Consider the following 144179-nt stretch of genomic DNA (forward strand, 5'->3'; position numbering starts at 1 on the left):
ACTGGAGTCAATCCAGCAAAACGGGACCCAAAACATAGAAGGTCTCACATAGGTAAGTTCAACTATCAAAACTTTTTTCCAAATTTTTGACTTGCGCAGTAAAATAAAAAAAATCTCAAATTATTTATTATTTTATTCCCAGATGACTCAATTTTATGTTCGACCAATATGCAAGAGACTTACAAAAGTCGAATCCTGCATTCATCTAACGAAAAAATTCGACTTGTTGGGACTTGATCTATTCATTGAGCCCGTTTTCGATGCTTTCGTAAGCAGTGAATCGCACGCCAATAAGAGCTTACTGCATTGATCGGAACAGATAGTAATCCGAAGGTGCAATGTCTGAGGAAGACGGTGAGTGGGACAAAATTTCCCAATTCAGTCCTTCTAAATATTTCTGGACTCATTTAGCAACGAGTGGCTTAGCGTTGCCATGCAGCAAAATCAGTTTGTCATGTCTGCTGCCCCTTTCCGGCCGCTTTTCTTTGAGAGCTCGATTCAAACGCATTAGCTGCAGTCGGTAACGATCGCCAGTGATGGTTTCAGATGGTTTAAGGAGTTCGTATTATGTAGATGACACCCTTCTGATCCCACCAGCTGCACAACATAGTCTTTGAAGCATGCATATTTCTTTCAATCATCTCACGCTCTCTGCGGTATGTTCAACAAGGCGTATAAACATTAAATTGCTGCAATTACAAGGTGCTGCAAATAGCTAAACTTAAAAGCGTAGAAGCAGGTGGCACTCGTACACTGAAATATGGCTGCTAAATTATCGGTGAAGCCTTTCTAAGTTTAACCTTTCACAGACGTATAGTTGGCAATCTTTTCTCTTGACAAACGCCTCGGTTCAAAAGGCGTCAGAGTCTGCTGCAGCCAAGGTGCTTTAAATGAACACATCCACATATACATAAATACAAATTCAGACACATACATAAGCGCGTCGAGCTTTTGTTTCTTTTGTTGATGACACATACAGTCGCACGTGCATGCCCAACATGTGAAGGGCGTGACTCAAGTGTCCTTAGGCGCATTTATTCTCTATTCTGCATCACTTTTCGTTGCCATTGCCATGGTTCACTGCACAGAGACGTTAAAAAAAGAGAAGAAAACAAAGATTTCTGCCATTTAGTCGCATGCAGCAACGTACTTTCAGCAGCTTAAGAGTATTTATACGGCCGTGTAGGGAAATATATCAGCTAGCCTCTTCATACTTGCATGTAAACTCATATATAAACACACACTCACATATTTCTATGTACTTAGTCACAGATACTAGGCAGCAGATCTTTTACATATCCACCTTCACATTCACTTTTAAGCGTTTAACCTTGCCTTCAGCTCACATTACCAAGTGACTACATCCGCCCGGTGACAAATGCAACAATGCCCAAAATATGTACAGCACAAAAGGGAGTGTATGTATGTATGTACTTATATACCGATACAAACATACACAACATAGAATTAAATTGACGTTGAAACAACGTTGTATTGTTCCAGAACTATAATTTTGTGTACAAGTATAGATAAACTTTCAGCTATAAATACTTTCCACCCGCACTTGCAGCGACAGCAACCTGACGGCTGCGCTCGATACTCAAAGGCAGTCTATGGTACGTACATATAAATCCCGTGCGCTCGTAGTCTTTGCTCTAGTATTTTTGTATGTGTTTGTTACTTCCAGTAATCTCACAATACCTGCTTACTACCTTGTCCTTTTCCTTGCCTAAGTTTGACTCATCGCTCACAATAGCATTTAATTGAATAATTTGTGCAAATTACTGGGTAATTGGCTAATGGTACAGCAAAATGTCTTAAAGGACAACTTCATGCAACTACGAGTACAACCGTATGCACATACACATACACACTCGTACAATTCATTTGTATGAAATATTCAATCGACAATAATCAAGCATAATAAATAATCAAATTTCAGTGATGATTATTGCATTGATTAGAAAATAAAGATCGATATATTTGAGTGCTGAAAATGTAATGAGCTTAAGTCTGAAATTGTAAATTGGCAAGAGAGCACTTCAAAAATTAAAACTGTGCTACTAATGTTCTAAATGTGGAAGTTTGTGTATTTGGTGGATTGACAATTGGCCAAGCAAGAACAAACCAGATGAATTTCTATTAAGGGGTTACATGTGTTTCGTCGTGTAAAAAAGGCCTATTTTCAATATTTTTTTCTATGTAAAATTTTATTTATTTAATTTAAACTTTTTTTCTGAATAATTTCTGAAATTTAAAAAAAAATAAAGAAAATAAATCTCCTCCATTCTGACGTCATTTCCGTCATAAACTCGAGCTTGAACGAAGTAAAGAAAAAAATAGTAAAAATTGGAATTTTGGCAGATATTTTTCCAAGAAAATGAAAATTTCGGTCAAATTTGCTTGGCATTTTTTTTTAAATAGTTGTAAATGAGAAAACAATCCTTTGTCCAAGGTGATTGGTAGGTTCGACATAGAAATCTACACTGATATTTTTTGAATTCTCTTCAAAATTTGTCTTTCATTTGAAAAAGTCTTGAAGGATATCGAAGGGCGAAAAAATATTGCAAAAAATTTTATAAAAATATATATTTTTTGAATTCCCTTGGCATTCGTTCTTCATTTAATCTTCAAGGATATTGAAGGAGGAAAACTAAAAAAAAAAAACATTTGCCACATTGTTTGCTGATTCTTATGAAAAAATATAGGTTTTGAACTCTCTTAACGTTCTTTTTTCATTTTAAACCCATCAATTCTTCAAAGATATTGACACTTTAAAGTTTGCTATGGAAAGCTATTTTTTTCTTGACGTTATTCTATCATTTATTTTGTGTGGCAACTCTACTCAAAAATGTAATATATCTAATCAATACTATAATAGTTTTTGCTGCCTTGTCAGAGAGTGAACTCTTTTAAATCTAACGGCGCCCCAGAATTATATTCTACATCACTCGGGCCGATGAAGATATCAGAAGTAAGGACTCATTGGGTATCTCAATATATAGGGTTTTCCAATAAGAGGTGTTATTTTGCTAAAAGATCAATGGTTTCGTTGCTTGTATGGCACGAAGCGCCGTCTTCTTGAAAATCAAAGTTGTCCAGATCAATACGATCCAACTCCGGCCATAAAAAATCGTTAATCATCTCACGATAGCGCAATCCATTCACCGTACCCTTTGCTCCAGCTTCATTTCCGAAAAAGTAAGGTACAATGACTCCGCCGGACCATAAACTGCACCAATCAGTCACACGTTGAGGATAGAGAGGCTTTTCAACAATAACTCTTGGATTTTCTGAGCCCCAGATCCGACAATTTTGCTTGTTGGCGAAGCCACCGAGGTGGAAATGGGCCTCATCACTCAAGATGATTTTTTGATGGAATTCCGGATCATTTTCATGCATTTCAACGACCCAATGAGCAAAGACTCGACGTTGTTGATGATCGGTCGGCTTGAGTTCTTTTGTTAACTGGGCTTTATAAGCCTTAAGACCCAAATCTTTATGCAAAAAACGGTGTAATGACGTTTGTGGAATGCCTAATTCCAAAGAACGACGAGGAATGGACAAACCTGGGTTTACTTCAACGCTTTCGGCTACAACGGCAAAATTTTCGGCTGTTCTTGAGCGATGTGCACGTTTTGTTTTCTTGTTCACTCCTTTCGGGAACACAGGGCCTCGACAAGACTATTCCATCATATACGAGTCTGTGCTGTTGTTTTTGCACCGTCGCATGTGATGTATGCATCTGCTAGTTCGCGCAACATCGACCTCTGCTCCCTTGGGGGTTCCAGTCCAGTGCCAGTCTCGTGATGCTATCTGGTTGTTTTTATCATTGTGTGACCCATCCATCGCTACTTTCTGCATTTGATTTTCCTAAGGATGGGTTCCTCATTCGTTAATCTCCAAAGTGTGTTATTACGGATGGTGTTTGGTCAGAATATTCTGCAGAGGAATACAAATTTAAATACGTATAACTTATTTTCAAAGCTTGAGCTTCAAATCTGAGCTCAAGCTGATGTGTTTAATATTGAGTTTATTTGATTTTATTGTACGATTTCTATATTTTCTTCTGAGAATTATCAGTAAAATTAATACTAAAATTCAAGTATAATAAACTGCTGTCAATGCCATTTAGTTAATATTTGAAAAAAAAGCTTAACGCACATAATTGATTCACATCTACAGAATGTTGCACGTACTTCAGCTCCCAACTCAGCCATAATTTACAAAATTTAATTCAATTTCATATATGTCAATAAATGTTGTGAGCAGGTGTGCAGCAATTAATCTTCACAAAATTAGGTTATATGTGTGTGTGTAAAACACATCGTGTGCCATCCCCTGCTTTAAATCCGATTATCTCCCCAAATAAGCTCGTACAGGGGTGGGCTTCTACTATGTAGTTGCCGGTGGTGGTTTAGTTAGTTCATTTTGAACTACTTTTCATTTGCAGAAATTAAATTGTTGGATATAGAAATTATTCTAGATTAATAATTTATTTTTTTTTGCAAAGAATTACTTTTACCTCAAGTTTTATTCATTTTGAAAGTTATATGTATATCTGAAAGTGTCATAAAGAATATAATGCTTGATATTTTATACGAGTGTCGGCAATCACATCAATAAGAATAGATCTATGTAAACTGAGTTTATCTCCGAGTTGAAGCAGCAAAACTCAGCTCAAGCAGCTGAGCTCAAGACAAGTTTCAACAACGTCGCAATTTCGGTTCGGGTTCGTCAAAGTATGTATACTACCTTGATCAAAAAGTTCCCCGAACAACGACCAGGTGTCACTGTAAGTCAACTGACTTAAGTTATTTTTTTTGTTTGGTTACGTTGCCACATCTCTGATGAACATTCCTACCAAAATTTGTTCGCCATTGCATGACCTTCGTAGAAATTACGTTCTTGCGTAAATTTACCTCTGCACGTGCTTTCGATTTTTTACCGTTTTAAAAATGGATTTGAATTTGTAGCAATGAGTTTGTATTAAATTTTTCGTTGAAAACGGATTCAATGGTGGCAAAATCTTAGAAATGTTGGGAGTTGTTATGCTATTAGGCGACTTTCTTAAGGGGTCCCGGTGGTCTAGAGCCCGAAAATTTAGGGTATTTTCAGGAATATTTTTTTAAATAAAAAAAATAAAAACGATATTTACATTTTTTAGGCGTTCTTACATACAAAAATAAAAAAAAAAATAAATAAAAATGGCGCTGAAGTTGACACTCCCCAAAATTGGACCTGGTCGATGATGTCCATGTTGGCTCTTTTATTTATCTGAAATACAAAAACCAAAAAAATTATTAATCAGTATGACAGAAGCTATGTTCCGCTACTAGAATAACAAAAACAAAAAAAAAAAATTGACAATATGGCGCGGTTTTGAATTTGACCCTCTAAAAATCGCGGTTTTTTCAGTTTTTTTATCAAAAAAATGCGAAATAGTTGAAAAAATAATATAATTCTAGTACGGGCGATAGCCATTGATAGTATGAACAACATATTAAAGTTTCAGACTATTCGATCGTATAGTTTTTTTTTTCGACAACACCAGGCCGAAGAAAGTCGTTTCGTAATAAATGAGTTTGAAGTTTGAGGTACCCGGACCAGCCTCTACCTAGTTAATGGGCTGTAGAAACTATAATATTGGGAATTTCCGCATGAAAATTTGACAGTATATTCTTAAGACACAATACTTTCGAAATATCGAAAAAACAATCAATTTTTTGAAATTTCTAGGACATCCGTTCCAATTTTCGCCTCTTCATTTACATAATTACGGACTCCTCGGTGGTTATGTTCCAGAGTTTATTTGTTTGGTTGGAATATTGGCATTTGATTTTTAGGCATTTGTCGGTGAATAATTTTAGTATGTTATTGAACTTATTCTAAATTAGCAAAGTTTCGCAGTAATACATTAAAATGGACTTTACACATGCGATGCATATACGTGGGCTAGTTTTTCTGTAGATTTGTGAGCTTGATTAAGTCGTCCGAGTTAATTAAAAATAATATTGTGTCTTCGAGGTAGCAGAAACGGTCAGCGCACCATAATTCATATGCATGGCCTTCGTTTATTATCTGGTTACGGTTGGGGATGACTGATTATCTTAACCTTGGGTTTTGCTATACTAATTTCTTTAAGGCTTTGTATAATTTAAGTTCAAGAAATGCTGTGCCAATAAACTGTAGAGGCTTGAAGGCATAAAATAAATCGAAGGCTAGTTTTCACGTAGACGGTTTTGAGGTCACGATCAGGAAAACTTCAATAACTACTAAGAGTTTGGGCTCAAAGAATTTTCTGAAGCCAAATTGAATATGTTTCAATCTTTTGCTAGGGAAAAATGCAATGAAGTTCCAATGAATACATTTAATTTAAATTGCATTTAGACATTTAATTTAAATTGCAATGGATTCATTGCACCTGCTTCTGTGTGGTACATCAAGCTGCCACATTTGAATCAAAATTAGTGTGTACCAACGTCTAGAAAATTGGAGGAAAAAATGTGGGACAGTAAAAGTTATCTAGGAAAAATTCTACTTGCTTGTAAAACTAAAAAGTCTCTTTAGTAATACTGCGTATTATGCTTTTAATTCTCTCATCCATTTAATGTTTTTAAAGGCTTGGAGTTGAAGTTTTTCGGAAAAAACAAAAAAGCTGATTTTCGTGGTACCATCTCATTTTGAAAGACATCCGATGATCTCATTAGCATAAATATATGTATGTTATACCCTATGATCAGAAAGTGCCGGAAATGTTTAATTTAAACGAATCGCACACGTGGGAACCGGTCCATATTTTTTTCTTATGGTGGAAGGACTGTAAGACACACATCTGTCACTTTTCAATGCCTTTTGGGCAAACAATTCTTGGATTTTGTATGATGATAACGCGCCATCGCACCGAGCCCAAATTGTGCTTGATTATTTGACCAAACACCAAGTAATTATCATCGTGCAAGCACCGTATTCACCTGATATGGCCCCGTGCGACTTCTTTTTGTTTCCCTTGTTGAAGTTATCACTTTGTGGAAGGAGATTTCAGTCGATAGTGGAGATCAAAGAGAATGCGGCGAAGGAGCTGAAGGTCATCCCTTCGTCGGCCTACCAGGGGTGCATGTAGGACTGCGTTAAACGGTGGCGCATGTGTGTTGCTGCAGACGGGTCACATTTTGATGGAGATAAAAATTTGCCGGAAATTTTGTTTTATTTAAACATTCCCAGTACTTTCACTTCATAGGGTAAGTATATAAATATATAAGTCATGCCCTAAGATTTTGAGGGCTTGAAACGCGAGCTGTTGGCACAATCTATAAAAACTTTGTTTCAATTCGGTAACTAATGAAGGCTTAAATAAATAGATGCCAATACAAAAATCGTATCGAATAGTTTAGAAAGGCGCGCCAGATAAACATCATTTCTTTCAAGCAAGAAATTTCTTAAACTCCTGACGGTTCTGCTCAATGCCTAATATGCTTGTATTTTTCCCTCAGTGCAACGACCCAAGATAATCTGCCAAACTTTTCTAAAACGAAAAATGCTAACAAAAAAGTATGAGAATTATTATGTAGCAGTTCAAACATAAGACACCCTCATTGGCAAACATTTACTTTTTTATTCTTTAGCATTCTTCCAACATCATTTTTTACCAGCGCACCGCCCATACTTTTCTGCATATAGAAATTTCGCGTGCTATTAAAATTTGAATTTCATACAAACTCAGCTCTCCTATGCACAAGTATTTTAAGTATTTAAAACTATTATGGGTGGATTATCTAAATACTTTGCTGTGGTATACGAGCTGCATTTCCTGAATTTAAGTATCTTTGCAGGCTCTCGTTTACATAATACGCTTGTGATATGCATACTACATACATACATACATATGTGTATATGCAATATAGTACAATATAGAACATAAAATGCATACAAAAGGTATTAAAATTTCATACATTTTTTGCTGTTCAACTTTTTTAATAGTTTTTCCCTTTGGTTATTTTAGTGGGATGCTAATGTTAACTAAAAAATTTAGTTAAATTGTCGGATAAATCAGAAGCCACTAAGTTAAAGATTAAGCGCAGAGTTAAGGAATTTTTAATCTTTTTAGTATCTATTAATTGCATTTGTATAAATTCCGGCATAAACTGTATTTTATTAATAGTATAATATTATCTAATAATTTATTTAACAAAAAGGTGACATAAGCTTGAGGTAATTTATTGGCTTTATGAAGCAATCAGAAAATCGAAAATATAATATTACACTTGTATGCGGCTCTAGTCTGCTGAGTAGAGTAAAGAGAGAGAGTGCATTAAGCATCTGGAAACAGACCAAAGAGTTACCCTCAATGAAACTAGTAGGCCATTATGAACCATTATGAACTACCATAAAACTCTATGCTATGCTAATTATTGTAGTTGTAGACATTGGAGCCAGACTACGGCTGACCGCGATGCAATTAGGTTGAGAAGAGAGCTATAGGTTTCAGACATCCCAAAATCATCAGAAACCTCGAGCTTATTGCCGCTGAGACCGAGCAATGTGCATTGGCATTCAATCCAAGCGGATGCTTCTTCATTCACATTAACCGCAAAAGAAAATGAAACAGCGTGAAAATAAGATTCAGTTATTCAATAGGTCTCGGCAGTCTAACGTAAGTGCACTAGCCTGCCATCCCACAGGTTGCGGGTTCTAATCAAACGTAAAGGACGGTCCTCGCACTTTTCCAAATTTACCTACTTTCCCCATTTCTATAAAAAAAAAAAATCCGCCAATTTCATTCCTCAACCCCATTCCTTTCCATCCTTACTCCCGCACAATAGTCTGCGCATTAATTGCATTGTGGCTCCTAAAACAAGTAAAACCAAAGAAGAGCACACAGTTACACATTGCAATGCATCAGGTACACCAGCAAGAGGAAGCGGGTAGTCGCGATAATAGCGCAGACACACCAAATTTAGTGAAGTCCTCAACCATCTGTGCGATCCTTCAGCCAGAAAAATGGGAGACACAGATGGCGCTCCAAGCAGTAAGAAGGCGTTGTTCCTAAGCAACGGCAGGTGGGCATTCCCACTACTTAGGACTAATAGCGCCAGGCTAATCACCTACTCTGTCAGAAATCAAACAAACAAAAAACAAAAAAGATTAACGAAACCAACGCAAGACTGAGTCTTGTCGCGGTCCTTGCCCCCGAGAGGAGTGAACAAGGAAGAACAAAAAAAAAAATGTGCAGCTTGCTTGTATATTTCCGGATCAGAGCAATATTTTCCAAGTGAATATATGAGTACATAGAAAAATAAATCCATGGCTGTGAACAATGGAAGAAAACAAAGAGACATTTTATAGTTTGTCTTTGATAAATCGGAAATGCGAAAATGTAAACCCGGTCGCTGAAATTATGAATGGTTTATGGTGCCGATACTGACACAGGTAATTACGTACAATTTCGGTTTCATCAGTTGCGTTCAGGCTTTTTTGATGTTGAAGAAAATGTCGATAAAATCAAAGAAATAATCAAAGTTGACCGGCATGCTAGTAGTCGTAGCATCGCCCCGGGTGCGAAAGGTCGACCATAGGATGGAATAGGTTGAAGTGGTTGTCCACTATGGGATACACCCAGCCTCAAGGTCGACTATAAAACAGTTTGGTTCAGCCCAAAAATGTTAAGCAAAAGAATGTATTTATTTTTCGCCGTCCCTTCGTCTCAATCGAAAAGATTTATTTGATTCCAAAAATTATCGGCCATCCCAAATTAAGTTCTACTAAAATGTGCGCGGACATATAAATCTAGTACTGACCGAATTTGTTTTTTTTTATTTAATGTGAATTATAATAAGAGTCTTATCTAAATTCATTGTCAAAAAAATTTCCTCTCACAAATGATTTTAAAAGTAGAGTTTTCAGCTGGCCCGTAGAAGTCACGGTAGAATTCAAGACACATAGCAGATATATAAAAAGTTTCAGAATACGCCTGTGATCATCATGTGGGCTTTAAGAGGTTTGGACGAGTAAAGTAAGTCAAATTCAGAAGCTCTTACCTGTCAAGAACAGGACGAAAAGCTTAGAGAATTTACTTTTCGGTATGGTTTTTTAACCTTCGCTGTCAATTGAGCAAGCAAATACAAGAATTGATCTCCAGAGAAATATTAATGTTTTTATGTCCCCTTACTTGGACCACGAATTTCATGCTTACTTATTTCAATTCCACAATGTACTAATTTTTCTACATTTATTCATAAATTTTCATTTGGAATTGCGTTTATTTTTTATTATTATTTATTTACGAATAAATTCTTTCTATGTAACTCAACTCTCACTTAGAAACAATAGCATCCTTTGCCAGCTCCTGCTGACTGTTGCCTGTTGCCATCGGTTCAGCTGTCAGTGATGCGGTTGCCACTACAATCAGGAAAATTTATTTTATTCATTTGCTTCGGTAAATATTTTCAGTTCCTGTTGCAAGGGCGCAAGGCAAAGCATGTTGTGATCGATTTGTGGCACGTACACCATCTAAATAGCGCAACAAACTTTCCACAACCCAACCCTCGCATTGCCAAGGCAATCATCATACCCTCCTCTCCCCTTATTTCAGTAACCAAACTGACCATTTTCCATTTACCCGTCAATCATAGACATGAAATCATGTCAAAACAAGTATCTTTTTGTATCAGGACGCAGCTGTGACGGTTAATGAAAATATGGAGCGTGAGAAAAAAACAAACAAAAACCAATGTAGAACAAAAAGTGAAAAGTGTGCAATGGCAACCAAAATCAATGAAAGCGGCCAAACAAAAAGCAAACAAAAAACAACAGTATTCAATTTCTATGTGGTGAAGGCATTGATTTGCCCCACTGCGTCGATGGCTCACTTTCTGTGGAATTATTCTGATTAGACGAAGGTTGCAGTGAAATTGACTGGTTGTTGCATGTTGTAAGTAATAGATGGAAATTTAGTTGTGTATGTGTTGTGTGTATGTAGCAAGAGAAAGCTTGATTAAAAACTGAAAGTGAATTCGGACACATGCTCACATAGCCATGCAAATACGGTGGTATAAACAATTGCAGAAGGGATTGGAAATGAAAATACATATGGACGGTGTTTATTATAAAAATGTTTTCAAAATTTCTAATCATTTTCAGATATTCTGCAATACATTCCGTCTGCATTAGACATGAAGAAATTTAATTCCAATTTCACTGTTTGCTTCTGGCATTTTCTCATACATTTACTCGTACAATTTTTTAATTATCTGCTTTTTCTCTTATTTTATTTTCAGATGTTATAAATTGCGATATGGCTTAGAGCGATGAAAGGTGCAACATAAACTCAAAGCTGTAAGTATTTTTTTCAATTAAATGTAGGTAGTATTACTCTGTTTATAATTTCACTCAAAGTGGTTGCTGGCTATTTTCAATACTTTTCAAGCTTAATTACCGTTTTTTTTGTGGCGTCGCTGATACAACGAAATTATTATTTCTTATTCATTTAGGTATTTATTTATTCACATGAAATTCAGAGAACTACCAACGCCCTCTTTTGCAATACATTTAAGTTTTTAGGATAGATACGCACAGTTGAATTGTTTTACTTGGTTTTTTTGAACACAGTGCGTTCTCGTTTCTTTTGAGATATATAAAGGGTGGTTAAGTTTTAAGGGCCGGTGTTGATTTTGAATAAAATAAAATTTTTTTAAGAAATTATTGTCATTTCTCTTTATTATATTAATCCTGGTATGGCTCAAATACGCATGGAACAAAATATCGGCCAAATGGTCGCCGCTGACGCTGAGCCATAATTGAGGTTCTATGCCGTTAATGTGCCGAATTATCTCATCCTTTAGCTCTTGAATTGTTGCTGGATTATCGACGTACACCTTTTCTTTCAAATAACCCCAAAGAAAGAAGTCCAACGGTGTTGTCGACGTTTAGATGTGGTTCACCTTCAACATCGGCCCTTGAAATTTAACCACCCTTTACAACCGTCGTTTGAAAAGTACGTGCAATGTCAGAGAGATGGTACTACTGGCGCGTTCTGAGGTTATGTTTCTTTTGTAGCAACTCTTAGAAAAACATACACCAAGTCACAGCCGATATATTTCTTTGATTTCAGCGTTCGTTTGAATCGAGTAAGCCGAGTGATTTTCACAAAATGGACGAAAAAGAATTTCGTGTGTGAAATTTCACGCCCTACCAGTTGCGGTCGCGAAGTTAATGGTAAAAGGGTTCCAATTCGTTTCACATGACCCCTATTCACCGGACTTGGCTTCTGCAGATTCCCTGAACTATTCTTCCAATTTGAAGAAATGGCTGGCGCGAAAAAGATTTTATTCAAACGAGGAGTTGATTGTTTCTGCAATCATTTCAATTAATTCCTTGTTAACAAGCCATTTAGTATCGACATGTCACAATATTTTCTACAATGGAAAAAATCATGTATTGCGCAGTGATGGAATTTTTAATTTTGGAAGGCTTAACAGCAAAGGAGATTTCTCCACCCATATTCCATCAAGGGAGCAGTGGACCGGGGGCTACACTTGGTGACAAGGCCTGGTTTACCTGTTCACGGATGACTCGAAGTTAGATATTAGGGTTGGAGGAGGAGTATTCTGCAAAGAGCTCCTCATCAAACTTAAATTCAGGCTACCGGATCACTGCAGTATGTTCCAAGCAGAGGTGGCCGCAATCAAAGAGCAGCTACTTACTTGCGTAATAACTGTTAAGAAGATAAATATTTACTACAATAGCCAAGCGGCAATTAGGGCTCTAGGCTCTATTATGATGCATTCGAAACTGGTCAGGGAATACCTGGTCTCTCTCTTGATTGCATCAGAATTCTTCGATATAAAGATAATTTGGGTACCTAGTCACAGTGTCATTGCTCGAAACTGCGAAGCCGACGAGTTGGCCAGACAAAGGACCTATGAGGTGGTGTGCCCGCGAAAGGAGAGGATCGGGATCCCCTTGATAACCTGCGTTCTACTTCTGGAAGGATGGGCTTTGCACCAACTCAGCGAGCGCTGGGCAAGTACACGAACGTGTCCTTTTTGCGTCAGCTGTATGGAGGATGAGGTGGAATCATCTCAGCACCTGCTCCTGAGCTGCCCAGCTTTCGCGAGGCTAAGATTCCAGCATCTTGGTTCTCACTTCTTTTCTGCACCTGCTGATATAGCAGGCCTTGATATCAAAAATCTGATGAAATTCATCAGCAGCATAAAGAGGCTAACAGAACCACAAATTTGTTACCGTATATACTCAACCCTCCCTACCCTTTTCGTCCTATCGTTTTTTCCTTCACCGGTTTCCCCCTCTTGCAATGGTATCACAAAGGATGAACCAAACTTCTTTCGTCCAAGTGGGTTCTCTCTCTGGGCAACCATTACTACCTAACCTAACCTAGAGGAGATTTTTGAACGAACGTTGAACGTATATGAGGTGTTTCGCCATCAATTAACACAGTAGAAAGGTGGGTTGCTGAATTGAAACCTAGTCGTACAAGTTTTTTAGACAATCCACGTCAAAAACGCCCAACGTCCAGCAACAGCACCACAAATCGTAGAAAAATACTGGAAATCGCATTGGAAAATCGTCGAGTGACTGAAAGAGATTTAGTAGAAACCCTAGTCATCCCATTGGGCCGTGTATGCAATATTTTGATTAAAGTATTGAATTTCAGTAAATTGTAGGCACAAACGGTGCCGCATTCGCTAACAGTGGAACAGAAGCATATTCGAATGGGACTTTCTCAGCAAAGTTTTCGAAAGAATAAAATGAATCTTGTGCTTCGATTCATAACTTTTAAGACTTGGTCGAAATCAAGGCAAGAGGCTTAAGAGTGGTGCAAACCTGGCTCTTCGGCTTCGAAACAAGTTCGTGTCCAGAAATCGGCCAGGAAGTTGTTATCATCAGTTTATTGTAATGCGAAAGGAATTTTGTTTTGTTGATTACTTGCAAACTGGTAAAACAATGAATTCTAAATATTATACTAGCTGAAAGTAAAAGTTCGTGAAAAAAGACCCGGTTTGGAAAATAAAAATATTATTTTTCATCGGGGTAATGCACCGCGTCACCCGAGCAGTTTGACAATGGCTAAAATCCAAGAAAGCTCAAATTGTTGGAAAATCTACAAATATAATAGATTTACGAAGTTTGCTCTTTAACTATTGCCATGCCACTTAGAAGATTGCGCAGCCAAATTTTACACTATTTCACATGTATTCACACATTCGTTCAATCAGTCGTTGCTCAGATAGCAACGAAGCAATATAAGCGAAGGCTGTGTTAATTTTTTTCTCAGGCTGTGTTAATGAGTCTCAGATTTTTTTTGTAAATAAATAATAATTGACGTCAGCCTATCAGCTGATTCTAAAAAATTCGCTCAGGTCCCTATGATGGTCTGTTAAAGAGAATACCTTTAAACATCTTTTCACCATGGAACATCCGCCGTATCCACCAGAATTGGCCCCTAGTGACCTCCATCTATTTCCAGACCTATAAGAATTCATTTGTGGAAAGCCTTTTTCCTCAAATGGTGAGGTCAAAATAGCTGTGAAAACATATTTGGCAGCCCTTCTTGATTCTCAATTCAGGGATGGAACTCACGAATTCGAGTCCCGTTGGAACAAGTGAATTAACGCTCAGAGAGACTCTAGACTTAAAGTATATTTCAAAGCATGAAATTGTGTTTTTTTTATCGAACCGCAAAACTTATTTAGCAATCTAGTATTTGTACAAAATTTCTTACTCTGAATTCTGTCAAGCTCGAACATTTGTCATTTATATGTTTCATGCTGAGATCACAGCTTTCATAACAATTTTCATAAATTTAATACCAACATTTCATTTTATTTTCCTTAAGAACTTAGAATACTTGCTTCTAATTATTTTTTTGACGTATTTCCTTTTCCATACACTTTTATTTTTTACTAATATTTACCTACGTTAATGCCAGCAATGATATGCTGAGGTCGCATAAATTACCGCACGGCAAGCACAGCTTTAGTTATAAAAGCACGCACACATATGCAATTATACCGAAATAGTTGCGAAGAACTCAGTACCTGACGTTATGTTTATACATTTATATTCTTTGAAAACGTTTGTATATGTATCTACATATGCCTCTAAGCAAACTATAAAGCCAAACAGCAGCAACATTAATGCTGGAAAACAACACAAACATGTTAACGACACTCATACGCCCCGTGAGACAGACTTAAGTAGCTACTTTTAGTGCGAGTAGTGGCTGCTTTCATATATACATATACGCATGCATGTATATTGCTTCGAAGCGTGTTGGGGCTTCGTTTGAAAGCAATTGAAACTTTGCAGCGTCTTTGCGTTTAAATAGCACTCTGGGTAAGGATTTTTAAAGCGCTGCATTTATGGCCATTTGAGCACCAAAGTCAAGGTGGGTAGAGCGATAAAAACATACTTATATATAAATGAGAATGTTCCACATTGCAGACTCTTGGGTAGGTATGTATGTATGAGTTTACAAACACACATATATCTACTAGTAACGTTGCATTCCCACAATTGTACTCGCATTTTTTGTCTGTGTGCGTTTAATCCTTTTTATAGCGAACTTGTTAACATACGGATTAATGTTAACAAGAGCTAAGCATACTTCATCTTCTCTTTGCCGGCTTTCGCCAACTATGAGTGCAAGCACGCTCGGCACATATACGTCGGCTACGCTAAGCCTTTGTTAACATGAGTGAGTATTCATTTTTACATAAAATATGCCGCAGATTCGTGTGGATATAAATTATACTCACTCTCTCTCTCTCTCTCTCTCTCCCTGGCGCGTTAGCTGCATGCGTAGACACAGAAGTGTGTGTATCTATATGTAAAAATCCACGCGTGAAATGCTAAAATACTGTAACTACACCTTTGTGTATTTGCTTAGTTCAAATAACAAACTAAAATGTGTCCTCGCGTATGTGGCCTGCTACCGACTACTGACTGCCGTCTGCCTTAGAACGATGGTCAAGGTGACGTGTCGGCACACACACTAAGCCAGCAGTAAGTAAATTGCCTTCATATTTCCAACTCGCAAATAGCACTTATACAAACGCATTTGTACATATACATACACACAAAGGTATGCATATATATTTTGCTCATAGTCCTAGTCTAGCGTCAATATGGCTGCCCTGCTTAAGAGAATACCTTAAACGGCCTTTCAATGTCACAGCGATGTCGAAAATCACGTTTTTCCCATAAACAACATTTAAATAAATAAACAAGCAAAACACATTTTGCTCACGCTAAGCTGTTGTAAATATGTATGTATGTGCATGTGAATCCAATTTGCTAGTGTGTAGTTATGCGCTGTTGAAGGAAAACGAAAAGTGAATTTAAAAATAGGCAAATTGCCGCATATAAAAAATTACTTACTCGTGTATGCGCAGCCTTACGTTGGAAAAATAATTTGTATATATTTGCCTGTGGATGTGAAAATTTGTCATACTGGTAGTGAAGTGGAATTCCTTGAAATGCAAATAATAATGAGTTTGTCCTCAGGTTGTGTTCATGAGCTACTTGTTGCCACAAAACAGCCCCCACCAAACAGTTCTGAGAAGGCGTGTGCTCGGCTTTATTTATTTTCTTCTTGAGCAGGTGTTTTTCATTACAAACACTCAAATTTTGAAATTAAATGAAACGATGCCTCCCCACCGCTGCTCTGCTGTAAGTGGCGCATCTTGGTGGACCACTTTTGAATGATGTATGTACTCACCCGCACAAATTGTGCTCCATTTCATGAAGTACGCGAGTTATGTTGGCTTTCAGGCCGCATTCAAATGATTTGTCTGCATAGACCATAAATTTCACGTAGACCTACAGAAAATAGTCAGGCCACGTTAAGTCAAAGGCGCTAAGTGATGTAGAGTGGTAGCCAGTAAATGTCGATGCCTTGCGAGGTTAGGAAGCTCTCAAGCTTCTCATTCAATAAATTATAATTTTACGTGTGAAATGGCTTGCGCTCAGAAAGTTTGCCGAGTTTTGTTAATAAATTTGAACAAACTGCTAAATTGGGTGACGCTTCAAGGTTGTAAACCAAGAACAAAAAAGGATAATACTCAAAAAAAGTCAAATTTAGCAACTGCAATTTTACCGAGGTAGCCGCTATAGTCTTTGTATTTTGAGCGCACCTATTTATTGTTGTTAAGCGATTTTTCTGTTTTTGGGAAAAACCTTACGGGCACTTTTTGGGGCTGACAAAAAAATTCGATGCATGTCTTAAGAATTTAGAACTCAACAATTTTTCCGCTATTTTCAAAGTCGATTCAGAAGGCAAATCTATTTAAGGTATCTATCTATAAAAGTAGCAAAACAAAGTGGCGCAAAATTAATCACACTATCCGAAGATTTTTTACTTTTGCAAATTGCGTCTTACGTCAATCATTTTTGAAACTTCTAACTTAGACAGCTGCAATATGCAAACAAACAAATAATGGAGGGCGTAGAGATCAAAATAATGATTTCCATCTCCTAAGCAATTTTATTTAATAAAAAAGTTATTCGAAAACCAAAGTGAGTGATTAGTTTTGTGCCCCCCTGTACTAAAAAAACATTCACACACAGGATTATTTTGGTTTCGGCTGCTGATCATTTCTATGACGGATGAGTTCGTTTTGGAAGAAATGATTTATTGCCACAGCATTGTGGGTGTTTAGATTAAGAAATTCAAACAAAATCTATACAATTTTCAAATTGATATATAAATTAATATTTCATTATGACAATTCTGAAGTTAAAATAAATGAAAAAATTCAAATTAGCTGTTTTACTATTATCCCTTTAAATGGGTTCGCCTTGAATTCGCAGTTAAACAGCAATCTTAATTACTGTCAAAGATCTGTATTCCCAATTAGTTTTTGTTCGCAATAACCAGAAATTGCGTAGTGTTAGGCCCGTATAATAAAGAGCTGAACGAATTTCTTCGATTTCTTCAATTCTTAGAGGGGTATGAAGTGGTGATATTCTCAGCAGTTTGAGCTAAATTTTTTTTCTTGTGACTTCCCCACTAACTTTAAAAAAACTTTGACAGGCAGATTTCATTATCTCTTATAGCATTTTTTTAAGTGCTTTGTTTCTCGTTAGAGCCTTAAAAAGCATATATTACTTTTGCTGCTGACTTTTTGCTGTTTTTGATTTTTGAGCCGTGTCTGAAAATTCCAATATGCTTATATATGTATTTCGGCAGGAGGAGTAGGCGTAGGGATTCAATTTTTCGCAAGCAACCTTTAAGGTCATAAATTAAGAAAAAAACTAAAAATGGATGTGAACGATTTTTTTATGTTTTCCATACCTCACAATATTAAAAAATGTCATAAAAGGGCGACTGATGCCATCAGCTGAATATATCCAACTTAACCAGTCTCTGTTCCTGGCTAGAAAGTATTGGGTATGGGAATAAGTTTCCGGCCTCGTAAAAGAGGTGTCGCTGCGGATACTATTTTTGTGTTCGCTCTAGTAATATACTGATGATTTGAAGGTGTATATGTGAGGTCTCGATCGCTTTTATTGACATTCGTTTGAAGTGTAAATATCCTTTTTTATCTGACGCCAAAAATGCCTACGTTCGACCCGAAAAAACAGCATTTGCGGGAAGTCAGGCTTCATTATTACCTTTTAAAGAAAAGTGCAGCTGAAACTTTTCGTACGTTGATCAATATTTACGATCCACGCTCTATCAAATACAACTTGTGAAGAGTGGTTTCGAGGCTTCCAAAGTGGCAATTTACAAGATACTCAACTACAACAATTATTAGATGAAGATGCATGTCAAACCCTTGATTAAATGTCCAAAGAGTTGGATGTTGACAGAATAACCGTCGGTAAACTTTTGCGCGCGCTGGGAATGGTCCAGAAAGCAGGTAACTGGGTGCCACATCAATCGAAGGAGAGGGATATCGAGAGACGTTTGGTGATGGGTGAGATGCTTCTTGAACGGCAGAAAGAAAATGTTTTCTGCATCACAACGTCACTGGCGATGAAAAATAGATCTATTATGATAAGCATCGTAAATGTTGGAGCCTGCCAGGTAAACCAGGTCCACCGACAGCGAAAAAAATTATTCATGCTTCAAAGGTTATGTGGTGCATCTGGTTTCATAAGAAAGGTTTTATCTATTATGAACTCCTTAAATGATCTGGAACCATCACTGGCGATCGTTACCGATTGCAGCTAATGCGATTGAATCGAGTTCTCAAAGAAAAGCGGCCGGAATGAAACGATAGAATGACAAACTGATTTTGCTGCATGAGAACGTCAGGTCACATGTTGCTAAATGGGTCCATAAGTTTTTAGAGGGATTAAATTGGGAAATCCTACCTCACTCGCCGTATTCTCCAGACATTGCATCTTCAGATTAGCATCTGTTCCGATCAATGCAGTCAACCCTCATTGGACAGCGATTTACTTCTTATGAGAGCATCGCAAACTGGCTCAATGAATGGATCAAGTCAAAATAACTCGAATTTTTCGTCAGAGGAATCCGTATGCTGCCTAAAAGATGGAGTGAAGTTGTAACTTCCCATGGCACATACTACACATAATACCATTAATTATTTAATTTTTTAAATAAGAAAGGGCGGAAACTTATTCCATACTCCATATTTTGTATTGATATTTTTTCTTACTTAGTTTTTTACTTGCAATTGCGATTTCAGTTAACTCTGAACTACGAATATTGGAACTTGCCCTAGTTATAAAATTCAGTATATTTTCCCTGAAAATTTGACCTCCTTGTTGAATTGAGTACTTACTTTTGCACAAGCAAAAATAGTCAAAAACAGTGGAGTCTACTAATTTTAACTTTGAAAAATTGCCACATTTCACAACTTGAGAAGCAAAGTTTATGGCCTAAAGCCAATAAACTAGCAGTTAACGTGGCTGTATGCAATGAACTCAAGTGCTTCCGCTCTAACCCAAAATAAAGCAAACATGCAGGTGGACAAAAAACTGCAAACAGCTGCCTACGACCCAAAATAGAAGAAAGGCATCCCTTTAAAATCGGCAGCCAACCAATGAGGATGACAAAGCAGTTAATAGGCAGTAAATAGGGATGCAAGCGATTTCAACTGAAAATTGATACAAAGGATAGCATTAAATTGGCTTTTGCTGTAAATTGCTCCATTGTTGTAATATAATGACTATGAGTGTGTGTGCGCGCGTGTTTGTAGTATTGTTACACTTCCGCCATTGCTGGCTAAGAGTATCAAATCCCACAACAGCTGCAAAATCCAATCGGGCGGCAGCAGCAAAGTCAGTCGAAAGGTTAAAGAAAATAAGAATACAAAAAAGGCATGAAATGGAAAAGTGTATGCAGGATATCCCAAATAATAATAGTATCGGATTAGGACAATATTCTGAAACACTCCAGCATTAAGAGGTTAAATTTCCCAGCTTACTGCGGCATAGCGGAATAATGAGTTCACTATACGACGTGGCAGACCTTATTAGCCTATGAACTGCCAGTGAATTCTTGCTGCTAGAGCCTTGCCACAAAATCAACTGGTTAGCTTTTTTTCTTTCATTTCCCTTTTCCTATTTTGAATTTTATTTCCCTTATTTTCAGCTACTTCCCTATTTACTACCGCTGTTAACCGCCTTGTGGTTGCTGCTTTCGCCATAGCGGGCATTTGAAAATTGTGTGCTCTTATAATATAACATATATAATATATACTTGTATGTATATGTATGCGTGCGCATATTAGACTTCGCGATAGTTGAGACCAGCGAAAATTTTTGATGCTACCGAATTAATTATTTTGACTGTTCATGCATGTGCAAGGGGGGCGTAAAGTTAGTCAGCCTATAGAAATATTTTTAATTTTTGCAAATTGCGTCGTCCGCCAATACTATTTGACACTTTTGAATTACACAGCTACAATGTACAAACGAACATGCGATGGAGCGCATTAAGCTCAAAATGAAGATTTTCATCACCCAACACTTTTTTTGATATAATAAAAAAGTTATTCAAAAACAACATTGGATGATTAATTTTGCGCCACATCTTATATCGGGTGTTTCTTAAGAGCTTGAGAACTTAAAATGATAATACAAAACAGAAATAAGGTAATCTGGTAGATAATTTCATGGCATTTATTTTTTGAATATTACATCCGGCATATGTTCGCTGCGGCATATCAAGAAGAAGAACAAGAACAAGAAGAAGTGTCCGCCGCGGCTACGAGTTAAATGAGCCATGATACCATTTGATCAGTCCAACAAATCGGGACAACTTGGCATACAGTGAGGTTAAGTCTGTATGCCAAGTTGTCCCGTTTTTTAGAACCAAGTCTCATTGATGTTAAGCTGATTAATTTTAGGCCACAAAAATTCAGTCAGCATTGCTCGTTAGTACGCGCCATTCACCGTAATGGCAGCTTCTTCCTCATTTCGAAAGAAATAAAGGTCGTTGATGCCGCCAGTGCTCTATGAACTTCGCGAACAGATTTATTTTTCAAAGTAAATTTCAACAATTTTTAAGTGTTGTTCTGATGTTAAACGATTCATGATGACTTGCCAACGTTACTGAACAGAAATGTGAACACAGTTTTCCACTCTCAGCTGCCAAATCATAGTTATCGATATCGACAGGTCTCATATAGCTAAAAGAACACCCGATATTAATGCTATGTATTTACGGTCAATTTAATCTTATTTTAGCAAAAACAGTTCTAGACTTCAGGATTAACTGAAGATTATTTATAATTAAACCAGCTTTATTGAAAATTCATTCGGACTCAACTCAAGAGGAGGATATTAAAAAACGGTTCTTCCCAAAATCGGCAGCGGTTGTACTTGACTGCTTACCTTGAATAAGAAATGTAAAAAAATTAGAAATGATGGTGCTTTCATAAAATGTTACCCTTCCATGGCTTACAAATTGTTCAATGATGCACTGATCCATATAAAAGGTCATGTTTTTTGCCTACTCAGAAAAGAGCACAAAACACTATGATTATATAATATCTATTTTCGTCTGGCACAAACATTTCTTGATATTAACCTTTAAAGCAGTCCGCTTATCCTCAATTCAACCAGCTCCCCAACATAGCTTTTTAAGGCAGACAATTTGCCTCCTTGCCTTCGTGAGTGTGGCATTTCTAGAATAAAACATAGAATTTGCTCACCGGACTAGACTTATTTTAGAAGCGAACTCGAAAAAGTTGAGGACAATGGAAAAGCAACATTTCTTTGGGCAAATGAAAATGTCATTAGATATTTTACAACTATAACACATTTACATTAAAATTTTAATGCATAATTAGTGCAAGGTGCTACAAAATTAATCATTTATAATTTATGATAGTAATCATTTATGAGTTACTGCTTTATTAAATAAAGTAAAATGATTTTGAGTTTTGAAAATCTATTTTTTTACTTTTACGCTTGTCTGTTTGCATACTGCAGCAGTCTACTTCACGAGTGTCAAATATGATACGACGTTATCGGCAAAAATTATAAATCTTCCGACAGGCTGATAAATTTTTAATATATCGATAATAAAGATAATCCCAAACTATCGATATATTCAATTGCAAAATAACACCCACTATCGCTACTATCGCTGATAACACTGGATCACAAATTTCAAATTTTTTTCTGCACCAGAGACACCGTTATGAAATTCCTATGTGAAATCACCGTCTGATTCCGAAAATCAAGGTTATTTTTTATTCTATGGTAACGTTTTTGAGATATTTACGAATTACCGTTATTTCAAAAAAACAAAAAATTGGGCCCACTTAATCATATATATCTCGAAAACGAATTGAGCGATTCCAAAACCGTTTAAAGCTTTTAAAAGGTAATAAAATTTCCTATAAACTGTGTGTAAAACACTTTTTGCTAGGCCCTGCAGATTCAAAGATAACGAACTATCATAACGGATTTTTTAAATTTTTTTAGTAAAAATATAAAAAAATTTGTACTTTGAGAGAAAGGATCTCGAAAACTTTTTACTTTTTCGTGTATTTTTTGTTTTCACTCTAAGCTCTGTTTTATTACAAAAAAAATAAACTTTGATTAAACAAAATCGATGAACTAATACAAAAGTTAAAAGCATTCAAGTAAATATACCCATATAGTAAAACTTAAGTACCCTACAAATAGTAGCATATGTACATATGATTCTGTCATATGTACATATGATTCTTAAACTATCTATTTAGGCGACACATGAAATTTATTACACCAATGAAGAGGAGGGAACCAACTTGCCATTCAACGGACTGCTATATTTGTACTAGAAAAGTATTTGGGGTTGGAAAGTCAAGAAAAGTAACCTATGCGAGCGTATCTACAGTGTCATTACCAGAACTAAATTCAACGGAAGCTACATTGCCAGAATCAAATTTAACTTTAGTTTCGGCTCCAGTTTCATTGTCAACAGCAGTATCTGATTACGCGGCATCATGTTGTACTGAATTGCAAACGGAAAACGAAAGAAACCCTTTGTCACAAGCACAACTCAATGATTGGATAAGGGATTTGGAATTGTCAAAAGAAAAGGCCGAACTACACGCCTCTCGTATGCAACAATTTAAATTTGTTTCATCCGATGTTAAGGTAACATATTATATGACTCGTCACGAACAATTCTCCCAGTACTATACGAAGAAGGACAGTGTTTGTTATTGCAAAAACATTGCTGGTCTATTTAAACAGTTTGGTGAACCATATGATTCAAAAGAGTGGCGATTGTTCATAGACGGCAATTAATTAAGTTTAAAGGCCGTATTATTGCATATTGGCAACCAAAAGCCATCTATCCCGATCGCGCATGCAGTAAATACGAAGGAAACATATGAGACAATGCAAAAATTGCTTGAATTAATTAAATACGAAGAACATGATTGGAAAATATGTGCCGATCTAAAAGTCGTTGGAAAGCTATGTGGTCTACAACCTGGATACACAAAATACTGTTGCTTTCTATGCAAATGGGATAGCCGAGCACGTCAAGACCACTACATCATAAAGGATTGGCCAGAACGAATCGCGTTTCAAGTTGGGGTGGATAACATAAAATACTCATACTCCGCTCCACATCAAGCTCGGCCTTATCAAAAACTTTGTCAAGGCTTTGGACAAAGAAGGCGAAGCTTTTCATTATTTGAAAACAATCTTTCCACAGATTTCAGAAGCAAAAATAAACGAAGGGATTTTTGTGGGGCCGCAAATAAGGAAAATAACGGCCAATACCCATTTCAAAGAACTATTGTCACCAGTGGAGGCAGCGGCGTGGGACTCTTTTGAAAAGGTCGTTACTTCTTTTTTAGGCAAACACAAAAGTCCTTCGAGCTGATAGAGAACGATTTAATCAAAAACAATGCGGAAATGGGTAAATAAAAAACACATATAAGACCGTTATATATATATATATATATGTATATAAGACCGTTTTCTCAGTTAACTTTAAAACTAAACAAAAAATTTGAAAGCAAATTTTTAAATTTACATGAGAATATATAGCCCTTAATCTGAATTTATTGCCCTGCTCCGAACAAACAAGAACGACCAAAATTTGTTCTGAATTGGAAGATTAACCCAGCCTAAGAAAATTATATGCTAATGTGTCACTTATGTATTTATCTAATTCCTTTTTTAATTTTCTTTCAGGAGTAAATATGTCTTTAAAAATTCATTTTATGCACTCCCATTTAAATTTTTTCCCGCAAAATCTTGGCGACGAAAGTGACGAGCATGGCGAAAGGTTTCACCAGCAAATGAAAATGATTGAAAGTCGGTATCAAGGATTCTGGGATGTCGCTTTGATGGGTGACTACTGTTGGTTTCTCATAAGAGAAACCGATCCTTATATAAATAAGCGTCAAAACAAGACACATAACTTTTTCAATTATAAAATAAGATCATAGAGTTAAGACAGAATACATACAGTACATATGCTATTATTTGTAGGATACTTAAGTTTTACTATATGGATATATTTACTTGAATGCTTGTAACTTTTGTATTAGTTCATCGATTTTGTTTAATCAAAGTTTATTTTTTTTGTAATAAAACAGAGCTTAGAGTGAAAACAAAAAATACACGAAAAAGTAAAAAGTTTTTGAGATCCTTTCTCTCAAAGTACAAATTTTTTTATATTTTTACTAAAAAAATTTAAAAAATCCGTTATGATAGTTCGTTATCTTTGAATCTGCAGGGCCTAGCAAAAAGTGTTTTACACACAGTTTATAGGAAATTTTATTACCTTTTAAAAGCTTTAAACGGTTTTGGAATCGCTCAATTCGTTTTCGAGATATATATGATTAAGTGGGCCCAATTTTTTGTTTTTTTGAAATAACGGTAATTCGTAAATATCTCAAAAACGTTACCATAGAATAAAAAATAACCTTGATTTTCGGAATCAGACGGTGATTTTACATAGGAATTTCATAACGGCGTCTCTGGTGCATTTTGGCTGTAAACCAGTGTAATTAGTGCTTGTCAATAACGGCAACTACTGGGAATTGTCTTGCTGCTAGATTTCGACTGTTGGTTTTTCGACTGTTATACAGTTTCTCACTATTTCTCTTACTCTGTTGTCTTGCATGTTGTTCACTTCTTCCCACAGGATTTACTTTGCGTTTAGCACAACTCGAAAATGAGCAACAAGGAGGCTGCTTGTATTATTTGACAAATCGCTTTCTTAAAAAGACTTCATATATTGGTGCATAATTAATGTGCGAGTATAGAGTAGCGCTTAAAATAATAGCAGCGCGACCGGTTATAAATTTTAACAACTTATTTATAATTTATTTGATATTTTTATTTATTATAGAAATAAAGTTTATATGACGTTAAAAATCATCTAGCTCAAAGTTTCAAAATTACAAATTATTAAAGAATTCACCAATTGTTACAAAAATTTTACGCTTTTTAATGAGAATTTTCAGCAAAATGCTGTATGTAATAAATAAATAACAAATAAAAAAAAAAAAAAAATTGTGACTTTGTAATTTTTAGTACTGAATGATCTTCAATTATGTAAAGACTCTCATTGCTTGTTTTTTCCAAATCAATTAAATTCCCAGAATTTAAAAAATAAATCGTAAATCAAAATTTTTTTTTATTTTTTTTATTTTTTCCATAAAATATTACACCTGTCGTTAGACAATAAGTAATTTGATTTACAAAAAGTTGGAATGAGAGTGATATTGAAGGGCCAATGCCCCCAAGCTCATTTAGAAGAAATATATACATATTATTTAAAAACAAGTGGTTAACAAACAATGACATATACGATTAGTTGACAATTGATTACATGGATTTTGCAAGATCTGTTGGTGTTTGACGGTTAAGCCGACTTTGGGTAGTTTTTTCTTTATTTGGTAGTCTTCTCATCATATGATTTGTGTGCGTTAATAATCTATTTATGTGTCTTCTGCTAGCGCTTTGTATTGTTTCGTCAATAGTATCGATATCAAGGTCGCGATGAATATCTGCGTTAGGTATGTACCAAGGTGCATTAGTTAAGGTCCTAAGTATTTTAGACTGGACTCGTTGAAGTATACTTAGATTACTTTTTGCAGCAGTGCCCCAAATCTCAATTCCATATTTCCAGATCGCAGCAATTATCGTTCGATAAATAAATACTTTATTTTGCAATGATAGATTGAACTGAGGTCCAAGACGCCAGTACAATTTCTTAAAACGATTTTTAACTTCATTTCGCTTTTTCTTTATATGCTCCTGCCAGTTTAATTTCGAGTCGATCGTAATACCCAGGTATTTCGCTTTGGAGTCAATATGCAGAATTACCAACGCTAACTGGTTCAATGGTTGTCCTTCGGCTTGTGTAGTTTACTTGTATTGTTCTGTCAGCGTTAATTTCGATGTTCCATTTTTTGAACCAGTTTAATGTCACATTTAATTCGTTTTGTAAATTTTGTTTTGAAATCATAATTCATCGTAATAGAATTTATTAAAAATTTGTATACCAAAATTAAGTGAATTAAAAAATTACATACCCAAAATTTTTTTAAAAATTGTATATCAACATTAAATGAATTAAAAAATTATATACCCAGAATTTAAAGAAAATTTTTTATTAAAGAGCTTGCGATTTTCATTAGAATTTGTTGATTTGTTTTTTTTTTTTTGGAATTTTGTACAAAGTTTTTTTGCTGTTGTATAGAATACAACTATGGTAGTCACCGTAGTCGAACGGTTTGTGCATGACTATCAATCGACAGGCTCGTTATATAAAAGGTTTTTTCTAATAGCGGTTGCCATTTGACAGACAATAGCAAACTTGCGAGTGTATTTATGCCAAGAAAAAGCTGCTCATAAAAACCGCCTAGCGTTCAGAGGTGGCATTAACTGGAACAACAGCCAAGCGCGCCACATAAATTGGAGGAGGAGCTCGTCAAACACCCAACAAAGGACGTACGCATCATTTATATGTAATATAAATACCAACATATATTAAATATATTTTAATAAAAAGTTAAAAAAATGAATAAATACTTCAAGCTTTTTAATATGTCGCGCAGCTATTATTTCGGCCGCCACTGTATGTGCGTTTGCTTATATATATATTTACTTCAGCACGCTTCTGTCTGTCCTCACTCAAGGCAAGTATTTTCTTCTTTTTACTTTTCTTACATGCGTATAGTTGTTGTTTTACGCACTTATTTTTGTTTGCCAAGCAAATTCGATTTTCTGTGCGTGGTAAATATTTAATGATGTTATTATAGATACATTTCGATACGCACTACATATATAAAAAAAAGAAATAAAAAGCAAGTAAATACATTTATGATATATACATACCTTGCACAAATATTTCTATATTTTTTCCTTTTTAGGAAAATTAGGAAAATTTCGTATCACGCATGTAAAAGTACATAAATTTGATTGTTCGCGTTTGAGTTTGCGCTTATCATGCGAAATTATTACGCATACAGCGACATAAAGTTGAATGTCATGCTTACTGCAGGCAATCGAGTTAACAGTGAAGCGGAACATTCCAAACAGATATTAACACTTGGCTGCTCCTTAGCTTGAGTGGGCTTGGAAGAGTCTATCAGATTATCCCGAATTGTTTTCGTATTTGCGTTTGAAGCATAAAGGAAGAGAGTAGCGCTTTAAATGCGAAACACTTAGGAATATGTGACAATTTGTTGGCATGAGGTTGACGACTTATTTTACTTGAATTGAGTTTGGCAACTTTAAGTCGCAGTGTAGAATTTAAGACGCCACATTTTATTTAATTTTTGGAATAACTTCCATATTTGTATGAGGGAAAAGTATAACTCCAGATGATTTGAAGTATTTGGAATAACTTGCGCTGAGTCGGAAATATATTTTGCGATTTATGTTTTACCTATTTGTGTTGTTCTAACACAATTTAGAATAGTTTTTTTATTAAAAGGTAGCAACCCTACTCAAATATTTTTCTGGATTAGACTTTTCCTCAACACCTGTCGTTTGATATTCGAGTTTCAGGATATTTTTATATGGTGGCAACCCTGTTCAAAAATACCGTTGAACTTCTCTTATTTTATACAAATATATTGGCATACTTAATTTAAGTTAACTTAAAGTAATGGCAACCCTAGTAAAATGTTACATATTTCTGGGATTCAAGGCACAAGTAGATATTTCCCATAATGTAATACTTTAATCAACATTATACTTTTTAAATTATAACTTTTGTCTAAAGCTTTCTCATATTCATCTCCTTTCATTTTGTACCAACATCTTTATATTCTATTTTATAAATTTTTCTCTCTACAAATGTGGCGATCCTATTTACAAATATTTCCCGTTTAGGGATGAAAGTATTTCTACATTTCGCAGTATTTTCATTGAATTACATGTTGAGCCCATAATAATTTTTCAGATAGGTGGCAACTCTGTTCGTAAATACTTCTACATAAAACTTTCTCAAACTTTGATAGATTAATTTGCTTAAATAGTTTTTCCACATAGGTGGCAACCCTGCCCAAAAATATGTCGGTAATCTCTTTGACCTTCCCAAGGTATCACCATTGGATTTGGTATTATTGCATAATATTTTTTTTTTGCTTGGACGGTGTATAGTACCTAGAGACTTTAGGTCTTCATAAGTTCGATAATCGAGTTTGTATTTTGTCTTAATTATGCTCTGCCGAAATTTTATTTCGAGATTTCCCAGCAAAAACCTAACTTGACAGAAAGACACAGCCGGACACTGAGAGAAAATCCTCTAAGTCAAACACTCGAAGGACTTACTTACTTAGATGGCACTACAACCCTATGCCGGTTTGGCCGAATCTGAAACATTGCGCCATCTAGCACGGTTGGCGCCAGTGGGTGACACCGAGTGCTGCCAGGTTGTGCCTCACTTGATCTACCCAACGCTTGACTATGTTCCCACCTCGGTATAGCTCATACGAGTACAGCTTCCTGCTTCATAAGATATGGAACTCATTCTCGTCTACGCGAAGAGGACCAATGATTTTTTGGAAAATTTTTTCTCTTGAAAGCTCCCAGTGCTCTCTCATCAGTTGTCGGCAAGCTTCTGCACCATATACAAGGACGGGATGATTATGCTTTTGTACAACGTTGCTTTCGTTTTTCAAGAGAGGGCTCTACTTCTCAATCGCCTACTTATCCCAAAAGAGGATGCTTCCATGTGCAGAAGTTCAAGCAAATGGGGAGATTCATTTACTGGGGAGTGGCCAAGACGATTCTTCTGCATATGATTCAAACAGTTCACAACGTGTGAGACTCGCCCAAGTATTCTCTGGACAACTTTCGAACATCGGTTCGGAGCGAGCTACTGGGAGAAGGCGAAGCAACCTAGAATACTTGTTTGTGGGTAGGGTTTAGGACCCTCCACAGAAAAACTCTCCCAATGAAAAATCGAACGCATTCGAAGGACATTATCGAAATAGAGGGCATTTTAAATATATATTAAAAAAATAATTTCCTCGTACACTCGACATTTAAAAATCTTCAAAGTCCATAATAAAAAAGGTTTTGTCATAATAAATGACGAAGAAATAGTATCAAGTAGTATATACTAGCATTGAAGAAAAAAATTTAAATAGGTAATAATAAATAAATCCCCAAATTCATAACTAGATTTTGAATTCTTTCCACACATTTCACCCTTTAAGTAATTGATAAGATTTCTCCTTTGTCTGAAATTATTTTTCACTATTTTATTCCTGCAAAACTTTGCTTATGCTTTCTGTGCGTGCAAATTGTTATAACCAGCTGAAACTTGTTTATAATATTTTAACAGATTTTATCTTCAGATTAACTCACAACGAAAGCTTTCAAAACTACTACCTAACAGTGCAAACTTTCTCCGCATTTTAATTAAAAGTCTGTCATAAAAGTTAAATAAGCTTACCCCATCTATCATACACTAACAGGCAGAAGCAACGGGCGACTTTTGCATACAAATTTGAAGAACTATTTGAAATTACAATTCCGCTGGCCGTTGAGTTCAAATTTACAAAACAAAAAAAAACAACAAAAAAAGTAGGTAAGTGCATATTTAGAAGCAAATTTTGTTTGCGTAGAAGTTAACATAACTGAAAGTGCTAGAAAAGGGCTGGATAACAATTATGAGATGAAGAGGATTTGGTGAAGTTGAGTTGATGCAGCAGATTTGATGAAGCAAAATAAAAATGAAGTATTTCCTTAGGAATATTTGTTACACAACTTAACAATTACTGTTATGGGGGAGGCGTAGTTGTAGGAAATAAAATCTACTTTTAGAATTTGTGAACATTTCAAGATTAGCTATCGACCACGCCGAAGTTATTTGAAGTATTTATTAGCAATCTTAGAAAAAAAGTAAAAGTTACAAAATAAAAATTAAATTTAAATAAAAAATTAATAATTTAAAAAAAGTTTCAAGCATTCGTTATATTGAGAAAATACACACACAGTTACTGAAAAAATTATCCAAAATCAACCAGAATTTTGAGTCACTTCCAACTTACATTTTATTGCACTAGAATCAAATTGTCTATACAACTGCGTACCCAAAATGTTTCTAAAATTCTGAATAAAAAATATGAAATTTGAATGGAAATTAATGTTTAAAAATGTACACACAGTTTTAAAGAGGAATTTATGTGGTTTTTGGTAAAGTTCGAAATATATTTCTACAAAAAAAGTAATTAAAATTGATTTGAAAAACATAAATTGTAATTATTTGTAATCCGAAAGCATTTTGCAAAATCAAAAATTTAAAAATTCAAAATTTTCAACTTTTAGGGACCTTATACAGGGTGGGCCAAATAAGACCTACTAATGTTAAACACAAATAACTTTTGCAATAATCATTTATTTTGGTTAATTGTTTTTATACTTTGAATATATTTTATGGAAATCATGTATGAAATATTACATCAGACAAATGTCTACCATTTTTCCCGATACAAAGATTGGCTCTTTTTAACGCGTTTTCCACTACACCACATTATGTTTCTGGTTGAAGGCTCAGTATTTCGTCTCGAATATTTTGCTTCAGCTGTCTACTATTCCCTGGTTTATTAAGATACACTTTGTCTTTTAAATATCCCCATAAGTCGGGCGCAGTCAAATCTGGCGAACGAGGTGGCCGAGGGAAATCTCAATTTTTGGAAATCAGACGTTCGCCAAAAGTCCAGTTCACGCAGCAGGTCCACAGTTTGCCTAGCAGTATGCGCAGTTGCTCCATCTTGTTGAAACCACAAATTAGGATACTGCTCCGCCATTGGCCGCACAAAGTTTTCAATCAATGTTGTGTAAGAAGCTCCTGAAATCGATTCCGGCGTTTCATCCGCATTTTCGAAGAAATATGGACCGAAAAGTCTAGTGGCCATAACACTGCACCAAACAGTACATTACATTTAGATGGGTGCAACTGATGTGGGTGTGTTGCCCTTGGATTTTCAGAGCACCACAATCTACAGTTTTGTTTGTTGACATAACCATTTAAATGGAAATGCGCTTCATCCGACATCAAAACATTATTTAAAAAATCCATTTGTGTGGCTAATTGTGTAAGAATAGAAACACTCGGTAATTTTAACGCGTTGTGTTGTACTGTAGGGTTCCATAATAAATTTCCAACAATTCAATTATAAGAGAGAGAGAAATAAATATCTCAAAAAATAAAAAAGTTACTTGTGCTTAACATTAGTAGGTCTTATTTGGCCCACCCTGTAGATATGCACCCTGGAAAAATTCGATTAGCGTCTTTTAATCTGTCTCTTTTGATCTATTTACGAGAATAAAGAATTAATTATTGACTTATTTTCGAGCCTGTCCTATGTGTTGCCGATTTGATGGGCAACACCTAAAAATGCGCGAAATGGTGGTAGAGCTTGGTTGTGCGTCGAGTTTCACTTAACGTTTTAACTATTTCACTTAATATTATTCTTTCATTTCAATTCTTCTGTGCACACAGCTTAGTCTTAGAAATGTAAGTCTAACTTCAAATATAAGAATTGTCAATGCGAATATGTAAACATGTACAAGAATAAAATGAAATACTTAGCAGCTTTTTAATGATGATGGCTTAGAAAAGTTAGACTTATTCTTCAACGTTCGCAACATTTCTTTAAAAAACCTTATTCGGATACTTCTCGTTAAAATACTAGCCAATGAACAGTGCTCCAGCAACCCTAAATAGAATAGCTGAAGAAGTCGTAGTGTAAAATGTCACTAATCCGGCACCGTCTGCAGATACAAATTTGAATAGACTATGAACAGACTAATGGCATCCTTTCACACCTGAACGTTTTCGATAAAAGAGTAAGACCACTTTTACACTAGAATGTAAAAAGCTCATCGGTAGTAGTCGAGCACGCTAGAAGACTAGTAACTTCTTGTATTAATTGCGTATAGTGGTTTTTTATAATTTTTAATTTTTTCTCACAATATTTAAAAACGTATATTTTCGGTGGTTCGTACAAAATTTGTTATAAGCCCCAAAGGGTACTGTATGAGACTAGTTGCTATTTAAACCAAACGGGATATTTGCTTTTTATACATTTTTAAAATATTTTCCCACTATATTCAAAAGCACACATTCTGTGTTTTGTATAGAATTCGTTACAAAAGCAGCTTTTTAATTTTTTTTATATTTTCACCATTTCAATTCAGTTTTCTTGCGTTAACATTCTTATTAAAAGAATAAAAAACTTCAAACTAAACAATAATATTTTAATTTTTAATTCATTAATATTACACCATTCAAAAACAATTATATCCAAATCAAACACACCATTCTCGTAATAATACGGATAAAAGAGGCTTTTAGAGACTAGACACACAAATTTTTCTAGGAATTAGCCCTTCTACTAAGCATCCTACTAAGCAAGAGGGAAATTGTCTGTTTCTTGTTGCAGATAAGATGGGGCTCCATTTATTTATGTGCTAGTTTGAAAAACCTTTGGCGTCAATGCAATAGACGGAGGACGCAGAAAGTTCTGGCGAGTCCCGCTACAATGTAGTTCATTTTGAAAACTCATAACTGTGTTTACCGTTGATTGGATAATCGGTACACATGCAGAACAGCTAGATTAACCATTTAGTCTTCATTCCAGAAGATGTAGGGGCATTTCAGAGAAGGAGACTCTGTAAATATCCGAAATTAGCAGCCAAACTATTAAGGTCACTGGGTGATCCTTTCTTCAACAGCCTCGGCCAGTGCTCTAACCTAAATACCATCAACCTTCTCCGTTACTTCTGCCCTTTGCAGATCTCATAATTGTATCAAAACGGCACTTCAGTGCTACTTGGTACATCAATGATTTCACCTACCTACCTAAGCATCAAAAAGTGCTACTGACTTAGGCTGTTCACAGATGTTCGAGATATTCACTGTAAGGTATTAAAGCACTTGAGGACTTTTTTTAACCATATAAAACGAATTGCGAACTAGATGAACCATTTCTCTCTCTTTCCACCATCTTCAACATATCGAAGTCACTTTTCATCGCGCAATAAATCATTAAGAATACCACTAACTGTTCATTCAGCTGCTGATTTCTTTTGTAATTAAATTCTTTTAGATCTCTACCCTAAGCAAACTTCTCCATTGTGTGAGCAGGCGCCAAAAAACAGAGCCGAACGCCATGCCATTGCCCGAAATGAGGGCAATCCTAGGATTAAAAAAACTACAAAATCAAAAAAGGAGAAATTAAAGAAGAACAAGAAGTCTGCGCCATAATTACTCATATTTAAAATACGTATTGTACATTCAGAAGCATATTTATATTTAAAATATTGCTCTCCTACCTGTTTTACACAGCCCCACTCTTGTTCAGTGAAGTATTTCCTACATTGTAAACCAAGCAAATTAGACTTCTTCAGGTTGGTTGTTATTTCCCATTTGCATGCGCTTAAAGAAAAATTAATTTCATCATCTACCCAGCAACAGCATCATTAAAGCTTCTAAAAGCGCAAAATGCGCAGCCACAATTTGCTAATGGGCCAAAAATACGCGCAAAGCAAAGTGGCAACTCATTAAGCTACAAATGAGTGTAGCGCAAAAGCTAAAATTACAGGCTGCCACAAGTCGAGAGTCATACAAATGTGCTGCTACATACTCGTATATGTATACGAAAAATATGCTATACTACGTGGAATCATTTCTGCAGGTTACCTTTTGCTATGTACATAAATATATCTACGAGTACGCGAGTGCATGTGTGTGTATTGGTCACTCCTGCTATGACCATAATTATCATACAAAAGTGTTAATAAAATAATAATAGTGCCATAAAAAAGAGTCATCACTGCTGCTGCTCCTGTATTTAGCAACACAACTATTGTTGCATTTGCGGCGAGTGCGCCTTTGCTTGCCACCAAGAATCATCACTCAGCCATCACTGGTATAAGTACATCCAGTTGGCCGCCTAGACTGGGCATTAGCGCGGCTGTGAGCCACATTTGCGCCACCAGTTACTGGCTAACGCATCTCCACTTATTTTTTGATATTCTTTATTTGTGTTTTTATTGCGTTTTTTTATTTTTATTTTTGTCATCGCTTCTTCCTGCTCTACTCGTAATGCGCTCAGGAACACTTAGCTGAAGTGTGATTGCGATTGCCGTATTTGAGTCCTGCCCTATAATTTATTCGTAATATATTTTTCGCGCTGTGGGTTTTTCATGAAGATTCTATGGGATGCTAAGGAGAAGAAAACTACAACAAAGTATTGCAAATGTAGATAATTGTAGTGCAAAACCACATAAATAAAAATTAGTGCGCATTTGGAATTATTTTAAGGAAATGCTAATGGAAACTTAATGAAGACTTGAATAGATGTAACTTCTTTTGCAATTAAAAAAGTATAGAAAAGTGAATTGGAATTCATTTGCAGCGCAAGGTAGTTTTTGTGGTGGATGTCTACTAAGAGGCAATTTTCTGGTTATTTCTCTTTTATTTTATCATGCGCACGCTCGTATGAATATTTGAGTATTGAAAATTTATTATTTTGGAGCTCCATGGCTTTATAAACAATGTAACAACGGACCATTCGTCATCCGAAAGGTACTGCTTGTTGTAGTATTTATTATGAAGAAATTACTAAATTTTTGGCAATACTGCTTCTGTAGCAGACGAACGCTAAGATCGGTGTTCAAAAACTCTGCACTGCCAATATTACATTGAACTTGGAGAATACGAATTCCAGCATGCACAGCACCAGCAATAGCACGAATAGTAGTTAACACTAAACCTACCATGGACGGGTCAAATGACCCATTTTAAACTTTTTGTCAAAAGTTCTTAGAAATAACATTATTAAATCGTCGTTTGCCTTCACGACTTTTATTAAAAAAATGCATCGAATGTATTTTTCAAGATTTACTCTTCTCTTGCTAATTGTTTTACCGAGAAATATATGTGATCTTAATAATGTATATAATATTTTTAAGACGAGTCATTTGACCCACTTTGGTAGGAATAGGAATACATAAAATATCGGTAGGTTTAGTGTTAATATTCTGATCACTATATCTTTCAATTCTTTGGATTAGCTCATTAGCGATTTGCTTTGCCTGCAAAATCAGCCATTTTAAATGCATTATACTTCTTTCTATGCCAGTCTGGGTTTATGTCGACAGAACTTGGCCGACCTAATTGAAAATATTGAGGAAGTAATGGCAAATCCATCAGCTTAAACATTGAGCTGATTGATGAAATACTTTTTAAATTTGCACAATTTCTCGTATCGTGGGTGATCGTTTTTTTCTCCTTTTTGAAAATTATTTATAAGTTCAGTAAGCGTCCATTTTTTACTTATTTTATATATTTTTTAATATCTTAATTTTCACAAATTTTTGATAATTTTTTCCTTTGAAGGTTTGGGTATTCTCTCTATATAACACGAATTTACAACATTACTTTTCATACGGAGAAAATGCGAAGCATCATCAGGGAAAAAGTTATTAAAAATTAAATAGAATTTAGAGCTAAATTAAGCTTGCGCTTTGTTATATCTAAATTTAATGGCCTATAAAATTTGCCGCCACCGTAGAAGAATGGGTTGGTGTGTGACTACCATTCGGAAGTGCACAGGATACAAAAAATTTTTTCTAATGGCAGTGGTCTCGATTTTTTATAAATTTTGCACAAAGTGCGAAACCTGGGTTTTTATGGCTCTTGTTATAGAATGAACTATATTTTTTTTTAAATAATTGAAATTAAACAGTAAATAAACAAATAGTCAAAGCTTGCCCATATGCGGTGGTGCCTTTATAATAATTCCGGCGCGTTTATTATTAATTGAATTATATTCAGATCAAGATAACTTCAATGGCTGCATACATATGTGGGCGACTCCATGTCAACTAGCCTATGTATTTTGGGCATGGCCTTCAATTTCTCTGAAGGTTAGTTTATTCATAGGTTTGAATATTATAAGAAGTAAAATGAAAAGAATTTGAAAAAATTTATATTATTTTGAGATTTACAATGTTGAAAATTTTGGAGTGCAGCTCTTTAAAGTCAGATTTTTTTTTATTACAAACATTTAACTATATATAGGTATACAATGTTTGTTGACACTACAACTAGTTTAAGGGAAACTAACAAGCAGTATGATTTTAACAATTTTGTGGGGATTTTATGAAGAGAATTTTAAAATCTCTTCTTTACATTAACTACCGATAAGATCATATTGTTTTTTTTCGCTGGAGTCGTCGGGTTAGGCCTGCGGTGTTGAGAAGTTTGCTGGCTTCCTCGCTAATGTGCCTCTGGAGCCTCATAGAATGGGCTTCTGCTTGTATTTTAATAACTTCAGCGACCGTAGGAATGCAGAGGTCACGATGAATGTCTGCATTGCGAACGTACCAAGGTGCGTTGACAATATTTTTGATAATTTTATTTTGAAATCGTTGAATTATGTTAATATTATTTTGACTGGCACAGCCCCAAATTTGAGCGCCATAATTAGTTTAAAGTCAGATATCTTGAATTTGTTTTTACCAATTTTATAATATTTTCTTTTCTTGGTTTTATAACAAAATAATTGTTTTATAAAAAAAAAATTGTTTCAAAAATTAATTTTTAAATTTCTTGCTCGAAAATTTTGCAAAAAAAATGTATTTTACAATAGCATTTGTGCGGAGCACACAGGTTTACTACTTTCACAAACGGCAAAAAATATAAGTATTTTTAAGTATATTTTATCCTGAAAAATCAGAACAAAACACAGCTTAGGAAATCGTGGAAAAGAACCCAATATATTTCACTTTGAAGAAGAGAAAAAAAAAATTTCTCTAAAATTTCTTGGCTTATTTGTAGAAAATGGAACGCCATTTTGGCCTTGAAGTCATTTTTCCCAGTAGTATCGAGCACAAAAGTAAATAAATATGGGACCAAATAAGGCTATTTAATATACTCTATATTTTCTGGCACCTGGATTCTGTAAAAAAAATTTACTAAATGGCGATAAATTAAAAATATTTGTGAGTCTTCTTCCACAATTGATGCCCTGTGCTCAAAAAAGAATTTTAACCAAGTGAGTGAAGATGTCCTTCGCCACTTATTCTGCTTAAAGTGAAATAACACTCGCCTCGTTTTCTCGACCGCATCAACAGAAATTGTGCTAATATTGGTATGTATGTATGTGTTTTTCCATTTACCACGCAGTAACATTTTTGAGATTTCATTTCATTTATTTTTTTTTTTTGCAATTTAATTACCCACCTACTATCTGCTTGCACAAGCACACACTCATGCACAAGTGCCTAACAAAGTTTCTCTTCAAAACATCTTCGTCGTGGTGACAACAGCTTGAGCCATAAAAACACGGTTTTGCGTTTTACATTTACATGCTTTTACACACACATGCCTCCTTTTTTTTTTGTTTTTTTGATTTCACATGTGCGTTAAAAAAAAGAAAAAATCATCCTTTTCTGTTCCTGCTTTAGGCGCTTGCCTTCGTGGTTAATTTTTGTATATGTCTTCGTGTTCTGTTGCCTTCTTGCAATCAATTTTCTCGCTGCTTAGCAGCCTCCTTAAAATCTCTTTCTTTTTTTTCTAAATATAAACCACCAGACTTGTTTTTGTTTTTCTACCGCAAATCACACTTGTTTGCTGGTGCTTTGTAACGCAATTATTTCAAATAACACAATTGTGTTTTTCTACATCTTAATGCTAACCAATCTTGTGCAAAAAAAAGCTTCCACAAGAAAAACTGCCAGATGAAAATCTTGTTTATTAATTTTATTATTATGCCTAAGGTGACGCTAAGTTCAGGCAGATAGAAATATAATGTGCATATTTTTAGAGGAGTCCTTGAGAATCCCATGGGCAACCTGAATGTGACACATCTGTTTTGAGTATTTCTCTTACATGGAAGATGTGCGTCACATATTGCACGATTTTTTTTCGCTATTTCAATTTTCGTTCGAGTTATCCACTACAAACCCCTTTGAACTGATGAACAGGCAATCAGACATAGCTAAATGAGTTGCTGCGGATTTGAGAAATTAAATATGAAAATAGTTTAAGTTTACGAAATACTATTCTACATTAGGATTAATACACACCTCAGATCCTTCGTAAGGTTATTTATATACAATATATTTTATCATTTATAAAAATATTTAAAAATACCTAGGAGATATGATCGAATTGAGTTAAAGCTTTAAGCAACATCCAGCACTAGTTAATAACTAAGCAGACGCTATCGTTCGCGCTCTCACAAAAATACTACCCAATATAGGTGGTCCACACGGAAAAAGAAGGTGATTATTAGCAACAATCGTAGGTTCAATCGTGCTCTACGCGGCGCCGGTGAGTACATACTGGCGGGACGAATTACGGATTTCATGCGCATATAGAACGGCATCAGACGATGCAATATGAGTTGTAGTCGGAAAATGACCAGTTGTGATATTCACGTAAGAGAGCTTCGCCGCCTATATAGAGAGCAAAGAGCAAAATCAACGGCTACTGAAAAAGCTTCCAAGAGAGAGAGTGATCTTTATACGAGTGGCAAAGAAGATAGGAAGAGTCACCTAAAGGGCGATGAACGTACAAGCCAATATCACATCTGGCTGGTAGACAGCCCATTTTGCTCAAGCTGCCCTAAAGCAATCGAAAATGCAGAACACGAGGCATTAAATGTGGCTTGTTTATGTAAATAATTGCCCTTATACCCTTTATTGGGTGTTTGGTTGAACTCGTCCTTCAATTTGTAGTGCGTGTCTTGATGTTTTTCTACTAAATGGAGGAAACACAAGTTGTATCCCACCTCCGAATGGCAAATGGTTTTTTATGAGGACCTTTTTTCAGGGCAAAAATACGCTCGGAGGCTTACCATAACATGCCGAGGGGCGACCGCTATTATAAAAAACTATTTCTATCATTTGGTGTTTCATCCCCAAACTTCGAACCTATGCACTTCTGGACGGTAGTCACGCACCTTCCATATAGAACCTTCAGTATGGGCCTTCAAAATAAGCAGGCTTAGCTGACTCCACTGCATTATTAGTAATTTTTTATGCCCAAAGATCTTCTTCAATGCTTAGAAATAAATATTGATATTTTTTAATGACATCTCGTAACAGTGTAGTGGAATTTTGTCTCGTAATTTGACTCCTTTTTCTTTATAATAGACCACTAAGACGGTTTTCAAATTCCAAAACTAGTGCCCATTATCTTTGCAGTCGCTAATGATACCCTTGCGTTCTTATTCGATCCTGCTCCGTTTTGTGGCACTCGTTCTCTGACTCAAGTCACAGCGATAGATTCAAGTTTTGTCTATAGTAACGAACTAGTCTATAAATTAACTAATTAATCTGAACAAAAAAACACAGAGAGTAGTTAAGTGTTCTGAAACGCATTCTCGTGTAAAATAAGCACAGCAAGATGACACATTCGCTCAGGCACATTTTTTTATAAGAGCGTACAATTGCTGGCGTATGCCGATGATATTGACATCATCGGCCTTAACAACCGCGCTGTTAGTTCTGCCTTCTCCAAACTAGATAAAGAGGCAAAGCGAATGGGTTTGGTGGTGAACGAGGACAAAACGAAGTACCTCCTGTCTTCAAACAAACAGTCGGCGCACTCGCGCATCGGCACCCACGTCACTGTTGACAGTTATAATTTTGAGGTTGTAAAAGACTTCGTGTATTTAGGAACCAGCATTAACACCGATAACAATGTCAGCCTTGAAATCCAACGTAGAATCTCTCTTGCCAACAGCTGGTGGTAGCAGAGGAAGAGGAAGGCCTCCTCTGCGTTGGAAAGATCAGGTGGAGAAGGACTTGGCTTCACTTGGTGTTTCCAATTGGCGCCGGTTAGCACGAGAAAGAAACGACTGGCGCGTTTTGTTAATCTCGGACAAAATCGCGTAAGCGGTTATCGCGCCAATTAAGAAGAAGAAGAAGAAGATGACATTTTCTCTAGCTATTTCAGTTTCATCCCTTAGTTTTCTCTCCTTAACCTTATTGACTAATAACTTGATTTCCGAATTCGAAAGATGAATAGCAATTTTAACTTCCGTCGAAGTTCTTAATGTTCTAATTATAAGGCATTGCCTCGGAAACCTCCTTCTTCTAACGTGCGGCACCTATCTTGTGAGGACTTTAGACATACCAGTATTATCATGGACTATTTTATAAATAGTCACAGCTGTTACTCCAAGCATTTCTGTGATGTACTTCTTTTTCAAATTTGTATTACACTGAATAAGTTTTTGGGCTTTTTCATAGGATATGAGGGCGTGGCCTCGATAAACCTGGTTGAGTGCTGTTCGTCTTCAATTTACTTTTTACTTTGCTTGAATGGACTATACGCCTTAGAGATGATTATTTTGCCTGACATAGAGTTTCCGTAATTAGATGGTATCTATTGAGTAACGAAACTCAATTTTCCTTATAGGACATATTTTCTCCTCTATTTGGCGATCTCTGAATGGTTAATGAATCGATTTGACTAAAACTTAGTATTTGTAGTTGTACTGAGTCACAACGTAGTGCTAATTACGGTGTCTAATGGTTAATTTAACTTTAACTTAAATTTAAACTTTAGAACAGCTAAGTTTTTTATTCAATTATTAGGGAATCAGACAGCTCACCCAAATAAAAGTGAATGTCCCATACAACTAATTATTTATATCTACTTATAATTATATACAAGTACGAGTACAATATGTAATCTACTTCTTTCAGATTCGCGCCCCTTTCAATATCCAATTATCGCAAATGCTGCGCTGTTTTAGCGCGCATATTTAATGCAGCATTTTTTAATAAATTTACCGCAGAAATTCGAATTCAAGTTTCCTTTGATTAACACGTGTTTTTAGCCAATTACACTAGGGACTAATTAACCGAGTCCAATTATGCAAGACAATTTATATGTATTTTGAATTTTTTGTATTCTTAGCCAAGTTTCTGCTTAATATAAGAGGGAAACTATTGAAGTGGGAGGCAGTTAAAAGGGAGATACCGAAAAATAAAGTCTCACCTCCTCTCTAAAATACTCACATTCCGCCTCCATTTTTGCTTAACCTAATACGTTTATGATTACCCCAATAGAAAAAGGTAATATACGATTTCTAAACATTTTTTTTCCTTTTTTGCACAAACCAGTTTATTTTTGAGGCGGAGCGTCTTCCAAGTATAAAGTTTTGTAGTGAAAACTTTTATCCAGCAACATTTTCCCGCCAATAAACGGACGTAGAAATGGAAAATTTAAAGGATGCATGTGACAAGTGAAATTTTTTTTTTCAAATTTTAGAAGTCTTTGCAAGGCAATTTTCTCAAAATTTTAAACAATTTAGTCAGGAATTAGTCGATTTCGTTTTCAAATTAGAGCTGAAAAAGTCTTCCCCCTCAGTGTTAAAGGAAAAGACCGCATAGAAGAATCATATCTGATTCCTTCATATGGCTAAAAGGCATTCCTGCTACTGCTATATAAAAACATACGTATGTACATAATTATAAGCTAATTTGTAACACAAAAAATAATATTTCAGAAATAAAACACAATGAGATCAAACCGAACGCTTCAGTGGTGTTGCAATTATTAGTCAGAAATAGGGGACGACTGGTAAGATTTATTTATTGCTCCATACAAGACCTTGGTTCCCGTACTATAAACGTTGAATCCAGTTCCGAGCATTTACAGGTTAGGTTAGGTTCAACTAATTGGCTTACAGTCACGCATAGACCGGTTCGGCTCATAGCGATACCAGATGGAGTTCATTGGTTATGTGTTTTGAAATAGTCCAGCCGCAGGATGCCTGTTTCTAATGCGAATTTATTTCCTAACTACAGCTGGTATCTTCCAATTCATCGAATCGTAGTGCCCTCCGATATTTTAGGCTACAGTTTTCCTTGAGTTTGGCTCCCTACATATCCTGCATTCTTCGCTTTCCGAGATTCCTACCTTATAAGCATACGTCGCAACTGGGCTACTACATATATTTATGTACCGTCAGCATGCCTATCTTACTCGTAGTTCTTCAAGTACAATCTCTTCGTGTTAGTGATAGCATAAATCGAGTACGAGTGTGATGTTATGTCGACAAGCTCCCTCATCTCGTCCTGAATTTTCTAATTATATTTTCGTCTAGCTTACTCGTATTATATAATATTTGTATCGACTTTCGTAACTCATTGACGAAATCCGAGGATAGAGAGACTCCGTCTTTCGCTACATCGTCTCCCATCTCGTTCTCTTCAATGCACTTATGGCGTGGAAGCCAATGGAAATGTAGCTTACGATTCGCTGTCGACCTTTCTACTGTCTTCCTGCTATAAAGAACGATTTTGGATGTTATACTAAACGATGTAATTGCTTTAATGGCTGTCTGACTATCTGTGTAAAAGCATTCAACAAACTTAAAGGAATTGATATCTGTGCATATATAATTTGCTCCTCAAAGGAGTACCCGAAAACTTTGAAGGTACCTTGCCTTCATCCAGCCACATTCAAATGGGCTTAATTTAATGTCTGCAGAAGAAAACTTCTAAGTTAAATTCATTTTACATTGATAAAGTGGTCTATAATAAATAACCATAGTATTTTGCCTACGTTCGACATACAATTCGAAATACAAGTGTTTATTTGGTTTCATGCGCATATTTTTTTTTTTCATACATATGAATACATAAATGACTATCGCGTTCGTATTCAAATGAAGACAGGTGTTAATATTTGCTTGGCTATTAGGGATGGTAATACCAAATTCGGGATGCCGGGGTATCAAGATCACGAAATTTTTGGAGTTTATATTCAAATGACGAGAGGGATTAATATTTGTGTGGTCATTAGGGATGTCGAGATCACGAAATGTCGGGATTATTTGATAAAACTCATGGTGTTTTCGTGCCTAGTAATTTCACACTAAACGTATGAAATGGAGACGAAAAAATCCATTTTTAAACCATAAAGAGCAACATTGACTGCTTTCTGTTTAATATAAAAAGCAATACATATGTAAATATGTATGCCTCCGTTCAACAAAGTATTTTCAACTGTTTGATTTTTTTAGTTTAACATATGTAGACAAGACTGTGCCAAAGTAGAAACGACAGGAGATTTGTTCTGATAACTTCGAGTTTATTTATTCAAAATACCTAGTTCCCTCTGACCTCGATACACTGTTTTGCGCGATCTAAAAGCTTTTCGAAAGAGTGTTTCGGATTATTGACCGACCGGAATGTCCTTTAGGATGTCGGTACAAGCCTTTTGGATGACCTCCACAGACGCAAAACGTTCTTTCATGGTCAAATGCAAATTTCCGAATAGGTAGACGTTACAGGCACTAATATCAGGCGAATACAGTGAGTGAATGGCTAAAATGCGATTTCTAGTCAAAAAATCAGTCACATGAGTGGATCGATGATAAGCGTTAGCTTCTTCCTTCTTCGCGGTATTCAGGCGAATTCGACGAATGCGATGCAGCAAAAGCTTCAACACGCCAAGATAGAAAATTGTACTGACGGTTTGTCCCGTTAACATGAACTCCTACTGGACAATTCCCTTATAATCGTTAAACCAAATGAACATCGACTTGATTTTTGACTTCTCCATGCGCGATTTTTTGGGTGGTGACTCGCCTGGGGCCTTCCATTCGGCACTTTGACGCTTAGTTTCAGGTTCATGTTGCAAACACCACGCTTCATCACCAGTCACAATGATGTAAAAGAAGTTCTCGTCTTTTTTCGCCTCTTTAATGAGGTCTTTCGTATGTTGAATTCCCAGCAATTTTTGGAACTCAGTTAACTTGTGCGGAAAGAAACGTGCACAGACCTTTCATAAGCCCAAATGATCAGTTTAAATGCAATAATTCAATGTTTTGGAGATATTCAGCTCCGATTCCATAAATTTCAACGATGATTTCGGTTCATTTTTGATAAATTTACCAACGATTTCGATGGAGTTTTCGGTGATTACTGATTTGGGGCGGCCGTATGTTCATTGTCATTTATGCCCTCACGACCATCTCTGAAGCGTGTAGCTCATGAACTCTGGCACGAGATAGACAATCATCGCCATAAACTTTTTCAACAATTCAAATGTTTCGGTAAACGGTTTACTAATTTTAAAACAAAATTTAATATTAGCTCTTTGTTTGAAACTCATTTTTGTACCGATGACACAAACATACTGACACATTAGACTCTATAACTTCGCTTCCACTGAATCCAATGTCTCCAAGGTTTCACTGGATGTCAGCTAGGGATGTATCAAACATTTTTATGACGCCAGTCTTGTCTATTTTAGACTTCACCTTGTAATTTGATATTTACTTACTTTTCGCTTATTCCGCCTAATTATGCGAAATCAAAAAAATTTATGAACTTATTTTAACCACAAAAAATATTTGTTTGCTTTTTAAAGTTTTTCTTGCTTGAACTTTTTCGACATGCTGTTGTGCTATATAAGATATATTTATGAAACTATTTCTAAATGCATGGAAATTTAACTATTGTCCTTTTTTTTGTGACTTATGAAATAAATTTCTCTTTAAATGAAAAATTATATTAAAAATCATTTATTTGATATTTATTATATGGTGGAAGAGCTTCTAAAATAATACTGAAGCAATTTTTTTCATTTTTTTCGCTTTCTTGATGCGAAATTTCGGGGTTGTAATAACAAGCTCCAGAAAATACTGGAATCTATAATCGAAAAATTTGCCATCCCTATTAGCTATGTATGCCCAAACATGCATAGTAAATACACCTGAAACACGCACTGATTACACAGAGAGACATACACATATACGAGTACATGTTTGTATGTAGGCATATATAAATATTTATCACAGCAATATTTGCACAAATTGTTTGGGGCTTACACTGAAACATTTGTAATAAAATAAATTCGGTTTACATGTAGACGGTGTTTATTAATTTTGCACAATGCGAAACTGCGTGAGAAGTCGCTTACGATATATGGTAAATATTGATGCATATTTTCTTCAATAAATATCATATTATTGTGCGTGCATGAAAAAATGTTTTTACATTCCTGTTGTGCGATAAGATTTCCAATTTGTTGGGGTTCACACAAATGTGATAGCAAAACCAATTTCGACTTGTTTTACTTCATAACATTTTTTTTGTGTGTGTTATTTTCCCCGTTATATTATTATTATTGCTGTTGTTGTTGTTGTTTGTATTGTACATATTGTATTTTAATGCCACAAATAGTGAAGTATTTCAGTTATTTGAGTTTTACAAACCAATTTAGTGTTTAAATCCTCTGTCATATAAAAAGCTATAAAAGATTATTTCATATACAAGGCGAGAATGTATTGAATACGACGCAGGAGAGCTGAGTAAAAACTTATAGCCATTCAATAGTTTTTAGCTTTTAATAGAAAGTCCGTTACTGTAGAAATTTTAAATAATTAAATTAATAACTGAATGCTATTTATTTGTTTAATTATTCAAGAGTTCATGAATTTGAGATAAGATTCAGTTTACAAAATCCAAATAAATCTGGTGCTAAAGCTGGAGTGCTATGCTGGCAAAAATTTATGAAAATTTGCCTCTTAAGATGTCTGCTAAAATCATTTGAGGAGGAATCCATCCCTCTCAGATAAGTACACCTGCTCCCGCCATGTCGCTGTCCATACCATGAAAAGAGATTGAAAGACTGACAACGTCAGTTAACCTGCATTTTCGCATTTGCTGCCTTATACACTCTGTTGTTGTTGTTGTTGTTGTTGTAGCACCATAAACATTCCCATACATATATGGGGAATGCTGCTGAAGTGACAGTTATTGGCGTTCGCTGTACCGGATTTCCTGCATCACTTGGGCAGCCACATGCTGTACCTCGGTTCGTGCGTCGTTGCTCTTCAGCATCAGTGGCACTAGATTCTCCAGCGTGACACTACAGCTGAGGTTATCTTCAATTATTTCCTTGAGTCTTCTTGAACGGGGATATACGAAAAGAGCATGCATCCGCATCTTTGTCGATTGCTGGTTTGCACAGCTCGCAGTATGGAGGCTCTTTACACCCAAAATGATGAAGGTGTGCTCTGAGACGTATGTCACCCCTTCGGATTTTGTTAAGATGGCAATCCACTTCCCCGTCCTTTCGCTCGAGCCATTCTTCCACACTGGGTATTAGGCGGTGGGCCACCTTGCTTTTGTTAAACTACCCATCGAGTCTGTCACTGGGCTACCTACTGCGCTGATTTCCCATTTCAGTGATGGCTTTGGTTTTAATTGAGCTTTATGACTTCAGCTGCACACCTCTCCTGCGCTACCAGACAGAGGCAAGTTATGGTGAGCAACGCGCCTTAACCAGTTAACTGTGATTGACGAGTATACTCGTCATGGATAAGTGGCAAAATTTTGTGTATTGACGAGTATACTCGTCATGCGTATAAATTAGTGACCATTGGCTATTTAAATTACAATTTTTGAGAAAAAAAACACATATTCTCAAATTTCAAGATGTTTAGAATATTTTGAGGCTATGCCGGAATAAAACAAACAAATAGAAAATATAAACAGTTTGAGATGATGTCATGCTTCCCCGTATGCACTGGTTGAAAAAGTTCACCAGTTCGCATAATGAATTTATTTATGTGCGATGATAACGTTTTTTAGATGTTAACCTAAAAGGGGCAAAGGCAAAAGTCAAAAATCAGGAAGGTATCCCGATTTGAAAAGTCCCATTATGTATAATACCCTGTTTCGCTGAGTATCACTCCACAGCAAGAATTTGAATTCTTACTTTTATATGTATAATATTTAATTGAATTTATTGCGTTTTTAGTTTAATATGTATGTAATATATGCTTTTGTTAACCAAAGAAGCAAAGAAAATAAAATTTTTAATTTTATAAAATTAACCCATCTTTTTTATCCAATATCTTACCAGCGGAACTTACTCTGTGATTGACGAATATACTCGTCATAGCTCAATTCTGGCGACACAAAACTGTGCGCACTTTTAAATGGGAGCGCCACAGTTAACTGGTTAAGAGACCCTTTTGAAGACAGAATGTGGTGAATTGATCAAATATGTGACTTGCACCTTGGCTCACTACTCTACAGATTGAATAAGTTCTCTCTAATTCTTTCACATTTCTCACTGCTTCTCAGTTCGGTCATATGATAAGTGAGCGATTCCATGTCAAGTGATCGAATTATTTTGAATATTGTCGTAAATTTTTTTGGTTTATTTGTAAGCCTGAGTATAATGTGAAGTAAATTGAAAAAAAAAAAAATTAATAGTTTTGAAATTTATTCAGTTTTGAAAATGTTGGTATAAAGTTTTGTTTTTTTAATTGAAATATTTTCGGTTCTTTTAAATATTTGAAAATATTTGTTTTTAATTCTTTGGTATTATATATTTCAATTTTTTTTTTTGGTACTAAAAATTTTTTTTAATTTTTTTTTGCCACTAAAAAAACCAAATGCCAAGTCTATGTCAGTTCTATGGTATTGAATATTTAAAGAAAATTTTTTTTGGTACTAAACCTTATTTATTATTATTATTCACCCTTTTTTGTTACCAAAAATTTTTTAAAATTATTTTCGAAAACAAAAAATGTTGTCATTTTAAAAAATCAAATGTTATTTTTCAATTCTTTGGTGTTATATATTTGAACATTTTTTTGGTACTAAAAATTTGTTTTGAGAAACATTTTTTTGGAACGAGTATTAAACATTTTTAAAAAAAATTTTGGAAAACAAAAATTTGCCAGTTTTTTTCGGTTCTTTGGTATTAAATATTAAAAAAAAATTTGTTTTGGTATTAACCATTGAAAAAAGTGTGTTATTTTGAAACAAAAAAAAGTCTTGTCATTTTAAAAAATCAAATGCTAAGTTTCAATTCTTTGGTGTTATATATGTAAAATTTTTTTTTGGTACTAAAATTTTTTTTTGGTACTAAAATTTTTTTTTGAAAACACATTTTTTTTGTTATTAAACATTTTTAAAAAAATTTTGGAAAACAAAAATTTGTCCTTTTTGAAAAAATGTTTTTTTTTCAGTTCTTTGGTATTAAATATTAAAGAAAAAATTTGTTTTTCGGTATTAAACATTGAAAAAAAGAGTGTTATTTTGAAACAAAAAAAATTGTTGCCATTTTTGAAAACCTTTCCCCCGTAAGATTTTTGTAAATTTTGCAATGGTGTTTTTTTTAACTAGTAAAACTGACATTATACATGGAACACAATTTCAAAAATGCTTTTCATTTTTTGAGCACAATTTCACGAGTTTCGGCAGTTATCTCATTCATGGACCCTTTGATTTCAGGCTTCATGCTGCAACTCTTGAATCATCTCTGGATGACTTGCATAACATTTTTAATAACGTCGTTCCACAAAAAATGTCCAATGGGGATAAATCACTGGTTTAATTAGGCCAATTAATATCACCCTTTGCCTCAATTTTTAAATTTTTGAATGTTTTTAATGCTTCCCAAATTTGTTCAAGCAAAAAGCGAGCCTCTTTAAGTACATAACTAACCTGAATTATTGACTCATCACCGATGTTCTTTTAACTGTCAAAATAAAAAAATGTATAGTCCAAATTCCTAAAGTTAGTTGAACCACCCTGTATACATGAACATTATTAAAAAAATGCATGTCGGTGATCGATAATTTAATACATAAAATGTGCAGTGATCAATATGAGATGAGTTTGCTTTCCATGAGTTTAATAAATTACTAACAAACCGAAATGCAATACAAGTAGATCAGATAACTAATAATGAATTTATTTAATAAGTAAAGCAATTAATTTTCGACGAAACAATAACTAATCCCAGCCTTGATTACATTTTGTATTTGCCTACAACCCCAACACTCATGCGCCTATAAGAACATACACACACACACACACACACATGGGTATGTAAAATATTTATGATAAGCCATGCAATAAGCGACTGGATTTGGAACTATACTTTTTCAAACATAAATGTTCTGAAACACACATTTACATTCCCATAAAGTATGCACTCACTCATACTTGTGCGCACTCAGGGCTAAGGTCACTTCCATGTTCGCATAGATAGTCGGTTGCACAGGTGAGCGGAAAAAAGTTTCATAAATACGAGGACAAAAACACAAAATACTTACATAGCCACACAAGCATGTATCTATATGTTCCTAGGGATATGCAGCCATTGAAACACACTAACACACTAAACAGTGTGCGAGCCACATGCTTATTCCTGTTATGAAGTTTCCAGCCATGGCAGGCTACATCAGCGCTGCAGGCAGCCTGCTCGCTGACCACCAATGTCATTTGCATCTTCTTTTCTCCAACTAAATTATGAATTGCTACAACGCTTTCTCTATTATGTTTGCCCCTCTCTCTCCCTCTTTCTCGCTATCTCTCTCTCTCTCTCTCTATGCCATATACTTACTACCTTTTGTTGCTTGTCATGTCCTTAGGCGCAGCATTGAATTATTCAGTTTCATTTTAACGGGCATGAATTATTACAAGCTGATTGCAATCTCACAGGCAGCTAACAACTTTACGACTAAAAAGTGGCACATTTTAACTTTGAAATACTGTGGAAACTGTAAATGCGGCTTGTTGCTGGTGTTAACTTGTGATGGTGTAAATTGTTTGTCGACAAACTAAAGTGAGATTATAAATCTTTAAGCACTTTTACTCACCTTTTCAGGTGGATGCTTTTAACCAAAATGGTTTGGTGTGGACTTTTTGTGAAAAAAATATTATTCTTACTTTTAGCGAACAATGCGAAAGTTATGTTGAAATACGTCGGAATAGTTAGTTTGGGATGTCAACATTTATATTTAAAAACACTAGAAACTCTTATTCTCGAAAAATATTGGTTACCTTAAAAAACACATTCTTTATTGTGACTAATAACGCTTGCGAAACGTCTATCAACAATAGGCAATGTGGTTTGGCACAAAAGATCCTACGATCCAAGAGCAATCCTGATTTTCATTTCACATGTCGGAGATACCAACACGAAGACTTTGAAAATATGGAGTTAATTTTTACCTACAGAGAATTCTGATGAAGACTAGTCAACGAAGTTGGAAACAGCTTAACCTACAAATCGCATGATATGGCATCCATTAGTAAAAAAGTGGAAGGCCTGCAAAAAAATCGGCAACGCAGTTATGCACCAACCCCCTCTAAGGACAAGGACAAATTCTTGGGCGAAAATACAAAAAGAAAAAGCAAAAATACTCGCTGATCATTTAAAAAAAACATTTACAATTCAACATAATGACCAAGGTAATGACAACTCTGAATTTCATGCTTACCTCACAAATAACATAAAAATACCAATCAAGAAAATAGCTTCGAAAGAAATACGAATAGCAATTGAGACAAAAATTGAAGTAAATAAATCCCCAGGATATGACGGAATCACAGGAAGGATTCTAAAGGAGTTACCTGATAAAGCCACTCTCTACTTAAGAAATATATTTAACTCAGCATTACGAATGAAGTATTTTCCACTGCCTTGAAATCATCGCAATACCCAAACCTAATAAAGACGCCTCTGAAGCTTCTTCATACAGATCAGTTAGTTTATTACCATCATTATCCAAACTTTTTGAGAAGCTTAAACTCGACCGCCTTGACCCCATACTACAGGCGCGAAACTTATTTCCTTCACACCAATTCGGATTTCATAGAAAGCATTCAACAATAGAACAGGTGCATAGAGTAACAAATAAAATATTGTCAGAAATTGATAAAAGAAATACATGCGTTGCTGTGTATCTTGATGTAGCGAAAGCTTGCGACAGCGAGTGGTACAAGGCATTAATATTTAAATTTAAACGGTATCTACACTCGACTACTATTTGTTAATGAAAAGCTATTTACCAAACAGATACTTTTATGTGAAATATAGAGACAAATACTCTAACATGCAACTCATGGAAGCCGGTATACCTCAGGGCAGTTTACAAGGGCCTGTACTACATATATGTGCTGTACACAGCTGATATTCCCTTGCCTGCAAGTAACAACATGATAGCAACTTTTGGCAGCTCATAAAACCTTAGAACCAGCAACAAACAAGTTACAACAGATTTTTAACAAAACAATTTATGTAGTTTATTCTTACAAGAAGAAAGTAAGACACAAGAATCTGACTATAAACAATTCACAAATTCCGATAGACACCAAAGCAAGATACCTTGGAATGACTATTGACTCCAAACTTCTCTGGAAGGAACATATCACGTTGAACAGAAATGAGGTAAAAAACAGATTCCGACAATAATACTGGCTACTTGGCAGGCGCTCGAAACTGTCATTGCTGAATAAAACCCTTATACACAAAACTGTGATTGTGCCAATCTGGGCATATGGCATAGAAATCTGGGGAACTGCAAGTAAAAGTAACATTAACATTATTCAACGACGACAATCTAAAGTACTCAGAACTATAACCAATGCTCCTTAGTACGTCCCAAACGAAGATGTTCATCGCGACCTCAACATCTATACAGTAGCAGAAAGCATCCGCAAACGCAGCGCAAATCGTATTGTCTGTTTAATGAACCATACAAATACTGACATGCGACAACTCCCATCAGCAGAAAGGGCAAACTCCAGGCGGTTCAAATGACCAACCCCAACTCAGCTGATAACTTGAATAATTTAAAGCTATGTACATACACTTGTAAACTCACACAAAAACTGAACCAAAATGTAATACTGATAATGATTAATGTTATGCAGTCCAAGCTGTGGAAAGAATTACTTAGTGTCATAGGACAGGTGTAATTAATAAAAGAGGCAAAAAAAAAATTAAAAAAAAAAACGAAATATAATATTTAGAAACTCCTACGTATCGATACTCAGTATTACGTCATTAAGCATTTATATTTATTATATTATAATCAAATTATGTAAATGGATAACTGCCGGAAAAATTTACGGCAAGTCAACTTGAACTACTTTCTGACTGAAACCTTGAAAATAGGGGCCATACTTTTCTAAAAATCGTAATGAAAAAACGTAAAAGCTGTAAAGAAATGGGATTTGTAGCTGAGTGTTTTTGTATCTACACGGTTAAAAAATTCGGTTCGCTTTCTATACTTTTGATATCGAAATATTTGGCTAAACTATGATAAATTTGGATTTAAATGTAAACCTTTAAAAGTATAAAAGTGTATACTTGGGTCTTCGAAATGCTTGAAATCTGGAAGCAGTAAAATTTTAATTTTTTTTAATTAAAGTTCCATATACAAATCTTCATATTTGAGACCAAAAAGCACTATTTTATTAAAAATCAAGGGAAAAGGGGACTGCAGGTAGCTATGGCAAAAACTAAGCAAAATTTGGGGATTTTTGTGAGAGAAACAATGAAATAAATCGAAATTCTGAATGAGGCTGCTTATTGTACGAATCAAAACCTGCATAGGTAAATTATAAAATTCATAGAAACGTAAAATGAAAAAGGAGCTACGAAGTTCGACGAAACAATTTTTATAAGCGTGGGGTCGGATCAGCGGCCTTTAAAATGTTTCCTAATAGCTTACGATGAACAAAAACTTTTCTTTGATTAGGCAAATGTATAGCTACAGAAGCACGTAGAATATTTCAGATGCATCGGCTTTTACTAAAACTCCTATTAAATCAAAAATTCCAAAATTTCAAAAAAAAAAAAAAATATATCCGAAAATTGTTTATAAAAAAATATGTTATATGTAATATGTGCTACGTACTTCAATACAGAATGTAACAGCGAATACGCAAGATGGCGCACAATTAATCACCTGATCTGAAAATGTGTAATTTTTGTGACTTGTGGCAGTTAGGTTAGGTTAGGTAGTGATGGTTGATCAGAGAGTGGGCCCACATGGAGGAAAGAAGTTTGTTTTATCCTTTGTGATACCATTGCAAGAGGGGGAAAAGAGGTGAAGGAAAAGGACGATAGGACGAAAGAGAAAGGGGTGGGAAGGGTTGAGTGTTTGTGGACTATGAACGGTGACTAATTTGCGGTTGTATTAGCCTCTTTGTGCTGCTGATGAAGTTAATCAGATTTTTGATATCAAGACCTGCTATATCAGCAGGCGCAGAAAAGAAGTGATAACCAAGAAGCTTAAAACTTAGTCCCGCGAGAGCTGAGCAGCTAAGGTGCAGGTGCTGAGATGATTCCACCTCATCCTCCATATAGCTGACGCAAAAAGGACTCGAAGTAATTCCGAGTCTCACGGCATGTGTACCCCGCGGGCAGTGCCCCGTGAGGATGCCAACGAAATTTGAGAGATGAGATTTTGTCATCCTCAGAATATCCCTCGAACGACCTTACACGTTCGTGTACTTATTCAGCACTCGCTGAGTTGGTGCAAAGCCCATCCTTCCAGAAGTAGAACGCAGGTTGTCAAGGGGATCCGGATCCCCTCCTTTCGCGCCCACACTACCTCACAGGTCCCTTGCCTGGCCAGCTCGTCGGCTTCGCAGTTTCCAGCAATGTCACTGTGATCAGGTACCCAAATTATCTTTATATCGAAGAATTCTGATGCAATCGATAGAGAGACCAGGTATTTCCTGACCAGTTTCGAATGCACCATAATAGAGCTTAGGGCCCTAATTTCCGCTTGGCTATCGGAGTAAATATTTACCTTTACAGGTTAACTAGGCCCTGTCTCCAAGTGTTGCCAGCGGTCCCCTCCTCCCTTGATGGAATATGGGTGGAGAACGTTCCACTTGGACTAAGCGAAGGCACGTACTGATCCGTCGACGAGTGGATGAACTCAAAGTTTCTGAGGATGCTTTAGTGCCCTCAGTCTAATTGCGGTACGTGCAGCGGTAATTCTGCCTGCGATGTCTATAGGTACCACATTTAACATTACATTAAGCGCTAGAGTAGGAGTAGTTCAAAGCGACCCACTGATTTCAATGAGTGCAGACCTTTGAACTCGCTCTAGCTTTTTAACTGATGTCTTGGGAACTTGGGAACTAAGCAGTATACAAACAGACAGAGCGCTGGAGTTCTAAACACAGATTTCTAACAATCAAAATCATTTATTTTATTTAGTAAAAAAGTTTTTAAAAAACCAATTTTGATGATTAATTTTACGCCACTTTGTTTGAATTTTAAGTAAATAGTTCAATATTTTTTCTAGTTATTGATCCGTATGACTTCAAAAATCGTGGTTCGAGAGAAATGCGTTCAAAGTTTTCTGTGCGGGCGGTTGTTGGGTTGAAGTGGCGTTTCACCAAGAATCCAATTAGTGGTTCTGCATCATTTTGTTGTCAACAAGTGATGCGATTATTCCTTCCCGACTATATCCAACTTGTGCTATTGAGAAACCTAATAAGGTGGTTTACGTCTATGCCGGCCAGCTCTTCGAGGTTTTGATAAAAGCGGTTTACCAAGGGTTAACATCCTCGCTTTACATAGAGCAGGACATTCACAGAGGAAGTGAAAGATAGTTTCCTTTTTCTACGGTTGATTACAACTATGGCAGCTCTCCTAAGAACCAGAAACCGATACGGTATGGTACAAAGTGGTTCAAGAGAGAGGGTCAAAATCCAAAATGGAAGTCTTAGGCAAATTTTTCATATTATAAAATCCGTCTAGTGTGCGATTTTTTAAGTATTAAGGTAACCTATGAGCAAAAAAAAAAGTTCTTGAATCTTCTACAGGGGTGACAGCCGTAAGAAAAAGCTTTTTTGCCTTTTGGTGTTTCATCCGGTGGTTTCAAGTGAGGGCTCTACCATTCGTCAACAGAATTTTTTTTTACTTTCATATTTTGCATCTACATTTGGATGACAGACATTGACAGCAAGTGGAACTCCTTGGAAGTTTTCGAATAAGTAAAGGCCAATTTTTGCATCGGAGAAAAAAATGTCCATTTTAAAGTCGCATTTTTGGAATATAGAGGAACTGGTGAATTTCTCCGTGGAATTTTATTCCTCTAAATTTTACTGAAGCCCATCGTTTGACGGGAAAAACCTGACTTTAATGATAAAATTCAAAAGTCTCATTATTGTCCACGGTAAAATGTCAAGGTTGAATGAGTATTCCCGCCAAATTCGATAACTTCGGTTATTGAAAAATTCTGCGGATTGGATTTGCTCAACGCACATTCGAGTTCCGCTCAGTTTCTCGTTCTCTCAATATCAATCTTTCTCTTTCTATATATATCTTTCTCTCTATATATATATCTATCTCTCTATATATATTTTATCTCGCTCTAGCCCTTATAGGCGTGAATTGAAAACTTTTTGTGCTACATTCAGAACCTTTTTGTGTTAAATTTTGAACCATCTACAGTGAACGATTTTTGTTTTTTATCGTGCACGTCTGTATGTATGTGAATTAACATTTGCGTGGCTATTTAAGTACAACGCACAACTCAATTACGCTAATGCATTACGACCTACTATTTACCAGCTACTTCCGAAGCATAAAAAACAACACGAACAGGCAATGCATAGTTGACAAGGCAAGGAGTTGAAGAACAAAATGCCTAATGCCATTAAACAGAATAATCAAGTAACTACCAGTCGCCACACCGGCGTAGGCTTGCATGTGACAAACATGTCATTATACCCAGGCCCGATATCCACTGTGGACATGAAATGGAAAAGATACATGAATATTTTTTCTAGTAGCTAACACTCTGCGAGTATTTTACTATCATATAATTTTTTTTTATACAAGAAATTTGCAGTTTGAGGGGCGGCAGTGAGCGGAAGGTCACCTTTCATTTAGACGCACGCCACAAATTGGAAGAGAAGTGCGGCCAGTAGCTAGCAATGAATGTACGTGGCGTATTTATAAATGTATGAGAGTTCGCAAGTACACGCATGTACGTACGTACATATGTATGTGTGTCTATGTATCTCTAAAGCCATACATTTTTTCTATCGTTGCATAAAAAATGCATGACTGTCCATTACTAAATCACTCAAACAATCAGTTTGTCAGTCATTCTTTGGAATTGACTTGATTTAAGTTGAGTAGAGTTGTTGCATCCAAGCCATGCAAAATGCTCTTGGCTATCGGTCGGTCGGTCGGTCGGTGTCTTTTGTTGAACACAAATTCAATTGTCATAATTAAAGTGATGAATGGTTAGGTACGCAGCGATTGTTGCATGCAACTGACAATGGTTAGTTAGTTGATTTTCTTTTTTTTAATGGGTTTGTGCACTTTTTTCGAAGTGAGAGTGAAATTGCTGCTTGAATAGAATTAAAGCTCATGGGAGCTTACGAAACGAATTTTGCGCATTTTGCAGTGTTTTGTTTCAAGAAATTCAATTGTATTTGGCATGGAATTGCCAAGCTTACGGTAGATTTCTGTTCGAGTGGAATACCATAATTATGTGAGTTTTTGCTATAAATCCCTCTTATTTTTCAATTTTTTCTTGCTGTTTTGCGCTTGCAATGGTGCATAGGTTGGGTGACTGACCTGGCAAATCCATAATTTTAGTATTATTTTGAAAGAATATAACAAATAATAAATAAAAACCAACAAGGGACATATTCTTTTCAGCAAATGGTAGCATCATAAATTTGTCCATTTTATTGGTTCATTTTTCTTCTTCTTTCAAAGCGTTACAAAGCCGGGTGCGTCAAAGCTTCCTTCAAAATGCTCCATAACCATTTTATTGGTTATGAGAACTGGCCCTACTCCATACCAAGATAATCACACCCAAATTATTATTTTGCCGCCACCGTGCTTGACTGTTTTTTTTTTATGAGCCGCGGTGACAACTCTTGTCCTTAAGGTCGTCCGACATTTCACTCAGCATTATTTTCAATTAAATTTTTTTTTGTTGCAGCACTCCACAGTATAGGGTGCGCCATCTTTTATGTCGGTATGAAAACATTGAATAACTTTGAAAAAAAAAAACAATTGATTTGTATAAGTGAGGTATTTTTATGTGGTTTGCCTATTTACAATTTATTAAAACTATTTTATGAATACAATATCAATCAAGTGACCACCTTTATTAGCAATCACAAACTGTGATCTTTTTTCTGTGTTTGTCATCACATTGTCAAGCATTTCTGGTTTTATAGCGTTGATTTCGGTTGTTTCGGTGTAAAGCGATCCATGGTTGAAGTCCATCGGTTGGTAAATGACAAAGTTATTCAGCGTTTACATACCGACATAAAAGATGTTATATTATTTTTTCATACAATCAGACTTGTGCTGTAGGACGAAACTTTTAATTTGCTTGTTTCAACAGAAGAACTTTACGAGCTATTCTGCCCCCTATGTTATTTTAGTGAAGACGCAAAATTATATTTTATGGAAAGAACGGAATCTGGGCTGCTAATAACTCATCTTAATATAATGGGCCTTTTAAATTCGCAACCAAGCAGTTATGCCATCGAAATTTCCATAATCGATCTAAATTTTTCCGAGCAGGATAAGGAATCATTTCTTCATTATTTCAATAAAGCCTTGAAAAGATTTATCGGATTCTTTTCAAAACTGGCCACCTTCCTAAAACTGATTAACGTTTTCTAATTCGTTAAAGTTACAAAGTGTTCATCTTAAATTTTTGTGTCCTCCAAGATGTACGAGGTGTGTTCAAAAAGTATCGCGAATTTTGTGTTTTTTTTTCAAAAATTATTTATTTATTCATTAATATCTATTTTGTCCCCTAGTAGTAATCCCCATGAGATATTATGCACTTGTGCCAACGTTTTTTCCAATCCCGAAGCACTTCAAAAAATAATTTTTTTTATCTCTTCCTTCGATGCGTACGCTCGTCCTTTCATGGGCCTCTTCAGTTTCGGGAGGAAGAAAAAATCACAGGGGGGCAGATCTGGAGAATACGGTGGCTGTGGCATCATTAGCGTGTTGTTTTTGGCCAAAAAGTCACGCACAAGCAACAATGTGTGAGCAGGGGCGTTATCGTGATGCAAAAGCCAATTTTTGTTCTTACACAAATCCGGGCGTTTCTGGCAGATTGCTTCGCGCAAATTGCGCATAACTTGCAGGTAATATTCCTTATTGACCGTTTTACCCTGTGGCAGGAACTCCTGATGCACAACGCCCCTGCCATCGAAGAAAACGTTAAGCAAAACTTTTACATTCGACCGAATTTAGTGCGCTTTTTCGGTCTTGGTTCGTGCGGCAGCTTCCATTGAGATGATTGAGCTTTAGTTTCCACGTCATAACCACAAACCCACGATTCGTCACCAGCTATGACCCTCTGGAGCAAATTTGGGTCGTCGCCTAGAGATTCCAAAATCTCATTAGCAATGTTCATGCGATGCTGCTTTTGGTCGAAATTAAGCAGTTTTGGTACGAATTTTGCGGCGACCAGTCTCATGCCCAAATCATTGAAAAAAATCGAATGGCACGAGCAAATCGATACGTCCTCAGCAACTTTTCTAACGGTGATTCGACGATTGGCCAATACCATTTTTTTCATTTTATCAATTTTTTCGTCTGTTGCTGAAGTGCTGGGACGTCCAGCACGCCGGCACGCTTTTCGTCGTTCTCATCTTCTCGGCCTTCTGAGAACATTTTACCACCGATAAACGTTGCTTTGGTCCAAAGTAGCTTCTACGTATGACACAGTCAACATTCGGAATGCATCCGCGCACTTAATTTCGTTTCTCACACAAAATTTGTTACATGTTCTTTGATCCATCTTTTTGAATAGGTAAAAATCGAAGACGAGCCGAAACACATACAAGCAAAGCAGCTATCAACAATTAACTGAACATTCAAAATGGCCTAACTCGTCGGAATGAGTGAGAGACATGAATACCAACATATTGCCCCAAAAAATAACTAAATAACTTTTACCGATGCTGTGCTCTAATTCTTTATATATACGTCAACCTTTAATACTTCTTTCTCTTAATGTCTGTTAATTTTTCATATCCAAATTTTATAAAAGTAAATCAATATTTTCTTTCGCCTTTCCTGTATTTTGAATTTCAAAGCTCCACTCAATGCTCAGCTTTCTTCCTAAACTTTGAACTGCTTTCGAGCTAAATTTGTTTCTCTGTATGATAACTTTCGGAAGTCTGTGTGGCAATCTTCTAGCGTCAATCAAAATAAAAATGTATCGAAAGTGAACTCTCAATGTATATAAATGAGAATTTGGGATGTCAGTTTCTAAGAAAATTCAATAAGATAGCGTATTTGTGGGCAGATGAAAAATCCTTTTTAAAAAATATAATTGAATTTTCAACTCCTTCGATCATATCAAATTCCCATACTTGCGTCCCATAACTTTGTATTGCTTTAGTGACAGCTAAAACAACTTAAATTTTGGTTAGCCTCATTTTATTTTTGGTTATAAACGTATTTAAAGTTACATTTACACTAGTTCTGGCTAGACAATTCCTGTCCTCAACTCGTTTTTTAAAACTAAGCTTTGATGTCTGCCGATATTGAAAGTTCTCCCCTCTAAACAGCCATTTTTCACATTCTCCTAACCTGCCACCTGTCTGAAAAACCATTCCAGCTGACTTAGCGAGGTTAACTTGCTTGTGCCAGACATTCTTGAATTACAAATTAAAGCCTATTAGAAAATTATTAATTTACGTTTGAAGTAGGAAACGAACGCATGACCTTCGAAGCACTAGCCGCTCTGCTGTACATGGAAGCTTAGCATTGAAATCTTCACTAAGCAACTCAACAAATCCACACATCTTTTCCGCTTGTCATTAGTTTTGATTCTTATTGCAAGAATATTGCATGTTGCATACACATGTTATTTGTGGCATGCAACAATTGAAAACGGAAATCAAGCTGCTTACAGTATTTTTTCATAAAAAGCAAAATCACAAAGAATTCCTGCAAAGCTATCAGCACATCAAAGTGCCCTTCCGCTGCTATGTGCAACACGCCGTTCCATGTCAGTTCGCTAGTACTGGCGTCCCTTGGCCCAACAACAGCAAGCGATTCGTTCATTCTTTAATTGCAACTTAGCCACTCATCAGTCATGCAATCATGCCACTGCCACTCAGCAAAGCTATTAATATTATTGTTGCTGCTTGTAGGCTATATATACAGTTGTTACTATTGTTTTTGGTTGAGTCGCGCTGACTTGTTGAATTGTTAAATTGCATTGCACAAATGTGTGGCACACAAGAATGTGCGGCATTCGCCATTAGTTTGCTTCTGCTGCTGTTGATTTGTGTTGTAAAATAGTTTATTTAAAAAATTATGATGTCTTGTTGTTTTTGTTGTTCGTTAGAAATGCAGGCATTTTTACTAAAATTCTTTGGGTGAGAAAAAATTTTCGAGTAGATTCTTTGCATTTTATTTTTGTGGAAAAGTATCAGAACTTGGGCGCAGCACAATTTATTGTTAATGCAATATTAGATTGGAATTGGAGTAAAGACTATGGAAAAAAAGCACAAATTATTTCCTTAAATTTATTATAGTAATTTGAGCCCAGTTAAAAAAAATGCTTCATTTGAACACCGAAATTAGATAGGCAATTTGGTAGAAAAGTCTTCTGCGGTAACTCCCCATTGAGTTTAATGAATGCTTCCAAATCAATGCAATATTTCCGAGGCGAAGTTGGCTGCTAACAAAGAAACAGTCAAGCTCATAGGATCAAGGTTAAGGTCATAGTGAACTCGAAATTAGTCGGCGAACGTTGGACTCTTCGGCCGCATTTAAATATTTCACTTTCCGGCTTACATGGTTTAAGGTCTTAGGGCCATTGCAGAAAACTGCTTCTTTGGGTAGGTGAAGAGGTGAAGCAGCCATATTTCGCCACGGTTTTTCCATTTAAAAATCCAGTGCGGGCTCACTCGATTACTTATGGCTTACTCTCGGTTAGTTGGGCCTCCTGCCAACTCAGCCAGCGTTAATCGAAAACACTGGCATGCAAGATCAAATATCATTGATAAAATTTCCATTGGAATACCTATGGCCACGAGCAAATTAATGATTAAGAATGATTTTTATAATTAAAAATGATTATTATGATTACCCAAGACTTCAATAGGGCATGGAGAGAAGAAGGCAAATGCGTAACAGCTAGGCTACTATGACTGCAAATACACAAGAAAAAGACAAAGGTCTCTAAAGGGAGGATAACTCGAGGGTCGTTTCTGGTATAACCGGTCATTGGCTATTTGGTAGGCATTTCTTGAGACTCCAGTTGACTCCATGAATATTGTAGAAGTTGTAGAGGTGAGGAAGAGGAAGAAACAGTTGAGCACTTCCTCTGCAAATGTCCAGCCTTGGCTAAGATCAGAGCAGGTTTTCTAGGTAAATACTTTTTCAATTCTCTTACAGAACAGTCGCGCGTGGGGATGGTACCACTCCTGCCTTCCTAACAGCCACAAAATGATTCCACGAAGAAAAAGAAATGAGGTTCCCGTGTCACGTAGTGGTATCACAACGGACCAGTAAGGTCTAAGAGAATTTGCTGAAAAACCGACTACCACCATAACCTAACCTAACCTAACCTAAGGCCAAGTATTCCTATGGCTAAACTACTCTTAAGCATTCGAAGGAGCTTCTAAGGCTAACAAAACTGTAACTCCCGATAGCCATTGTCCGTTGAAGATTATTTGCTGTCACCTTGAATCACTTTTGCAGTAGCTGTGTGGCGGATGATGAGCAGTGCCTCTTATTATTCCTGTTCCACTATCCTTCTTTGTTTAATGCGCATACTTTGCACAAATTCCTAGTTAGCCGTCTAAGTTAGACTTAGGGTAAGTACCTAACTTTACTTAACTTATACCCCAGCTTACGTAGCAACTGCATCATAATTTGCTAGTCTAGCTTGTCGCTTCTCGTGAAGTCTTTACAGCTCAAAGCTTCATCGTCTGCATATTTTCTTCGGAAATTCTTCATACGTCAAATCGAACAAATTATTCCAAATGTAAAAAATAAATTTATGCTTGAATGATGAGTATTTAATTAATTAATTTTAATAACACTAAAAAATAAATTAATTGCAAACCAAGACAAATTTTTTTTTAATTTTTTCTTCACTGCCATTTTTTTAAATTTCACTGTCATTACTTCGCACGCAACTGTTAATACATTTTCATTGTTTTCAGCTCCTGTGATTGCTTATTTTAGCGCATAAAACTAATTGCATGTGCTTTAATGCGCTTCGCATAGCGCATGCAGCTTATGCGCCTATTAATATGCAATAATTTTTAATTGGAATAACGAGTTGTGCGCACGGCCAAATTGCATTGCCAGCACATTCTATTAAATGCAATTAGCGCGCCACACTGTAGACGAAAGCTTTGCAATTCGGTGGAAATATTCGCCAAACGCTATGGAGTTGCGCTACAGGAATTCCAATTTTAGATTTTGTCACCAGCAGCGGCCAAACAGCATTCAAGTATGCGTTTATTTTCAGATTATCGGAGACAAATTGTGGTTGTGGTTGACTAATCGATGGATGTAAAGCATTTTAATAATTTTTGTGATTTTTTTTTTCAACTATTTATGCGTTTATGGTTGCTTAGTAGGCAAATAATCTGCTGGTGGTACGAAACGGGTAATTTTGTAAAATTTTAAATAATGCAATAAATAAATATATACGGATTTTTGTGTTTCTTTTGCTGTGATTTTATTGGACTTTTGTATGGTGAGAGCAAAATAATTCAATTTCAATTATGCTGATACTATAGCTGTGTTGCAAGCTGTGGCAATGCATCAATTAAAATAACAAATTTAAAAATATCAGACTATCAAATTTCACTGATATAATTAAAAGATAATATAGTTTTATTTTCGTGTGTTATTCAGCACACTTTATCACTTATATTTGCGAATATGTGAGCAAAATTCAGCAGTGCACATATCAGTGTAACAGGTGCTGTTTTTAGAGTGCAGGGTTACCAGAGTACAGGCTTACCAGAAAATACAGGGTTTGATTGAAAATTAATGAGCCTTCCCGCGCGGAGCGTCTGCCAAGCGATCAACCGAATCGGCTGGTGGGGGAAAATGATCGTTGGACCTTCCCCTTCCACTAGAAACCGGTCCCAGTTCGCTGGCAACAGCCGTGCAGTCAACATCGCTCCGCGCGTGAAAGCTGTTTTAAAAGTGTGTTAGGATTTTGCAGTGGCGAAAATGCAGTGATCGTTGGAGCAACGTTACTCCATCAAATTTTGCGTAAAGCTAAACAGTTTGTACCTCCAGGAAGCACTGTAAATGCGGCATTTTACAAAGAAGTGCTCCTTCGGCTGAAAAACCGCATCGCCCGGGTTCGGCCCGACCTCGTCAACAATTGGACCCCCATATTGACGCTCAAGGGTCCTATTTTGAAGAATATTGGTTGTAAAGGGTCCGCGATATAACTTTACGGAATTAAAAATGCAGTAAAAAAGAAACTACTCAATATTTTTCCAAACTGTTTTTTTTTATTTTGAAGTACAATCCTTCCGGTTAATGATGGAACACAACTTCATTCATATGGCTGCCTCGGCTAGCCATGCACCATCCCATACGATCGGTCCAATTTTTCAACACATTTTTGATTGTAATCGGCTGTATTTCAGCTATGACATCGCGTATGTTGGTCTTCAGTGCATCAATTGTTGCTGGTGGTGCTCTCGGCCACAGCAGCAATATTTTCGGGTGTACGCACGGTTTTTGGTCGGCCACGCGTTGGTTTGTCAATAAGCAACCCAGTTTCTCTTACTCTTTTTGCAAAGTAACGCACATACACTTCATTCGGTGCTTTTCTTCATCCCATTGCCGTACGTAATTTTCGTACACATTCTGCAACATTACCATGATTTTCAAAGTAATGCGTTCTTTGAGCGTATACACAACCATTTTCGTTCAGCGGAAGAATAAAACTAATTTTCTATCAAATCAGATGACAGCTAAGTGTTACCATTCTTCAAATAATACCTAGTTCAAATCCGTAACGAGGATGGCGGGCCCTGTATAAACCAAAAGGTTTACTAAAACTGCTTAAAAAAAATACAGCAGTGAATAATCAGCAGAAATCAAAAAACCAAGAATTTTATTGAATGATTTGAATTTCGATGTGTATTTATCACCATTTGTTTGATTTTCAACACGCCCAAAAAACTAGTTATTTTCAAAACTTTGAAAATCGGCAGCCAATGCGATAACAAAAATTTTGAAAAAAAAGAAAATTAAAATCGGTTCATTAGTCTTCGAGAAATCGTTGCCACCGTATCAAAAAAAGTCGTTTCGAGAAAAACGCGTTTGAAATAAAGCATCGTGTCGTAAGCCCTACGGGGCCGAACCGACGGGCGCTCACTTAAGTGCACAAATAATCGGGGATAAAGCGAATTTCGCTTTAAAATTTTTACCACATTTTCTTGAGGAGTTATACTAACAATTTATGCAAAAAAAATTGATGTTTTTGAGTTTTCACAGTGGCGTTCCCCCTTAAGTAATATAGTAACCAAAGCTTAACCGTTTTCGAGATATTCGCTTTTCCAGATAATTTAAAAAAAAATGTTTTGTGTTGCTTGTTGCACTTTTCATTAAAAGTTAGTTCAATGATCTGATTTTTTTCTGTTTTTAGTTAATAGTTTAGTATGCCAATTAATAAAAATTGTCAATAAAATTTCAGCCAAGCCCCTACAATTAACCCTCCGCCGATCCACCGACCGGCACGGTCGGCACACTGGGTCTTTAAAGTCCTATTCATGTTTTTTATAAACATTTGGTTACACAAAATTAAAAAAAAATTAATTACACTTACTTATGTCTTAAACATTAAATACAACCGCGGTCAAGCTCTTTTGTTTAAAAAATGTTCGAATATAGGTAAATAATTTCAACGGATGGAAACGTTGACAAAGTCAAGGAAAACCATCAAACCATGATTTAAGTTTGAGGGAGGTAGCTCGTGACCTTAGCGTTTCCCACGAATCAATTCGCAACATTTACACCATTAATTGGCATGAGACGCTTGGCTGCTCGACTCGTTCCAAGAGATTTGAATTTCTTTCACAAAATTCATCAGAAGAAGGTGGCTGAAGACATGCTTGAGCAAGTGAATTCGGACCCAAAGTTTATCCAGCGCATCATAACAGGTGATGTGACGTGGTATATTAGTTTGACATGCAAACCAGTCAACAGGCGGCTGAATGGCGCTATCCACAAGAACCGAAACCCAAAAAACCACGTCAAAAGTGAAAGTCATGCTACTTGTTTTCTTTGGTTATCAGGGTGCTGTGCACTCGGAATTCACTTCAAGTGGCTCTACAGTAAATAAAGAATATTATTTGGAAGTTATGCGACGTTTAAGGGAGAAAGTGCATAGGAAACGGCTCAATTTGTGGAAAGAAAACTCATGGATCTGGCACTACGATAACGCACCGTCTCACAAGGTTCATACTGTGAACACTTTTTTGACCAAAAACTCGACAAATATCAGCGAAAAACCACCGTATTCACTTAAATTGTCACTCCGCGGACGCCGCTTTGAGTCGATAGGGGCCATTAAGAAAAATTCGCTGAAGGAGCTGAAGAAGATCTCTTCAAATGCATTTAAAAGGTGCTTTGATGGCTGGACTAATCATTGGCATATGCGTATTGCTTCGAATGGAGCCTATTTTGAAGGCGACAAAATAAATTATGATGGTTGGGCAATTATTTTGCGTTTTATTGAACTATTCCCGTTATATGTTCCACGTGTTATGGAGTTATGGCGTAGGTGGTTTGCTAAAATACATAGAGTGTTATCCTGACACACACCCTAAATGAAAGTTATGCGCTTGAAAAAACACCCATTACTAAGCAAAATCGAAACTTGAAATAATATTCCCATATGCTGTCGTATACCTTTCCTAACTTCAACTATGTATGTATGTATGCACATTCTCATTTTTCCAAAATATCTCGGATATCATTAAACTACCAAAGCTCCCACCATGCACAGAAATTGCACTGCTTTAACTCGTTTTCTCCTATTCCTTATCCTCTTACTTCTTGGCTGGCCTTTAATCGCAGCATGCACGTAGAATTCTCAATCAAGGCCCAAGCCCAATTTATTTAATTACATACAAATTGATTCCCTAACGAATTGTCGTTGTGATTTGATTGCCATTTCCGCCATAGGCGTCCATACCTCCTGCAGTTAATTCGATGATTTCCACTAGTCCAATGTGCCACATGCAAACGCACCCACACAGTTAACCAGCGCATTCGAGTCCATGTGGCAGTTGCTGTGAAAACAGTCCGCATTGCCGCCGCAGTGGGACGTTGGCAGAGCAAAAATCAATTTCAATGCAACAACGTGTCGATGGGAGTTTCTCGATTGCTGACATCGTCACTGCGGACGGGTTTGTGCAGAAGTAGCAAATTAAACGCGCCGGTGTCAAAGTCTATCTTTGGAGAATAGGATAAAAATTTGACATTTACTGCCGCGTGTTTGGTCATTTGCCTTTCGCCTAATTTTCTGTGTACGCTGCAGCGGACGTAAGCTGGCTAAAGTGTCAGTAAAGCTATAAGGGCTAAGTTAGATGCCTACTTGTCGCATCCGCTGTATCATACATCAGATTTGATCTCAGAAACTTTACATTTCGCGCAACATTTTGTTGATTTGCACAAAGTTCGATTTGGTTTAAGTATTGAAAGCAAACCTCGCTGCTTTACCGTTTCTTCAGAGACTGATATATTGGCGCAGATTTCCTATCGAAAATATAGCTTCAAATGATATTTGGTTGTTGTTGTTGTAGCATCATAAACATTCCCCATACATATATGGAGAATGCTGCTGAAGTGACAGTCCTTGGCCGGATATAAATCCGGGTCGTTCCGGTAAAGTAGAATCGACTGTCGTGAAAACGATGATATTTTGGTCAAAAGCGCCATTATTATCGATAGTTTAAGATCTGCAGTTGTAGTCGATGAAGTTCGATAGTCGGTATGTCAGCCAGAATAGCGGTATTAATTAATTAAAATTTAACCTTTTGTTTTTTAGGCTCTTGGGTTGACTTTTGCTCTAAAAAATCTGGTTTACAATACGGGCCATCTTTTTGGTGATGCAAATTGGTTGCTTTTGACCCTATTACACTCCTTTTGTGGTTACTCAAAGAAATGGGTTTATGGGGCTGCCTTAGATGGGTGTGTTTATGCGCGACTGCCAGGTGATTGGCTCTGCTACGAAACCCACTGTGGGAATGAAACACCAAATAATAGAAAAAAAAATATTTTGTTTCTAATAACGGTTGCTCCCCGCCCAATGTAAGCAAAATCCCAAATGTATTTCTGCCGTGAAAAGGCTCTTCATACGAAACCATATATCATTCTGAAGCAGCACCAGGGTTGGTGCGTGACTATCATTCGGAATTCACAGAGAGAACGTTGGTTCGAATCTTGGTGAAAACACCAAAATTAACACAAAACATGTTTCTAATGGCGATCGCCCCTCGGCAGGCAATGGCAAACCTCCGAGTGTATCTTTGCCATGAAAAAGCTGCTCATAAAAATATCTGCCATTCGGAGTCGGCTTGAAACTGTAGGTCCCTCCATTTGTGGAACAACATCAAGACGCACACTACAAATACGAGGAGGAGCTCGGCCAAACACCCCAAAAGGGTGTACCCGCCAATTATATATGCATATATACATATTTTATTCTAAGAAAAGTAAAAGAAAATTATATATATTAAAGAAAAATGAAGGTATTTCATATTGAACACTACATTTTGTCAAAAAAATATCACAAGACTCATACTGTGAGCACTTTTCTGCCCAAAAACTCGACAAATATCATCGCAAAACCGCCATATTCACCGGATTTAGCACCCTGTGACTTTTTCCTTTTCCCAAAACTTAAATTGCCACTCCTCGGACGCCGCTTTGAGTCGATAGAGGCTATTAAGGAGAATTCGCTGAGGAAGAGCTTTTCAAACGCGTTTAAAAGGTTTGATGACTGGACTAGTCATTCGAATGGAGCCTATTTTGAAGGCGACAAAACAAATTATGAAGGTTATACAATTTTTTTGCGTTTAATTGAACAATTACCTGTACTTTTTTGACAAAATGTATATACAGAATTTTAAAAATTGAATAAATTTGAAAACTACTTTCTTACTTACTTTTTTCAAAGTTACATCCCATTATTCTCAAGCTTACAAATACACAAATTTTTAGACGACGAGGAGGTCTAAGATACTTCAATCACTTGACATCGAATCGCTTATTTGAAAAGTCTCAGTTAAGTAATACCATAAAGTCGAAATAGCACATAATTTTTGAGTGCACGTCAGTTGTGACAGTTTATTGTTGGGGCTATGAATGTTTTTCCATTTGTATGTGAAGAACCACAAAGGCTAAGATTATTTGTTCATCGGAAAGGAATACCATTACCCATTATTAAGCCCGGAATCTATTTAGAAAATTCAGATTACAAGTTTATTCCTCAAAAGTTATGTTATCGCCTTCAAAGTACTCCTCATCAACTGCAACACACTTATGCCAGCGTTTGATCGAGCTCGCAAAATATCTCTGGAACTCCATTTTCGGTGTAGTCATCAGAGTCGTATTCGATTTTTCCATTACTTCCATGTGTCTGTTAAACCGCGTTCCATGTAATGGTTTTTTACTCTATCAAACAGAAAAAAATCGCAGGGAGTCATATCAGATGAATTCAATGGCTATGTCCTTATTAACTATCTGACCTACTGGCAAAAATTCGTGGTGTACAATGCCGTTGTAATCCATAAAAACCGTGAGCATCCCTTTAATTTTTTTTTCGTTGAAAACGACGTGGTTTGGTCCATTCGGAGCTCTCCAGTTACTTACCTGATATCTGGATTATCTGGATTGCGTGTCGCACTCATCAACCCACTTCTCGTCTTCAGTAATGATGCGTTTGATGAATGTTGAGTCGGATTCAGCCTTGGAAATCATATCTTTGGGGATATCAGCGCAGTCCCTGTTTTGCGTGTAATTCAGGCCATTTACAACTTTCAGCAACATGGCGCAAACTGAAATAATTAACTTTAATTTCCTGAACGGGTCCATAAGCACTGTTCAAGTCTTCTGCCAGCTCACTGATGGTTAATTGGCGATTATGGGTCAACTTTTCTTTGACTTTATTGATAATTTCATTAGTTGGCGGCGGCCTGCCACTACGTTTGTGATCCTCGATAGGCTCACGTTGCGTTTTGCGGCGTTCTTGGTACACGTAAATTACTGTTGGCTGCTTTCTTTAGAGTTTCACTACCAAAATAGTTTCACAACATAACTGAGATTTTCCATTTTTTAGATTTTTCATAAGATTTTTCCACCATTGAAATCATTTGTAACGCAAAATTAAATACAAACTAAGTTTTGCAAATTTAAATCCATTTTTAAATAAAAAAAATCTAAAACACATGCAGAGGTAAATTTACTCTAGACGCCGTAACTTTGACAAATGACAAGCAATGGCAATAAAATTGGTTGGAATGTTAATCACAGATCTGGCAAACTAACAAAAAAAAAACCATAACTTAAATCAGCTGACTTAGAGCAAAACGTGACGGTTGCTCCCGAAACTTTTTGACCAACTGCTGTACTAAAAAAAATCACCAAATTGTTTTATTACTTTTTTTTTATGAGGCAACCAAACTGATTTAATACCTGCTAAAGGAAATTTTAAAGGCATTTCTTAGCCCCGCTCTCTCTCTCTCTCTCTCTATCTCTCTCTCTCTCTCTCTCTCTCTCTTAGCTTCACAGTCTGTGGTGGACCATAGCTTCATCAACAATCCTCCCCCAATTCAGTCTCTCTCTTGCCTCATTTCTCCAATTACGAACGTTCATCGCATTTAAGTCTGCTTCTACGTCATCAACCCATCTCTTTCTTGGTAGGCCTCTCTTTCTTCCTTCAATTGGACGTTACTTTGCGTCCCTTATTTTATTCTTAGCCATTATAAATAAATGAAGATAAGTAAAAATCAAAAGGCATTTTTAGTATAGAAAAAGTAAGTAAGTAGTCTCATCTCATAAATTCATAGACTTACTTCACAGCACTGTTAACATAAATTACAAACAGTTAATATTGATGAAAATGCGTAAAAAATATTATCATCTTATTTTTTAATTAACGTCGAACATAAGTTAGTACGTAAACTTAATTTCAACAGAATTGCACAGCCCTCTATTGTTTACACAGCATCTATGTAGTCATCACCAATCTCTGAAAGTGAATTTTCCGCCTCTTTCTTTCAGCATCAACTCATGTCAATCAATCCACGCAATCTCCACGGCGTAGTAAATATTTGCATACAGCTATTCCACGTAAAAGCAAACACTCAACCACCCACACAAGGCAACAACTGAACGCACTGAAAAAAGAGTGGAATTAAAGCGCGCGCCTAAATGTATGCAGCGCACCGTGCAACGCAACTTGCTAAAACTATAACAATGGCATGCAGCGTGCAGAAGCAACCCACACAGCCACAACACACAGCAGCAACGGTAACAGCAACAACGCCACCCACAATGGCAGTGACAGCGTTGGCGTCAACTAATAACAGCAGCAACATTGGCAGCCAAATTGGTGGTGGCGGTGGCAGTAGTAGCAGCATGAGTGGTGGTGTTGGAATTTTGGCCGCAGCCATCAGCGATGCAACCAACAAACCGCTAACACCGAAACCACGCGGCTCATTACCGAATGACGCAAATCAACCGCCACGGCTTGAATTTCACTGGCCCCCCGTGCCGGTGAGTACGCACACCAGCAATCTGCGCCTGAATATGATGAATCAGAATCCAAAGGACCTGCACACGGCGCGACTCATGATCGAGGAGTTGCGTACAAAGGTGCGCTGTCAGGCGGAGCACATCATGAAATGGAAGAAGGCATATGCGCTGCAGGTTTGTGTCTGTCTGAATTGGTTTTCACTGAGTTAGATGAATTGAGTTACTCATTGGCATTCATTTTATTTCTCTTACAGATACAACAACACTATCGCTACCAGAAGGAGAAGACAGATCAGATGAATACGCTGACCTCGCAACTTCTACTACTCGAGTCGCGGCTGAAGCGTAAGCAAAAACAAATTGCAAGCTTGCTCAGCCATCGCGAGCTCACTATACAGCGACAGCAAAAAATTATCGATACACTTTCGAATCGCCTCTCAGATCATGGACTAGATGCCATAGAGGCGAACTACACCACGGAGCTGGATTCGTTGAATGACTCCGACTCGGCAGTGGTGTTGGAAGACATCGACTCGGATAGCAGCAATATGCCATTTGGTACACGCCGTCGCAGCAGTGGCGGTGGTGGTTCGGGCAGTGGCTACGGCTCTGGCGCCGGCCAGAGTGGCGGTGATGGCATCACTATTGTGCGCTCCATCTCCGATGCCATCGAAACGAATTTAAATAAGTACAGCGGCGTGCGGCGTAACAACTGTTTCCTGCGACGCCCGGAAATATTGGAGACTGTTTACTCGGTGGAGGAGGATCCGGAACCGACATCTGATGTGGCGGAGAAGCGTGACAAATTTCGCAATCGCTCGGAAAAAGCGCTAAGTTCGAGCTCAACGGAAGGACAAATTGATGGCAACTCTTCGCATCCACCAGCGCCTCACACACCAGCTCATCCTACGTTGCATCAAACTAACAGCGCACAGCTGGAACATACGACAGAAAGTATTCGCATCACACCACCCTCACCGCAACGCCAGCACAGCATATCGCAACCACTGGAATCGCCGACGAACGACGGCTATACCGCCTACAGTGTCAAGGTACCGCAGTTGCGCACCACAGCCGCCACACCCACTACAGAGAAGGTCAATGCGTTGGCGACCGCTGACGTCGATGGCAGTTCGACCGGCGTTAAGTCGCAGGTAACGAACTACAATCGCGTCATGTCCAACCATCGCTCGGTGACCAAACCAAAGGATGTCAAATACAAACGCATCAACAAGGCAAAATCGAAAAGTCTCGAAGAGCTGCGTGGTCGTCTCAAAAATTTGGTGGAGCGTGGTGGCAGCACGGGTGCAAGTCTAGACGTGCCAGCTGGTGGCAGTGTCGCCGCCGCGTCATACACACACAGTGTAATGCCACAGACTGCACAGTCATACGCGTGACAATGGTCCTCATACGGAGGCTCTACCGCTACGCTCGCCGTCATTGCAGCCACAGCGCCCATTGCCTCCTTCGATGCCGACATGGACGACTATGCAGTGGATGAGGATGAATGCGATTGCTTGCAAGTAGTAACTCAGCCTAAGCAGCAAGAACAGGAGGAGCCGGTCACAAATGTGCAGCAGCCCGTTATAAGTGTGGAGCAGCCCGCTGAATGGGACGGCAAGCTGAGCACCTCCGAAGAGCAGTTGCGCTCGCAGCCGTTTTCGCCGCTCAGGCACTGCATACCGAAACGATCGCTGACATTGCCGCGCATACTCGTGCCGCAGTCTGCATTCGGTGCGAGTGGCGGTGGTGCGGCCGGCTCTGGGCGCAGTGGCGGTGGGCGTGGCGGTTTCTAGCAGTTAAAAAAATTCTTCATACGTAATTGTGATAAAAAGTGAATGCGTCTCAGCCACCACTGGCAAGGCACTCACACTGCAATCATTTGTTTATGTGTTTTTTTGTTGTTGTAAATTTGCAATCCTTTGACTTTTGTAACATTTGTTTCCTGGTTTCGTTTACTAGAACTGCATAGAGTTTAGAATAAAAGTTGCTTTAAGTTGGCATTTATTGATTAATTAAGCTGCATTTACGTTTACTCATACATACATACACACATACATACATATATACTTATTTTACTTCGGATCTACTCAATTCAAATGATCTTTGTGCATGCAATGTATTTTTTAATTAGTTGATACAAAAAACCTATTTGCTAAGTTCACTCAATAAAATTTAAAAATACATAAAAAATATTTATTTTCGTTTTTTCTTTTCTCATTTTGTTTTCCGAAAATATTACAGTTGCGCATGAAAATTTCTACATAAAAAAAAAAAATATTTACAATTTACCGCTGACGCTTTGAGTATACGCAAATTCTTTTAGCCGCTGTACTTTATTATTCCCTTGTGGGATATCGCAGCCATAGCGAGTAAATAAAAATGTTGCACCAGTTCATTTAAACCTAAATGTCGGCCTTAAATTTTACACAAACATTTTCACATAAGAATAAATAAAATAAAATACTCATAAGTAGAGTAAAGTCGGGTATTGTGGGCACCATTTTACCTTGTTATTAATTTCTGCCAAAATAATCGTAATGGAAAAGCGATATTTTTTTCTTTCCAACAGACATTCAATTATCTTTACGTTTTATTGCAAAATATACCCTAATATAATCGTTTTCGTCTGATAATATAGAAAAACTGAAACCACCTTAAAAGTTGATGAAAAGAAAAATGGTGGGTAATGTGGCCCAGGGTATTCGGGTAAAGTGGGGCACTAGACAAAATCCCCAAAAACAATTGTAAGAGTTCATGATAAGCCAATAAATTTATTCATATATTTTTTTGTATTTTAATTAATGACCTTCTTGGTTGACTATTTGAAAACAAAAAAAAAAAATATTAAACTTAGGTAAATATAAATCCACATTCTGTATAGCAGATGGCGGAAACTTGTGTTTTTCATACTCTTGTAAATCGAAAAACTTCTTTACATTTTCTTTTATACACCCATTGCTCTATTAAAAGACGTTCCCGTTGGAGAGCGAAAACTAAGCTCATTTTTTGTGCCTGCGCAGGAATCCATGCATCCAACCTTTCCCTGCAAACTGCTTAAGAAACGAAAATTTGATTGACACTTGGCAATTTCGTCAATTGAAACGCTAGGGAACGAATATCGTGTGTTGTGAAGCCGCAAAGTCTTGATTGCATTTCTAATGTATATTTTACAAGGTATTTTTCTGTGGCTTCGTCCAGTATTGGCTAACGTCTAAGAGGGGTTTTTAAAAGCAATGTAAAACGCGGCACATCAAAAGTCTTTGATGCAAAAAGTGTGCCCATCTTCTCATTCCTAACAACTTCAATGGCTTTTTTCATCATACCAGGGTCAAATTTCCTTATTTCTCCATTTTTGGCATGTCTGAATATGTAAACGGTGGTTAAGTTTCAAGGGCCGGTGTTGATTTTGAATAAAATACATTTTTTTTAGGAAATTATTGTCATTTCTCTTTATTATGATAATACTTGTATGGCTCCATTATGCATGAAAGAAAATATCAGCCAAATAGCCGCCACGGCCTTGGCGGCACACCTCCATCCGATGGTCCAAATTTTCGATGACGCTGAGGCGTAATTGAGGTTCTATGCCGTTAATGTGGCGAATTATCTCATCCTTTAGCTCTTGAATTGTTGCTGGCTTATCGACGTACACCTTTTATTTCAAATAACCCCAAAGGAAGAAGTCCAACGGTGTCAAATCACATGATCTTGGCGCCCCATTGGCATCGCCGCGACGTGAGATTATTCGGCCATCAAATTTTTCGCGCAAAAGAGCCATTGTTTCGTTAGCTGTGTGACAAGTGGCACCGTCCTGTTGAAACCACATATCGTCCACACCCATATCTTCCAATTCGGGCCATAAGAAGTTCATTATCATCTCGCGATAGCGAACACTATTCACAGAAACTGGCTGACCGGCCTCATTTTGGAAAAAATACGGCCCAATGATTCCGCCGGCCCATAAACCGCACCAAAAAGTCACTGTTTGTGGGGTGCATTGGTTTTTCGGTAAGCACTCTTGGATTATCATTCGCTCAAGTGCAGCAATTCTGCATATTGACGAATCCACTGAGGTGAAAATGTGCCTCATCACTGAAGAAGGTTTTCTTCGAAAATCGGTCATTCACTGTTGCTATTTCCTGCCACCATTCTGACCATTGACGACGCTTGAAATAGTCAAGAGGCTTTAGTTCTTGAGTCAATTGCACCTTGTAAGCGTGTAAATGCGAGTCTTTATACATACTGTTCATCAACGACGAGTGTGAGAGGTGCAATTGTTGGGCACGACGACTAGTTGAGGTGGACGCCTCTTCAACCACACTATCGCGAACAGCAGCAATATTTTCTGCAGTGGGAGCTGTACGAGCATGCACTGGTGTTTTCACATCTTCTACAGACCCGGTTTGCTCAAACTTTTGCACAATTTTTCCGATTGTACGCACATTTGGACCATTAAATTGACCGAAAAAATCACGAAGTGCGCGATATGCATTTTGATTTGAACGCCCGTTTTCATAATAAGCCTGAATAACTTTAACGCCTTGCTTGATTGTGTATGTTTCCATGATTCAAATTGAGTTAGACTGAAATTTAAAAATGTCAAATGAAATGTAGAAAAAGCTTGACGTTTAGGTGTGGTTTAAATTCAACATCGGGCCTTGAAATTTAACCACCCTTTACTTTGATCAACTGATCATCAGTAAAGAGTCCAATTCAAAAGACGAGCAGCGTAAAACATCAACACACAACAAATTTTGAAGTTCATAAGAAATCTTTCTAGTGCGTGTTCGTTACTATGAAAAATACAGACGGTGACCACATTACCCGAATAGCCCAAAATACCCGATCCTACTCTACTAGTTAATTGCTTTAGCTTAAATTTTTCTTCTTGTGTATTTATTCAAAATTTCTAACTCATGCAGATAAGTCCTGCTTCTTCTTCTTGATCATTCGGCGTAAGCGAAGCATTTTCCTATTAGAAGAACTTACAAATTTCAAATATGGATAGAGCTGTACATATGCGGTTGGTGTTTTGGTCTTGCTCAACATTTTATCGTCAGGAAAAGAATTCCAACATCTCAGGCGCTCCGGTGTGTTTAATTTTGTTGAGAAGGCGTTTTTGAATCGAATGGTTCGCTGTTTTCGGGTTTGCTCTGGCCTAAACTGTCTGCGGAGCATAACGTGGGATTTATACCGGAGATCTTCATGGACAACTCGACGTATAAGATGCTCAGAAGTATTAAGCTCCTTACAAGGGCACTCATTATTGATTTCGAAGGGTCCTCGTCAATGATCGCTTGCACGTGTTGAATAAATTCTGCAAATCGGACAGTGTCACAAACATCCCGAGTGTTTTTCGTGTTTTGTAAGAGAACAACAGATTCTGAATATCGCCGGTTGCTTCCAATTCACGACGAACCATATGAATAGGTGCACTTAAAAAAATTATATATTTCTAAATTTCTTACGCTTATAACGACGATAACTGCATGCCACCTTATTTCTTGAGTTAAGTTGTAGTCCCCACGTCATGTCCGTCTAGATGTAGTTTGAAATTTAAATTATATTACTTAAGGTTTCACTATTATTTAATTTTTTTTTTTTTTTCAAAATACGACTTCTAACAATTATATGTATGTGAAAAATGGCATTATGTAAATATTCACCATAAGCGACTCTATAGGTAAAATCCGCCAACAGTCAGTTCATGAATGTCTAATTGTTGAGAACGTCGAGATGTCGATGTTGCAGGTTGTTCTGCAACACTTTGCGCTACAGCTGCAATGTTCTCACACAACGTCCAGTTTTTGGTCTGCCAGTCCTTTTTCTATCTGCGACAGAACCAGTTTCTTGAAAGTTTTTTCACCAACAGTTGAATTTTCGACTCATTCGGACGATTATTTGATTTCAAGCATTTTTATGAGTTAACTTATGACGACATAGACATAGCGCAGCGAATAAAGATACAGCGGCACCGCTGGCTGGGTCATGTTGTCCGAATGAGTACAAACACTCCGACTCTGAAAGTATTCTATGCGGTACCAGCTGGTGGTAGCAGAGGAAGAGCACGACCTCCTCTGCGTTGGAAAGATCAGGTGGAGAAAGACTTGGCTTCTTCACTTTGTGTGTCAACTGACGCCGGTTAGCACGAGAAAGAAACGACTGGCGCGCTTTGTTGAACTCGGCCGAAATCGCGTAATTAAGAAGAAGAAGAACTTATCGCGCCAATTAAGAAGAAGAAGAACTTATCATGCAAAATTTCACATTCGTCTACTTGAGAAATATCACAGACGACATAAAAAAATGTATCGTCTAGGAATTATTGAGCACTGAAATCTAGGCGTCAATTTTGAAAGACCCTTTGTAGGTAGGAATATTTAATAATTTAATATTTGCTTGGTTTTTGGACAGTTGGCTTTTGCCAGTTGCACACCTTCAGGCGGGACGCTGTGAAAATCATAACAGTTTGCCAAAACAGATGCAACCCTTGGATTCAAGAGAAATTTTTAGTTTTATTCCACTACTCGCAACTCGGTAGATGCAGATAAATCAAAAGCAGTTCCAGTGTCGTCGCGCATAATCATAATGTGAACAGCTGCGTGGATTAACGCAACTCTCTCTCTCTTTTTTACAAAATAATTCGCCCGAAAAACCTCCCATAAAGTTTGCTGCCTCCACCTGGTCAAATGAGCACAGCCAGCAGCGGCACGAGGTTTATTTTGTTCGAGTTCGCCATTATTTGTTTAAATTACCAGTCCCTTCTAAATGTTTTATAATAAAAATACATACAATAAGTAGTTACATAAATATTTACAAATATAAATGCAGTTACTCTTTAAACGCTTAGCTTAGATGTAATAAAACTTTTTTGTATTATAATAAGGAACTATTTTGTAAGCAACTATTCCCATCAAAGAGAAATAAAAAAAATAATACGTTTTTAAAATATAGTGCATAATTGTTCCCTAGATAACTTTTCTAACTTATATAAGTATGTGTTTCTAAGTATTATACATAAGTACCTAACATGAATTTACTTCGCCCTCGATCGAGCTATACTTAAAACTTCACAGACTGAATCTCTGGTTTTATTTTCATAGACATCTACTTATTTAAGACTTAGTTGAATAGTCAGCACTTTTTATATGAGGTTTTCCGGTTACCGTTGAATATATTTAGTAAATATTTAATTATCGATTTTTAGGAAAATTACTTTTAAGTGGATTTATAAATAAGATCACTGCACTGAACCACTGTAAATACACGCACATGAAAACTGATGAAAAACGAGGAAGAAAATAAATATTCGAATAAGATTTTGATTTGCATATTTTGCGATTGATTTGTTTTCGACAAACAACTATTTTTACGTCTTTTTAAAGAGATTACAGAACAAGTTTCTTGATCTACTTTATCGAAAAGAATATGTCGTGTGTACCTTGAATAAAAATAGAGTAGTTAGGAAAAATGTTAGTCAATAAATGTGTGTAAATGTGTATGACTTAAAGAAAAATGTATTATAAGTGTTTGTGGTTGGTGTAGGTTAGTGACACTAATATACAAGCAAGAAAAAATTAGAAGTAAAAATAAATATATTTCTCGGAAAATGTTATAAAATTTATGTGACGTTGTTAGCTGTTGGAGCCAACATATAAAATATTTTAGTACAATAATATTTAAAAAGTTCGAAGACGTTTTAATACAATTAATTTTATACCAGAAACTCAAAGAGGTCTTCTGACCGATTTTGGTAACATTACAATTCCGTAGTCAGTAACTCGGTAAACTTTCTCAGTCAGAACGCACGTATTTTTCTCTCACTCTCTATCTCTGTATAAGTAAATTCTTTCAGAGCAACAAAACAAAAAAAAAGAAAAAGCAACAAATATACCAGATACATTGTTTGAACCAAGAATGATAGATTATTGGACTGCAATATTCGCGAGAGTATTTCTAGCTGTAATATAACAATAATTAAACAAGAAAGAGAACAGCGTTGTAGGGGAAATTCGTTCGGGAATAACAATAAAAATGAAAAGAAATGCAACAATAAAATGAATGCAAATATTATACAAAAAATTAATCGGCCTACCGGAAGATATGCAAAAATGATAGAAACAAGATTGCGCCCATCAGAGAGTGCGTGATGTCACGTTTGGCAAGTTGTGTAGTGTTGCGAACCATTTGCTCTTCACAACAAATTTAGTGCTTTTTGATACCCACAATGCGAACATTTTTAAGGCTTGTGTTTGTTTCTTTTTGTTTCTAATTTAAGGCTACCGAAACTGTAAGTTAAAAAAAACTTTATTTTAAATAAAATAATGTTAAAAAAGGTCACTCTGGAAGATGTTATTGCTAATGCAAATATGTAGATTCTTATAAAGTTTGAAATCTTGAAAGTGCAAATTGAATTTTTTGCTCCTTTTAAAGTTAGGCAAGAATATTAAATGTCCCTCTCTCAACTCTTCTTAACATTGAAAACCTTTTTACACATTTTAAAAAATCTTTCAATTCACTGAATGCGAATGAAAACCATAGAGGTGTAATTGTTTCGTCCGGTCCTCAATCCTTAGTGAGGCATAGGGCATCAAGAGGTGTATTCATAGTTAAAATAAGCAGCAAAATACCATAAAATACTGAAGAAACCATAACGACATTTTTACAAAAAGAGTACCTTATCTTGTTACATAACCTCAAATATAGCAAAAAAGTCGTTCTATTAACAAAAAACTCATAAATTAAATTGTACATAACTATAAGACATTTATTTAAAAAAACGCACATTTAAAGAAAATTTGTCACGCATACAAAATTATTTAAGTAATTCACTAAAAATTTGGTGTTTTATTTTCTTTAAATGTGCATTTTAGTGCGTTTTTATTTCCAAAGCTAGGCAACACTGCAGAAGCGAGAGAGAGATTTGACTGCTGAAAGCAGAAGAACACCAACAGCATATGCAATCGCGGGCAATGCGACCAGATGTTAAAAAAAGGAAAGCTTAATAAAACTGAGTGAATTATTGAACCAATTTTTAAAAAATGTATGTTTTACAAAATTGTAAACATTACATTTTAATTAGAACAGGCTAGAAATAACTAAAATTCTGAGACTAAATAACAAAAAAAAGCTAAATCCAGTTACGAAAATGGTAATCTGGCCATACTGGTGGTAAAACGACGTCACTCATTGTCAAATTCACTGAGAGCAAAGTAACGGTACTACGATAGGCGCCATCTCAATATTCTTTCCATCATGGAAGATATGTAATTTTTTCAAATGGCGTCGTACGTCAGTCATATTTGGCATTTATGAACTAGGCACCGGCAGCACACAAATAAGAAAGCAATGGGGCGCAAAAAGGTCAAAATAAAGATTTCCATCACTCAAATATTATTTATTTTTAATTTAATAAAACTGTTATTAAAAAAAAAAAACATTTCATAATTATTAACCTCGCCATCGTGAATACTGAGAGTGGGTCTATCGTGGTTTCGATACTTTTTGCTCCCAGCAAATTTGACAAATCAGCTGATTTTCGTGACGCAACTGATGATCACTGTAATCTGAATAGCATTTTGGTACCTTGATTTAGCATTTTTTTGTTCTCTAGCCTCGGAGTTTTAGTTCTTTCTTCCTGACATTTTTGTAGCCTCTTCTAGTTAAAATGTGTTGTTTATAATTATGTAAAATATAAATTTTTAATGGGTTAGGGGTAGTCAGAGGGCCGAAAAAATTATGATTCTCGATCATTTTTCTTTTGCTAGTCAATTGCTTTATTTTACAAAAATAAAAACATAACATTAATACATCATGTTTCGACTTGACTTTAGCAAAATTTCAAAAAAAAAAAATTAATAATTGTAAAAGTTATCGCTGTTTGTGTGGAGCCCTTTTCTTCAGAAGTCCCTTGGGGTGATCATCACAAGTCCTTGGAGATTCATCTAAAATCAATCGGACAAGAGAAATTAGTTTTACTTATAGATAATCTTGTACCTGATTGAAGCTTTTTCTCAAAATTAACAATATGGCGGCCTCAGGAAATAGTTTTCAGATTTCGAGAAAAAAACCAGCAATAGATTGTAAAAAAAAAATCAAAATTTTTGAAAAAAAATCCTTTGATAAGGCAGGAGTTTTTTATGTTTTTCAAAAGCAGTATAAGTTACAGTGCTCACCAGTTCAAAAAACATAGTTTTGAGAAAAACGCCGGAGCGCCGAGCGCCCTTTGTTAATTGTTGAATACCTCCAAAAGTATTAATCCGACAATCACTTAAAATTTTCACACAATATTTTTAAGATATTATACTTTAAGAAACTGCAAAGAAATCTAATTTTTTTGAAAATTCTAACTACTCCTAATTTCTTAAAACATTTTCAAAGTCAAGTTTAATAATTCACTCAATTCTGTTTAACTTCACTTTTTATCATCTGGTATCGTTGATTGCGATTATTTTTGGTGTTTATTCCTGTGTTAAGCAGACCACAGACGGGAAACGAATCGAAACAATCGGTGAAGGCGACATTATTTCCCGCATTTAAATTAATTTATTCACAGTTTCCATAATTTTTGGATTATTAAATTATTACGTCTGCAAATCGGCTGATTTTGTCAAATTCACTGAAGGCAGGTGTTTAATCCTTTTCTGTCTTTCTAATGTGAATTATATCAATCACAAATATTCCCGGCCAGTTGTATTTTTGCGTATTTATTTTTTCTATAGAAAATAATCTCGAATTTTAAACTCCCGGAGAGAAGATTTTCCCCGAAATATTGGGACCAAGAAATTTGAACTTCGCCAGTTTTTGTTAGTCTTCGACAGCTTTAAGTGATGCAAATTATGTGGAAATTTAAGTTGTTTCAAACAAGTTTGGAAAATGAAGGAAATAAAACTATTAAACAATGCATAAATAGTAGCTGACAAAGAAACTGCTCAGTTAGAGCGTCAAGCCAGGCACAAAAACCTTCACGAAGGCTTATTCGCGATAAAGTAAATTCACTTGAATTACCTTTTCTTAAAATTTTCATTGGGAGGATTGGGATCCTCTTGACTAACTGTAGTATTGCTCGTAGAAAAGTCGGCTTCGCGTCAACTCAGCGAGCGCTCGGCAAATACACAAACTTGTAAGGCCGCGAAATCATTCTGGCCTTGTATACTTGTACATCGGAGGCGCGCGAGTGGTCTTATAAGATTAACAAAGTCTCAGCTCTCGCATTTTGTGGGCACCCTTACAGAGCACTGCCTACGATGTATGTATGCATGCTGGGAGACGCGGCATTACTTCGAGCTCTTTTTGCATCAGCTGTATGAAGTAAAAGGTGTAATCATCTCAGCACCATCTTATTGGTGCTTTTTCTATGTCTCCTAATATAGGAGGGCTTGATATTAACCACCTGATGAACTTTATCAACAGCATGAGGCGGTTAACACAGCCATAATTCAGTGATCGTTCAATCGTCTTCCACAAATCTCTCTTCTTTCTGTCCTATTAGTTCCATCCTCCTTATTTCCTCTGTAATTATATCGCAAAGGACGAATTTAATTTCTTTGTCCAAGTGTGCCCTCTTTCTGGGCAATCATTTAACTTAACCTAATTTCAAATTTCCATTAATATTATATCTTTACAGGCTTGCTAGAAACAAACCCATGATACGAAAAAGAAGGTAGCTCAATATTAGACAACTGACTTTTACTTGTACTACGATATATTCGTCAAAATATAGGTTCGAGAATGAAAACTGCAATGAATTTTTTCAATGGCCCTCAATCCAATTCAAATTCGGTTTTATAAAATAATACAAGAAAAAATTTAGTTGCGCAATTACAAGCTGCAAAAATAAAAACAAATTTATTTGCATTCTTGTCATTCATTGAAAAGTTTAAATTCCTACTGCTTTTTATTTCCCGCTCTCTCACACTTTGCTGGTAGTTTATTCCAAAATGCCATCACTCACAAAAGGGTGAATTTTTGCATTCATGATGCATAGTTTTCCCCTAAAACACAATTTCCCTTCGACACTTCGCTTGCGATAGAAGGAAAGGGAATAGATAAGAGCCTCATTGAGAGTTTATATTCAGCTATTCAGAACAGAGCTAATTATTGTAAAAGTCTCGCTGCGATTTCAGAGAACAACTGAATAGTTGAAATGAATGCCAAAGCAACACAAGAGACTGATACAGTACTGAGTTGCTCTGCCATTTTTATATGATTGTACAGAGAGTACAAAGTGCACAGAGTACTTAAGGTGGCGCCAAAAACCGAAACTTTATATTTCGCGATTTTGGCAGCCAAAGACGTAATCACTACAAATAAAAAAACAACTAAAGGAAGAGAAATTCTTCTTCTTCTTAATTGGCGCTATAACCGCTTACGCGATTTTGGCCGAGTTTAACAAAGCGCGACAGTCGTTTCTTTCTCGTGCTAACCGGCGCCAGTTGGACACACCAAGTGAAGCCAAGTCCTTCTCCACCTGATCTTTCCAACGCAGAGGAGGCCGCCCTCTTCCTCTGCTACCACCAGCTGGTACCGCATCGAATACTTTCAAAGCCGGAGCGTTTGTATCCATTCGGACGACATGACCCAGCCAACGTAGCCGCTGGATCTTTATTCGCTGCGCTATGTCTATGTCGTCGTAAAGCTCATACAGCTCATCGTTCCATCGTCTGCGGTATTCGCCGTTGCCAACGTGCAAAGGACCAAAAATCTTACGCAGAATCTTTCGCTCGAACACTCCAAGCATCGCTTCATCGGATAAGAAATTACTTGCATGTAAATATTCAGTGAATGGCGTGGTAATATTGTGATTTTAAGATTTCTAATTTTCAAATTAAAGTAACAAATAAAAACGAAATTATGAGATCACGAATTATAAAAATACCGCAAAATGCATTTTTTTTTGCATGTTTATGGGGATGATGCCGTGGCAAGAAAGTGTGTGTGTGTGGAATTTCTTGTGTTTGGTAGATGCCATTGCTTCCGCTTACTTTTCCTCTTCTTTTTTGTTTTTGTTTATTTGGGAGGAAGATGTCACTACCACTTCCGCAGGCGCAATATTGAATTCTGTCATTCTTGATTGTTCGGCATTAGTGTTGAGTGTTCGGCATTAGTTTATGCGGTATTCATAAAATTTTACAAAAACAAAATACATGACAAGTAGAACAAACTGCCGAACTGTTACTTTACCGAGTTCGGTCTGAATACTTCTGCTATTCCGCGATAATCGTTAATGCTCCATACAATATTTTGTATTCAGAGAACGTATAGAGCAGCCGAAATAAAAATAGACAATTCAGAAAAACAAATAATTAAAAAAATGTTAATAAATTAGTTAATACAAAATTTAATAAAATATAATTGCTTATACGTAAAAATGAAAATTTAGAAATAATTTATTAAAATAGATCACATAAATTTTATGCTAAATAACAAGTTATAAAAATGTATACACACAGTCATAACTCGATAATACAGCCTAATGGCGGAGAAATTGTCAAAATACAACACAAAACTGCAATTGATGAGCAACTTCCGTAAACTAGCAATTTCTAATCACGCATACATACATATGCTTATATGTATACAATATATGTATTTATTTATCTACATATATGTATATGTAAGTATGAATAAATGTACTAGACATACACAAACAAACGCGTATCAGTGCAACTGTGAGTTTCAATTTTTTAATGTGCAAATCTACGCTAAAAGTTACAATACCTTTATAAAAACAAAGATACAAATGCTATATTTTTCGTGACTTAAATAAATTTTTACCTACATACATATATATATCTAAGTCTACAAATATCACTCATACGCCTAGGAGCACAACTCCGAAATATGTTGTAAAGCAAATTCGTACAAATCATCATCCCACACAATAAAAATACTTATAAGACAAATATGAGAGTATAAATATTTACAGATTAATATTTTTAAACTACGATTTCAGCATTGTTGTGATGTTGCTTTACAAAACTTAAAATATATCAAATATCAAAATACATATTTACATACACACATACACGCGTACTCACCTTACGCAAAGTAAAATAGACAAACAAGCTTTTGTGTATAAAATTTTAGTAAATTAAATACACTTACAAAATGGCTGTTTAAAAAATAAAAACTAATGTAAATACCATAGCATAACGCCTTTGCTTGAAAAGCTTCCTATATATCACCAACAAAGGCTCCTTTAATCAAATTCAATATAAGTAACTAGAAAAAAACCTTAAAATAAATATTTTGACAAAGTAAAGCATGTAAAAATACTCCCTAATCTATACGAAAATGTATTTTTCGGAACTATTGGATCCATTGACCTGTAGACAGACCTTAACTTCTAGAGCGCTAGATGGAACTTATACTATTTTTAAACTCTTATTGGCAAGCGGAACGCCTACTGTTTAACGTGAAGCCGTCTCTCGCAGTATCCTCTCGTGGTGAGCGAGTTCGAGATGTTTCAGTCGATTGTCGGAGTCTACTCTCATTACTACCTTGCCCTCCTTGAACTTCTGGAAAGAATAAGAACCCATCACCAGTCATTCCTCCATACCTGTACTTGCAAGTTTTTTTAATTTTATAATACTTTTTTCGAGGTTGGCATTTGTTATCGATATATTTTGCAATATTTGCAATATGGCATAGCTATAAATGTCGTTCATCATGAGTTCATTTCATCATATCGGGTGTTTTTTTAGCCGCATGTGAACTATCGATATCGATAACATTAGTTTGACAGCTGAGAATGGCAAATTGTGTTAATGTTTCTGTTCAGAAAGGTTTGGCAAGTCCTCGTGAATCATTTCACGTCCGAAAACTACTTTGAAATTGTGGAAATTTGCTTTGAAAAAATAGCAATAAGTCTATTTGCGAAGTTCATAGAGCATTGGCGGCTTCATCGGTCCTTAAATTTTTGGAAATGAGAAAAGAGGTCCCGTTATGGTGAACGTATCGAACCATTCTTATTGAATTTTCGTTCCTAAAAATTAGTTAGTGGAGCATCGACGAAGTTTGGTTCCATCGAAATGGTGCAACTTGCCCTATGTGGGCTTAATACATTGCTGACAGGGAATTTTTTTATAAGAACTAACGCGTATGTCCGGCGATTTTTTTAAAAAATTAGAAATGCTCATAACACTTTTATTACATTAATTATTTATTAGAAACTTTTTTATTTATTAGAAATAATTTTATTGCATAAATAAATAGAAACTGTGAAGCAAGCACCTGGTCTGAAGGGGAACGTGACACTGATTACAAATCACTCCGTAATTCTTTCGAGCAACAGAAGAAAATCCACTTTCTGTATGCTCTGTTTTTTCCTCCTTGCGAAATTATTTTCTCTAGGATATGATTAATTAATTTTCCGCTTAGTCGTCAAGGAGGATCTTGCTGAGAGGCTTTCTTAGTAACAGAGGAGGATGAATCAGTTACGTGCCTATATTCAGCAGTATTGGCCTTTTAGCCATTACCTAACTCCTTCTACTCTTCGTTAATTACATAAGACTATCAAAAGTCGTCATATGGCATTTCGTTATCGAAAACCGTCACATGACGTTCACGGTCAACAATTTGTTAACAATAGATTTATTGCAACTTTCAAGCCATCATTGACGCCATACAGCCAGATCTATTGGTAAAAGTAGCATCAAATTCGGCTGATCGAATGGGCCGTAAAGGTCGTGACCGGTTACCATATTCCATAAATAAATGTCATGGAATTATCTACCAGTTTACAACAAATAAAATTCATTCCAACAACATTTTTATTTTATTTTATAATTTTAAGTGCTCAAGCTATTAAAAAAAAACATATAAAAGGGGATAATGTAAATTTAAATATACCGTTTTTTTCCTCCTTCTGTTGATTTTAAAGAGTTAAGATTTTAAAATGCCTCCAATATCGTCAGCTTGCAAAAACTTCGAAGACTGACTCCAATAAACTTATCTCCTTCTTGATTGACACGATAACCTCCTTTAGAGGCTTCAAAAAATCGATCTTTTTTTGCATAAATGTCTTCCCAGACTATCCAAGAATGTGTACTCAAAATTTCAGAAGCAAATTCAAAATATTTTGGGAGTTACAGAAGAAATTGTGAGCAGGTATACGAGCGGCCGGATCGCTCGAAGTGCGATTTCTCGATTTTTTATTTTTACGATTTTTTCTAATTGGTGGGAAAGATAGGGAACAAGTTAAACGTGCTATAGAAAAGAGATTACATTGATGGTATTCGGAATTAAATTCTCTTCTAGTTGAACCTAAAAAACCTTAAGAAAGTTATGATTAACCCCCTTTTTGAACAACCTAAAGTGAATTTGTTTTTCCAAGCAAATGATTTTTTTTTAATTAGCGAAAAATTCTTGAATATCTCACTTTTTGTTTAATTTTCTTGGTTTAACTAAAAGCTGTAGTATACTAAAATAAAAATTTGTTTGGGTTTTTGGTTTCTGATGAAAATTGCGACCTGCATCTTTCCCGCCGCTCGTCACATGCACATTCGAAGCGCCTCGGCAAAATGCTTTTACCGGGCATAATATGACATATATTTAATGAAAAACTTTAAGAAAACTGTTGAAATATATAACAATAAAACATGAAAGTTTCATTTCAATCGAATATTTCTTTCCTTCCCAAAACAATCTACAAAAAAATCAATTTTTTGAAGCCTCTAAAGCAGGCTCCCCCCTTAAACGCTTTTGACGGAGTGACAAATAAGCTCAAATAAGCTTACAGCGTGTAAAATATGTAATAGAAGGTGAAGTATTCTGTCTCTTGCCGCCTGTCGGGCAAATATCTAAAGACTCTATTTCGTGGTAGTTGAGAAGAATTTTTTAGGCTAAATATATATAATTGGGGCGTACTCCCTTTTCGGGTGTTTGGCCGAGCTCCTCCTCCTATTTGTGGAGTGCGTCTTGATGTTGTTCCACAAATGGAAGGACCAACAGTTTCAAGCCGACTCCGAACGGCAGATATTTTTATGAGGAGTTTTTTCATGGCAGAAATGCCATTCCGAGGTTTGCCATTGTCTGCCGAGTGGCGACCGCTATAAGAAACATGTTTTTATTAATTTTGGTGTTTCACCGAGATTCGAACCAACGTTCTCTCTGTGAGTTCCGAATGATAGTAACGCACCAACTCATTCGGCTATGGTGGCCCAAATTATAATATAAAGAATCATTCCAAAATTTCTGTTTTGTATTATCATTTTAACTTCTCAGGCTCTTAAAAACAACAGCCTTTACAAAGTGGATCACATAAATTTCAATTTGCCGCTTTTTTCACGTCTCTCGTGGATATATTTAAGAAATATCAAATTAATTTTTCTATCTATTAAAAGAAGCTTAGAGAAAATTTCAAACGGAAACCATAAAAAACCGTTTGCAAAAAGCAGAGTTTGACAAATATAGAAATGTGTCAACTGAATCCGAGCTCGAAGTGGACATACCGCTAGCAACACTGGCTTCATTATTTGAATAATTAAAACTCCTTGGGGAATCTAATGCGAATTTTGATGAGTTTATATCAATAGATGATAATAAATGGAACGAAAACCTAAATTTTGGGTTGGATTTTTTACTGACGAAAATAGTCCGATAATAAAGGTTATTTCAATAAGAGGCGTTATTTTGATATTAAAAAAAAAAATTATATTTTTTAATATAAATGATCGGATGTTTATTTCATTATAAAGAGGAAGGTATGCCGTTAATAGTGGAAAATAACATCAGGCAAATGACCACCATTGGGCTGCCCTATGTCCTCGAGAGCATCACGAATTCCATCTTTGAGGTCCTGAAACGACCCTGGGCTGTTGGCGTAGACTTACTCTTTCACGTGGCCCCCAAGAAAAAAATCACAAGGTCTTAAAACACAAGATCTCGGTGGCTAATTGCGATCACCTGTTCGAGAGATAACACGGACCGCAAACTTTACCCGTAAAATATCAATGGTTTCGTTGCTGTGTGGCAAGTAGCGCCGTCTTGTTGAAAATAAACGTTGTCCAGATCAATACCATCCAATTCCGGCCATAAAAAATTGTTAATAATCTTTCGATAGCGCAATCCATTCATTCATATCACTTGTTATTGGAAAACCCTTTAGTAATAATTCTAAGACTCTAATGGAATTTTTTCAAACAAAACGATTTTGAATGTAGTCTCAAATTAAAACGATTTTGCTCATTTCTTTCATTGGGGTTTATTCATTACTCGTTACTTTGCTGCCAATTAGAAGTAATTAAAAGTATCAAGTAAGCGAAAGCGTCGAAGCATCGCAAAGTAGCTAATAAAAGTATCGATATCAAGGAGTTTCAAATGATCACCACCAATAAGGCGAAGTATGGAAAGAAAAGCTCTCAATTCTCCTGTGAAACAAAGCACCATTTCATTCCGCATTGTCTGCTATTCGATTTCTAACCAAGTCAGCACAGCTATGCTAGGCCATCTCACCTATTAACATGCGCCTACAACTCAGCACAGGGCTACTACGGGGCACATAAATCAGACTTCTCGCTCTCTCTGCTATTAAAATAAGTTAATGCATTATTTAGAAAAAATAAAAATATTAGTAGTAATTTTATAAATAACAAATCAGTATTAAAGTATTATAAGCTAGAAGTAAGGCCACAAAAATTGTGTTTAATTGAATAAGGCGCTCACCAGAGGTTATGCTTTAAGCAACTGACGAATTTGCTGAAAACTTGATGGTTATTAATTATTAACATTACTTGCATACCTGTGTAAAAATAGGCAAGTCTAATAATGCATAAATAAAAAAATAAAAAATTAAATCATAAAAAAATTTCAAATATGAAAGCGAAATAAGGAGAAGAATCGCGTAAATTAGTATACAAAAACAAAAATATTATAATAATAAGTTTTTTATTTGAATTAAGTCAAAGCAGAATATTCTACGTAGTTTAATACGATTTAATAGATAATTGGAAATTTAATGTAAGATGCATAATACATACATATATATTTATATAACACCTTGAATCCGTATAAACGACGAAAGCTCAAAAATCAAGAATTATTAGATAATCAAGAAATATTGGAATTTTTCTTTTATCGGATTAATTAGCACTTAACCGAGCGATGGAAAGTAAAAGTTGTTTCTTTTTTAGTGTTAGGCTTCCATATAAGATATAAATTAAAATAATATATGTAAATACCGTAAGACTTATTTCAATTAGCTAGCGAAATAATCGAATACTTGTCAATAAAACAACAACTGTATGTGATTGCATCGGAAGCGATGCGCATAGAGAGAAAGCGTCAAATTCTGAAACGAAATTAGCTCAAAATTTATAGATTCGTATATTAGTAATCAGTATCAACGTAAAATAACTAAAAAACTAAATTTAATAAAATTTACCAATACTGCAGCATTGTAGTTATTATTGTAATAAACGAAAGTGAGAAATATTACAACAAAATTTTTCTTATATTTACTAAATTTCACTGGATGTACAAATAAATTAAAAAAAAACAGCAACCGAAATTATTAAAAATTTATTATTATTATCATTTAATTAATTACTTATTAAGTGCGCTCATAGAAGAATGTAAATTAAATATAAAAAAATAGCACTTAAGAACTTGCTAGCCAGCTAATAAATGTAGATATGTAAAGTACTTATTTATGGATGTGCCCGATGGCATCTACAATTAAGCAACAATTAATGTGCGTACATCTGTTTGTGTGTACTACATTCGTACTAAGAAAATAAGAAAATAAAAATTACTTAACACTCACATGGCATGGAATTTTGCACAAGCAAGCGAAAATATGTGAAATTTTGTCAAAATAAAAGAATTGAAAAAAAAAAACAAGACGCATCGCTTTTTAAAACTGCGCGCCTATCGAGAATACGTATGTATATGTATGTACTTATATATATAACGCAAAGCTTCTACGCTTACTTCATTTTTGCTGCGAATAAAATTTAAATCACTAAAAGCTCTAAGGAAACTGATTTTATTATTATTTGTAAGAAACGAAAGGGTGAGTGTTTGCATGAACTGTAAATGTACTGAAAATGTAAGGGAGGAGGTCTAAAGGGAATCGAAATTTATGGCATGCTTATATAAAGGGTGGTTAATTTTCTAGGGCCGATGGTGAATATGAACCACACCTAAAGGTCAAGTGTTTTTCTGGGCGTTCAAATCAAAATGCATATTGCGCACTTCGTGATTTTTTCGGTCAATTTAATCGTCCAAATGTGCCTACAATCGGAAAAATTGTGCAAAAGTTTGAGCAAACCGGGTCTGTAGGAGATGTGAAAACACCAGTGCATGCTCGTACAGCTCGCACTCCAGAAAATATTGCTACGTCCACCTCAACTCGTCGTCGTGCCCAACAATTGCACCTCTCACGCTCGGCGTTGATGAACATTATGCATAAAGACTTGCATTTACATGCTTACAAGGCGCAATTGACTCAAGAACTATAGCCTCTTGACCATTTCAAGCGTCGTCAATGGTCAGAATGGTGGCAGGAAATGGTAACATTGAATGACCAATTTTCGAAGAAAATCATCTTCAGTGATGAGGCACATTTCCACCTGAGTGAATTCGTCAATATGCAGAATTGCCGCTTGCCGCATTTGGGCGAATGATATTCCAAGAGTGATTACCGAAAAACCAATGCACCCACAAATGGTGGTTTGGTGCGTTTTGTGGGCCAAATTCGAGCTTCTCACTTCTCAAAACTAGTTTTTAAAAATATTTTTTCCAAAAAATAACCTCGGATAATGGAAGAGCTTAAGCTTGAAAGATCCGCATAAAGATATTTAAAAATTTCATCAACTGAATCAAACTATTAATATTCGCGCAAAAAATTTGTGACGCAGATTAATTAATTTTGCAAGAAATTGAGAGGGTGAAAAAACCCTGGCAGGCCTCGGAGTACGTTCCAAATCCGTAGCCATTAGGTTAGCGGTGTAGGTGCGGTTTAGACGACTCCCGTCTTTGTGTCCAGTCTGGCTCTGAACGCATGTCCCATAAGGACATGCGTCAACCCTCGCATGGCCTCCCTGGTATGGCACAGACAACCATGGGACCATTTAAGGACGACTACACACTACGGGTTCCGATAGCGGCTTCGAGTGGGGACCCAACAACAACAACAATGAACAATAACAATAACAAAAACAAAAACGCAACAACAACAAACAATAACAACACAATAACCCTGCAGAAAGCTTCAGGGGGTAGCGGGAGTTCGGAACCGAACCCCAAAACCACCTCTCTCAGGACTGGAGGAGGGAAATCACCTCCCAAAAAACCTACGCCCCGGGGGGTAGTCTCTATTGGGGGTAAGGCGTCGGAATCGACGTGTAGGGCAGTGACCAAGGGGGACACCGGGGGAAAGTCGGAACCGACTTTCTCCTTAAATCCGGGGGTTAAAGGTGGGAACCCACCTGGATGGGGTAGCCAGCACCAGCAAAGGACTCTCACCTAGCTTTCCGGGGACTTCGGGGGTATCTTTTCGAGGACCCTCCGTTAAGCCTAAACGGCAGCCTGGCCAGAGTAAGCGGTCCTTCTCTGACCTTCATATGGCTACCAGGATCCTGGAACACTACGGTGGCCAGAATGACCCTCAGTTATCTGAGAAGCATTCTCAGACGCTCGAGTGGGCCAGGAAGGTGATCAGAGGAGCAGAGGAGGGCAGCGGAAAGGGAGTGGAAGCGAGTGCGCCACACCTGGGCTCGGGAGTAAAAAGGCAACGCTCCCAGGAGGAGGATGTCTCCCAAGAGAAGAGACCCAAGATTGGCGGTGGCCCACCAAAATCGTTTAGCAAAGTCGCTAAGCAGGCGGGCTCCATCATTCTCGGGGTGATGGACAGCGGTAGAGAAGATGGCGCTATCTCTAGGGAGGAGTGGAAAAGGGTAGCGTCCGCCATCTCTGCCGTATTCATAGGTGGTGAGGGAAAACCCTGGACCACCTCCAAGCTGTGAAAGTGCCGGATGGCACTACGGTTCCTACAAGAGAATCGTCTGCGCTGACGAACGGTCAGCCTCGATGTATAGGGCGGCAGTAGCCTTGGTGGGAGAGGTATTGGAGGGAGCCAAGGTGAAGGTAGTGGACAGAAGGGATCTACCTGTGCCTCCGCGAGCACGTGTCTGGCTCCCCTCCGAACCCTCTGCTTCGAAGGAGATGGAGGAAATCCTCCGCTACTGTAACCCCAAACTTCCCACGCACAACTGGAGGGTAGTTAAGGTGGAGAAGACTGAGGGATCCTATCGGCAAGCGCTGATTCTGCTGAATGCAGAGTCTCTCAGTCCTCTTGCTGAAGCAAAAGGGGTCATCAACGATGGCTTCGAGAAGGTAGTCCTTAAGGTCTACCAAACCGATGCCAGAGGAGATGTCCCCGCACATCCGGAAGTGCTGGGAGAAGCAAGGCCCACAGTAGAGGAAGCTCCTGTGGACATGGAGGTAGATTCCGTCACGTCGGAGGGTGACAATGCTGATGACGTCCGCTCTTTACCGGGGTCCGTCATAAGCATCGGGTCGTTCTTCGATAGGGCGGAGGAGGAGAGGCTTCTGGCCTCGGAGAGCGAGGACGCCGTCCTGGAGGTGATGGAGAGGATCCTGGAGGATGAATATTCTCCAGATAAATCTTCAGCGGCGTCCGCCAATCTACTTATCCACCTTGAGCAAGGTGGAGCTGATATAGTCCTGATTCAGGAGCCGTGGCTGAGCAGCAACGGCATTTCTGGGCTCAGGACGAAAAGCTACAAACTGGTGGCGTATAGCAGGACAGGTAAACCAAGATCCTGTATACTCATCAGGAGGGAACTTAACGCATTTATTTTGCCTAATTTCAGCAATGAAGCACGATGACGAGGTGGAACCACCTCCGGCGCTGCTAAGGGAAACCCTGGCTGAAGCAAAACGCAGGAAAATCGGCGTTATCATAGGCACTGACGCGAACTCCCATCACACCTGCTGGGGAAGTTCTAACATCAATGCACGAGGTGAGTCACTTTTTGATTATATTTTAAACGAGGACTTGTTTATATGTAACAGGAGTAAGGACCCCACTTTTATTACCGCAGCCAGAGAAGAGGTGCTTGACCTTACTCTGGCTTCTTCCTCACTGATAAACCGAATCTCCGATTGGAGGGTGCTAAACACTCATTCCTTCTCGGACCATAGGTACACTCAGTTCTCTCTCACTCAAACTCGGCCAATAAGATCCCCCTACAGGAACCTGAGGAGGACGGACTGGGATGCATATTATAGAAATTTGCTGAGCTTACTCCCCAAAGCACCGGGAGGAAATCTAGATCTATCGGAAGAAGCGATCGACGAACTGGTGGAAACTTTCACCTCAGCTTGCAACAAGGCCTTGGAAACCTCTTGTCCAATAACAGCTTTTCCCAGGAAGGAAAAACCGCCCTGGTGGACAACGGAGCTATCTGAGCTTAGGGCCTCATGCAGACGCCTTTTTAACAGGGCTAAAAGAATTAGGTCTCCCTCGGGATGGGAACTGTATAAAGCAGGGCTAGGAATATACAAGTCCGAAATTAGGAAGGCTAAGAAGGACTCCTGGAGAAGCTTCTGCGAAAGCGTAGAGGGCTGCCATGAGTCCTCCAGGTTTAGACGAGTACTCACGAAGAGTTCCGCTCCCTAGGGGTACCTAAGAGACGAATCGGGGCGTTGGGCGATGAGCGGCGAGGAGTCACTGAAGTTACTTCTCGACGCCCATTTTCCGATGAGCCCAGCACCTAGCAGCACCGGCCTGGATAGCATTTCAACTTGCACTCCGGACCGGGGCTGGTTGCTGGACAAGCGTCGCCTGGCTTGGGCCATTGACTCCTTTAGGCCCTTCAAGTCTCCTGGTCCTGACGGCATCATTCCTGCCCAACTACAAAAATCTGTGGAGGTATCATGCCGTTGGTTGAGCCCCATCTATGCGAGCTGCGTAGCCAGGGGCTACATACCATGATCATGGAGGGCCGTGAGGGTTGTCTTTATACCCAAGGCAGGTAAGAGCTCGCACGTCTCCCCTAAGGACTTCAGACCAATTAGTCTCTCATCTTTCTTACTGAAAACCCTTGAGAGACTGATTCACCTGCACATAAGAAGCGAAATTCCTCGGGGTCGACTGTCGCATACTCAACATGCTTATTGCAAGGGTAGATCGGTGGAATCTGCCCTACATACAATCGTGGAAGAAATCGAAGAGTCTCTTCTTCAGAAGGAGTTTGCGGTAGGCGCCTTCCTCGACATTGAGGGGGCTTTTAACAACGTCCTTCCGGAGGCAATTACCAGGTCGCTAGGTAAACTAGGGGTCGAAACCGACCTTATAAGATTTATCCACAAAATTCTTAGCGACAGAACTGTCACGGCAGAGTGGGGCGGTATCTCCATCCACCGGCAGGTGAGTAGAGGCACTCCGCAAGGTGGGGTTCTCTCACCATTCCTCTGGGTTGTTGTTCTAAATGATCTGTTGGAGGAGTTGGTGAAAGGGGGCTGCAGGGTAATTGCCTACCCGGATGACGTGGCACTAATTGTTAGAGGAAAATTTTTAGATACTCTGTACAACTTGATGCAGGGATATCTGAATGCAGTTGTTAGATGGGCAACGGATTGTGGCCTGTCGGTGAATCCTCTTAAGACGGAGCTCGTCCTATTTACGAGGAAATATAAAATACCCAGAGCTCAACTTCCCTCACTAGGGGGCGCTCCTCTGATGCTTTCTGACAAGGTGAAGTACCTAGGTATTATCCTTGACAGCAAGCTTACATGGAAGCCCAATATTGAGGAAAGGGTGAGGAAGGCAACAATCGCCTTGTATGGGTGCCAGGGCGCAACTGGCAAAAGATGGGGCCTCTCGCCTCGAGTTGTTTTCTGGCTGTATAATACTATTGTAAAGCCTATCTTGTTATATGGAGTCATAGTCTGGTGGAGCTCACTAGAGAAGACGACATTGGTGAAGAAGCTGGAAGGAGTTCAGAGGTCGGCACTCATTGAAATCAGTGGGGCGCTTCGAACGACTCCTACTCTGGCGCTCAACGCAATGTTAAATGTGGTACCCGTAGATATCGCAGGCAGAACTGCCGCTACACGTACCGCAATCAGACTGAGGGGCTGGAGCTATAAGCTCAACCTCCCTTATGGGCACTCAAGCATCCTTAGAAACTTTGAGTTCATCCCTCTGTCAACAGACCAGTGTATACCCTCATTTAGTCCAACCGGAACATTCTCCACTCACATCCCGTCAAGGGAAGAGTGGACGGGGGGCTACACTTGGGGGCAGGGCCTGGTGAACTTGTTCACGGATGGATCGAAGTTGGAAGGAAAGGTTGGCGGAGGAGTCTTTTGCGAAGGGCTCCCCATCAGACTAAAATTCAGGTTACCGGACCACTGCAGTGTGTTCCAGGCAGAGGTAGCCGCAATCAAGGAGGCAGCTGATTGACTGCTCAAATGTGTACTAACAGTCAAGAAGGTAAATATTTACTCCGATAGCCAAGCGGCAATAAGGGCCCTCGGGTCTATGACGGTGCATTCGGAATTGGTCAAGGAATGCTTGACCTCACTTTCGACTGCGTCCGAATTCTTTGACATCAGCCTCATCTGGGTTCCCGGTCACAGCGACATTGCGGGAAACTGTGAGGCGGATGAGCTGGCCAGACAAGGGACATGTGAGGTGATTTCCCCGCGGATGGAGAAAATTGGAATCCCCCTGACTACCTGCGGTCTGCTCCTGGAAAGATGGGCATCGCGCAAACTCAGCGAGCGCTGGGAAAATGCACAAACGTGCAAAGTCGCGAAATCCTTCTGGCCACGAGTGGACCGAAGGCGCTCGGGTGAGCTTCTGAGGCTGACAAAATATCAGCTCTCCAATCTAGTGGGTTCTCTCACAGGACACAATGCGCGAGGAATGCATGCTGTGAGACTTGGAATCACCTCGAGTCCTTTCTATGCTGGATGTATGGAGGATGAGGTGGAATCATCTCAGCACCTTCCCCTTAGCTGCCCTGCCCTGGCGGGGCTAAGATTCAGGCATCTTGGCTCTTACTTTCTTGCCATGCCTGCTGAGATAGCTGGCGCTGACATTAAAAATCTGATGAGTTTCATCAGCAGCATTAAGCCGTTGACGCAAACATAGTCATCGTTCATAATCCGCACGCTCCTAACCTTCCCATCACTACCTCTCCCCGCCCTCTCCCTGCACTTCATCGGTCCTTCTCCTCTCCTCACTTCCTTGACAATGGTATCACAAAGGACGAATCTCTCTTCGTCCAAGTGTGCCCACTCCCTGGGCAACCATACTAACCTAACCTAACCTAAGAGGGTGAGAAGATAATTTTTCAATCTCACCTCAGAATTCTAAGATTTGGCTGAGTTGCTTTTAAGTTTTAATTTAAGTTTCAAAAAAGTGGTATCCTAATTCACGTTACTTTGATGCGTTGATAAGAAGACTACATTTTTGTGTCGAGTTTTTATGTCTTAAATTTCTGTAATCTCGTGTGCTTTTTCTAACTAATTTTAATAATAAAATAAATATAATAAATCTTAATATTCTTCGTAAATCTTAATATTCCTAAAGCTTTTCCAATAAGAGGTGTTACTTTGCTAAAAAATCAATGGTTTCGTTGCTTGTGTGGCTTGTAGTGCCGTCTTGTTGAAAATTAAGGGTGTCCAGATCAATACCATCCAATTCCAGCCATAAAAACTCGTTAATCAACTCTCGATAGCCAACAGTATTCACTCCAGCTTCATTTTCGAAAACGTAAGGTCGAATGACTCCGCCGGACCAGAGGCCTAGAGAGGCCTTAAAGCTTTAGAGAGGACAATAACTCAACTCAACATGATTTTTCGATGGAATTCCGAATCATTTTAATGCATTTTAACGACCCAATCAGCAAAGACTCGACTCTTATGTTAACTGGACTTTATAAGCCTTAAGACCCAAATCTTTATGCAAAATATGGTGTAATGACGTTTGTGGACTGCCTAATTCCAAGGAACGGCGAGGAATGGACAAACTTGGGGTTGCTTCAACACTTTTGGTTACAACAGCAATATTTTTGGCTGTTCTTGAGCGACGTGCGCGGGTTTTATTCTTCGTATCACTAATTTGTCCCAACAGCAAGCATATTTTTTTACCAATTTCTGTATTGCGGTGGTAGGTCCGGCAAGGTGCTTCACGATGACCCAAAAATGTTCGAGTTTTCGAACCGTCTCTGCCAAATTTTCACCATTTTTAGTGAATTTTATATTAATAATTTCAATGCATTGTTTAAGCGCGAATCGTTCCATTTTTTATTAATGGCATAGTTTCTACTTGTCAAATATCAAAAAATGACAGCTTCGAAAGTGACATCTACCGAAATAGCGGGGTATTCAAAATAACACCTGTTATTGGAAAACCCTTTATTTTTAGAGAAATCTGTAGATATAATAAATTTTATATAGGGTTATTCAATAGGTGCGCTTCAATTTTTCTCCGATAGGGAAGGCGAACGACGCAATATTTTTTTATTTTTCGCTTGTCGTTTGTAAACTTCATTAGTATACATTTCATCATGGAACGCTACACACTTGAGCAACGATTGCAAATCGTGCAAATTTTTTATGAAAATAATCGTTCTGTTGCTGCTACTTTAAGAGCATAACGCCATTTTACGGTCCATTTAACAAGCCGTCCCGTTTTGGGGTTATGTGAAGTCATTGGTCTACAGTAACAAGCCGGCGACGATTTATGAACGCAGAGCCAATATTGAACGCGAAATTGCTGGAATTTCGGCCGATTTATGCAAAAGAGTGGTCGAAAATTGGGTTCAACGATTGGACTTCGTAAAACGTGCACGCGGTGGTCATGCAAAAGAAATCGAATTTCATACTTAAATGTATATGCTCAAACTCGATAATAAAAAAAAAATTAGTTAAAAAAGTCAAACCGTTTGTGTTTTATTCAAAAAAGTTCAAAAGTAGAAGCGCTCTTACTGAAAAACCCATTAGTTCTGGTGGAAACAGAAATAAATTTAAAGAAAAGCAAATATTTTTGTGCAGAACTCTTAAGTTCACACTTTTCTGTGATCTGGTGTGTTTTTTTTTTTTTTTTCTTTTTTGAAAAGCTCAAAAAATTTAGTTTTTGAAGTATTTTTCATAATTTACAAATGCTAATTTTTGTTTGGCGGGAACCCTACTTAATGTATAGCTATTGGTATTAGGATAATACAACATTTTTTTTTTTGCTTGACGTAGCCCCTTAATTTTTTCTATGACCAAAATTATATTTTTATATTTTTTATTTATGCTTTATTCAATATTTGCCCGTACTGTCAGCGCTTAGAAAATTACCTTTAAAATTACTAAAAAAATGTACAAAAATGTGGTATAAAATATTTACAGATCCATACTACTCCATCTCTTCTTTTAATTTCCATCCATAAGCGTCCTATGCTTTGTTAAAAAACAAAATGTATTTTGTATAGTGTTTCCGAAAACCCCACAAAATCAAAACAAAAAGATGTCTAATTAAAAAAAACTCGAAAAAACACGACCTTCTTTGGGTGTAGAGTACAGTTTTTTCATTATTTATTACCGCGACTAATTATCATTTATCTGCGAAGATTAAGGAGATGGTTAAAGTGTGGGCGCATCCAGAATTCAACTAGCGCTTCAGCACCATTTTGCTAGATTAAGGTGCACTCATACGACATAACATCTCTAAGGCTGGTGGTGGGGGTACAGAATTAAAAATGTCATAAACGAATTGCACACTTTGCTGTTGAAAATTGCATACTCACAGGCGCCATAAATGATAAGTACACCTCCTTTTACCAGCACACTTAGTTACTGCAACCACGCCTTAGTCCATATAAAATCATTTACAGCCTTATATCATCTTCACCAAGCCCACCGTAAAGAGATACCTCAAATTAGCGTGTAATTTGTCATACTGACGCACTTTAAGCACTCATTTTAAGAACATCCCATCACTTTTATAACACCCACTATAAATTCATTCAGTCGTTATGATAAGAGCTGCGGCAAATTTCCGCTGAGTTGCCATCATAAATTTTCATTTCGATAAAGTTCATCTTCATCTTGAGGCTGAAAGCAGCATCAGGTGGTTGCTATGCCTTTGAATGAAATCGTGTGAGGAAGTGAGAAATGCGATGAAAATAACATCTTAAAACGACAAACGTATTTTTTCTTTGAATAAGATAACGATGTAACAGGTCTTAAATATAAATAGGAAAACATCAAGAAGACACGAACGTTACTTCCTGCAGCATCAGCAGGCACAATTACAGGGACTTGCACACTCATCCGGTGTAGTGCATGTCGGCAAGTTCTGATAGCTGATAGAAGTGAGCAGGTGCTCGACATCAGCGCTCTTCAAGAACGCACACACACACACACACATATATATATACACTTTTGCGCATAGTTATAAATTTGTATTAAATATTTTACGAGGTTAAAAGTGTATCGCAAATGCTATTTATTACAGATTCACCTTTGGTAATTCCCTCTCTGATATGAGTTAAAGCTAAAGTGGAAAAGCGCAGCTTTTATGTTCATCAACTAAATGCCTTGAGCAGTGCAACAATTTCTTAAGAATTTTTTAATTAATCAGCATTTTCATTCATTTCGCTTTGCTTTTCAAGCGAAATCAGAAAAAACAAACATTACTTTCTTAGAAGAATCTAAGACGATTGTCTCTATTATTAGCACTAATCTCTGAGCCTCACATTTCTAGCAGGGTTTTTTCATGTAACAATTAATTGAAAGTAATTGAAAGTGAGAGCGAGGCATTCATTATTTCTATTTATTTATTATTACATATTTTAGTTTAAACACTTAGTTTTGCACTTACACACACTCGCGCACTGCTAAGTTGCCCTAGAGGGAAAGTTATTCTGTTGGGGGAAAATTAATGCTCTGGCTATGGTGAGCTTATGATGAATTCAGCAGAGAAAAATTTACTTGAATTTAGATAATTGAAACTAATAGCAGTAACGATCTTTGATAGCAGTAGACAATTTTTAGCATGGACTCGTTCAACTTGCGACATTTTTCGAAAGCTACCAGCATAGTTTTCCATACTTATTATAATCATATATTCCTTGAACTGGACGATAAGTTACACTGGAGTAGACCTGCATTTGTAAGGAAACTCCAGGAGTGTACCTTGCATCCCAGAAGTCGTAAACCCCAAAACCAAGCCTAGATATATCCCATCTTTCCATGTGCAGAGATAAACTTAGACAGAGATTTCCGGAATCAACGAATTGTCATTCTGAACGACAGTCAACTGGCACTCAAGGCTCTGTAATCCTGTGAGATGAAGTAATCACTGGTCCTTGAGTTTATAGAGAAACTAAATAGAAACACACAATCGCATACGGCCTCAAAAGACCAGTAAGTCAAAGTGCATACCTCTGTATGTACCAATCATTTTGAATTACACTGGCTATGGAAAATTTCATCAAAAGGATATTGTCCTGTAAGCGTGGTCGTGGTGGTCATTTGCCTGATGTTATTTTCCACTATTAACGGCAGACCTTCCTCTTTACAATAAAAGAAACATCCGATCATTTATATTAAAAAATAGCATTTGTCTTTGAATATGAAAATAACAGCTCTTAAAAAAAAATCCTATACATTTTATTCCATATTTACCTACTTAAACACACGCATACTAGAAAATTCTTCACTTGCACTAGGATATCCGAAAACTATTGTACACCCCTGAGTCGTTTCTTATGTGTATTTGAGTATAAAATTTAACTAAGTTTACACTTTTTCCCCATTTTTAGCATTTCTTATTTAGCTGGCCAAACATACTCACTCCTCAGCCTCCAACTTCGATAACGTAAATTTTTCCTACAAAGGGTTTTTGGATATTCAAATAATTATAATATCAAATTATAATAATATCTATGTGATATACCTTTAATATTAAAATAAGTCTCGTGTAAAACGTATTTATTAAGTACAGAGTAGATTATTCAGAACGTGCGAATTTACATAAGCTCATGGAATTGTGATGAGCGCGAAATCCCAATTTAATGGGAATACGCACATCAATCAATCAAGGTGGGATTAACTTAAATGTAATGGCTTTTTTTTTTAAATGGAAATTAATTTACCATTAACATGAGCTGGTTTTTCGTATATTTTTTCAATGGGACGTACCTTTTACATGGCAGGTATTTTTAATACAATGTAATTTATATGAAGTGCAGCAGAAGTGGGACAACTAACGCAACAAAAACCAATTTAAAAGGAAATTAGTACAAATTTTGCGCAGAGAGCACACGCTTCGAAAAAATCCGGACGAAATAGCTCATTCAGCTTTGCAGTGGAATCCACAAGCCGCTAGAAATAGGAACCGGCCTAAATTTGCTTGGAGGAGGTTTATTAATAACGAGACCAGCGAATCATTCAAGGAACTAAAATATGTAGCAAGAATCAATGATTTGTGGAAAGACTAAGTTCTTAATTACGATGTGGATTGGAACATGTCAATAATAATAATAATAACACTTCCAGGCCTTTCAGTTTCTTAGTGGATGCCCTTGGATGCACTTAGTCGAGGAGCTTGAAACGGTTGTGGTAAAGTTTGCCTATTTTTAAGGGGGGAGCCTGCTTTATAGGCTTAAAAAATGGATTTTTTTTGCATAAATATCTGTAAATAGTTTGGGAAACTATCCAAGAATGTGTCTTCAAAATTTCAAAAGCAAATTCAAAATATTTTCGGAGTTACCGAAGAAATTGTGAGCAAGCGTCGAGCAGGTATACGAGCGGCCAATTCGCTCGAAGTGCGATTTCTCGGTATTTTATTTTTACGATTTTTCCTAATTGGCGGGAAAGATGGGGAAAAAGTTAAACGTCCTATCGAAACATTGATTGCATTCGGAATTAAATTCTCTTCTAGTTGAACCTAAAACCATCTAAAGTTAATTTGTTTTTCCAAAAAAAATTTTTTTTTTTAAATTAGCGAAAAATTATTGAATTTCTCACTTTTTGTTTAATTTTCTTGGTTTATAACTTCTAGAGCTATACTATACTAAAATAATTTTTTTTTTTTGGGTTATTGCTTTCAGATGAAAATTGCGACCTGCATCTCTCCCGCCGCCACGACACATGCACACTCGAGGCCCCTCGGCAAAATGCTTGTACGAGGCATAATATGATATATATTTTAATGAAAAAATTTGAGAGTACTGTTGAAATATATAACAATAAAACCTGAAAGTTTCGTTTCAATCGAATATTTCTTTCCTTCCCAAAAAAAATTTTTTGAAGCCTCTAAGCAGGTCCTCCCTTAAGTTATTAATCTCCGCCAATCCCCCTAAATTCTATCATTAAGTACTCTTTCTCAAAAGCAGATGCCTATAGATGCTCGTCCGCCCTTAGATGATAAGTAAGTAATCTTCAGTCAAATCTGTCTCACCGTAGAAGGTATTCCTGAGGATTTCTTGGAATGAATTACTAAGTACTTTTACATGCCTATAACCTCTCCTGGTTTATGAAAATATAAAAATGCTTAAGCTAAGTTCTTAATTCTTCTAATTAATTTGCAAATATACAAAAATTAAAACAAAAATATATAATTATTTTATCTGAATAATAACTAATTGGTTCTAAGATCCTGACATATTTTCAAACATTTTGCCTTCTGATTAGTTACCAATAAGTACTTGTCAAGACATTTGAACATTTTTTCAAAGTCCTCAATCCATACCAATCAGTTCAAGGTCAGCTATTCACCATCTTTAAGGCTTGGTTAGCATTCTATCATAAAATCATATACCATCACAGACTCTAGATCAGTTATGTCCAGCTCTTTAGTTCGCGAGTGAAAATAGCTTTTGTGCTTTTAAATGTACACACGAAAAAACAGAAGGTATATATACAAGAGCCACTACTATTAATTCGTACCCCTATGGTTTCTTCAAATCAATGGCATTTTGCAGATACTTGAAACTTAGAATACCAAGAATAATTTACTTAACTTAGAATACCAAAAATTCATACCAAGAAAAATTCTAAAAAATATGGTTAAAAAGTAAAAAGTTTTAATGACATTTTGAAAAATTTTTACAAAATTTGTAAATTTGCGTTATGGTTTTTGTTGTAGTATGAGCTGCAATGACAAAAAAAAAAATTGTGGTGTGTTTATAGTATTGCAACGGGCTGTTCGCAAAAGAAAGCTCCTTAATTGTTTGGGGTAAATTTTTATATTTTTCGACAGAGTATTTTCTTCGGCTTATACACTTCGTCCAGCGATGTTCTAGTTTGTTGATTCCTTCCGAATAATAAGATTTGTCCAAGTCTTGAAAATAGACATAAGGGTCTGCAATCACCTCCCCGTTTGAATAAAATATTTTTCGCGCCAACCATTTCTTTAAATTGGAGAACAAATAGTAGTTCAAGGAATCAGAGGGAGCCAAGTGTGGCGAATAAGAGATATATGAAACGAGTTGGAACCCTATTTTCATTAATTTGGCGACCACAACTGCAGAAGTGTGAGCTGCTGCGTTGCAGTGATGGAAAAGGACTTTCTTGAAAATCACTCGACCTCCTCGATTAAAACGAATGCCAAACACAAAGAAATAGACGGAGCTGGCTGGAACTTGGTGTGTTTTTGCTGCCAACTAAATATAACCATCTCTCTGACTTTGCACTGACTTTTCAAATGAGAGGAAATAGTAAGACTAAGAACTAATAGTGGTTAGAGGTGGTAGATAAACCAATGCTTTCACAGAATATGTCAAATTATTCTCACAACGGCAAGCAGTAAAGTGGCAATTTAAGAGCCATAACGCAAAAATTTCAAATTCCCACGCTGGGCATATCTTCTTTTCTTCTTCTTAATTGGTGCGATAACCCCTTACGCGATTTTGGCCGAGTTTAACAAAGCGCGCCAGTCATTTCTATCTCGTGCTAACCGGCGTCAGTTGGACACGCCAAGTGAAGCCAAGTCCTTTTCTACCTGATCTTTCCAACGCAATGGAGGCCTTCCTCTTCCTCTGCTATCACCAGCTGGTACCGCATCGAATACTTTCAGAGCCGGAGCGTTTGTATCCACTCGGACGACATGGCCCAGCCAACGTAGCCGCTGGATCTTTATTCGCTGCGCTATGTCTATGTCGTCGTAAACCTCATACAGCTCATCGTTCTTCAAACTTCCGCAGAATCTTTCTCACAATCACTCCAAGCGTCGCTTCATCGGATGTTGTCATTGTCCACGCTGCTGCGCCATACGTTTGGACGGGCATGATGAGAGCCTTGTAGAGTGTTAGTTTTCTTCGTCGAGAGAGGACTTTACTGCTCAGTTGCCTCCTTAGTCCAAAGTAAAACTTGTTGACAAGAGAGATTCTACGTTGGATTTCCAGGCTGACAATGTTGCTAATGCTGGTTCCTAAATAAACGAAGTCTTTTACAACCTCGAAATCATAGCTGTCAACAGTGACGTGGAGCCGATACGCGAGTGTTTGATGGCTGGAGGTACTTCGTTTGATCCTCGTTCACTACCACCACCACCACCTGGGCATAGCTACTCTAGACTAATAACTCGTATTTAGTTGCCGTGAACTAACTCTATCTAACCGTTAGCTCATTTGTTGAGGAGTATACAAGAAAAAACCAAGTGTCACAGTTTATTCAACCTGAGGCACTGGTCGATTTTACCCGAAGGAAATACAATTTAAGCTTATTCCTATGATCTCACCCGTTTAAGATTTCAAATATTTATTCCTTTAATAATTATTCGTGCTTTTCGATAAATATTTTCCATTTATCTTTTTATTTTTATTATTTTTTTTTTTCTTTAATTCCTTTGTTTTTTTTTAATTTTTTCTCTTCTAAAACTCTAAAAATCCACACAAACCACACTTTCGTTAAATTTTCATTTCATTTCATTTCAATTGATTCGGGCATTGAACTTGAACCACTACATAAACATGTGCATCTATGTATGTGTGTGTGTCATAATCTATGATAATCGCACAAGGCATATCGGTATCGCATTTCGGTATGAACTTCTACATCTCCCATAAAAATTAGCTAAGTCACCCACGTTTAAGACTCATTCAGCTCCTTTTGCGTATCTCAATTGACAAAGCAAATTTTCTTAGCTCAATTGAAGCTTAATGCAGTGCAGTTGCTGTTTATAAGCAATGAACTTGATATTGTGCCTTGAAAGATAATCACACATACGTACATGTAGAGATGAGCATACACACAAATACATATGCATATATGATACTTTTATGTATGTATGTAGGTACAAATGTATATCGCTTCTAAGCTGCGTATAGAAATATTTTTGTATTTGCCACAATAAAATACCACCTTCAATTAAATTAACGAGGTCATATGTGGGTCAGCAAACTCTTCTGATCTAAATTGTGTTTAGTAGCGCAAATTTGTGACATACATACATACATACACATATGCATATGTACATAGCAGATACATAACGAAAGCGTGGCAATTAATTCAGTACAGCGCAATTTAGGAATTGCGTTCATATGAAATTACTTGCTGATTAAAGCTAAGCGTAAATATGTAAGTCAATATGTATATGTATATGTATATGTTTAGGAATGTGTTGTTTTTGGTTGTCATACCTTTACTTGCAAGTTTGCCATGTAAAAATTCAATATTAAATTTAAATAAAATTAATCAATTCAATACCTGGAAATAAATTCATAATCAAATTACATAATTAGTAAAAACAATGAAATATATTTTGCGCTAATAATAGTTAAGGGTAGTCTCGGCTTCTTGGAAAATTTAATAACTGATTACACAGCGATAATAGATTCCGGAAGCCTAGTGAGCTGCTTAGTAATATTACATGGGCGAATGTGTGTACATGCGAGTGTGTGTCGAGAGCGCTTCCCAGAGAGGAAATGGGCTGGCAATGCATGTTGTTTCTTTTTTTTTTCAAGTAAGACATCATAGGGGCGTTCAAACCAAGTTCAGTAACACTTCAACCTGGTATTCGGTAACTCAGCAAACTTTCTAAAACAGAAGACGCTTCTCTTTCTCGGTAAGGTGATCAGCTGGAACTCACTTTATTCAAGTAAAAGTTTTTCTAAGTACATTTTTTTAACAAACGCTCATGTCATAAGCTAGCATATATCAGGGTGGGCCATATAGCGTTTGCTTTTTGAACCACCTATTTTTTTGAGAATGTTAACACAAATGACATGTAAAATGTGTTCATAATTTACTTAAAGGTTTGACATTTACGAAATGGGACGCTATACGCTTGAACAAAATTGGGAAATATTGAAAACCTATAGATGAGCATTTTTACCGAAAAATCATCTTTTCTGATGAAGCTCATTTTCACATCGGTGGCTACGTCAATAAGCAAAATTTTCGGATTCAGAAAATCCACACGTTACTGTAGAGAAGCAAATGCATCCACAACGAGTCATTGTTTGGTGCGGTTTTTGTCAGGCGGCATCATCGGGCCATTTTTTTCGAAAATGAGCGAGGAGCCGCGGTTACAGTAAATTGCGAGCGTTACCGTGACATGCTCAACGAGTTTTTGTTTCAAAAAATTTAAGAGGATGACATGGACGACATTTGGTTTCAACAGGATGGTGCAACTTGTCACACAGCCAAAGTTACGAGCTTTTGGCTACCGTTTCTGAAAACCGAATACTCAGCCGAAATTCCGATATCAATTAGCCGCCTCGGAGCTGTGATTTTAACCAGTTGGACTATTTTTTGTCGGGAGCCGTTAAGGACAAATGCTATGCGAACCATCCAGAGGCGATTGATGCTTCAAATCACGAAATCGAAGTTGCCATTCATGAAATTGGAGCCCAAACAGTCGAAAATGTGCTTACAAATTGAGTTGATCGAATGGCCTACTGTAAAGCCAGTCGTGGCAGTCATTTGAACGATATTATTTTTCATTCATAAATGACAATGTTCAATCTTCAAAATAAAAAAAAGTTTGAAAAAATATTAATTAGTTTTTTTACAGCCGATTTTAAAAGCAAATTTTACATGGCCCACCCTATATTATACTTACCTCATAAGTACTTATCTGATTTCAACGCAAAGGAAAAAGAGCTGAGACAATATCGTGGCGTTTTGCAACTTTTTCAGACTTGCCTCCTCGGGAACTTGGTATTACTTTATTCAATAGGCGACATATTTTATAAAAAAACAAATAGATGGCCTCTGTAGTCTCTGTAGTAGCGTAAGTGCACTACCCTGTCTTGTCGAGGCCCTAACCCCCGAGAGAAGTGAACAGGAAAAAAAATACGTCACAATAGAAGGTTATGCCTCAATTTTCACTCATGAATAGCAACTTTTAACATTACCCAGCTTATTCTGAAGACCCATAGTAAAAGTATGAAACCCGTCCTAGAATATAATCAACACAAAGCAAGCAACTCCAAATATTTCAAAGCAAAAATTTTGAGAAAAATCTTCAAGGCAACCAAAGATCACAGCAACTGTGAATGCCGGATAAGATGTAATCATGAACTGGACCAACTAATAAAAGAAGAAAATGTTGTGCATCAACAAAGCCCAAAGTCCAGTTGGCTATGCTATATAACGAGAATGGGCCCAGCGATAGCTCAATGAAGAATAATTGATGCTAAATCATTTACGATGAAAGCAAAAAATTCAACAAGTTTAAAATTCTGCATGAATCAACGAACTGGAGGATGTCATGAGGAAATTGAGAGTATACAACTGGAAAGAAACAACGAAATATCAGTTCGGAGACATTTTGTTTAGCAGGCCAAAGCTCACACAGAGCTGTAGCGTCAAACGATGTTGAGGATGAATGTTACGAGGTCTGTTAGAAAAGTATCCGACCTTGTTTTTTATTTCTAACAGCTGACAAATTTGAATTGCGCGCGCTTGCATAAGCAGACCTGCAACCTTCCTGCACATGTGTGAATTTTTTCCCGCCTGTTGCCGTCAAGCAGTGTGAACGTAACATGGTATTTAGTGCTCTCGTCGGGCTTGGTGAGCAAAAGGAACTTCGTGTTGAAGTCTCACAGGACATGCTGGACTCCATAAACAGTGATCCTGACTTCATGAACACCATTATCACTGGTGATGAGTCCTGGGTGCATGGGTAGGACCCGGAAACCAAAATGCAGTCGTCACAGTGGAAGCATTCCACTTCACCAGTTGGTGTATACAAATTTTCAAATTAAAAAAGTTGTTTCTTTATTAAAAAATAATTACAGTTTTAATTATACAAAAAAATGCAGGAATCACATCTCAGTTCCAAAAAATAAAACATTTTAAATACAATACAAATGGCTTTGTAAGCTTTCCATCGCTTATTGGCATCATCGTTGTTGCCTTAGTAAAATATGATAATTATTTTTGTCCAACGCAACTGCAGTGGCAGCATTCGTGAAAACACGCACATTGCCCGACGAATCAACTGATGCCAGTGCTGTCGCACTCACCGATGTGTTTATAAGGATGGCTTGGGGACGCGACTCAACTGACTGCAAAATACGAATTCAAAATTTGAAATAAATAAATTTACACATAAATATATGAATACACACACGCCTACCTGTAATGTCAGGCAGACAAATAGCAAAAGAAAAACAGTGCAGAATTTAGCCATCTCAGCAAATATTGTCTATGTGTGTGTGATAGGTCTACAGGTGCTTGCTCTCTAATTGAAATCTTTAGCCCAACTGAGCTCAGAAGCATACACAAATATTACTTATATGAAAATTTACGCTTACACTTACGTACAGTGCAGTAAACAGATACTTACACGTTACCGGGTGACTATGCGCTGCTATGTATGTGTGAATGTGCTTAGCAAAAACTATTCGCAGAAACGGCATACAGATAAGAAACTTCGTAGAACTGTTAAGGCATGATTTTTGAAAACAAAATTTTGATTGGTATATCCCGCTATGTTTGAGATTCATTAACTTTAACGAGTGTTATGCAAATATGCGATCACTCAGAAAAGATATACAAAATGAAATATAAACGAGCATTAATAATTATATATGTGAGTTTCTATGAGTATTTGGGAAGGCTAATTTTATATTCAATTACATTAATAAATCATTGCATAAATCATATTTCGCGCTTATCACGTTGATAGGAGTGTGACTAATCGCACCAACTGTACTAATCACACGGATGATTGCGGAATAATGCGATGCTGGAATTGATTAACCAGTAAATTATTTAGTTGTTTGTATACATACGTACATCTATCTACAGTTATTAACTCGAGCTTTAGTACTAATCTCAATTACGAATAATTGCAGGTCTTTTGGATATGGCCGACCATAAGCGATATTTGTGATTGGATCAGAGATGTTTGGTGATTTCTACGAACTTTGGATTATAGTGATAAAAATTTGAATTGTTCAAAAACTTCAGCAGCCGATTTTACACAAATTTCAAGATCTTTTAACCTTAATTAAGAAAGAGAAAAGTCTGTTTGGAAGGATTCTAATGGGAAATAATTACACTGCTCCAAAAAATGGAACCAAAAATGGCAAAAATAAATCTATAGTACAATTTTTGTGTTAGCTTTTCGTTACTACCGAGAAAAGTTTGCTTACAATGTCTCGGTACATGGAGCTAATTTAAAAATATTTACACAAAAATGTAGGCAATATATCAGCCTTTTGATTGATAGTATTATAAATTAAAATTAAGAGTTAATAGAAATATTTAATGTTAAGAATGCTTATTTTTGCATATGTTTCAAAAAATGCTAAATATATATATCAAGTTATTTTTCTGAAACATTTTTTTAACATTTAAACATTATTTTCCAAACACCAAAAGGAGACAATATTCACTTATAAACAATCTTTACTGATGGAACATTTTTTTAAAGCTTTGTTTTCTAAATAATACTTCGTATTTTATTAAAATTGTATTATTACAAATACTCTTCTAAGCGTTTATAATACCGTGCAAAATAAATGTGCGTGACGAACTGTCAAAGAAACGATCATGAGAAAAGAATAGCATAAAACGAAACAAGAAAATACCCAATCAACCAAACGAGAACAATTTTTATATACTAACTACCCGGAGCGCGTTGTTACGCCAACAACTAAAATAAATAAAAAAAAAATAACTTTAAAGAAAAATCAGTACACAAATATTCAATTCATTCTAAACCATTTTATTGATTTTGTTTATTTCGAAAAACTCTTTACATTACAAAGCAATTCGATGGTTATTGAAGTGCTGTGGGATACACAATATTTCTTGTTTTTCCATCTGGCGCGCAGACGGATAAATCAGAAGGTTTTGCGACACGTGAGCAAGCCACATAGAGCTGTCCATGTGATAAGCATGGATTCTCCAAATTTAATCCACACACTTGTAACGATTGTAAACGTTTGAATTCGAATGGTGGGATCATTGGTATACGTGGAAACAGTACGTCTTCACCTTTGAATTTTTCAGTCAAAATGAGAGAGAGACTGAGAGTCTGGTTCCGTTGCAAAGTCGTGCTGGATTTATGTTTCGAAGAAGAATGATGGGTACGCTAATTTTCAAATCAAGCGAATTCAAAAATTCAGTTGTATGGTTGACAACCTCGTCTTGATTCTCCACAGTATCGATGGGCTTATATGTTGTCGTTTTACTGGGATTTCCATGCTGAATGGTGAATTTGATGGTTTTTGGCTGCTAATACAGTACGCGTACTGAGCCACTGATGGTTTTTGTAGTTTTGTGCAATGTTTTGGAAAACTTTTTGCACCAATTCGTGGATGCTTCCTGTGATCTTACAGAAGTTTCCTGACAGGGTGCGATAATCGTTTTGCAAAATTTCCAGCCGATGCATCCCGTTGTAGTTGTACATGCATGTTAGTTTTCAAAGTCAAGTTCTGTAAATGACGATTTAAGATATGCGGTATAACGTGGTGGGCAGTGTTTGTCGAAAATCACCAGACAATAAAATGAGTGCGCCCCCGAAGATCCGTCTGTTTCCTCTCAAATCTCGCAGTGTACGATCAAGCGCTTCCAATGCTTTCTTGTGAGACATTGTTCATACGTCTCATATGATAATTTGACATGTTTGGAGTACTTTTCCAATTCCACAGTTTTTGCCGATGTTGCATGTTGGTGATTCAGTGTTTTGCAAATGATGCAATAGCCAGTGCAATATTATTTTGTGATCGTATGGTTGCAAAAACTAGTGAAAGAAGAAAAGTCTAGCCTGTACTACCAGGGGTATCTACGAAAAACAGTCCACCGCTTTGTTCTGTGATTGCACAGATTGATTCTGGAATCAACTGCGGAAGATTTGTTCTAACGAATGTCTCCAGTTCGTCAGAATCGGTTGAATGGGGCTGAAGTTGCTACTCTGCAGCGCCACCTGATGGCAAGTGACATCAATGAGCATATTGTACAAACCTTCTCCCTGGAAAAATACATATGTATATATACCAATTTTTATAATAATCGGTCCAGTAGTCTTTGAGTTCATCGATGACATACAGACAAATATTCATTTTTATATTAAGATTATTTTAGAAAATATAAACAACGTTATGCAATCGGCAGCGAATATCAGTCCATAATATAGTGGTAAGAGAAAAAAATATGGTCCATAGAGAGAAGAGTTTTATTGATAGAGGGATGTGATCCGCGTCCCCTTTTCCTCAAGGCCGACGGAGGCCAACGTACCCACGCGGACAAGTCATTAAAAACTTTTTGATTTTTTCAGAGATGAAGATTCACTACTCTGCACTTTTCTGAAGAGGTTTTACCTAATATGAATAATAAAGCCATAAAATGCTAATATTTTAAGGCATAAGTAAAGAACAGGCACATTTTCGCTGGAAAAAAATCAAAAATTGAAGTTCGTTAAAATTTTGGTTGTTTTTAAAATGAGTGAAGTTGACCTTTGGCTTTGGATAAAAAACAATATTATAATCGCTCGAATTTTTAGTCCAATTCTTGCCTTTTTCTTAAATTTCACTTATAGATATTGCGATAAAATAATACTTTCATAAATAACATGAATTACAAAACCTAAGTTAATTGCTTGCTGGGTTAACAATAGCGGTACACATTTCTCTTTAACGATATTTCAGTGCAATAAGCAAATGCGGTCGCGAAAAAACGTAATTTTTACGCTTTTCTTGGGGGTCCTTTAGGGCGGTTGGGAATTTCATAATTAGATTGATGGATGCTTGCTCTTTCTAATGTGGGTGATGGGGGGTACCACGCCTCCTCGCCCACCACCCAAATACTTTGTGGTAGTAATGGAAAGTTTAGCTCAATTTTTTTTCGGTGCATTGAACATTTTTTAATTTGGTCTCGAGATGAGCTAAATTATTTGGAAAAAAGCGTAAAAGTAAGTCCACACTTACCATTAGTATTCTCTTTAATGCAGTTTCTTAAATTTTAGACATTTTTGTAGAACATTTTAACTAATATAAATAATTCTTAAAATTCTGAAATATATTAAGGGTATTCATATAAGCGTCTAAAAGCTTGTAATAAAAACACTGTAAAATAATAATGGAAATGACTTTATTGGTTCTCAAAATATTCTCCTTGAAAGACAATATATTTTTGCATTCATTTGTTGAACAAATTTTCGAAGCACTTTTACCACTAAGAAGTGGATTTCTCTAAAACAAGCTGTTTAAAGGCTTCAACAGCTTCTTCAGGCGTTTTAAAACGTTGGTCTCACATTTTATTTTTAATGTTCGGAAGCAAAAAGAAATCACTAGGACTCAGATTAGAACTGTTAGATCTTTTCTCTCTTGTCGACACGTGCGAGCTTGCATTGTTTTGATGAAAGATGATTTGTTCTCTGAATTCATAAAGTACCACTTCCTATTTTCTTTTCTAACAGACCACATTCGCCTTTTGCAACACCGGTATTAAAGGCAGTACTACCAAAACTCATTGCTCCCACTGGATTTCTAAAGTTGCACCGTTCCAATGTAGATCTTTTCCAGTGTCTGACCACTCCGCAATTTTATTTAAGTTTAAATTGTTTGAATGGGAAATATCAAAAGGTTTATTTAGCTCTGCTGAGAAGAACTTATTTATCTTCTTCTGTGCTTCTGAAGCCCTCGTCTAATTTGTTGCTGCAGTGATTTGGTTGGCTGGCAGAAACACCCGATTTCTTTCAAGGTTCTACTGTTTCTTGAATAAGTAAATAAGTAAAAGTTGAGCTAAGTTGAAAGTTTTGGCATCCAATTAGTAAAATTTCTAATTTTTTACATATCGCTGAACTCATTTTAGGCACTTATTCACATTTTAATATTTGAAACATTTCCTCTATATTCCTATGTCTACGGATTCGTTATAAGATGCCCCTGTCTTGCCAGTTCATCAGCTTTCGTATCTCTTTTTATGTTAGTATGGCCAGGTACCCAGGTGAGAGTGATGTCGGTCGTGGATGCTAAGGCATTTAGTTCTTCTTTGCATTGTCTGACGTTTTTTTAATTAGGTTACAAAGTGGCTTTAAAGCTAAGATGGTTGCTTGACTATCTGAAAAAATATATACTTTCGATAGTTGTTGTGGATGGTCTCTAATTATCCTGCAAGCTGGCCTTATCCCGAGAACTTCTGCTTGAAAAAATACTTTTCCGATTCCCCAGATGAAAAGGATACTCTTTCGTATACGCGTTACTTTCACGGCAGAGCAACGTATGCCGTGTATTTGCTAGTAACTTGGGAATGTGACTACTGGCTGAGTCCTATGCTCATTTTTAAGTCATAAATATTTCTCTAGAAACCAGCCCCATAAATATTAATTTTAAATAATAAGTAGACACAGCACAGTTTTATCATTAAAATACTATTAAAAACACTATCTATTAATATAAAAAAAGAAATTTATTCTAAAAAATGTATGAATCACATCTCAGTTTAAAATTAAATTATAAATAACTCCAAGATCCCTTTAACGAAAATTGCCGCATTCTAACGCTTAATAGAATCATCCATGTTGTGGGAAGTAAATATGAAAAACATTATTGTCCACAGCACTCGAGGTGGCAACATTGGTAAAAGTTCGCAATTTACCTGACGAATCCACTGCGGACGATGCTGAGGCACTCGCCGATGTGTTTACAACAATGGTTTGGGGGCGTGACTCAGCTGACTGTAAAAATGAATTTGAAGTTAAAAATTTGAAACAAATAAATTCCCACACAAGTATGTGAATACACACACGCCTACCTGTAATGTCAGGCAGACACATAGCAGAAGAAAAGCAGTGCAGAATTTAGCCATCTCAGCAAATATTGTCTATGTGCGTATGATAGGTCTACAGGTGGTTGTTCTCCAGCTGATATGTTTCATACAACTGAGTTCAGAAACATGTAAGAAAATCATTTTTATATGAGACTGCAAGCATACTCGTATACTTCTAGTACAACAAATACGAGTATTGATACTATTAATGCAGATAATTAGCTGCTAAGCAATTTCTAGGTATGCACTTGTATGTGTTTAGCAAAACGCGTTCGCAGAAATGACAAGCAAATCGCAAATTTCATAGAAATGTTATGAAAAGCTTATTAAAACAAATTTTCGATTGATATTTCCCCATTTATTTGAGACTCATCAAATTTTAAATGACACTTACAAGCATACAATTATAAATAAATTAACACTCGTGCTTACAAAGCATTTCGCGCTTATCAGGTTGATGAGTGAAGATCGCCGAATGGGAGTACCTACATAAATCATAAAGATGATTTACGACATGTGATACTGGAGCTGAATTTCCCTAATTATTTTTTCTTATATAAATTTTTACATCCTCAGGCATTAAATTGAGTTTTAGTGTTAATCTCACTAGACTTGAAAATAATTTCAGCTCTTCTAAGTGTAACTGGCTCTACTCGTACGCCTTGGTGATTTCATTAATAGATGTTAGTGAAATTATTTAAAGCTTCATAACTTTATTTCATATAAATTTCAAGATATTTCGAACGTATCGTAAAATGGAAAATGTCATTTCACAAAATTTTTAAGTCGGTAAATCGTTAAAATAAAATTTTAATGTGAAGAAATAAAATTATTAATATTGTTTTTGTGGATAGAAAATTTAAATTATTTTTCTAAAATAGAATGCACCCTTTGTTTTTTTTTTGGTAAATAACAATGCATATGACGACGTATTATTGGGTATGGGAATAAGTTTCCGCCCTTTCATATTTAAAAGATTAAATAATTCATGGTATTGTGTGAAGTATGTGCCATTGGAAGCTACAACTTAACTCCATCTTCCAGGCAGCACACAGATTCCTCTGACAAAAAATTCGAGTTCTTTTGACTTTATCCATTCATTGAGCTAGCTTGCGATGCTCTCGTAAGAAGGGAACCGCTCTCCAACAAGAGCTGACTGCATTGATCGAAACAGATGGTAATCCGAAGGTGCAATGTCGGTGGGTAGGGCAAGATTTCTTCCTCCAAAGATTTCTGGACCCAGTTAGCAACGTGTGGTCTGGAGTTGTCATGCAGCAAAATCAGTTTGTCACGTCTACCGTCCCATTCCGGCCGCTCTTCTTTGAGAGCTCGATTCAAACGCATTAGCAGCAATCGGTAACGATCACCAGTGATGGTTTCAGATGGTTTAAGGAGTTCATAATAGATGACATAATCTTTGAAGCATGAATATTTCTTTTCGCTGTCGATGGACCTGGTTCACCTGGCAGTTCGACGTAAACTTTTTCGACGCTTAGGGTTATTATAATAGAAAAAATTTTCATCGCCAGTGACAATGCGATACAGAAAACCTTTTCTTTTCTGCCATTCAAGGAGCATCTCACACGTCACCAAACGTGTCTCGATATCCTTCTCCTTCAATTGATGTGGCACCCAGTTACTTGTTTCTGGACCATTCCCATCGCGCGTAAAAGTTTAGCGACGGTTAATATGTCAACATCCAACTCTTTGGACATTTAATCAAGGGTTTGACATGCATCTTCATCCAATAATGGTTGTAGTTGAGTATCTTGTAAATTGCCACTTTGGAAGCCTCGAAACCACTCTTCACAAGTTGCATTTGATGGAGCGTGATTACCGTAAATATACAATCAATATACGACACGTTTCAGCTGCACTTTTCTTTAAAAGGTAATAATGAAGCCTAACTGAAGCAAATACTGTTTTTTCGGCACGAAGGTACACATTTTTGACGTCTGATAAAAAGGATCTTTATACTTCAAACTCTGACTTTCGTTTGCCATTTACTGCAATGGGACCCTTACATATATACCTTTTAATCACCAGTATATAACTAGAGCGAACACAAAAATAATATAAGCGACACCTCTGTTACCAGGGCGCAAACTTACTCGCGTACCCAATAAAATAGCAGAGCAGAGTAAGATGGTAAAAGCCAGAGTATTTCAGGATGCCACGCTTTAGTCACCTGCAAATATGTGAAAGTCAAGAGCACACTTAACGATGTAGGTCATAATCTCTTACTTTCGCGGAACTTTGCATGACTAACACAGGGAAGTTAGCAGGTCACATCTTTTTATCGGCGTAGCGAGCAAGGAGCCAAATAAACTTGTATTATTTCTTACGCTATGTCCTGCACTATCAAAAATAAGGGCTGGGGTCCTCTCAATTTGAGAAGCTAGACGACATGTCAAGAGTAGTACGTTACTGAAATTCACGAGAAGCGTTAATTCCTAAATGAGTCACCTTCAAAACTAGAGATCTGACTAGGGTTATATAAAGTTAGAATTTTCAAAAAATCGATTTATTTTTATTTTTGTCTTAATGTACATATATTTAAGAATACGCACAGATATAGATACTCGTAATATCGTTCCGGTGAATATTTTCGAAGTTACACGCAAATTTGAAAAGGCGTTTCAGAGTGCTTGAAAGTACAAGGCCGTGTACAAGCGCGTTTTTCTCAAAATGGTGTTTTCAAAGTCGGTGACCAACATAACTCGAAAACGGCAAATCGGTTTAAGTCTCAAATTTCAACACCAGCTTCTTAAATATATTTTTTAGTAGTTAATCGAAGATTTTTTTTCACTGATAAATATTTTTTTATAAAGAATTTAAGGCCGAAATTTTGGTCAAAAATTGATTTTTTTTTTGAGAAACCGCCGTTTTATGAAAAAAAATTATTTTGCTTGTTTCTTCGATTAATTACTAGATTTAACATTACTTTAACGAAATCTGCTTGGTTCTCTTAATTTCAGAGGATCTAGTTCAGTGATAGAATGGTCACCGCAAAACGTTTTTTATGAGAGAAGCTCCCGGAGATCAGCTGTAGCTCCTTTCCAAATAAATACTTTTACTAATACTAAATCCTAAAATACAGTTAAAAGATAACTTAATATGTTTACAAATTTTTAGATATCAATAAGGGGAGAATCCTTAATATGCAGGAAGAACCAATAATGCGGGAAGAATCTTGAAGGCGGCTATAAATTCGTTGCAGGGAGAATCCTTAATTCTTAATGTTGCGATAGGACCAAGTTGATTGAAGCGATAAAATATCCGCCTCGAAGGACCAAAAATGATGAACACAAAACGATGATGTTGCGGCACAATTCCAAAATTTAATAACTCGATGTTTTTCAATGAAAATTACAATTTTTTCTCACAATTTTATTACAAACTATTCCCTATATATACACAATTATTTCAAACAAAACCTGCTTATGTTCACAGAAAATTGTATCGAAAACCATGAGTTGAAAAACATTAAAGTATTTTAAACTAATACTAAATTGGACTCAACAATAAATTTAGTAAATTTAATTCAGTAAAAATTTCGGAAAATTTGCTTTTTTCGGCCTTCTAACTAATAGGACTATGAATAAGTTCTTGCGGTTTTTTTCGAAATTTGAAACTTTATTGACGTAAAATGGTTACAAATTTAATATTCAAAGTATTGTCCATCGCTTACTACTACTTTTTCCCATCTTTCTGGCAATTCACGGATTCCCTTTGTGAAAAATTCGGTCGGTTTTGCCGCAATCCACGAATCGATCCATTTTTTGACTTCATCGTAATTACGGAAGTGCTGGTCAGCCAGGCCATGTTGCATCGATCGGAAGAGATAGTAATCGGATGGCGCAAGGTCTGGACTATACGGCGGGTGGGGTAGGACATCCCATTTGAGCGTTTCTAAGTATGTTTTGACCACTTGTGCAACATGTGGCCGAGCATTGTCATGTTGCAAAATAACTTTGTCGTGTCTATCGGCGTATTGCGGCCGTTTTTCTCGCAGTGCTCGGCTCAAACGCATCAATTGTCGTCGGTAGACATCCCCCGTAATCGTTTCATTCGGTTTCAGTAGCTCATAATACACAACACCCAGCTGGTCCCACCAGATACACAGCATAACCTTCAGGCCATGAATATTCTGCGCCGACGTCGATGTTGAAGCATGGCCAGGGTATCCATACGTTGCCCGACGTTTTGGATTGTCGTAATGGACCCACTTTTCATCGCCAGTCACAATTCGATGCAAAAAACCCTTTCTTTTGTGCCGTTGAAGCAGTTGTTCGCATGCCATAAAACGGCGTTCAACGTCTCTTGGCTTCAATTCATACGGCACCCAATGGCCTACCTTTCGGATCATTCCCATGGCTTTTAAACGTTTGGAAATGGTTGATTGATCAACTCCCAAAGTTTTTGCAACCTCTTCTTGCGTTTGAGCCGGATCTTGATCGAGCAATTCCTCCAATTCGGTATCCATGAACTTTGGCGGCGCACCCTCGCGTTCTTCGTCTTCCAAGCCAAAATCACCACTTTTAAAGCGTGCAAACCACTTCTGGCACGTTCGCTCAGCTAGAGCATGCTCACCATAAACTTCCACCAAGATACGATGACTTTCGGCTGCTTTTTTCTTCATATTAAAATAATGAAGAAGAATTCCCCGCAAAAACACATTATTTGGCACGAAATTCGACATTTTCAAGTGTGGTAAAAATATTGTTGTTTACGCTTCAAATAAAAAACTTATACTGACGTTTGTGCCTTACGACAGTAGCTCTCCAATGAATGTTTGGAAATGTGGATCGATGGAATAATAATCAAGTTACGCCATCTGTTGTAAAACCGCACGAACTTATTCATAGTCCTATTATATATAACCCCTTAAGATAAGATTAATTTCTTGATGCCCACTTTATATACTCGCACATATTTGTTGAAAGTATCGAGGTCTAAAATATGTATGTTTTTTTTTATTTTTTTTATGGAGGTGGCACAAAGCATTGAAAGCCGAAAAGTGTGAGGATTGCCTTTCGGCTCACCCAGTGAAAACCCACCCCAGCTCCGTTTCCCTCCCGCGACAACTGTTAAGTAGTACTTCACGGTAGGAGGAGCGGCCTATTGCCTCTTCATGAAGATAAAATATGTATGTGACTTTAGCTAAATGTATCAGGCATGTCCTTGTATTCACTTGTATCGGCATACCTATTCTTGCTTTTGACACTCCAATATGCATATTTTTCAATTAATCACTTATTATAAATATTTTCCAAGGGAAATAGGGCCTAAATATCAAGGATATTTCAAGCTTTTTAATAATCAAGTAAATTTCTTTTCATTTATATCTAAATTTAAATTCAAAACATTACAAGTTTTCAGCAAATCTATTTACTAGCATTTATGTTTTAGGAATTTTTACGCCAGGACCGAAGTCATTAGTAACTTTGGTTATTACCAGGCATTTGGTTTGTTTTTTTCCAGACAGCCCAGAAGCACTGAAGCACAAACAACACCATTTCTTACCCGAAACAAAACGTCAGAGATCTTTGTTTTTGTTTATTGTTATTTTTAATTCCACTTCTTCTTACACAAAATAGTTGGCCACTCATTAACAGTTTTCACAAACACACCTAAACTTTGCTTCTAGGCGACTACTGACTAGAGAGAAATATAAATTATTCTCTCGAATTGGCACTCAACAGCGCGAAAATCGACCAAATGTCAGTTTTGTCTACCTGCGGGCGATTGAAGAAACAGACTGATTATTAACGGGTAGTGCCTGCTGTCTAAACCTATTTGGGTATGCGTGACTATTGTAGTTTCTTCTTCCTCTTGATTGCTGCGATAACCACTTACCCGATTTTGGCCGAGCTTAACAAATCGCGCCTGTCGTTTTTTTCCTGTGTTAACCGACGCCAATTGGACAGACCAAGTGAAGTCTCTCCACCTGATCTTTCCACCGCAGAGGAGGTCTTTCTCTTGCTCTGCTACCACCAGCTGGTACCGCATCGAGTACTTTCAAAGCCGGAGCGTTTGTATCCATTCGGACGACATGACCCAGCCAACGTAGCTGCTGGATCTTTATTCGCGCTATGTCTATGTCGTCGTAAAGCTTATACAGCTCATCGTTCCATCGCCGGCGATATTCGCCGTAACCAACGTGCAAGGTCCAAAAATCTTCGGAAGAATCTTTCTCTCAAACACTCCAAGCAACGACTCATCGGATATTGTCGGCGATCAAGCTTCTGCGCCATAAGTTAGGACGGGCATGATGAGAACCTTATAGAGTGTTAGTTTTGTTCGTCGAGAGAGGGCTTTACTGCTCAGTTGCCTACTTAGTCCAAAGTAGCACTTGTTGCAAGAGAGATTCTACGTTGGATTCCAAGCCTGAGATTGTTATCGGTGTTAATGCTGATTCCTAAAAAAAACGAAGTCTCTTACAACCTCGAAATCATAACTGTCAGCAATGATGTGAGCGCTGATATGCGAGTGCCCCGTACAAACGACAGGGGTTACTTCGTTTTGTTGTTGTTGAAATATTTAGGGCATTCAAAGATAACTAGTGCAAAAACCAAGGCGGTCACAAGCTATAACCGGCTAAGTCGAAAAACATACATTCACCATTTAATGTTAGTCCAGAAATTATATGAGCGAGTTTTTAAATTTTTTATAAATATTTATTCATTTCACTCCACAAACCTTAGGACACAAATTTTCTTAAGATACTCAGTTAGACTCTTAAAAACATTTTCTATAAATAATAATAAAATTAAATACTATGAACAAAGAAATTTATTACAATTCTTAAATAATAATTCTTCATAACCGACAGGAAATTTGTTTCGAGTTTTAATCACAATTGAATTAATTTACATTTTTTTTATTATCTCGATAACAGTATATGAAATATATTATTTTGCACAACACTGGAAGAGGCAGCATTTGTAAAAGTACGCACACTATCACTGTAAGTATACGAGGCCGATGCCGAGGCACTCACTGATGTAGTTATAGTAATTTCCTGGGGACGCGATTCGGCTAACTGTAAGACAATAATCCTTTGAATAAAATCGCTTTTCATAAAAATTCGGAAATTCGCTTTACACCTACCTGCAACGTCAGGCAGAAGACACACAGCAGAAGAAATGATAGACAAATTTTCGTCATCTTTACGCGCGTATGAGTGTTATGGATTATCTACAGTTATTTGCTCGCTTAGTGAGTTGTTGAGTGCAAATGGTTTAATAAAAACTAATAGTACCTTTTTATAAGAACTTTGAGTCACACATCAGGCAAGCAGGCAGCACATGCCGCGCGTAGAATCACTGTAAAGCGAAGAAGTGAAGAAACCCGCACTTAACCGGCTATTTTACATAGAATGCAATTACCAAGCATAGTAAGCCGAGTCAGGGCTGGATTTACTTGAAGTGACGCCATGGAGAATGGTGAAAAATGCCGCCCTATTACTTTCAGCCACCACGAAATGCTTCGCAATAATTTCTTTCACATATTATCCAAGTACATGTCATCCAATTTAGGCCATAAAAAGTTTGCAATCACAGCAATAGCGGCATTATCTTCGAAGCATTACGGTCTAATGGCTTCGCCAGCCCAAAGCCCAGAACATACAGTGACTTGATGTGGATGCATGGTTCTTTGTTGATGAGCATGTGGATTTTTAGTGCGTTTAGGTGAAAATGTTTCTCATCAGTCAATGCGAATTGCTATTTTCATAAAACGTTTGGACAACTTTCACGCGTTGTTCGACTGAGTGTCGCTCCATGACTAAGTTTGTCAAAGCTGGTGTGCCAATTGTCTTGAAATAAAAATTAGTATATGCATCACCAACAATTGCTGTCAAATATCTTAATCTTCTTGAATCACCCCACACAGACTTTTGTATATTATAAATAAATAAGCTCGAAAAATCGCCAGATTTAAAATCTTTGCATCATTTTCTGTGGGGACTTCACAAAGATGAAGTTCTATTTAATAGGCTGGAAACTACCGGAACTTTTAGAGATAACATTTTTGGAGAAATTCTAAAGATAGATGATGACTAAATGGCACCGAAATATTTACTACAAATTTTACGCGTAATTATGAGACAACTCAGCTTATTTCAGCTTGTCGTTGAAAATATATACTAATATTTTCCCGTCGTTCCTAGTTGAAACAAGGGCCTCAATATATAATTTAAAATTAGATCTACTTAAAGTTAGAAATTTTACTTGCCTCCAAGAGCGGTCTACCTGTACCGGGCTTCGGCCTGCTTCGCCTTGTCGCCTCCACGTGTTCGATGATCTGTCGTGGAAAGTAGGGTAAAGCAAGTATGATACACCAAAAAGAAAGAGCGGCTCGGGTTTCGTAAATTGTTTGGCTTTTTCACAAACTTCTCTATGATTCAATAAATGAAATGAATAATTCAGTGACCATTGGAAATCTTTCGTGAAACACTTTTTACGATTCAGAATCGAAAGTCCAAAAATGGCGTTGAAAGTATCCACTCTGAAGTTGTGAATGACATCACAAATGAAGTGTGTCAAATTGTGATACATCAGCCCTTTTCTGCTTTTTTCGAAAACATTAGTCTTATAATCTTCAAACTGTAAATTTCCAAAAATTTATTTCAGGAATTTAAATTCCTTTCCTTGAACCTGAAGCGATTTTCATCGGAGCGAACCCAATAGTCAACAATCACGGCATCTCTAGCTGACTAAGCCTTGATTGAATCTTGAGAACAAAAAATATCAAACTTTTACACCAAATTACTATATCACAAAGTATGACAACATCTTATATCGCATCTTCGTGGTAGAAAAGGTATCGCAAGATTCAATATTGATTAAATGATCATTTTAAAATTTTTAAAGAAATTTCATTCTGAAGGTGATCTACATAAGTTGATACAGATTTAGAAGCTGTAGCCAATATCAGATCATTACGCGGCTGTCAGCTAATTTTTGAAAGCATCAGAATGATTGGCTAATGTAACGGTCATGACAACGGTTTGTTGACGAAAAAATTGAGATGGTGTTGGTGATATACGAAAAAAATCAGCACAGTCCCCTCTGATTTTACTTCTTTCTACGATGGAGAGCAGTTGGCATAAGGTGGCGCCGATCGAGGTACCGCTACTTTGCTCTCAGCGAATGTAACAGAATCGCTAAATGGGTAAAGTCGTACTTGTTTATTTTATTCTTGTGTTTTCTGCGGAATTTCTTCCTCTTCCTGCATTCTTATTGGCGTTTTCACTTCTCTCTCAAGAAGCTGCACCAATGAGACGTTACGCACTCTCTGATGGGCGCACTCTTATTTTTATCATTCTTGGTTTCGTTGTCATCTGAGCAACAATCGATTGGACGAGTGCGTGAAACGAGCGCTCTGAACTCTGCTGCCGAATACTCGGTAACGTGGCAGCCGAAGTTACTCTGACAATTTTGTTTTTAACCATAGCTGAAGAGCAAACCTGGTAATCTATCATCATTGTACATCATCTCGAGAATATCAATCTTAGTCGCACTGAGATGAGGATCCAGTATAAATATTTTCACATACATATTCTTGAATGCAATAAACTCATAATTTGAAGGCAAATGTGCATCCGCTTCGGTATTGATTCTCTGAACTAAGGAGGAGCTGAAAAATTACGGCGATTTTGCTCAAAAAATCATATTTGCGAATGAGAAGGATATCCATCTCAGACCCTTTACTGTTAGTTAAAGAGAAGTCAGTGATTTTTGAGCGAGTAACAGGTTTTCCGTTTTTAGAGCGTCGCCTATATTCCTTCAATTTTTTTTCTAACAATAATACATTTTTTTTTTAAACAATGTTTTTTTTTGTCTTTTTTTTGTGAAGTTGATGTGGCTGACTAAAAAAAATTACCGAACTGTACATTTGGTTTCAAGGAGCTGCGATTTAGCACCACACAACTTTTTTGCAAAATTGAAATGAGTCAGACATTTGCACATAATATTGATCGAGCTTTTGCTGAAATTGAGGTACAAACCATAGAAAACTGGTGCAAACTTGGGTTGATAGGATGGACTATCGTGTTACTAATTTAGTCCACAGTTAGCAGGTCTGTTTCCTTTTTCAATAAAAAAAACAAATCATTGAAATATATAGACTTTCTCCTAGCAAGGTCCTATGGATCTACAGAGCTATGATAAGACCTATTATCACCTATGTATCAGTGGTCTGGATGAGTAGACTCTCCCTCGTGGAGTCAGGAGGACCTTATCGATACTACAACGCACTGTGGCCATCTGTTGCATCGGAGCTTTTCTGACTACTTCAGGTACGGCAGTAGATGCTCTAATTGGCTTACCACCACTTGATGCTTTCATCCAAGGAGAGGTTTTTAAGGCCATTTGCAGGCTGAACAAAGTGGGTACGGGACAATTTGGTACGGCTCTTGTACGGCACTGGACAACAGCGTAGGCATGGACTTCGATCCAACGGTCCTTGTCATGCCCCTTGACTCCATGCCATCCAGAGTCGTACTTGAAAAGAGATACAGTATAGTGCTGTCAGAGGCTCAGTTGTGGTCAAACTCTGAAAATGAGCCCGGTGAACACTGTTTTCGTATTTTCACGGATGGCTCCAGGACCGAGCATGGCATGGCTCCTGGGGTCTACGTGGAATCCAGCAAGACAAAACTGCACTTTGCTCTTGGAATGCATGCATCTGTGTTTCAAGCGGAGGTGTATGCAGTTCAAGAAGTGATGAACTTTGTTGTGGAAAACCGATGAGGAGGCTGATCCATATGTGTCTGCAGCGACAGCCAAGCTGCGCTTATGACCTTAGGCAGCCCCCCAATCACATCAGGGGTAGTCGAGTCCTGTATCGTGGGTAACGAGACCTCTGACTCCTTAGCTAAGATGGGCTCTGAGGCCAACTTCTTTGGCCCAGAGCCCGCTTTCCACTCCCTTCTGCGGCCATCAAAGCCACGGTTAGCAAATGAGTTACTTCAGCCCACAAGCGAGCTTGGCAGGCTGAGAGATGCTGCAGATGGACTGAACTGATGTTACCTGTCATTTCCGATCGACTGTCGCAAACCCTCTTGTCATTAAGCAGAGGGGAATGTAGGAGGCTGGTTGGACTGATGACAGGCCACTTCCTATGGCCAAAGCACATAGGAAAGGTCGGCATTTCAGACAGTGCACTTTGCCCAGCATGTGGAGAGGAGGACCACTTTCTGTGCGTCTGCCCCGTCTCCGCTCGAATCAAGCTTGAGGTCTTTGGCAATGATGCGTCCGCCTTGGCTCCTAGGCACCACAAGATCTACTCAGATTTCTTCGGAGATCGGGTAGATTTAAAGAAAATTAAAAGAGAATCCAGTGTAGTGCAATAGACTTAATTAATGTCTGAATGCTGCACTTGCTAGTTGTTCCCGACAAAAACAAAAAAAAAAAAAAGAAATATGTAGAAGTATAAGATTTATATCATTTTATCATTTAAAAAAAAAATCACTCAACTTTGCCTATATAACATTTTACCGCCCTTAGTGCCCTTAGCACACGTAGAGCAAGTCCAGCGCTGTATAGAGTATTTTAATTATTTTACAAACTGCCTTAGTTGATTGATTATAAACTTTAGCATACCTACATACGTTTATGATTTCCCCACTCACTAATGGGACGGCTAATTTTACGCTCACATTCCCTTACACTAATCAAAATTCTCGCTTATCGCTTTTCGCTGAAAATCCCATCGCTGCTGCATGTGTAGCGTCGCGTGCCTACCAGCAGCAACAAGTGGGGTGAAAGAGTTTGTTGCTATCAGTCAACCTGTTACGCTTTAGTAGAAATATTTTTCTCTGAATTTTGTCTTTTTAATAACAGACATAATCTTGGGGTACTTACGCTTTTCACCCGACTAATGTTCGATGCTCAACTTTAATTGATAAGTTCTATTGAAAAAAAAATGCATCCACACGTAATGCAAATCCATATAAAAAGCTCACTCTCCTCAGTGCCGCATCAGTTCAACTAAACTGCCTTTCACGCAATCAAGTACTTTTGGAATAATAAATATAACCAACTAAATTCATTTGAAAATGACGAAATATTGCACTGTTGCTCTTGTGTTGTGCCTCTGTCTGGCTATTCAGGTACTTAGCAAGGAAACAAAGTGAATTTGAATTGAGGTTCTAATGTATTTTAAAAACTATCAACATCTCTTACAGTTGGCTGAGTCGCGCCCTGAGGGAGTGGTGATAAGTAATTCAGTGAGCGCCGTTTCCACAGCCAACGTCAAAAACGATCCGAATCTGCGTACATTTACGAATTTCGCCAATGCAAACTCAGTGCAGAAGGACTTATATCACATTTTGTGCAATTGTGGGCCGCAAGAGGAGAACTCCAGCAGTGCGGGGCAAGACTGATCGCTGATGTAGTATTTTAATAAATTTAGTTTTATTTATGGTTTAAGCTATTTAGTATTAGTAAAACAAATTTACGGAATATATCTAGGATATTTTAGCTTATAAAAAAACAGCCTGATTCTGTGTTTGCTTGATAAGTTATTTGAATAGAATATGAAGGCTCCCTGTGCTTACGTTAACAAAATAAATAACTCTATGATATTACTATTTATGTCATTTTAGTATTTTTTTATTTAGGGAAAGGAAAATATAATTTTTTTGAGCCAAATTTCTATCTCGAGATGTTTATGAAAAAATAGTAGGATTTTTTTAAAATTTTGAAAAACAGACGGGATTGAGTTTTCCAACATTTTTTAATTTTTGGCCTATGCGATTATAAAGGGTTTTCCAATAAGAGGTGTTATTTTGATATTCAACGAAAAATGATATTTTTTAATATAAATGATCGGATGTTTATTTCGTTATAAAGTGGAAGGTATGCCGTTAATAGTGGAAAATAACATCAGGCAACAGCACCTGCAGATTTTGCTGCGAAGATGAGGAGTCTTTAGAACATCTCATCATTGAATGTCCGTGGTTGGCGCATAGAAGGAATAAGTTTTTAAACAAGTTCATGCTTATAGATGAAGACCTACAATCACTCCCTCAGAAGGAGCTGGTACAATTCATAAGCATACTTAACAGTCAATAGACAGCATAGGGTGCACAATAGATCAATATGGTCGCCCTTACCTTAACCGTTTTCACCATTAACCATTAACATCAGGCAAATGACCATCACGATCACGTTTACAGTGCAATATCCTTTTCATGAAATTTTCCATAACCGAATTGCAAAGTGGCTGCCCTATGACCTCAATAGTCTCACGAATTCCATCTTTGAGGTCTTGAATCAACCCTGGGCTCTTGGCGGAGATCTTCTCTTTCAGGTGGTTTCAAAGACAAAAGTCACAAGGTGTTAAATCACAAGATCTCGGTGGTCAATTGTGATCACCTCTTTGAGAGATAACACGGAAACTTTACCCGGAAAAAATCAATGGTTTCGTTGCTTGTGTGGCACGTAGCGCCGTCTTGTTGAAAATAAACGTTGCCCAAATCAATACTATCCAATTCCCCCCATAAAAAATCGTTAATCATCTCTCGATAGTGCAAGCTTGGTGAATAACACCTGTTATTGGAAAATCCTTTATTGCGGTAATAAATAATTTATATAACTAAAAATTTAAATATTGGAATTGATTTTACACAATCGCACCCAACTCAACCAAGCTGCACATCATGATTTCAATATTCACAAAATGCTCAAAAAAACTTGCGGAGAAGACCCCTCTGCAACGTAATGAAAATAATGAGGTCATAACAGACGCAGACGGGAAAAAAGTTCTATGGGAACGGCAGGTCCATAATCTGCTCAGTAACAATCAGTAACACCTTTTAACCAATCAAATGACGTCACCGGTTACAGGAAAACCTTAGACGAAATATAATTATGGAATCCAGCTAAACGTCCTCACGATAGTCGGTTCTACGTAACCAGAACGGCCCGGATTTATAACCGGGACTGTCACTCCAGCAGTATTTTCCGTATATGTATGGGAAATATGTATGCTGCTACAACAACAACAACGAAATAGAAATAGCTGTAAGTTACTCAGAAAATAACAAAACAGCTTGTCCTAACGAAATTTCAGCAGAAATTAAATTAAAACTAATTGACGCAGAAGGCTTACGGACACTTCTACGCATTTTTAATGACATTTATGATACCGGGCAGCTTCCACAGCGTTAGTTAAAATCTTGTTTCATTACATTACCGTAAAATACAACGCAAAAAGGTACGAGGAATATATCTAGGATAATTATAAGTCTCATGAATCATTCACAAAATTTTTTTTTTAAATAATATACAACAGAGCTTATAAAAAATGTGAAGACGCCATGGACCCTACGCAATTTGCTTTTAGAAACCGTATGGGGAAAGAACACAAGTCCTTAACAAAGAACTCAAATCTCAGCTCCAGAACTATCTCGGCAAACTTGATGCAACCTCTGCCACTGACTACTCTCTATGGAAAGCAACACAAAATTTAAAAATGTCAAATATCACCCATTAAAATGGAAACTAACAAATGAGCAATGGGCTCAAGAAATCGAACCCTTTCCAAACAGTGCTCAAAAAGTAAGATATGACCTGGAACATACCATATGGACCCACCAATAAAAAGATGATCGAAAAATTCAGTTAAAGAAGTGATAAAAAAACAAAAAAAAGAAGCCCCTGGATATGCTCCCATAACAGGATAAGTACTGAAATAACTCCCAGAAGAAGGACTCACTTTCCTTACGTTGATACAGCGTTTGACTGAAAAGTAATGAGCCCTCCCGCGCGGAGCGACTGCCAAGCGATCAACCGAATCGGCAGGTGGGGGAAAATGATCATTGGACCTTCCCCTTCCACTAGAAACCGGTCCCAGTTCGTTGGCAACAGCGGTGCAGTCAACATCGCTCCGCGCGTGAAAGCTGTGTTAAAAGTGTGTTAGGAATCGTTGGAGCAACGTTACTCGATCAAATTTTGCGTAAAGCTAAACAAATCGAGTACCGAAACCATTGGGCTACTCAAGGAGGCTCACGGGGATCAATCTCTGTCCAGTGCCCAGGTAAAACGGTGACACAAGTCGTTCAAGGAAGGCCGGGAAGACGTCGAAGACGAACAGCGATCTGGAAGGCCTCCGACGACGCAAACAGTCAAAGATGTGAACCGGGTTCGTGAATTTTTGAACATTGACCGTCGTGCTAGTCTACGTGGGATCAGTGAAGAGTTAAATTTAACTTATTAGAATGTGCGCCTGAAAAGAAAGCTGAAGGGGAGGCGTTTCGACGCCATCGAGGCGATTCAGAAAACTGTGACAGCCGAATTAAACGCGATTCCGGCGGATAAGTTTAAAAAATGTTTCCTGAAGTGGAAGGACTGCTACCAGCGGTGTATTGACGCTCAAGGGTCCTGTTTTGAAGAATACTAGTTGTATAAGCCAAAAGATTTAATAAAACTGCTTAAAAAAATAAGGCTCATTACTTTTCATTCAAACCCTGTATACATTATTATTATTACGGCGGCCGCCGTAGCCGAATGGGTTGGTGCGTGACTACCATTCGGAATTCACAGAGAGAACATAGGTTCGAATCTCGGTGAAACACCAAAATTAAGAAAAACATTTTTCTAATAGCGGTCGCCCTTCGGCAGGCAATGGCAAACCTCCGAGTGTATTTCTGCCATGAGAGAGCTCCTCATAAAAATATCTGCCGTTCAGAGTCGGCTTGAAACTGTAGGTCCCTCCATTTGTAGAACAGCATCAAGACGAACACCACAAATAGGGTGTACACGCCTATATATATATATATATATATATGTGTATATATCATATGTATTATTACTTTATCTGGTTTTGTTCCCCCTCAATGGAAAGTAGCTCCAGTAAAAATCATGCTTAAATCATCAGCCTATTCCTATCCAAGTCCATAGACTCATGAACAGCATTCACGAAGCATTTGAACAAAAAAAAAATATTGTACAGCGGCTTTTCTCGATATATCGCAAGTCTTTGGTCGCGTTTCGCATGATGACTTTCTCAATAAAATAAAAGACACTCTCTGAATAAATTATTACATATTTTATTAAGTTCTACCACCAAAAACCAATATTTCTTTGTCAAACAAGGCGAAGAACAGTCCGAACTATGTGAAAGTTCAGCTGGTGCACCCCACGGCAATACTATGGTCCCTATCCTATACTTGTTATACACATACGATCTACCCGCTTCTGAAGAAACAATAGTCGGAACGTTCTCGGATGATACTCGGAAAAGAAATGGCGAGATCTGCATTCTGTAAGTTTAGAAAGCTAAGAAGGAAGTTAAATTAAGAAAGGTCTCAAGCTGCCATGACTGCCATACGAATCTTAAAGTTCGTTTTGTGAAATGTTATGTGTGGTATGCGCTCAACGTCGCTGGCATGACCAGACTTTTGAAAGTTCCGTTGACTGATCTGGTTTCTAACTTAGAGGTTCTACAACGATTTAATCAAGAGCGTGAACTTCAAAAAATAATAAAACGTCGCAAGACAGCTTATCTTAGACACTTCATGAGAAAAACCAAATACCACATCTTATAATTATTACTGGAAGGAAAAATTGAAGGGAAACGATGCCTTCCCCGGAAGCAGTTCCCATGGTTACAAAATATAAAGAATTGAACGGGCATGTGCAATGTACCAGAATTATGGAATTTAGCTAAAAATAGAAACATTTATAAGGAAATCGCAAAGAGTATACAACGAAGAAGAATAACAACTGGGCAGTTCCACTTGCTGGATAAGAAAGTGCGAATGGAGGTAAACGCTCCTATCTTTAAATTTTTCGGTACCTGCAAGGCAGCATTCATCCTTTAAAGTAGTTAAAGATAAGCCACAAAAGCGACATATGGACATACCTATATGCAGGCGAAGGAAAATTTCTCAGAAACATTGGTGAGTCAAGCGCCACCTGCTTCATCATAATATAAATTAAAAATATTATCTTAATTGCTTCATTCATTTAGTATTCACTATTTATTCATTTAGTACACAAACAACTGATTTTATTTCGAATCTAATTTTTAACCGCAATGACAGGCCGTTTGAGTAATATTGATACAGTGAAGCCCCGCTATAACGAATTTAAAGCCGAAAACTTCTTTCTTTATACATAAAATAAAATAAAAAAATCTATATATGTTTAACTACATCATCAACTTAGAATTTAGAATTCGATACGCGGAGGTTTTATTACCATATGTTTTGCTCTTTGGACTCAACGAAATGTGAAGTATTTTCATATGAAAGAGCAAAACATAAAATGTGTTCAGACAAATATCGAATATAACTAAATATATAAATATTAAATTAAAAAATTTTTTTAATTGTCTTTGTAAATTTCTATTCAAACAGCTTTTGTTAAAGGTAAATTCAAAGTTAAGGTCTTTTCCGAACAGTTTTTGTTAATACTTTAATTCCAAATGCTAAACAGACGATTATCCAAGTCGTTTTGCTTAAGAAAGCATTGTAACTGATAGCCCAGTAGATTTTTGCAATCTAATCGCAATTTTTTTGCAGAAAGTATAAAATAAGTATGACCACATTAAAAATCAGACAATCTGACCTTTGCTATTAGGTATCATTAATATTTTAAGTATTTAGTCAAAAGATGTTTCACCATTAAGGATTTGCTCCTATATTTTTTAAGCTGCACTTACTTTATATATCACACCTTTTTATTAAATATTTGGCAAATGCGGTTATTTAGAATGTCAAAAATTATGCTCAATCGATCCGCTTCACAATTCAGATGATCGCACTAATTTAAGCCGTACAGAACCATCGTAAAGCACACAACATTCTCCAAGACGAAGTGGCTCGGTTGCTACCATCACTCAGCCAAACAGCCAGACTGCTAATGGGCGGCGATACGAACGCTAGACACGAGCTTTCGGAGACGAATGATAGAGGTGACGAATGATTCGATTTCATATTAACGTAGGGACCACTCCAGCCTGCACTTTTCCGAAACATTCCCAGGCTGCAAAGAGGTCTTAGATGTTATTTTCTGCACAAAATACAATTCCCAAATAAATAGTTAGAAACTGGAGAGTATCGGGCAAGAAATCCCTTTCGGATCATAGTTAGATTCTCTTCGATATAGAAGCCAAAGAAGAACAAGCTGGAACATATGCAGTAGAGTAGCCCGTTCTAGCCTTCGATATATCAACACGACCAGTAAAGACTTAGGTGAGAGAGTAAGAGCTTTCGATGGTTCGTTGACGAAATAATTTGACATGAACATATTGGCAAAACCCTTTATCTCACCTGCAGGAATGAAGATTTAAATCAGCTTAAGGGAATGATAAGAAAAATCTTCAACCTTTGCTACAAACACAAATACTTTAAACCCTACGAAGATTGCCTTAGCGAATACAAGAAAGCAATCAGAGAAGCTCAGTCAAAAAGCAATGAAAAGATTTGAAATATACAAAACCGCCAGCTTAGATGAGATATTCCCTGAAAGGCTGTGGAGTACTCGAGAAACGATTTTTTGGAAAATATATTAGTTTAAATCGAGATGAAATCATAGAAATTTTAAATGGTATTGACCCTTCTGGATATAATATAATAACTTATTTAAGTTCATCACTGGTGCTATAGAATATAGAAAATTAATTTTAAACGAATTCAATACATAGTACCATAGTAACATATGTAAAATATAAGATTTTTTTTTTGTCCGACAAACGACCTAGTATCACTGTTAATGATTAAAAATGAAATGTAATGTGTATTTAAAAAAAAAAGTCGAACAATAAATAATAATAATAAAATAATAATAATACTCGAGAAACGACGATTCCGTGGCTAGAGAAGGATTAAGGTGCTTTTTATCCCCAAAGCTGGAAGACGAGGTCATGATACAGCGAAAGATTTCAGACCCATCAGTTTATACTCTTTTAGCCTTAAAACTCTTATCCTTTTAGAAAAAAGACAAATACAACAATTTAAACATCCCAACATGCCTATCTCAAAAGAAAACACAGTTCTACATGAGCTTGTGGGCGATTGAGCTAAGTCGTTGTAAGACCGGTACTATGTACATAGTCTGGTGGTGGAAAATAAATATAACCAAACCATGCTGAACAAGATGCAAAGTTCCGCGTGTATCTTAACCACAGGGACGCTTAGCATCAGTTCTACTGAAGCGCTTAAGGGAGGAGCCTGCTTTAGAGGCTTCAAAAAATCGATTTTTTCGTGGTTTTTTTTTTGGGAAGGAAAGAAATATTCGATTTAAACGAAACTTTCAGCTTTTATTGTTATATATTATATTTCAACAGTCTGCTCAAATTTTTTCATTAAAATATATGTCATGTTATGCCTGGGAGAAGCATTTTGCCGAGGCGCCTCGAGTGTGCAAGTGTCGTGCGTTGGGAAAGATGCAGGTCGCAATCTGAAACCAAAAACCCAAAAAATATTTTAGTATAGTATAGCTTCTAGTTAAACCAACAAAATTAAACAAAAAGTGAGAAATTCAACAATTTTTCGCTAATTGAAGAAAAAATTCATTTTTTTGGAAAAACAAATTCACTTTAGATTGTTTAAAAAGTGGGTTAATCATAACTAGAAGAGAATTTAATTCCGAATACAATCAATGTAATCTCGTTTCGATAGGACGTTTAACTTTAACCGAGAAATCGCACTTCGAGCGATCCGGCCGCTCGTATACCTGTTGGACGTTTGCTCACAATTTCTTCTGTAACTCCGAAAATATTTTGAATTTGCTTCAGAAATTTTGAGGACACATTCTTGAATAATTTGGGAAGACATTTATTAAAAAAAATCGCTTTTTTGAAGCTTATAAAGCACGCTCCCCCCTTAACGTCCATCAGAATCACACATAAAAATACCCGCTACATGCAACGCAGTGACTCTCAGAGACATAGGAAGCTGGACAACAAGATCCTCCTATAGGGATAAAACATCCATTGTTTCATAAAACATGGCCGCAGTACAACATCCCGAGGATGAATTACCTGTAAGGACGCTCTCGCCCAAGCATCTCACGTAGCACTGCAACACTTACAGGTCACTGGAAAGGAGGTGATCATGCAACCAGACCCATCTGCTGAAGCTGTCAGGTGGAGGGGGTGAAAGAAAGTCTTTTCCACTATTTATGCGAACGTCCAGGTCTACCTAGCCCTCTTTTGGTAAGCCTTTTTTACAGCAAATTAATGAAATCTCAGACTTAGACAGGCCGAATAGGAATTTTTACTAGCACATCTGGTGTGAAGATTTAGTTGATACTGAGAAAATATTTCTTGCTGTTACTGAGTATTTTCAATATAGGGAATAACCGAAAAAGTATGCCGGTGCGCATGTCAATCAAACACTTTGGCGCCTAGATAAGCAACATTTCCACAGAATTTTTGAACTTTTTGATTTCCCAGCTGCCTCGAAAAATGATGTGCTTGGAATTGTAAGCACGTGTAACAACAAGAACCACTTTTCTGTAGAAAACATACAAAAACAAGTTTGTAAGTCCATCTAAGCAGCTGCATGTAGGTATGTGCATATGTACGTGTGTATGGAGGTGGGTAAGCGCTCATATTTACGAGAAAATGTGCATATGTGCATAAAATTTACGCCAGCTGATAATGGGGGAGACAATAATATGTGATAACTATTAAGAAAAGTTGTATCAGTACGAAACTTGTTTTTGCTGTTAATGCTGAATCGCCACCGCAAATTAAGTAGAAATGGTAATGAGTTGTTGAAAAAAAAAAAATAAAAATTAAATACGATCAAACGATTAAATGTGTATATGCACGTAGACTATATAAAATTGCACACTGATTGATTGCAATTCAGTTGTTGAAAATATTTCACCAACGAACGAGGCAAGAATAGTAGCAGAATGGTGGAGTTTTGGGGCATATTTGTGGTGTTTTCGGCATGCGCGGCATTCCAGGTGAGTTACGCGTGCATGCATGCAAGTTTTCGAAGCACTTCCGTTATTTTACTACGTTTATTTACAGCTTACAGAATCCCGTTATCACAATGATTACAGCAGTTTAGACCTCAGCATATCCGATCTCAGCGCATCCGATCAGCTGCATGACATATCAAATATATTAGATGAGTCATCAAAGGAATCAAATGATTTGCCAAAACACGTGGTGGAGAATTCATTGGAGAATAGTTCGTCAGATTCAGCGGAAGAAACGGAGCCCACCGATCTGCCAAGTGTAGTGGAAAATTCATCGGAGTCGACAGAAACCGCTGTTACAATTCCAACACCAACTAAGAAGTCTAAAAAGCGTTTGAGTTTGAGTGCAAGGCGTCAACGATTGTTTGTATTCGCCAAAGCTGGCATGAATCAGTATGAGAAGGACTATGTGCGCTTAACACGTAAAGCCATCAAACGCATTGTTGTTGAATTGGAGGCGCTGCCCGCGAAGAGTGAAAAAGTTAAAGAAAAACTTAGTGAAATCAAGGAGGCATTGAAGGAAATCGAAGGCGTTGATTTGGCACAGGATTCTACAGAATTCGACGCCTTAGGCGAGGCTTCCGAGATTGTCAGCAGTTTGCATGATGAGCTCGATAATCCTTTAGATGCGCCACGGGAGCTCGAACAAGTGCTCGAAAAAGTTGGTTGGATGGATATGCGTTACAAGTTGGGCGATGAAATGCATAGTTTGATCGATGGATTTGGCAAAGAATTTAATATTTTCATTGCTTCGCTTACACCGCGTGAGCGGTTGATGGAGGCGGGTTTGGTGGAGCTGCACAGACGCTTTGCTAAGGGGGACACTGATACCAAGTGGAATTCGTTCACGGAATTTTGGACTTATTTTGATTTATAAGAAAACTGTTTTAAATTGTAGAAGTGCTAAAGTAGATCTCCTAAATGCCATCCATTAGTAATTTTGTAATGTCAGATTTTTGTTGTTCTTCCTCTTTCGCTTAGTTTTATTTCCCTTTGTTGTTCGAGTGTAGAAATTTAATAAACACATTTGAACTTTAACTTTACAACAAGTTTGTTTTTCTGCTGAAACGGCTTACATCTAATTAATTTTTAATTGTCCACTTACTGCTAACTGTGAGCGCCTCGAACGTGCATATGTACGTGTGTATGTGTGTGATGTAGGAACGTAGCTTTTAAGAGCTTTAGAGGTGTAGCATACATTTGAATATGCGCATCCGAATACTTTTATTCACTATCAGCAGCCGTTTGTTGTCCGAGGCTTCGACGCGATTTTAATGAGTCTCTCAAGCACAAGTATTAATTTGAAATAAAAAAGCGGAAGTTAATTGCTAGAAAGGTTTAGTTTTTGTATACAAACATACACCTACACAAAAACCACATACAGGAATTTATCAAAGTCTAGGGGAGAGGAAATTCACACAACACTCAATGGAGAGCTGGTAAGACGAAACTGAATAGTGTCGGCTGGGTGGCTGGACATTGTGATATTACAGGGAACGAGTTAGCTGATAAATTGGCAAATGAAGGCTCTGGAAGTATGCCACTAGGCCGTGAACCCTTTCTTGGTGTCGATTCTGCATCGACTCAACTATAGAATGACGACTTTATGAGGTCTACGCATAGAAGACGTTCGTCTGAGTTGGGCTCCTGCAGATTAGCCAAGTGCTTTTTGAAAGAACCAAACAGGAAACTAGCGACCTTTCTCCTAAAACTTAGTAGGAAGGACCTGAGAGTACTGGTGTGTGTAATCACAGAACGCAACGCTTGTGGTCCGCTTATGAGGATACTGCGAAACATTTTCTCTATAGCTGTACGGCATCTTCTGGAATCGGGCTTAGGCTGTTTGGGTGCAATATACCGAGATGGGGTAGAGTTCATACATTTCCTTTTCCGTATCTCTTAAAAATCATCAACGAATCCACAAATTCGTGGAAGAGTGACCTCAAACCAATTTTTCCTTTTAAGCATCCATACTGTATCTATCCTCGCTCTATTTCTTCCACTATTATCTATCCGGGTGTAGTATAATGGTATTTTCGACTAAGTGTTTGGACATGTGACTTCAACCGCCCAAAAATCTAATCAAATATAATCAATGGAGAGTTCAAAACAGAGGCAGACAGTTTATCCTTTCTGATGAGCTGGCTAGACAGAGAACCCTCGGCCATTTTCATTGCTAAACGAGAGAATTGGAATTCCCTTGAAAACTTGTGATCTGCTCCTGGAAAGATGGGGCTTTTACTTTCTTTGCTAAATATCCTATACAGTCTGAGTCAGAAGAAAATAACCAGTTTTTTTCTTGTAACTTCAAGATATATTATATTTCGTTCTGCTTTTTGCTGCGTAATAGTCTTACACAAGGGTTACGCCGCTTGTGCTAACTCAGGTTAGTGTCGTTCAAAACTTTCCCTTAAACGCAACCAAACAAAAATGAGTAAGAAGTATGCGAAGCGTTTCGAGGCGGTTTTGTATGAAAACAAGAAATGACGAAACAGAAATGGACTGGTCCTTCCAGTCCCCAGACGCCAATCCCATTGAAAATGTGTGGGGAATTAAGAAAACGCATCTTACCAGAAAGCCAGTCCACGTTTTAAAGCATCTTGTGCGTCAAGTTCGCAAAATCTAGTCCTGTTTGTCGACGAGCTACGCAGAAAAGCTGGTTTAAAATATGCCGAGAAGATGCCAGGCTATATTCGACAACGATGGAGACTTCACGGCTTATTGAGTAATTGCGACTCGTAGTTCTGTACATACTTAAATGCATAAAATTGTAATGTATATCTTTAATACTGTATGAATAATTGCGGTTCATTTTTTCTGACACAGACTGTATCTGGTGAAGTTCATCAGTAGCCTGAAGCGACTAATTACGAACGTAAACTAGCCTCCGTCGGTCGTCGTCATAAGTGTATGGTCATCATCCTCTAATCCCAAGGCCGCTTCTCCCCTTCCTTCTCCTTTCTGTTTTATGGTATCACAACGGACGAATTTTGAATAGTTGTCGGAGTGGGCCCCTCGCAAGGCCAGTGATTTATTCTAACCCAACCTGTCACTATCGAATTGTAAATACAAAATATTTTTTTTACATTTTTATGACAAATATTGGGCAAGTTTATGAAGAAAAGAACAAAACTTGTTCCTTTAAATTAAAAAAAATATTAAAAATTTTTTTTTTCGGAAAAAATATTACCATTGTGGCCATTAGTTTTATCCAAAGCCTACCACGTGAAAGTTGCACGGTCGAGAATACGTTTCTTCCCACTCACCAGTGGCTTCGACGCAGTACAAAATAATTGGAAATCTCTGACACAGGGGAAGCATAAATCGTTTGCTCCTCGATGACATGGCGATTGTAAGTGAACTAAGTGACGTAGTTTTTTAAGGATAACAGCTGCCATTGGGCAAATGTCACTGAAAACAATTTATGAGTGAGCTTTGCTGATTATTTTTTATATTTGAAATTCCTGAAGGTATTCGGCGTACATGCCAATGCATTTGCCCTCGGCCTTCGCTAGCACTTGGTATGAGACTTTTGGCATTCACCTAACTCCATATATTATATATCATACTATACATGCTAAGAGGCTAAGCACTGAGCACTTCAGCTTCATAAGATCCACGCGGATTTATTTGTAAGATGGATAGATCTTTAATATAATAGAAGAGTGGGAACGAGAAAATAGTACAATCGATGTAGTCAGTGTTTTCTGCACATGTCGCTCTTTAACTCTGCCAAGGGTAATGTCTCGATATTATATTAGGTGCGCAACTAAGTTCTCGCTGTTGAATGGTTACAAGTGAATCATTGAAAGTATTATTGCCCATCGCTGGCTACTACTTTTCTCCATCTTTCTGGTAGATCTCGTATACCGTCGCGGTAAAACTGTTCATCTTTTGAGGCTATCCACGGATCAAGCCATTTTTTGATGTCTTCATATGAATGGAACTGCTGGTCATCTAGACCATGTGCCATCGATCGGAACAGGTGATAATCGGACGGCGCAATATCTGGAGAATATGGCGAGTAGGGTAGAATTTCCCATTTCCATTCTCCAGTGTTTCCAGGTAGGTTTTAACGGGTTTGGCAACGTAAGGCCGAGCGCTGTCATGCTGTAGAAACACTTTTTCATGCCTCTCCGCGTATTACGGCGGTTTCTCGCGCAGTGGTCGGCTCATTCGCATAAATTGAAGTCTATACTGACCCCCAGTGATGGTTTCGCTTGGTTTTAACAGTTCGTAATAAATAACACCAACTTGGTCCCACCAAATACATAGCATAACCTTCGCAGCGTGAATATTCGACCGAGACGATGATATAGAAGCATGACCGGGCAGTCCCCATGACTTTCTTTTCTTTGGATTGTTGTAATGAATCCATTTTTCATCACCCGTCACGATGCGAAGAAGGAAACCCTTCCTTTTTTGCCGCTGGAGCAATTGTTCACATCGCATGCAATCGCTTGGAAATGGATTGGCTGGTAACTCCTAATACTGAAGCTCTTCTTGCGTTTGACACGTATCCTCATTGAGCAATGCCTCCAATTCAGCATCTTCGAAGGTATTTCGCCTTCCTTCACGCGGACGGTCATCAACATTAAAACCACCGTCTTTGAACCGACGGAAACAATCTCGGCACGTTGTTTCGCTTGAAGCAGCATCTCCATAAACTTTTTGTAGCTCTCGATGTGCTTCAGCCGCCGTTTTTTCGAATGAAAGAGGAAAATCAACATTTCCCGCAAATGACGATTATTTGGTACAAAATAAGACATTTTCACAAAACCAAAAGTATATGATACCAAAACAAAAAATTAGTAATCTTTTTACAGATTTTTTTCGATCTATTTATGTTCGTCAATCCGACACCGGAATAGAAGATACCTCTTTTAACAGCTCACGAACAAATAAAGGTTTCCAGCTCTCATCTAATGATGTACTCAGGAGCCTATCGGGCTTGGCAAATGACCCAACTCCTGGAGAAGATGGCTTCCCTCCTATATTTCTAAAAAAACTGTGCTACATCGCTAGCAAAACCATTAACAATTATCTTCAATAAATCACTAGCTTCTGGTGAGTTTTTACATAATTGGAAAAAATCGTTTATCATACCGATACATAAGTCTGGAAGCAAGTCGGAAGTCCAAAATTATCGCCCTATCTGTAAAATCTCTTGCATACCTAAACTCTTTGAAAAGCTAGTTTATGATTTGATTTTCTTCCAAATTTCAAATCTCATATCGCCTAATCAGCACGGCTTTGTTAAGAGTAGATCTACTGTTACGAATTTAGGGTTATTTACAAATTATGTCTTAAACCAATTTGAAACAGGCCAACAATGCGATGTCATATTCACCGATTTTTCGAAAGCGTTTGATCAGCCATAGTATCCTACTTAAAAAGCTGGGTTCGTTTGGTCTTCATCCTAACTTACTCAAGTGGCTTGCATCTTATCTAACAGATAGAACTCAATTCGTTCGTATAAATAACATAAAATCTGATGCCATCAAAGTTACCTCAGGCGTACCTCAAGGCCACTTTTGTTCTTAATGTTTGTTAATGACATTCCAGACGTTTTCGAGACATCACGTTGTCTGATGTATGCAGATGACCTGAAAATTTACAGTCGGGTAGAGAACGTAACTGACTGCATAAGACTTCAAGAAGACTTAATCAGATAGGAAGCTTGGTGTGATGATAACTCCTTACCTCTTAATGCTGGTAAATGCCAGCACATGACATTCAGTAGACGAAAAGTTACGATTGATTTCGATTACAAGTTGGGCACTACCACCTTCACAAAAATTTACGAAAAGAAAGACTTGGGGGTCATATTTACATCGAAAATGTTGTTTTCCAAACATATAGGCTTTATGATTGCCAAGTCTAGATTTATGCTTGGCTTTGTAATAAGGAATTCAAGGGAGTTCCAGGATATTTCTACGCTGAAAAAACCTCGAATATTGCAGCATCATTCAAGATCCATTCTATATGGGTTCATCTTTAAGAATTGAGAAGGTTCAAAAACGTTTCACTCGATTTGCTATTCGTTCATATCGTTGACCTTGCAGTTTGCCTGCTTATAAAAGTAGATGTCTTTTGTTAGCATTGCCAACTTTAGAAATGCGGAGAAAAACTTCAAAACTAATGTTTATAAGGGACATAGTTACGAATCATATCAAATGTCACTTCTTGCTGGAGCTAATACTCTTTAATTGTCCCACTCGTAACCTAAGACTCAGCAATATGTTCCATTTACCTTATCACAAGACCAATTTTAGTCGAAATGAACCGCTTGCACGTTGTATAAGACAGTCTAACCAATTATGCAAACATTTGGATATATTCTTTAACTCACGAGAGACTTTCAAATCAAAACTTAATCCGGAGGTACACTTTTTGAATTGTGACTAATGTATCTCACAGTATTGCTCACCATATATAATATTATATTTAAGCTTTAATATTAGTAATCTATTTAAGTTATACTTTAATTGATGAAATAAATAAATAAAACAAAAAAAAAAAATAAAAATAAAAAAAATCACTAATGTGTCGAAGCAGTTTGTTTACCATACGTCTAAGCTTGGTTTATGACGTTTAGGTTATGTTAAAATCGACTATCACACACTTCTGGCGGCATCTATTGTCAAACAGCGAGAACTTAGTTGCGCATATAATAATATTCTATCTAAATTTCCTTTTAGAGAATTTTCGAAAGAAAGATATTATAAATAACCATATTTTTGGATAATAATAAATTCAAATTGATATTTAAAGTAAGCTAATGACTGTTGAGTATCATGGAGATATTTAAAATTTGGTTTCAATTAGTCTTCAATTAATTCATTAGCCTTTTTCAGTTTTTAAAATTTATTGGATGGTGGTTTGATAACTTTATGATTAGCATAAATAAATGGAATACTTGAGAAGTCCAAAAAAGCAAATAATATATATTTATTTTTAATAATTCTCAAAGGAGAACATGAATCAAGGCATGACAACATCCACTGCTTATCTTGACAGTTAACACTTGACAATCAGAAATTTCTTTGACAACCGACAAATTATTCCTCGCAAGCGCGAGGTGATGTATGACAAAGTGTCACAGGTTCTTTAACAATTGATAAATGATCCCTATTGAAAAGAATATTTATTGGTGGCAGAATTTCGACCTTTTGGCGATACCAGTAAATTTTGATAATTTTCAAACATCAAACGTGAGGTGATGCTTGACGAATATTGTGAATATTTTAGCAGTTGAAGTCTTTTTTATTCCTAAGAAGAACTAAAGAACTATGATAAAAACCCATCTCTCTGCATATATAATCACTCCTTGTTCATAAGGCGGAAACAAAGGCTCTTCAACCATTTCTGTCAGCCGCTATATGTCCAACTTCCTTCCAGGTGGCGGTGGAAGAGCTCTCATATAGAATTGTGCGCAGCCAAGTTTGTCAAGGGCTCTAACACTTTACGGTTACAATTTCCTTTGTCAAATGAAAAGTTATCCCTATTGGTGAAAATATTTATTTGTG

The 144179-nt window shown here is 37.0% G+C and overlaps 2 protein-coding genes across 2 annotated transcripts; both read left to right on the plus strand.

Annotated features, from left to right (window-relative positions):
* Positions 1-11274: 11274 nt before the first annotated feature.
* On the plus strand, positions 11275-73334 carry LOC129249297 (uncharacterized). The gene is made up of 3 exons (XM_054889020.1): positions 11275-11334; positions 71024-71671; positions 71752-73334. The coding sequence occupies exons 2-3, from the start codon at positions 71174-71176 to the stop codon at positions 72892-72894; spliced, it is 1641 nt and encodes a 546-aa protein (XP_054744995.1). The 5' UTR covers positions 11275-11334; positions 71024-71173; the 3' UTR covers positions 72895-73334.
* Positions 73335-136520: 63186 nt separating this feature from the next.
* LOC129248645 (uncharacterized) lies at positions 136521-137688 on the plus strand. The gene is made up of 2 exons (XM_054888273.1): positions 136521-136632; positions 136700-137688. The coding sequence occupies exons 1-2, from the start codon at positions 136579-136581 to the stop codon at positions 137525-137527; spliced, it is 882 nt and encodes a 293-aa protein (XP_054744248.1). The 5' UTR covers positions 136521-136578; the 3' UTR covers positions 137528-137688.
* The last annotated feature ends 6491 nt before the right edge of the window (positions 137689-144179 follow it).

This window comes from Anastrepha obliqua, chromosome 5 (genome assembly GCF_027943255.1).
Source record: "Anastrepha obliqua isolate idAnaObli1 chromosome 5, idAnaObli1_1.0, whole genome shotgun sequence".
Classification (NCBI taxonomy): domain Eukaryota; kingdom Metazoa; phylum Arthropoda; class Insecta; order Diptera; family Tephritidae; genus Anastrepha; species Anastrepha obliqua.

What these genes read in the sequence shown, in the direction of transcription:
- LOC129249297 (XM_054889020.1), top strand. Translation starts at nt 71,174, where the DNA reads ATGTATGCAGCGCACCGTGCAACGCAACTTGCTAAAACTATAACAATG. An exon ending in AGAAGGCATATGCGCTGCAG is followed by an intron (nt 71,672 to 71,751) that starts GTTTGTGTCTGT and finishes TTTCTCTTACAG; the next exon opens with ATACAACAACACTATCGCTA.
- LOC129248645 (XM_054888273.1), top strand. Translation starts at nt 136,579, where the DNA reads ATGGTGGAGTTTTGGGGCATATTTGTGGTGTTTTCGGCATGCGCGGCA. An exon ending in CGGCATGCGCGGCATTCCAG is followed by an intron (nt 136,633 to 136,699) that starts GTGAGTTACGCG and finishes GTTTATTTACAG; the next exon opens with CTTACAGAATCCCGTTATCA.